Source organism: Saccostrea cucullata, unplaced genomic scaffold, assembly GCF_032062105.1.
Source record: "Saccostrea cucullata isolate Sc308-1 unplaced genomic scaffold, CSIRO_AGI_Scuc_v1 ctg434, whole genome shotgun sequence".
Classification (NCBI taxonomy): domain Eukaryota; kingdom Metazoa; phylum Mollusca; class Bivalvia; order Ostreida; family Ostreidae; genus Saccostrea; species Saccostrea cuccullata.
Window position 1 is genome coordinate 71948 of NW_026924500.1, and position 144179 is coordinate 216126.

General features: G+C 32.6%; 13 protein-coding genes across 18 annotated transcripts in view; 8 read left to right on the plus strand and 5 right to left on the minus strand.

The window, feature by feature from the left end:
* The window catches only part of LOC134266546 (homeobox protein unc-42-like), a 9065-nt gene extending 6925 nt beyond the window's left edge, over positions 1–2140 (plus strand). The window contains exons 3-4 of the mRNA XM_062748766.1: positions 1340–1639; positions 1810–2140. Coding sequence (XP_062604750.1) covers positions 1340–1639; positions 1810–1911 — 402 coding nt within the window. The 3' untranslated portion in view covers positions 1912–2140. The remainder of the gene's footprint in view (positions 1–1339; positions 1640–1809) is intronic.
* Positions 2141–12306: 10166 nt separating this feature from the next.
* Positions 12307–17238, minus strand: LOC134266558 (sex-determining region Y protein-like). Of its 2 annotated transcripts, XM_062748780.1 has the most exons (6): positions 17144–17238; positions 16329–16664; positions 15682–15778; positions 15249–15403; positions 14614–14628; positions 12307–12918 (listed from the first exon to the last, which is right to left on the minus strand). In XM_062748780.1, the coding sequence occupies exons 2-6, from the start codon at positions 16657–16659 to the stop codon at positions 12707–12709; spliced, it is 810 nt and encodes a 269-aa protein (XP_062604764.1). In that variant the 5' UTR covers positions 16660–16664; positions 17144–17238; the 3' UTR covers positions 12307–12706. The 2 variants fall into 2 exon arrangements, with proteins under 2 accessions (XP_062604764.1, XP_062604765.1); XM_062748781.1 differs by lacking the exon at positions 14614–14628.
* Positions 17239–17441: 203 nt separating this feature from the next.
* On the plus strand, positions 17442–23674 carry LOC134266561 (TATA box-binding protein-associated factor RNA polymerase I subunit A-like). Its single transcript, XM_062748782.1, has 12 exons — positions 17442–17504; positions 18003–18144; positions 18591–18757; positions 19022–19086; positions 19422–19527; positions 19799–19940; positions 20595–20731; positions 20990–21142; positions 21687–21750; positions 21902–22019; positions 22294–22427; positions 23560–23674. The coding sequence occupies exons 1-12, from the start codon at positions 17493–17495 to the stop codon at positions 23661–23663; spliced, it is 1344 nt and encodes a 447-aa protein (XP_062604766.1). The 5' UTR covers positions 17442–17492; the 3' UTR covers positions 23664–23674.
* A 1406-nt stretch (positions 23675–25080) lies between these two features.
* On the minus strand, positions 25081–30194 carry LOC134266547 (eukaryotic translation initiation factor 3 subunit K-like). Its single transcript, XM_062748767.1, has 8 exons — positions 30068–30194; positions 29451–29549; positions 29148–29268; positions 28975–29049; positions 26575–26641; positions 26329–26406; positions 25873–25998; positions 25081–25172 (listed from the first exon to the last, which is right to left on the minus strand). Exons 1-8 carry the CDS (start codon positions 30118–30120, stop codon positions 25141–25143), a joined length of 651 nt encoding a protein of 216 aa, XP_062604751.1. The 5' UTR covers positions 30121–30194; the 3' UTR covers positions 25081–25140.
* A 207-nt stretch (positions 30195–30401) lies between these two features.
* On the plus strand, positions 30402–36035 carry LOC134266563 (tetratricopeptide repeat protein 9C-like). Its single transcript, XM_062748789.1, has 3 exons — positions 30402–30763; positions 34433–34606; positions 35652–36035. Exons 1-3 carry the CDS (start codon positions 30493–30495, stop codon positions 35867–35869), a joined length of 663 nt encoding a protein of 220 aa, XP_062604773.1. The 5' UTR covers positions 30402–30492; the 3' UTR covers positions 35870–36035.
* Positions 36036–36042: 7 nt separating this feature from the next.
* LOC134266562 (centrosomal protein of 128 kDa-like) lies at positions 36043–61099 on the minus strand. Of its 5 annotated transcripts, XM_062748783.1 has the most exons (33): positions 61038–61099; positions 60505–60726; positions 60036–60106; positions 56329–56415; positions 55533–55610; positions 54137–54157; positions 53196–53383; positions 52978–53050; positions 52591–52704; positions 52195–52284; positions 51922–51996; positions 51689–51806; positions 51282–51445; positions 50607–50872; positions 50084–50258; positions 49712–49831; positions 49109–49240; positions 48675–48749; positions 47331–47417; positions 47037–47096; positions 46766–46852; positions 46270–46367; positions 45853–45919; positions 45691–45705; positions 45322–45381; positions 43531–43559; positions 43193–43340; positions 42635–42694; positions 39239–39410; positions 38957–39006; positions 38560–38676; positions 38329–38436; positions 36043–37781 (listed from the first exon to the last, which is right to left on the minus strand). In XM_062748783.1, exons 3-33 carry the CDS (start codon positions 60072–60074, stop codon positions 37641–37643), a joined length of 3114 nt encoding a protein of 1037 aa, XP_062604767.1. In that variant the 5' UTR covers positions 60075–60106; positions 60505–60726; positions 61038–61099; the 3' UTR covers positions 36043–37640. The 5 variants fall into 5 exon arrangements, with proteins under 5 accessions (XP_062604767.1, XP_062604769.1, XP_062604772.1 ...); XM_062748785.1 differs by lacking the exon at positions 54137–54157; XM_062748788.1 differs by lacking the exon at positions 48675–48749.
* Positions 61100–64620: 3521 nt separating this feature from the next.
* On the plus strand, positions 64621–67298 carry LOC134266548 (neo-calmodulin-like). The gene is made up of 5 exons (XM_062748768.1): positions 64621–64680; positions 64871–64901; positions 65299–65442; positions 65755–65997; positions 67126–67298. The coding sequence occupies exons 1-5, from the start codon at positions 64678–64680 to the stop codon at positions 67152–67154; spliced, it is 450 nt and encodes a 149-aa protein (XP_062604752.1). The 5' UTR covers positions 64621–64677; the 3' UTR covers positions 67155–67298.
* Positions 67299–75039: 7741 nt separating this feature from the next.
* LOC134266564 (uncharacterized) lies at positions 75040–86021 on the minus strand. The gene is made up of 11 exons (XM_062748790.1): positions 85929–86021; positions 80925–81023; positions 80632–80728; positions 80127–80210; positions 79750–79853; positions 79283–79512; positions 77310–78752; positions 76795–76879; positions 76554–76602; positions 75806–75906; positions 75040–75563 (listed from the first exon to the last, which is right to left on the minus strand). The coding sequence occupies exons 1-11, from the start codon at positions 85983–85985 to the stop codon at positions 75426–75428; spliced, it is 2487 nt and encodes an 828-aa protein (XP_062604774.1). The 5' UTR covers positions 85986–86021; the 3' UTR covers positions 75040–75425.
* Positions 86022–86798: 777 nt separating this feature from the next.
* LOC134266565 (molecular chaperone MKKS-like) lies at positions 86799–90221 on the plus strand. Its single transcript, XM_062748791.1, has 5 exons — positions 86799–86854; positions 87052–88338; positions 88548–88723; positions 89174–89284; positions 89576–90221. Exons 2-5 carry the CDS (start codon positions 87354–87356, stop codon positions 90029–90031), a joined length of 1728 nt encoding a protein of 575 aa, XP_062604775.1. The 5' UTR covers positions 86799–86854; positions 87052–87353; the 3' UTR covers positions 90032–90221.
* Positions 90222–100119: 9898 nt separating this feature from the next.
* Positions 100120–104225, plus strand: LOC134266552 (ryncolin-4-like). Its single transcript, XM_062748771.1, has 5 exons — positions 100120–100124; positions 100362–100377; positions 100513–100609; positions 100760–100927; positions 103923–104225. Exons 1-5 carry the CDS (start codon positions 100120–100122, stop codon positions 104180–104182), a joined length of 546 nt encoding a protein of 181 aa, XP_062604755.1. The 3' UTR covers positions 104183–104225.
* Positions 104226–116041: 11816 nt separating this feature from the next.
* LOC134266549 (UBX domain-containing protein 1-like) lies at positions 116042–123356 on the plus strand. Its single transcript, XM_062748769.1, has 11 exons — positions 116042–116209; positions 117580–117633; positions 118485–118570; positions 118916–119009; positions 119578–119709; positions 119904–120023; positions 120231–120302; positions 121148–121199; positions 121566–121682; positions 122230–122410; positions 123075–123356. Exons 1-11 carry the CDS (start codon positions 116157–116159, stop codon positions 123113–123115), a joined length of 1002 nt encoding a protein of 333 aa, XP_062604753.1. The 5' UTR covers positions 116042–116156; the 3' UTR covers positions 123116–123356.
* Positions 123357–123927: 571 nt separating this feature from the next.
* LOC134266551 (probable palmitoyltransferase ZDHHC24) lies at positions 123928–125690 on the minus strand. Its single transcript, XM_062748770.1, has 2 exons — positions 125190–125690; positions 123928–124864 (listed from the first exon to the last, which is right to left on the minus strand). The coding sequence occupies exons 1-2, from the start codon at positions 125670–125672 to the stop codon at positions 124310–124312; spliced, it is 1038 nt and encodes a 345-aa protein (XP_062604754.1). The 5' UTR covers positions 125673–125690; the 3' UTR covers positions 123928–124309.
* A 545-nt stretch (positions 125691–126235) lies between these two features.
* Positions 126236–144179, plus strand: part of LOC134266553 (poly [ADP-ribose] polymerase tankyrase-like) — a gene marked incomplete at its 3' end in the record, with an annotated part of 41759 nt that continues 23815 nt past the window's right edge. The window contains exons 1-31 of the mRNA XM_062748772.1: positions 126236–126362; positions 127417–127501; positions 128451–128628; positions 128848–129150; positions 129640–129711; positions 130001–130060; positions 130438–130549; positions 131108–131225; positions 131764–131933; positions 132260–132347; positions 132832–132936; positions 133394–133516; positions 134091–134168; positions 134432–134595; positions 134845–134954; positions 135143–135249; positions 135566–135722; positions 135847–136058; positions 136157–136256; positions 136557–136678; positions 136826–136858; positions 136952–137068; positions 137524–137673; positions 139024–139269; positions 140849–140969; positions 141394–141569; positions 141704–141789; positions 142195–142307; positions 142911–143157; positions 143381–143543; positions 143726–143802. Coding sequence (XP_062604756.1) covers positions 127433–127501; positions 128451–128628; positions 128848–129150; positions 129640–129711; positions 130001–130060; positions 130438–130549; positions 131108–131225; positions 131764–131933; positions 132260–132347; positions 132832–132936; positions 133394–133516; positions 134091–134168; positions 134432–134595; positions 134845–134954; positions 135143–135249; positions 135566–135722; positions 135847–136058; positions 136157–136256; positions 136557–136678; positions 136826–136858; positions 136952–137068; positions 137524–137673; positions 139024–139269; positions 140849–140969; positions 141394–141569; positions 141704–141789; positions 142195–142307; positions 142911–143157; positions 143381–143543; positions 143726–143802 — 3977 coding nt within the window. The remainder of the gene's footprint in view (positions 126363–127416; positions 127502–128450; positions 128629–128847; positions 129151–129639; positions 129712–130000; positions 130061–130437; positions 130550–131107; positions 131226–131763; positions 131934–132259; positions 132348–132831; positions 132937–133393; positions 133517–134090; positions 134169–134431; positions 134596–134844; positions 134955–135142; positions 135250–135565; positions 135723–135846; positions 136059–136156; positions 136257–136556; positions 136679–136825; positions 136859–136951; positions 137069–137523; positions 137674–139023; positions 139270–140848; positions 140970–141393; positions 141570–141703; positions 141790–142194; positions 142308–142910; positions 143158–143380; positions 143544–143725; positions 143803–144179) is intronic.

Genomic DNA, 144179 nt, shown 5'->3' on the forward strand with positions numbered 1-144179 from the left:
CTTTCAGTACTTTCAAAATAAAGTGTTTTTATCTCACAAATAACAAAGATTCCTGCTAATAAATGAAAGTCTTTCAGTTTGTATTTATATAATTTCAATGATTTTTGAAACACGAGTTACACATTCTCTACGAAGGAATAGACATTACTGTTGGATATTTTAATAGGAAATCTTAGTTTGTACAGTACTAAAAGACACCAAACAACTTAAAAGAGAATAGTGATGTTTTTTGCTAGATTGGCAACTTCTATGTAAAGTAATATAAATTTTTGACACAAAACATTGAAAGATTAGACTCAAATCTCTGAGAGCTAAAAAATAATAATTATTATAATGGAAAATAACCACATGTTTACTTTAAAAAGTCGTAAATTATTCAAAAAGCAACACAAATAGATGGTCCAGAAAAAATAATTTCTTGAAAGACATTTTATGCAATTTAAAAAAAAAAGTTTACGAACGAAACAGATTATTTGGTAATTATGCTTTTAACAATGTATATAATATTATGGGCCTGTAAAAGTAGATTCATTGCCCAATATATTGAAATACAAGTTATAGGAATGCATGGAGCTCCAATTTGCAACCCTTTCTTGAAATGACTAATTCGTTTTCAAAAAGCCTAGCTGTACAAGAATACTCCGTACTCCAAACCGTCCTCGTTGCAGCTCTCTTTTCTCCAAAATCAAGTACATTTTGTATTAGAGGAATAATTGAAATCAATTCTGCTTTCTTGGATTCATTGACCACATTGAAAGCAAACATGCTGAATGACGAGCGACGAAGATAATTGCAGACGACTTTCCTGCACGCGCGACGAATTGACGTCTGCTTCATTAATCCCGCTAGAAATATTTGGTCTCTTGGTTCATCAAAACCTATTTCTTTTCAATTACGTATGCAAAACATCGTGTATTTCTACGGACATTTCTCGCTTTCGATGTCTTTAGAAAAGAGAAGACCTTCTTCCGGGGGTGCTTTTGTAGATTTCGTGTAGGATTTCCACTGAGCTAGACTTTGCATGATTAATAAATTTTCGCATTTTTGACTGATCAGAAAATTTGCAACTATCTGCATGAATTGTTGGACTTCAAATTTGATAGATTTTTTTTTGGCTAGATCATAGAGCAAATGGAAAGGATTTGCAAAATGTTCATGCATTTGTATATAACACTTGCGTATTAAAAAGATTAAGTTTTGGGGATAGTCTTGTACGTTGGAAAAGAAACTTATTGAGACAAAAAACTTGCAACAAGTCATCATATAATTATTTTATCCATGTCGATTTGTTAAAATATAGTTTGCTTTAAGAGGTTTAAAACAAGTGTTCCTTTTACAGGTGTGGTTCCAGAACAGAAGAGCAAAATACAGAAAACAGGAGAAACAATTAGCCAAATCACTATCGCCAGTAATGAATCCAGCTTGTGGAGCCATGATGAAAAATATTTACCCCACGACATCAAGGCCATACGGAACTTACCCTGCCCCACCCACTATGAACTCTATGTCTAGATACCCTCAGATGAACACAAGCTACCCTCCCGTGGCACAGTTCTCAAGCATGCCGGGAATGCCAACAACCAATATGGCGACTATGCCCAGACAAGTTCAACAGTTTCCAATGACAGATTATAATTTGGTAAGTTCAGGCATAATTCAATATACGTACTAGTACATGTATATATTTTTTGTCGGTACTGTTTGAATGAGGTGGTTTTGCAATTTGTTTAAAAAGTAGGGATTACATTCTTAATTAATCGAATGATGATTATTTTTCACGATGATGAATGATGATGATGATTTTTTCAGGAAACACACGAAGATGACTGGTACAACAAGAGTTTAACAGCTCTGCGGATGAACAACACACACCATGGTCTGTCGAACCCAGTGCTGCAGTATCAAGCGTGACCACAGAACACGATACCGCTGATTTAACGGTGTTCGAATAAGCATCGTCGCCAAAATTCAAACTGTGTTTAGAATTGATAGTTATATTTAGTGCTGATTGAAAAATGGATGTGAAATACAAAGGACTGCGTGGATAATATGACTTCGTATGAAAATGAAAGTTTATAGTATGCATGTTTATAAATGTAATTGTATGGCAAAACTATAATATATGTTATAATTAAAGAAACTGTGCACGGTGTTTTTGGTCACATAGTGATAATAGTTTTAACGTCTTTTCAACTACGTTTAAATTAATTTAGTTGGCTGTAAAACAGTATGTCGCTGACAATGCAATAGAAAGGAAATATACTTGTGCCATGATCTAACAGTGCAAAGTCAGAAATACACGAAGTAAAGATTTCAAACCAGACAAAACGTGTCGTGCATTCTAATCATGGAGTCCATGCCACTTGATTTCGTGAAAAAAATATTTTTGCTTTAATGACAAACAGTTCTGTTTCGATTTTTCAGGAAAATAGCCGTTGATAGTTAACTTGTAATTCCATGTTAATAAATTCAGACGACATAATGTTTAAAACACATGCAAAAATAAATTAAGCAGAAATACCGATTTTAATTTTTTTTTTCCTGCAAACTCGCATTGTATCTATGAAAGAAATGTATATAAATCCAAAATGAAGCGAAGTATTAATGTTGTATAACCCAACTTCTCTTCCATTTTGCCTCGGTCTATATTGTCGTTGAAAAGAAAAACACTAAAGATGTGTCATATGCCGACCCAAAACATTGTAATAGCTTGTCATCATTACCCGTTTTCTTTTCATCATCCTTCAATGTTCGATGGAGTTTGAAGTGGGGGTACTTAACTCCCTCCTCCCCGGGGGCTTGTTCATTCCAGCACGCTCAGTCGACCTTACATGGACGTCAATAATTAACCACGGCCACCTGGTCAGTCTAACGAGGGGGCGTGGCCAGAAGCGCTCGTTCTTCGCGGATGAAATTCAGAAATCGGACAATGCGCAGCATCTTCGGAGCAAAGTTGAACCATTTGGTTATCTCCGAAGGGAGGAAAACGTGTTAAAAATCAATATCCCATGATACAATAAAATGCCCGGATTTTCATTCATCGGGAGTTGAGTTGTTTTACAAAGAATCACGAGAAGAGACCAATATTTTAGGACAATACAGTAATTACCGATGAAAGCACGTTCGAATATTCCATTAAAGTACATTAACATGCCGTGTATCCTACTTCTCCTCTCACAACTTGTATTCAACAGTTTTACATAAATGTTGAGGATGCTGACAAATGACGATGTACTCACATTTTAAATTTTATTTTCTTAGAATTATCAGGCGCTTTGCCCCCCCCCCCCCCCAATCTCCATGATATACCCGAATGTATAAAAAACAAGATGTGTTTGTGAAACACTATCCGCCCGGCGGCAACAAAGTTTAAAAAAATATTTTTAGCATATAGGTCACAGTCAAGGTCAGAAGGTCATTGTTCTTGGTGTCATTTGAAAGAACTTGATTAGTAAAGTATGCATACCAGATATGATATCTCTATCTCTCGTGGTTCAAAAGTTATGATGAAGATTCAAAAAAGCTATCTTCAGCATATAGGACACAGTCAAGGTCACAAGGTCATTTACCTTGATGTCATGTGAAAGGGCTTAATTAGTGGAGTATACATGCCAAATATTAAGTGGCTATCTTTCTTCGTTCAAAAGTTATGGCGACGGTTAAAGTTTGCCGACAAAAAAGCTATATTTAGCGTATAGGTCACAGTCAAGGTCACAAGGTCATTGACCATGGTGTCATTTAAAAGAGCTTAATCAGCGGTGTTTGCATACCAAATATGAAGTCTCTATCTTTTATGATTCAAAAGTTACAGCGAAGGTTCAAGTTTGCAGAAAAAACTATTTTTAGCATATAGGTCAACAGTCAAGGTCACAAGGTCATTGACCTTGCTGTCATTTGAAAGAGCTTTATAAGTGGAGTATGCATACCAAATATGAAATCTATTTCATTCGTGGTTCAAAAGTTATGGCGAAGGTTAAAGTTTGCAGACAAACAAACATATAAACAGAAAAACAGACAGACAGGACAAAAACAATATACGCCTCGGATCTTTCGATGCGGGTGTAACGTTGAATATTGACCCGAGTTGAAAATTGACCCGGGGGTCATTTTTCAACGTTGAATATTGAACCAGGGTCATTTTTCAACGTTGAATATTGAGACTAAAAGTCGTTGAATTTATACCCGGGGTCATTTTTCAACAGCTTGATAATTTTTTTTCTTACACCTGATGACGTCAACAAGTTGAAAAATGACCCTGTTGAATATTGACCCCACTTCAATTTTGAACATTTTTTTTTAGCTGGGAAGTTGTTTTACGGGATTTATCAGTATCACTTTATTTATATTTCGGTTTCAATTTTTTCCCTTTTCAAGAATAAAAGAAATAAACATACAGTATCACCCCGTGTATGTATGTAAATTTTGATCAGTGCACGGTTTCAGTTATTTTCGCAGAGGCGTAGCAACAGGTGGTGGGGGGGGGGGGGGAAGCAGGGGAGCCTGCCCCCCCCCCCCCCCCACTTTTTTCTCAACATTACCTATACTATAGCAAATGTTAATTGAAAACCTGGATGGTCCCCCAGTTTTAGTGATGTGTCGAAAATGAAGTATTAGAATTGGTACTGAAAGTAGTTTACACTGAAAAAAGTTAACCTCTACCCCCCCCCCCCCCAAGAAATAGGATTTTCGACTTTTAACTCCCCCCTTTTTTTTTTGGCTATCAACTTTTTCAGGTAAGTAAAAAAAAAATTTTCTCCGGCTGTCCCCCCCCCCTTTTCAAAAACGATGCTACGCCACTGCTTTAAGCATGACCACTTTATTTTTGAAAATACTTTCCAAAATCCATGGCATCCATAAATAACTACAAAACAACGAATAGGTACGACGGCGTATGCGTGCCATTTTAACAATGTAGAATTTTTTTTAAAATCGTTTGAACGATTTAAGAAAACGTTTGCACAATTTAATAAATCGTTTGTACAATTTGTTTGTTAATCGTTTGTACAATTTATTAAAACGTTCATACGATTTATCAAAATAGTTTGTACGTTTTTATAAATCGTTTGAACAATTTAGGAAACCGTTTTTACGATTTAAGAAAACGTTTGAACGATTTTAAAAAATAGTTTGTACAAACGATTTAATAAATTGTACAAACGATTTAACAAACAAATTGTACAAACGATTTATTAAATTGTACAAACAATTTACTAAATTGTACAAACAAACTTTAAATCGTACAAACGAATTATTTTAATCGTACAAACGACTTATTAAATCGTACAAACGACTTATTAAATTGTACAAACGATTTATCAAATTGTACAAACGATTTATTAAATTGTACAAACGATTTATTAAATTGTACAAACAATTTGTTAAATCGTACAAACGTTTTTTAAAATCGTTCAAACGATTTTTTTTTTAAATTCTAAATTGCTAAAATGGCACGAATACTAGTACACCGTCGTACGTTTCCTATTCGATGTCATTAATATTTAAAACAATCGGTTGCTAGTCGCTAATTTTGTCATTCCTATTCGATAATTTTATCTTTTTTAATCGATGATTATTTGGTTTATACGCAATAAAGTTGTTGTTCGAAAACATGCTACCATCATTTCTATTCGAAAAAAATACGATTCCTATTCGATAAACTTCTCATCTTATTACATAATTTTATCTCTATGATCTCCTATGCGATGTTTTTTTTTTTTAATTCTTTTTCAATAATTGCCATGATTGCATTTAACATTATTATCGAATATAAATCATTTTATCACATAGATTGACAAAACAAAATTTGAAAATAATGGGAATAAGGCAGAAGTTTTCTCTCTTCAAGACTTAGAGACTACAGATCAGCATAAATTAAGCTGTTGCTATTTAATATTAAATAAATGTGTTTATTTTTATACATTGATGGAGTAATTATAGAGGATTTAGTTATTCAGAATACTAATTTATTTAATTGATTATGTCTTGTTTCAATTTTTGACAAAGATATCCAATATGTTTAATATAAAGTACATTTTGATCCTAATTCAAGACTTAAAGGCATTGATACGTCTCACCAATTACGGAACATTAAAAAATATTAATACAAGTTGTAGTAATTTTTTTTTCAGAAACATCAAGTCATACTCTGTATTATCTTTGATTGAGAAATCAATACTATTTCTGTTTTACAAAAAATTATCTCCGGCAGGGAGGGGGGGGGGGGTGTCACTCACTTTAATGAAATTTTCTAAAAGGACTCCTGCAATATAGTAAACTTTATGATCACAAAAAAAAAAAAACATGAAGTCAATATGCATTTCAGATTCTATAAATAGTAACTCAAGTCTTTATGCTGTTATATACTTAATCATGCGATCAAGTTTGAGCCAATCAGAGAGCTTAGAATTAAAGGTGATATCACCTTTTCGTGCTAAATAGATGCTATCACCTATTTGAATAAGTGGTATCACCTATTCGAAATGGTGATATTACCTATTTGAGTTTCTTACAACAGTCATTAATGAATGCTCCATATAATATATATATTATACTACACTGGAACCAAGAAAATTCGGACTACCCAGTTTTCATGCATTTTCTACGATTTTCTTGTTGTATACATAATATATAAGTGAAATAAATTAATTTGTAAGCAAAAAAAAAAACAAAAAAAAAAACTACAGGAAAAGGTGATATCACCCAATCGAATAACTGATATCACCTTTTCGAATTGGTGATATCACCATTTCAAAGCAAATAGGTGATATCACCTATTGGAACAGGTGATATCACTTATTCAAATAGGGGATATTACTTTTTGCAGTAAATACCAAAACGGGGCCTCATATCTATGAATTAAATCACAGTAGTGAAAACCCAATCATTATCGGCCGCAGCAGCGGCCGATCTATTTGTGGTTGTGTTAGAAAGTGTACATGGGGAAATGAGATGTTATTATTTTATTAGTTCAGTAAAATAATTTTCAAATGATAACATGTATAAAATCATAAGTAAATTATTTTAAAAACTTGCTTTAAATTAAGTTTTAATCGTTGTAATTTTGTTTCAGTTTCATTTACATTTGGTATCAGATAATTGATAATTTATGGTTTAATAAAAAGTTTACAATAGGTACTCCCCAGCGTGGGAGTGTGTAAGATATGAAAGGAAATCGTTATGATTTTCCGGATAATAATGACGTGCACGTGGTAAAAGTGCATGGTGAATAAAAAGTTGAAAAGTTGCTCTAGTAAAAACTTGTTTGAAAATGCTACAGCTGCGAATGACACAAAGATTATTTTTATACATTTTGCACCGCACCATGCAGCATAACCTACTCTGCAGAAACCATATATGAAGGCATTATCACGTGACAAATAACCAGGGTATCAGCACGTGGTATATCTTGAAAGGCATACATCTTCATTTTGATGACAATAATTTCTAATATCATAGGTGTCGGAACCGGGGGGGGGGGGTTGCTCCCCCCACTTTTTTTGCAAATATATACATTATATAGGCATTGAAAATGGGCTTTAACATTTTTTGTCGGTTTAGCCCACCCCCCACCACCCACCCACTTTCGATTTGCTTCCGACGCCTATGCATATTCATCATAGACTTTTTTTTACATCGATAAATCCATTGGATGAGCAAATGCACTAATATTTCTAGTTTAAAATATATTTTATTATTGAATTGGATTGAATAGCAGGCATGATACTAAAATTTCTATCAAATTTTAAAAAATATTTATATATTTACTCTTTGAAGACTGCCTGAAATAAAAATGATCATTATTTCAGCTTTGAATATCCTGTTCTTTTCTTTCATGAATGCTTTGAATTGTGAAAGTACTTTTTGACATGTTAACATGTTAAATATGTTAGCGGCCGATTTGATGCTTTGCATCAATTAACTTGTAAATATGTGTTTTTATGCTGTTGAATTTTGAACCGGTTTCATGATCAAAATTCAACGACCCGGCTCAGTTTTCAACGGATTAGGGTCTAAATTCAACACCTTCGGTCTCAGTATTCAACGTTGAAAAATGACCCCCGGGTCAATTTTCAACGCGGGTCAAAATTCAACGTTACACGGGCGCATAAAAACAGTCCTTCGTTTGCCCTTAGATGGACTGTATACTTGGTAAATTTAAAGAATCTAACTCTGTTCTTTTCCATGGAAGCAACGAATTTTAAAGATCTGGGAAAGAAACATGGCTCATATGATGGGTATTTCCCCCTACAAAGGTAATACATTTATAATCCAACGTAACAACTTTGTTTAAAATTGAGATGTGTAAACTCAAATGTAATAGTTCCTAAATATAAATATATATAATAAACATTAAAGTCGTTGAGTTTGGATAGATTAATTTATATATAGAATATCTAAAACTATTGCCAGAGACATTTTACCATTGGATAAAAACTCACGACTGAATAATTTTATTTATGTACGGCTGTACTCGTTGAATAATTTTGGCTAAGGTGAACTTCCTCCTTCTCATATAACCTGAAGAATAAGATCCATTATCCCAAAATCAGTGATTTTGTGGTAGAATACTGGAATGAAAATGTGGCGATTTAGGGTTTGAACCAATTTTTTTTTCCCATTTATTCCTTCTTTTTTTGGCTCTTTGTGTATCTCTTCTACATTTTTATGCCCCGTAATGGAAGATACAGGGGTAAATAGTATTTGCCCTGTCTGTCTCTCTGATTATCCGCAAAAAACGTTAACATTTCACATAACCTTTGAGTAGGTAAAAGCTATGGCTCTCATATTTCACAGGTGTATTTACTTCTGACAAATCCTTTTTCTAGCCAATTAGGAACCACCAAATTTGATTTCTTGACCTTGACTTTAGAGTTTGACCCGTTTTTTATGCGCCCGGATCGATAGATCTGGGTGTATATTGCTTTTGTCCTGTCTTATTGTTTATCTGTTTGTCTGTTGTCAACTTTAACCTTCGCCATAACTTTTGAACCTTGAGAGATAGACACTTGTTATTTAGTATGCATACTCCACTAATAAAGTTTTTTGAAAAGACACCAAGGTCAATGACCTTGTGACCTTGATTGTAACCTACATGCTAAAATAGCTTATTCTAACTTTTGCTATAATTTTCGAACCATAGGAGATTGAGACTTCATATTTAATATGCATTCTTCGCTAATTAAGCTCATACAAATGACACCAAGGTCAATGACCGTGTGACCTTGACTTTGACCTAAATTCTATAAATAGCTTTTATCGAACTTTCGCCATACCTTTTGAATCATAGGAGATACAACCTTCATTTTTCGTATGCATACTCCACTAATGAAGTTCTTTCAATTGACACCAAGGTCAATGATCTTGTGACCTTGACTGTAAACTATCTGCTAAAAATAGTTTTTTTGAACTTTGTTGCCGCCGGGCACATAGTGTTTCACAAAAACATCTTGTTTTTTTTAATAAAAATTACCATAACTTTTGAATACATGTACTTGGTGCTAGGGATTTAATACTTCATATGTGTATTCATTGCAATGTTGGATCCAGAAATCTTGAAAGGGGGGGGGGGGGCAACCAGTTTGGGGTCAGAATAGGGGTCTACAGTCACATAAAAAAAACAACATTAATTTATCAAATTTTGTGTATTTTTTGACACAAAAGGGGGGGGGCTGCCCCCTCTAAATCCGCCAGTGCATGAGTGCATAGTGATAAGACCTATCAATGGGTATATATTTTTTTTTTTACCTTGACAATAGAGAATACAGTCTTATTCCTTGTGACAAGAACTTGCTTTGGATACCAAAATTTGAACTCACAGTTTAACTTGCATTTTAGTAACTTCAACTGTGGCAATAAGCCAAAGGCAGATCCAGGGCCAGCGTAACCCCCCCCCCCCCCCCCCCCCCGTTTGAAATTTTTGTATGTAAAATTTATGTTCCTCATCCTAAAATCAAGGAAAATAATCTCTTATTTGCTAGAACTTGTTAGCCCCGGACCCCCCAAAAAAACCTTGTCTTGGATCCACTGGGAATTTCGGTACAGCCACCAGACACCCCCCCCCCCCCGCCTTCCACTGTGCCCCCGTTTCTACGTTTCTAAATTCCTGGATCTGCCACTGTTAGCTGCCATATGGGGACATCAGTGGACTTGGTTTAAAAAAAACAAACTTTAACCTTGGCCATAACTGTTGAATAGTTGGTGATAGCGCTGTCACATCACACTTCACACGTTTATTTATTGTGATAAAACCTTTCAATAGGTTATTGACTTTGACCTAAGAGTTTGATCCATTTTTATAAAAAACTTTAATATTTTTTGAACCGTTAGTATTGAGGCTCTTATATATATCACAGGTGTATTCCTTGTGACAAAACCTTGCTTTGGATACCAAAAATTTGAACCTTTTGACCTTGGAGTTTGACTTGCCTTTGAGAAAACTTCAACTGTTGCCATAAGTTGCCATTTTGGGGCATCTTATTCAGTGTTTCACAAATAAAAGGCATATCTGTAAATAGAAACCCTTCAAAATTCTTGAGTAGGTCATGTCAAAGATTGTATTTAAAAGGAGTCATTTCCTTTGGTCCACCATTCAACATTTATTCAACAATTACACACACACACACAGTAACATCTATGTACTTCCACCAAATCAAAAAATGTATACATGTTGATGATCATTTCTCATTTATGACACTTTCCAATTCAACAATCAAAGAGATCATGCTTACCCGGTATACAACTTATTATATATCATAATGAACACTCATTAATGATTCAGCATTCCAATAAAATCATTTTAACATGTTACATGTACATTGAACATGCAACTCAATATTTTGTTGAATCTTGATAAAAGTAAATGTAAGGAATACATGTATCCTTTAAAAACTATTTTTAGATGAATAAATTAAAAAAAACACACATTTTCATTCATGAAATTGTGGAATGTTCCAAAAAAATACTTAAAAAACATCTTCAACACTGATCAATTTGAAAAAAGATAATTGCTACCATATCAAAATAAATCACTTATTTGATTAATATACATGTATTTGATAATTACATATATATGAGGAATATTCATTTAAAATGTCCCATATTGGGTCACAACAGCCTTTTTAACACACACCCATACATTACACACCTTAAACTTATTCATGCTTTAACAATTGCCATCATTGAGCTTTGAGAAGTGTGGATTTCACATTAATATTTGCTCTCCCTTATAGTAAAGTGTAAATAACTAAACATAAAGCAAATTCTCAAACAAAAACATTGTCATGTTTCAATGGTGCACTAAACAAAGCAATAACTATTGGTATACTCTGGAGTAAATTTTTATATATGTATGATTTATGTATAAATAAATAAAGCTCTAAAATGTTAAAACTTAATTTCAAGAATGACATTTTAAAGCAGATATGGAAAAGAGTTATGAAACATCACCCTATTAAAGCTGTATATATTTATATGCAAATATGAAAACTATTTTGATAGATTAAAAAAAAACTAAGTACATGTACATGTACATCATTAAAAATGAACTTAAGTTTACAAAATGAAATATTTGTTAAGCCAGTGCAGCTACAATGATTGTACACATTTCAAGATCAGGAATATTGCTCCCTTAACAAGGAACAGTAACTCAAAACAAATACATGTAGTCAAGATTGGAAGGATTTTTCTGGTGTGTTTTGAATGTCAGTTAACATTTATTCATTATACCTATTCTTTGGATGTCAAAAATTTGGAGAATATACAGTTCGGTCTATTTAGCTACAATAAATAATAAATATTTTAAAAAGTATTTCAAAAATAAAAATTACCAAAGATTTAAAATTTTCTGGCTGAAAAACCCACATGTTAATGAATTAATTCTTATATGTTTTAAGAAAAGGAAAAAGAAGAAATCACACTAGATCCCACCCCATCCCCGAACAATATGCAGGTAAACCAAAAACAAGAAATATGGAAAATGGGACTCTATATACACCCATCAAAAAGGAAAAAGACAACAAGAACAACTCAGAGACTAACCTGTAGACAACAACAAAATGTAGGTCAAGAGCACCAGTATCAGTGCCAAAATGGCATACATGACAAAATACTCAACAGTATATGTAGTACTGTAATACTCAACAGTACGTGTAGTACTGAAATACTTTTAAAGTGTTGTAGTTATACATACATGTACATGTACTACAAGTATATTCAATTACTGTTACAATTTTTTTTAATCAGACGTAGCATCCACTGTTGTATGTATATATATTTATGTTTATCAGCTGCCAATATATCCAAAAAATATTTTTACTATTAATTTCAAGAAAATCTACTATTAACAGATCTACATAGCCTCAAAAATACCAAGAAGTTTTTATACATTTCCATGCATACTAAAAAGAGAATATAACTTCACAGTAAAACAACATGTGAGGGATATTTTGTCATACAATGTGCCAGTAAAGAAAATTGGGATCCCCCCGTCCCCTTTACATACACATATTTAGCTTTTTTTGAAAACATTAAGATACCAGTATCTAATGAATATAATGTTCTAAAAAAATTTAAGACATAAACTATGTAATATATATTACTCTATTATCTGCTTAAGAAGGAATTTTAGGCAAAATTTTCCCTCCCCCTCAAACAGTCGACTAGATCAATTTTACTTGCGAGACTTCATTTTTTAAATTATAGTACATCTCTAGTGTTGTTGTTGTTGTTGTTGTTCATTGCCTTGATCAGTCTTTGCCTGTTCCCGAGCTTTCCTCTGTGCTGTGACAAATTCCACATATTCAATGTAACCGTCTTTATTTAGGTCATCTTCCTGTAAGACTAGGTCAACAATGTTACTGAGTTCTTCATCTGAGAAAACTTTTCTGTCATGATGCTGCTGTTCACCTTCGCCTTCATCAGCTGTAAAATTGAGAAAAAAAAACTGCCTTAAAATGATTTTTAAAACTAAATTTTGCAACATTTATAAAGAAGAGTAATTATGGAATTTTGTAGCAATTAAGCTGAAATTTATTCAGAAAAAGCTACCTAATTTAAGATAAAATCTACAAACAGGAGTTAAAATAAATCAACTTTAATTCTGTATACTGCCATTCAAAAAAAAAAAAAAATGATGACAATTTATTATTCCTCTAAAATTCAAATTTCTTGTGTATATATTAGGTTAAAATTTTCAATATTTAATAAAAACAAGAGTATTTCATCAAGTTAAGCCTATTTTCACTGATTTTACTCTGTAATTTAAAACAATGTAAAGTAAATGATAGAGAAATACAAGTATTCATATCAGAGTTATTATTTATATCAGATACTAGTATGTTAATAATTTCACTTCAAGGAATTTGTTCAGGTGTAAATAAACCAAGTTTCAAAATACGCCACCAAAGGCAAAAATATCAAAACTTTAAAACCCTGGACCAAAAAAAGATGTGTTTGTGAAACACCGATGTCCTTTTTGACAGCTCATGACTAAGGTTAAAGTTTCTAAAATGCTAGTCAAACTCTAAGGTCAAGGTCTGTAGGTCAAAAATGTAAATGCAAAGAGAAAAGTCTTGTAACAAGAAGTGAATGTACAAAATATGAAAGCAGATCAAATTTTAAGATCAAATCGTCACAAATGTAGGTGCCCATGAGCAAAACTGAATCAAAAGCCAAGGCCAAGGTCAAAAGGTCAAGTATACTGACACAAAAGGATAGGACTTATTAGAAATCATACCTGGGGTGGGGTGGGGTGGGGGTGGGGGGATTGAAATATGAAAACACTATCTCCAAAATCAAAAGTTTTAGGCAAGTTTTATGGACAGACAGACAGACCAAAAACTAAATGCCCCCAAATGTTCCATTACGAGGCATAAAAATGAAACTGTACTGTCAGTACATGTATTAGTTATTTAAAAAATCAATGGGTTTTTTTTTCAAGGCAGAATGTTCTTAGGGAGGAAGGAGTGAAAAGTTGGGACTTTATCAACAAATAGAGCCTTGTTTCATGTCCATGTATGGGTAATAAGAAGGATAGAGGGTCCTTAAAAATAGTCAAATATCCCATTAAAAACAAACCTACATCTCCAATGACCATTCTGGTCAGTGTGATCATGTTCATGTCCTGATGAGCTAGAGTTATTTGTGGAATTCCTTTCATACTCTAGGATTTAGGAAGAATTTTTCTGAGATATATTAGATACACTGCAAAGATTTCTTCTAATAAATCAATGCTACAATTCCTACCTTATTCATAATATACAAGTGATGTTTAAAAAAAAAGATGCAAAGGAGACATTGATAAAAGGTTTTTAAGAAAATTAGCCTTTTTTTCAGTGTACTTCATTCTATACAATACATATACTTCATTCTACATTCCATAACATAGAAATTCAAAGATCTGGCATTGCAATGTTTTTCTTGGCAGATAAAAAGTTTTCACACAGAAACTATAGCAATCTTCATAATGATGAATTTAAACCTCTGACATTGTACAGTGAGAAAATTAGTGCATTTTGCTTTTGTGTTAAGTATTGTGAAAGTTAAAAAGTTGAGTGTTATAGAAAAAAAAAAGAAATTTTTCAATATTGTTTAAAAAATATTTCACTCTCAAGTTACCTCTTGTTGGAATAACTACAAACAGATAGTTACATGGCATATGGTTCAACAAAATTTGTATTCTTAAATGCTATCATACAAACAGGAAAACAAAGTTCCATTTACCTGAATACATTAAATTTACATAAATTGTCCTTTGCTATGCGTAAGTATCTTGATTTAATCAATTCAGTTAGTAAAGTTTCTTTTCTTTAATCAGGAAAATGTTCCCATAAAAAAACAAACTACAATTATATCAAATATGTTTTTCAAAAAGTAAAGCACTGTTTATAAAATCCAGAAGTACTTTTTTTTAAATAAAGATATGCATATAAACAAATGGTTTAGTATACATTATAACTACCCCATCTATGAAATACACAAACTTGTTGTCTAATCATGCTAATGTTTATTTGCAGACATGATTAATGTCTGTAAATTATCCACACCATAAACGTAACTGTAATTTTTATTAAAATCTGTACATGTACTAGTAAGTTATATTTTTTTAATGAAATGTTAATATAACTGTGAACACTGCAGTCAACATTTTCAAGTTAATATCAAGCCATAAAGTACATATATATCATGCTTATAACAACAACAAGAAATTCACAATTAGCTTAAGCAATTTTCACTTTTCACTTTGTACTTACCATGAAAATGGGTGATAGCTTTGACTATTTCAATACCATCTAGTTTGTTGTTTTTATCATAATCATGTAATTTAAAGTAATGGAATTCTAACTCGTCCTCTGACATTTCTTCCTTTGGTTTATCTACAACTTCCTTCAAGTGCTCCTTGATATGGCTACAAGAGAAATTGAAAATATATGGTACAAAAGATAACTTGAGGGGAGGAGGTCAAAAAATCTTGAATACATTCAATATGGGGGAATGAAAAATTTTATGATTCAAACTCTGTACATTCTAAAAGTCTTTTAATGTAAGAGATATTCTGTAGGTTTTTTGTTTCTTGAACATATTAAATATCAAATCAATACTATTTAATTTAAACAATATATTTTCACAGAAGTGCGGTCAACAGGCTCTGGTTATTTAAGCCCTCTCCCTTAACCAATATCATACCCTGCATCGTGAGCACTTTCATGTCCAAACCCTCCATGTGCTGCTTGATGACCACCTGGCTGCTGGAACTGTTGTGTGTTGCCTTGATTAAACTGTCCTACAAGAAAATATTTTCTGATTATTATTATGAATGCTTTGACAAAAGAGATCATTAATTATTCTTGACAAATCTTAATTTATTAATGATTCATCTTTTGCAACTTCGGATATTTTAAGCAAAATTTTTAACAATTTGTAAAATTTTACGGTTATGACTGATATAATCAATCATAAAAAATAATGTAATTTACATCTTTTATAACGAATTTTGGGAACTTATTTTATTTTTAAATTGCATATAAAATTCAAGATATAATAAAACCTTACTTATTTCAATATGTTCTGTAAAAAAGTATATTAAGAAATTCTTGAAGGAAAATGTTTTCATTTAATGATACAGATATAAGAACGGATATACCGAATTAAATCCACAGTTAAAAATCTGTAATATGATTTAGTGACACCACCAACTTTTCTGAACATAAAAATCTAATACTGGCATATCTCACCATAGTCATAGGTATAACTAAGTTTTTGAAATTAAAAAGCAATTTCTTTGCAAAACAGTATTAACCACCCTCGTTAATTAAGGACAGGACATATGTTACCTTGACCCTGCTGACCTGGGTGTTGTCCCTGCTGGTACTGTAGGTTCTGCTGTTGTCCTTGTTGATGCTGTTGGAACTGTTGTTGTTGTCCTTGGAATTGTTGATTCTGTTGTCCTTGGAATTGCTGTTGTTGATGTCCCTGGAATTGTTGTTGCTGTTGTCCCTGGAACTGCTGTTGTCCCTGATACTGTTGTTGTCCACCCTGGTGTGCTGGGGGTGCATGGACATGTGCGTTATTAGGAGGAGGCACACCAGGTGGGTATGCTCCATGTTGAGTTGAAATATCCACACAAAAGCATAAAGCTAGAAATGCTACAATTCCTTGGGCCATATTAGCTGAAAATGACAATGGCAATAACCACTAAATGTTAAGTCATGACAATAGATGCAACCTTCAACTTTGAATCTTAAATTGAGTATGTTAAGAATTCATCCTCATTATATGTTTTCATTAACATTTCAAAGGGAATTAATTAACCTCATAAACAAAAAAATCCTCCCTGAACTAAATCAAATTACAAGTCATTCTTTTAAATGCCTTTAAAGTGTGTAAGGATGCTATTTGAAAATACTTAAAAGAAAAATAATTTAAAAACATTTTACTTTCATATAATATCAAAACTAGAAAATCTTTAGTAAAGTAATTTGCAAAGCCATATGGCATATGTTGAAATGACATACAATGCATTTGCCAGTTAAATAAACAATGTATGGTCTACATGTTGCATTAAATTTCTTCAGGAAGTCTTTTTTCACCAAATATTAAACGATGTAATGAAAACATCAACATATAACACGTGTGTATGTTGTCTTACCAGCTTTGTTGTTTGCTGAGGTGTCCAAAAGTAATTTTTGATCAATGTAAATTGAAGGCTTGAAACATTGTATGGTTCCAGACTGTTTTAAACTCTTAAAAGATGTTAACAATTAATAGATAAGCTGTTCGAGATTTTGCTCGTGACAGTTGCTATGTGAAGGCATTTTTAGTGACAAAAATAACCGAAATATGAAAGAAAAAAAACTACTGAAAATTGATGATAAAATGAAAAAAAATTTCATCCCAGCATCTACAAAATTAAAACGAATAATGCACACTTTTTTCGTACGAGTTGACAAAAATAGGTAACAGTTCGCGTTTACTCAGTAAATGTTTTGCACTGTGACATGGAAGCATATGTAAGTTTTCTTTTAGGTGTAAAGTAACATTAGGTAATTCATAAGACGTTGATATCACTTGTCGAATCAAGATAAAAAGTTTTTGCAGGAAAACAATTTCTATCAAGTAAAAATTTACTGCATAATCACATCTAATATAAACAAATACACATTATGGCTTTTGCATTTTTAAAAATGAATTATATTTCATATATACTTAAGTTAAGATGTAAATACTTGTCCAAGTTTTTTTTTTTATAATCACCAAACTTCATACAGCATGTACAGGCACAGGCTGTGGCAAGTAGAAATTGATCATTTTATTTAATGGACGAGTTCATGGAAGTTATGTTTTACAAATATTTCAGGTTAATTGTTTAAAACATTAAAACTGTAGATAACACAAATTAATGACTTTAAAAGACAGACTTATAGCGAAGTCTCCAGAATGGACAATTTGCTCCGGTCGTTATAAATGTAATTTAGGCATGTTAAGTGTGTTTTACTGTATAATGACAGATAAGGCCAGAAAAACTCTCAAACTTGGAGGATGTATGTGCCCTTCTTCAAGACAAAGGAACCAAAGAGCCATACAAAGACTATTCATCTCTCCCTCCAATTGTTCACTGGTTTGATGTGCTGGAAAACAGTCTTATCAAAGGTAAGTAAAGAATTAAAGAAAAAACTAATTCTCCTGAATGCCACATAATGTACTTTTATATAACTTGTTTAGTACAAATACCGAGCTAGCAAATATTATGGTTACAGTAAAGATTTTTAGCAATCCCAAATAGCAATATTGTCTATGAAAAGCAAGATTGAAGGCATCATAATTTATTGAACAAAAAAGAGACTACAATTCTCACATTATCCTAACATCACAAAATTGAAATGATCTAATCTTCCCTCAAATACTGTTTGTGTACATGAATATTGGCGTATTATAATTTAGTGCAATATAACACTGGGTAAAGAGTTATAGAATTATTCATGAGAATGATCACAATAAGACTGCATTGCATGATTTCACAGAAAAAAATTATCATAAGTGAAGAGGGATAAACAGTATATCCATATGTATTGATTCATAGCCTCTTTTTTAAACAGACGATCCCTTCAAGACAAATTTTGGAGTCAGTAATTACACTGTGCTGGTCCCCCATGTGTTACAGCTCCTGCGGTTCTGTTTCCTGACAAGGAGGGATGTGCCCACCATTACCCTCCTTAATTACTTCGCAGAGGAACCAAACAAGTTCATTGACATCATCTGGAGAGTATGTTTCCTTGATATTTTATTTTGCATTCACTATTTCAAACATCCAGGAAATTTCAAGTGAAATTTTTAGATATTTTACAAATTTTGATTTTGACCAAATTTGGATATATCTGAGAGAAAATACCAACCGGGCGGGGTAATTTGCTGTTGAATAATGCATACTAGAGTCTTTTGAAAATATCACAGTGGGAAGTGTGGGGGATGGGGTTGTGACAGGGCCATGTTAATTCTAGTAAACTCAGCACTGGTTTTGTTATTGCAGGGTGTATCAGAATTGGCATTTCATGACCCCAGTCAGTATAAGCCATTCCTTGAACAACTTGTAAAGTAAGATATAGCACTTAAAAGTAGCATACAGAATGTTTGCCTGAATTTTGTGTTTGATTAGAAACATTTTTGGCCAACTTTATAAATACGGTTTGCAGCCTATTGCAGGAGTGTAGCTCCCAGGCCACAACAATTCAGAGCATGAACAAAATTTGACCACTGTTTAAACTCTTTCTACATGTTCTATAAACAAAAACTTGCCTTTTGCAGAACTTAAATGTCACTGCATTCTACAAATGAACTCATGCTGCACACAAATGATAAATATTCAAAAAATGATTATGGTCTTTGAAAAAGCATAAATATGGGAACATGATTTTTTTTCTTTTTTTCAGTCAGGTGAAGCAACTTAACAAGCTGAATGCCAAGGAGGTACTACTGGAATATCTATTGTTTGTCTTACACCAAGGGGAGGTCACTGAGGCCAAGTATCTTCTTACTGTAAGTGGAGATAACAATTGTTTGAAAAATGATTTTGACAGTCCATATTAAAAAATTCCAATTTTCAATTTTCTTTTAATCATTAGTGAAAAGATGCCAGAAGGCAGAAATTTTAGTGAAAATCTGTTACCCGTCAATTTACTTATGTGACTAAACAGCATTCAGGGGATGTGCATGTATATATTTATAATAAACCAAGTTTAATCTTGCAGTGGAATTTCAATTGCCCTCTTATGTACCATATTCACTTTTTCTGATTATGCATTTCTAGAATATTCCAAAGCAGCAGAAATATACCAAACCAACTGAGCACAGCAAACAAATAGAAATTTTATGTAAGGCTTATCATGGTCTGGTGTTTTATGTGGAGTGGATGGTGGCCAAAAATAGAAATCAGAGGCTCAAAGACTTAGGTAGGCATTTAACTGTAAATATAAAAGAGTTCAACGTACAGTTGAACTTCAGTATCTCAAACCCTAATATCTCTAAAACCATGGCTATGTTGAAGTGATATTTGAAAGTTGCAATCACTTATTTTTTTTTTTTATTACTATTTTACCCCTGATATCTCAAATATTTGGTTCCTTGAAGCTTAAGGTGTAATATACAGAAACATGCTGTTTTGTTAAAAGATATATCAAATAATGTATTGTAAAGAAATGTAATACTGTACTCAACTAAATTGTAATTATGAAATAAACAGAATTATAATGATGAAAATCAAAGAATTGTAATGATGTAATATTTGCCTAATTGTAAAAAGTAATAAGCAGAATTGTAATGATGTAATATACATAATTGTAATGATGTAATATGCAGAATTGTAATGATGTAATATGCAGAATTAATGATGTAATATGCAGAATTGTAATGATGTAATATGCAGAATTGTAAGGCAATGTGATATACAGAATTATAATAATGTAATTTAATAGAATTGTAATAATGTAATATACAGAATTGTAATTATGTAATGTACAGTATTGTAATGATGTAATATACAGAATTGTAATAATGTAATATACAGAATTGTAATGATGTAATATACAGAATTGTAATTGTTTCAGGGGATCATTTGGATGATGACATCAGCGATAATTACGAGGACCTAATGGAATCCTGTGCTGACAAGGCCCTGAATTGTTTTGATGTTCTAAAGTCAGTCCCAGGAGTCTGGGATATATTCATCACCAAGCAAGTGGAGGTACAGTAAACATGCATACCGATTCATTCAGTTATTTTGCTAGCTGGTTGTTAGCACATTTTTCATTAAGCACTGTTGATCTTAATGATAAAGCACTTAATTATTAAGATTTTTTTACATTGTGCATTTATCAGGGGAAAAGTGACATCTAAATTTACGTATTTAATCTATATCACTGAAATGTAATATGAATATTATGCACATATTTAATGTACATTTAAAAATTTTCTGTGAGTGGTTTCCATTTTGTAAACTCAGATTTTAGAACACTACTGTAAACTGGATGAGGCGGAGGAGATTTTACAGGCTTACAAACAACAGAACAAGGAGAACCCTAATGCTCACAAATATTTATATCACTTCGCTGTCCACCATAACTGGCCAGTGTTTACCAGAATCAATCTGTTGAAGGTATACCGTGAACATTCTACAGTCAGTAGTACATGTAATTTGGTCATATAAATACACTGTAATTATTTTCTGCTGAGGTACATGATGTTGAAATCTTGGCACCAAGATGGGACAAAAAAATTTACTTGGACAGAAAAAATCTTTTAAAATCCTTTTCTCAAGATAGCAGTTTTTCAAAAAGAGATGCAAGGAAATTTAATTTAAGTCAAAGCAGGCCCATCAAGAGTAGATTGAAGCCAGAATTGTGAACAAAGCTTTTAGTGATAAATGTGTATAATATTCACAAGGACACAAAGGTTTTAAAAGTATGTCATGTTAACTTAGCCTCAGTAAGCTGTTGAATAAAATTTTTGAAATCATGGACTTAATTTTAATGACTAGTATAATATAGGGTTTCATTTATCTATGTGAACATGAATACTGATAAGTAATGGTGACTTGGGCAAGCATTGTTGCCTGTTGGCTACTAGATTCAAATTTGTAAATTATTGTTTAAATACATATAAGAATCTTCATATCTTTATAATTTCTATTTTGATTACAGGATCTTGCAGAAAATGTACCCTCAGACCCTTTAGTGATTGATCTTTGTGAATTATTGATAGAAGGTACTCAATTTTAACATTTACAGTAATGAGTTACTTTTTTCTACAACTTTATAACAGTGCTGTGTAGTAACATGATATGGGAATCACAATAAAATTCAGTTAATGGTTAAATGAAAAACAATGTTTGAATTGGAATTAATTGACATTTCAGAAGACAAAGCAGCAGATGCCTTACGTCACCTGTTTGATCTTTTGGATGATGGCAGCTGGCAGTTTGAACTTCGACCCTGGAAACTGATGTCAAACCTACTGACCTCAAACGTGAAAAGGTCAAAAGATTAAAAAAAACTCTGCTGAATGGTTGAAGGTTTTTAAATACAGAATCTTTGAAAAGATCCCTATCTATGATAGTACATGTACTTTTGAAATCTCATTTGAAAATATGCATGACAACGTTTAATAGTAAATTTTCAATACTTTATTATAAATCAAGGATAGGCAAATTTAACTCATTCAATACATGTACCATGTATTTTTTCTAGGTACTGAAGATTGGGTCTCAATTTTGAAAAAAAATTAAGATGATTGTCTTACTGTTTACAGTCATACTGTGATTGAAGAATGCTTGAAGTATCGCTTATCCTGGTGGCCTCAGTATCATTTCACGTCAACACACAACTCCTCCTCTCAACTCTGTCTCCACAAGGCTATCTGCTGTCTCATCATATTTCCTCAGAGTAAGTGTCATTTACAGTAGTTCTGTTTACTAAATGCCTGAACAAGAAGTGCCAGTTCAAAATTTTAAAGATTCACATGTACAGCAACCTGTACTGTAAAGCACTTTTTATTCGCGAAAACTTTATTTTCGCGCAATTACACAACACGGTATGCTCGCGAAAATTTCATTCTTGCGTATTAGAAATTTCCTTAAGATTATATAGAGCAATGACCACAATTTGTGAAAATTTTGTCTCGCTAGTAAAGAGTCAATGACTATCTCATGAAAATAAAGTGTCGCGCAAATTAAGTGATCTACAGTATTAAGAGACCCCCATGTCATTTTTGACCTGTTTTGCTTTCTCCCTTGGAAGGTCTCTTAATACAGATTTGACTGTACATGTATACAACATATTCCATCATTTATTTCTCAGAATCATAACATACCAACTCAGATGTTTACTGAAAAGGCAGACTCTCATGTCTCTGAACCTCTCATCGATCTTTCATATATAAGATATTTACAAAAACTGGAATTTTTAGTTTTTATCTATTAAACCTACATGTACATGTATATATTGACAAGTTGACTCTATAAGCATGCAAAAATGAAGTTTGTAAGTGTACTTGTAGATGAAATATATAAACAGTATTCAAGCTCATAAGTTAATGAAACAATACAAATTATGGAGCAAAGCTAATCTGGACCTCTAAAACAGTGGTGGGATAAGGTGCCATGGAGGAGTGAGCATCCCCTTGCCAACCGGTCATATCCTACATGTGCTCCTTGTCATGATCATGAAATAACAGATATAATCTGTTGACAATTCAATGTGTAAATATGGCCTAACAATAAGTATGGAAAATGTCAGTCAGGATTTGATTTAATGATAGATTGCATTTGATGAAAAGATCATTGTACAAAATGATGACTTTAAAATGAGACTGCTGATATTTTTGTTTTATCAACTTGTTTGTCAATTACTTACCTCGTTTTAGAAATTCTTCATATGTAGAGCATGTTCTGGGATATCAAATGAACTGTTAGATATAAACCCTGTATAATATGATTTGGAATGCTATTTTTAGAAACATTGTACCAACAAATATGCTTAAGAATTTTTATGTGATTTGGAATTATTTACTTTTCAGATATCTGTTTTCTGGAGAGTGTAAAGGCATTACTTTCAGCAGAGGAAAAGGAACAACTTTCATCTACTGAGGAAAGACTGAAGATTCTCTCTGAAGTCACATGACTTGATTGGACCAATAACATTAAATGCTCGTAGCATGTTTAATACCAAAAGCATGCAACCACAAGGCATAGGAAGTTTGTATTGGATTATTCCAATCAGTCACCGATGTTCCAGGCTAAAAAAGGTCCTAGCTCTTAAATGAGGCATGCAAGATGTATGCACCCAAATCAAATATAAATTGGGAGTTCGTGCACTGTTCAAAAGGAATGCAAGCTCTGGAGTAATTTTTTAAATAATTCTTTCACCTGATGCTATCATTTGTTTTTTACACTATGTAGTATGGCAATTAGACAGAAAAGTTATATGTGTGTACTGACTGCTAGAGGCTGCCAGTCATGTCTCATGTTGAGAAATGAGAAATAAAGTTATTGTGCTTGTTGAATATTTTCTACAGTCTTCACTTTAATGACAACTTCCAAGTGCACTGGCTCCAGTTAAGTGTGAACATCACTTGTGGTTTCATTGTAAATCTTAATGTTATAAAGGAAATGTAATTTTACATGCAAATAATTCTACTTTTTCAGAATTGAGGGGGAACAAGGAGTAATAATCCTGTAGCCATTATGTTATAAATAAATTAAAATTGTCATTTGACTTTTACTGTATCTTGACAGACATGGTGTTGACAATAAATAACATATTATAAATGTCATTCCAATTTTATCAAGGATGAAATGACTACTATCTGGCTTGATGATATTTACAACCATGCAGACAGACTTCCATATGCCCAAAATATGTGGAAAAAATAATAATTGAATAAGATTTTCAAAATGTGCAATGATATTTTAATACCTGACCAATTTTACTCCCATCCTGGGACATGAACACAACATGATTTGGCCTGAATCAAGGGGCTATGGATTTCACAATTTTGGTAAAAGGATCATTGCATATTATAATGCAAAATTGCTTTCCAGATATCCAGGATTAATTTTTCTTTTGGCCCCATCTGTTAGGTCCAAAGGGGGCACTTTTGGCTCCCCTTTATCTGTAAATAATATATCCATTTTGCTAGATGCACCTTTCTTCATCAAAAATATAAATGTACTTGGATCATTGGCATAAAACCCAGGAGCAAAGGAAAAATATCCAACTGAACTCTAACTCTTACATTACTTGTGTTGTTATACAGAATTTATTTGTTGATATTGTAGGTAGTACATGTAATACAAATTCAAAATGACATCTTTAAAGAGTAAAAATTCCATCTTTAGGTTTAAGTATACTTCTTTCATAAATAAATGTAATGCTTGTTTGTTGCTGCAAGTATGGGAATCAAATAAAACTGATTCAAAATCCAAGTCTCTTCCATTAGCTCTATAACAATGCATCTGGGAATCACTGAAACTACCTACATATCACATGTACACATGTAAATTAATTTAAATATTATAAGACAATAACAACTTTACAATGAGATGCACAATCTGTTTTTATGTATAATAGTGTTCATGACAATGTTCTCTGTTTTACATCACCGACAATTTGCCATGATGCCTGCAACACCTGAAAAAGAGGAATCATATACTTTAAACCAAATTCAGTTATACATGTACATAGACAAGGTAGTGAAGGTATGATTTGGTCTAAACAAGCTTTTATAAATCTATCAGATGAAACATTTTTACAAAATTCAATTATTACAGTAAAACTCGGTTATAGCAAAGTCCTGGAGACCCATGAATTTAATTCGCTATATCCGTAATTTGTTATATCCGTATAATGAATTCGTATAACCATTATAGCGAATTCGCAATATGCATGTTTTCCTTCAGGTATTACTACCAAATATGTTATGGAAGCAAATATTACAAAACATATCTTCGATAACTAAGGTTTTATTATGAATTGAATTTTATATACAAATGCTAAACGGAAATGAAGTCAGTTCAATTTATCAAACTTTTTATAATCTTTGAAAGTTCGTTATAAAAGACGTAATTTCATTATATTCAACCCAATGGGACTCAAAATCAGTTCGCTATATCCGTAAATTCGTTATATCAGAGTTCGTTATAACGGTAAAATTTTACAAAGATTTGTTAAGAATTTTGCCGGGGACCCAGAAAAACTTCGCTACATCCATGAATTCGCTATATCCGTGTTGGTACTAAATGAGTTTTACTGTAATAAGAAATTGTTTTAAAATATTTTGATGGATATTAAATTAACTTTATGAAAAGAAACAATACTCCAAGGTACTCACTGTCAAACGTGATTTTCTCGGTGATATTCTTTGTTTTGATGTTCTCCTCCTGGTTCATGATAAATACATTCCCGTCTTCCTGAAGCTTCCAGCCATATTTGTTAATCCACTGCTGGACCTGGTCCTCTGTAAGAAAGCAAAGTTTTATAATGAATTTATTTTTTAAAAAACAATATCACTTAGTGTAAAATAAAAACACCTTCATTATCTATAATTATCTATAATTGATTTTCTAATTCTTCTGCATTAAAACATATTCCTTATTTTTAAAGTACACAGTACACATGAAAATATCAGATTTGACCCAAAAGCTGGGGGGGGGGGTGGTTGAGTCATTAATGACCATTCTGAGGAGTGGCTATAAACATTTACTTCATTGCTAGTACATCTAAATGTACATGTATATGCATTTAATTATTTCTTTTTTATTTTTTCATCTTCTGTTTCACTTTGTACCTGGAATATCTCCCAGTAATTCTTTCAACAGATCTGATGGTATTGTCTGGTAGGTTGCTGCTATTACATGACATACAACTGAAAAGAAAAACCACGCACTGATCAAGTATCAGATGTGTGCTTTGAAAGTGGAAACTAAAAATATTGATTTCTTTCCTTCTTTACATGTATCAACAAATAAGATGCTTCACTTTCATTGAAAAATTGATATTGAATACATTACCCTTTTCAATGCCATGCACTTACATTTTCTCACAGAATCATCAAATCCTTTGATATTGGAGGTTAAGTCAGGATTTGCTCTCAAAGCCCCCTGTATCAATCAAAAGTAGAAGCATTAACAATCATAGTAAGTCTTCAATTTGCAATTCTCATCAACATACAGGGTTAATCAATCTATAAAATAGAGGGAGCATAGCTTATACGAGGGGTTATCAAAAAGTTCGTGGACTGAGCCTATAAAATTAGTACTATGTTGTCTGTGCTTTCAAAATTTATAAAGAACATAAAATAACAAAAAATAAAGAAATGTTGAAAATTTTAGCCTGATACGTTCATTATTTTCCAAATTATTATAAAATGAAAACGACAATATATGATCACCCGGCGCTGTCGTCGTTTATTTTCATGACGTCCGATAACGTCATTGTTTTTTCATTGTCCGCATCTTCTACCTCATACACTTTCTTGATGAGAAACCCTGGAGCTAAGAAAGGACTTAAACCCGCCTTGTTTATATGACTTTACAATGTCATGAACAGTAGCCTTCAATGAATATAATATTCCAAATGGATTAATACATTGGGAGAGATCCGCGCTTGATTGTGCAGGCATATTTTGCTTTTGGGAGTTCAATATCTACAACGCATGATCAACGTCATTTTCTGACGTGATTGATTTTTCACACCTTGACTGCACATCGACATGAACTGTGTAATCCTTTTCTCTCTGAATCTATTTTGACATGAAAAGACAAGTACTCTGGATCCGTTTTACTTCTCTTCAGCAATTTCAACATATTTTAGGTCTATACCAGTTTTTATCAGGGACAAAACTTTATAGAATGTTGGAAACGGAAACCCCTCCCCCTTTTTGACGTCATTTTCAAGGCCTCATTTGTTCGGACATTCTATGTAAAATTTGCGATAACATTCCATAAAACTTCCAGAATGAAGTGAAAATTTCGTATTTTATGAAACAATTGAGTCCAGACACATACCTATTTTAACGGGATTTTTGGATGTCAAATGACCATATCAAAAGAGTTTTTCTCAGTTACACATAGGTCGCAAAAAACGTCGTGTTCGAGGTTGCGCCGCCTGGACATACCATTGCTTACAAAAACATCACTAATTTATTAAAAAATAAAATTTATGATTTATGGTTTATTCTTTAGATAGAAAAAATGATGCTTATTAGATATTTTAAAATTCATTGATGTGCTTAAAGCGGTTTTAATTTTATGACGCTAGTCCACGAACTTTTTGATTACCCCTCGTAGCCATGCATGTTCACAATCTTTAATGACTTTATTTTAGGGATGTCAACGAGTACCCGTTTAACCGGATACTCGATTGAACGTCCGAGTATCGAATACTAAAATCGGTACTCGGTTACTCGGATGTATATTTTTAAATATTTCTAAGGTTATTTATTAATGCATTAAAATATCGGTTTTAATCGTAAAATGTTCATTGCACTTGTACATACAGTAATTAGGGTTTCCTGAGCCTCTCCAATGACCGTTATCGCCTGTGGCAGTGTTTATACAGTAATTACCGTGACCAAGCACCTGCTACCTACCTGGCTTTTCTCGCCTTCGGCTGTCTTCTACCCTTATGTTTAGTTTGCTCTAATTATTTGTTTTCATTGAACATCGTTTAAGGTCTATTATATATGTTTAAATAAATTAGAGAATTTTGTCAATTCTCCAGAAGCCGTAGATTCTAATGGGAAAGAGACAGACGATATTGCACGTGCGATTGTTGATATGGATGCGTTTGATTACGTGCCTATTAATGCAAATGTTTGAATGCAAAGGTTTTAAAAATCTTACGTCCATCATTGCACCAAACTACAACAATCCGTCTCGTAATTTTAATGAAATCAATGATCGAAAAGTGTTCGAAGATCGTAAATCCGCTCTGTTAGAACTTTATCAAGTTAATACTGTACATGTATGTAGCTCTGACGACTTATCACTTGGACGTCAAACGCATTGATAGAGTTACATTACAATTAGGGAACAGATTATTTTTTTTTAACAAAACCACTGTGAGCCATTTATGATTTTTATATCTCGTATTTATCTGATAAATAAATTGGACTTCAAAAAATGTTAGATTAAATTTCGTCGGGCACAAAGTTGTCATAATTTACAGGTAAACCTCCCATCAGACCATGTGGTTTTATTTCAATGTTTTACAGTTATCAATTAAATTGTTCATATTTATTTAGACTTTTACCGAGTACCCGGGTACTCGATCGGAAAAACGTCCGAGTAACCGAGTATTAAAAATTGACCGATTTGACATCCCTACTTTATTTAAATAAAATATTTTGGATTTCATAAAATCAATTTCACATTTTCAGCCTAATTTGTGTCTCTTTGATTTAAAGATAATCACCTGTCCATAAAATTCTTACCCAGAATTCCCTAAACTGACACGTCTCCAACAAGTGTGCAAGGTTCATGACTTGTGCTGTCGGCTCTTCATCATGCTAAATAAAAATGTATAATTTCTTTTTATTTACAATTTACATTCACAACTAATGTAAAAAAACTAAAATGCAACTGGGAAAAAAAGAATACTTCTTACCCTGACAGCATCAATCAAGCATTTACACAAAGTAAAGTCTGTATGAGGCATGTTCGTGAGAGCTTTCAGTAAAATCTGACATGCCACAGTAGTCTGGTAATGCATGGGATTAAACTGATATCTACAAAGAAAGTAAAATGTATAGCCATAGTTATGAAAAGTTCACTGTATGTTTTCAGGAAGCATCACCGAAGTGATATGTTACATTCAATGTAATACTATTGAAATAGATGAATATTGCCATTTCATATTGCAATTTGAATTTGCTGACTCAATCCACATCTATAAAGTAACAATACTTACAGTTTAAGGACAGCCAAATTAGCCTCTAAGTCATAGGTTCCTTCTTGTGCTTGCATTGAAATATACTTTTCCAAGGTTCCCAAGTTTTCCGGATTGTACCTTTCAACAAAATAAATTTATCTGTAGAATCACTCAATATAATTAACAAGAACATAAAAAAAGTAAAACCATCAAATTCAACAGGTCATGTTACCATGCTTTATATACAACTAATTTGAATGTTATGATGCCAATGCCATGGTATTATGCACTATAAAATAATGGACTTAACAGCTGAGAATAGGAAATTATAAAATAATAAACAAATGGTCATTTCATAAAGTTTTAACATCTGATCTTCTCATCAATTTGTACAGACTACTAACAGACAGAAAAAGACGATCCAACCCAAGTGCTATTACATGTAATTCAATCTAAACCTGTTGTCATATTTTTTTCTCTTCAGAACCACTTTTCATTCCAAAGTTAATTATTTGTTTTAAGTTTAGCCTTTTTTCCTTCAATGGTCAAATAGGCTACAAATCTATTGAAAATGGTCCCATGGGTAGGTTAGGTTTGTAAAGTTGTAGCTGTACTTCATTCTAAAGGTTTTAAAAAGTGGCTGTAGAGCACCTTACCTGTCTATTCCTTTCAGTAAGGCAGCAACATTTGCTCTCATTGCTTCTGCCATCTTCAGTTTTAGACCGGTGACATGTGCAGCATCAATGTCTTTTAGACACTTGAATAACGAATAACTTCATTGATTTTTTCTCCTCACTGTCAAACGTTTTACAGATGTATTTTTATTTACGACATTAATCTCGAAGAAATAAATGAGATAATTTTGTATTTTCACATTTCAACGACTTTAACGGCTGAAAAATAATTCAGAGGTTTATTTTATTATTAAAATGAAATGTGTTTTCAAAACGGTTTTTTTCCTTTTTCATTTTACGACAACCAAACGTGAACTGTCATCAAAACAAGAAAAATTTTACAGTACTGTAAATACTAAGGTGATAAAGAAGTTTAAGAACTCTTTTTAACTGTCTTCTTCGACAATATGGCCTCACCACTTAAGAAACCAAATGATGAAGATATGATTACATCAGCAGAAACATTTAAGATGGAAGGAAATGAATATTTTAAAAGCAAGAATCTGAAAAAAGCTATGGGAAAGTATCACAGAGCCATTCTGCAGCTTAAAGGAGTGGGTTCTGATGAAAAGATGAGTGCAGTAATGGGATTGGATAATCAGCCTAGCAAGAAACTTTCTCCACAACTAGAAGAGAAATTTAACAAGTTAAAAACCGATTGTTATAACAATCTTGCTGGTATGTGTCCCAAAAATAAGGCTATTTTATTTCAATTATTAATGTAAAGATGCATAAACCTTATAGAGACATGTGTTACCAGTAGTTTACATGTTGTTAATGTCTTGAACAACAGTTGAATACCTGTATAGGTCCCTGCAAAAACATAAGCTCAGTGAAGACGTAAGCAAATGTCTTGCATGTGCATATACACAACTAGATAGAATGTTCTATCATTAAATTGATATTGTCCTGCAGACCCGGTTGTGGTGAGGGCTTGTCCCAAAACACAGTAAGATTATCTTAAATATTACACAACTTACTTGATAATACATGTAATTAATAATGTAACAGAAGAGGAGAAAGTGACATCCAGACCAGGATTTGCCTCCCCCCCCCTCAATCTCCAGTCAGATTTTCTATTAAATGAACTATCTGTCCACCAGTGATGGAACCTATCTGATCACCACAATATTCCTGCCTTCTTAAAGGCTCACTGAAAGATGCAGTATCTCAGGCATGGGATTCAAAGTGTGATCTCCACACCGGGACATTGCAAAATCGGGGATATACATGTAGTATAATAATTATTGACCAAATCAATTATCACTTGTTGACCAAAACTGCTTTTCTTTGTTAAAGTAGTAAACTTTTGCTTAATGACCAAACAGCATCCTTGGGTGAAGGGGAATTTAAATTGTTAAAATACACATATCCCCTCCAAGGGGAAATAATAAAAAAAAGACTGGGGTCATTAAAAAATCTTCTTTCAAGAACCACTTGAAACAATTGAAAGCAATAGGGTAGTGTAAACATTTTTAGGAGTGGGTCTTACATAGAAATATAAAGGAAAAATTGTTTTCACTGTCCATTTTAAGGGTAGTGTGAATTGTTCAAATCATAATACTGGGGCCAAAGTTTTACATAGAAATATATAGGAAAAATCTTTGAAAATCTTTTTGTACTGCAGAAAAGCTGAAACTTTTGAAAGCATCCTAAGTGTAATATTAAATTGTTCAATTTACTCTGAAATAGTTTTACATATAAATATATAGAAAAATCTATATTTTATAGAAAAGTAAATAAAGCTATATAGTGTAGATTCTAAATTGTAAAAATATATATGGGCAAACAAAATTTTACATAGAAATATATAGGAAAAGTCTTGGAAAATCTTTTTCCTGGGCCAGGAAAGCTGTTTGAAACAGTATTGTAAATACAATAAGGTAGAAATATATAGGAAAAATCTTTGAAAATCTTCTGCTCAAGAACTGCTGGGCCAGGAAAGCTTTTTGGAAGCATGCTGTCTTGGGGAACCAAAGTTTTACATAGAAATATATAGGAAAAATCTTTGAAAATCTTCACCACTACTGGGCCAGAAACCAAATTATGGAAGCATCCTGGGATAGTGTAGATTCTAAATTATAAAAATCATGACCCCCGGGGGAAGGGTGGGGCCACAATGGGCAAACAAAATTTTACATATAAATATATAGGAAAAAATGAAAATATTTTAAAAGCCAGGAAAGCTGAAACTAATGTGAAAGCATCCTAGGGTAGTGTAGATATTAAATTGTCAAATCACAGAGCCACTGCAAAGTTTTAAAGAAATATATAGGGTTCTGATGAAAAGATTAGTGGAAGCAGATAATGGGATTTATAAAAATCAGCCTAGCCACAATGGGCAAACAAAATTTTACATATAAATATATAGAAAAGAAATTTAACAAGTTAAAAAGCATCCGGTAGTGTAGATATTAAATTGTTATAACAATGGGGAATCAAAGTTTTACATAGAAATATATGTGAAAATCTTCTTCTCAAAAATAAGGCTATTTTATTTCAATTATTAATGTAAAGATGCATAAGTTTTACCTAGAAATATAGAAAAATCTTTGACATGTGTTACCAGAAAAGTTGAAACTTTTACATGTAATTGTTAAATTGTCTCATGACCCCCAGGGGAAGGGTTGCCACAATCAAAGTTTTACATAAAAATATAGGAAAATCTTCTTCTGAACCAAAAAAATGAAACTTATTTGCACATGAAGGACTGGGGTAGTTGATTTCAAAATGTCTTAATTATGATCAGTTGGGTGGGGTGGGGCATATTACAAGGGGGAAATCTGGTAAAGAACAGATCAGGTGAATGCCCATGGGCCTCTTGTATTATATATCCGATATTGCTAAGATTGTCTCAAGTCTCTGTGACAGTGAATCTCCATTCAGGTGCTCTACCAAATGAGCTTTCTGGCCATCGAGCAGCAATTAAACTGGTCTGACTGCCACAATAATAAACACTTGGGTTATACAAATTGAGTAATTCTTTGATATTTGTTGGTGTATTCATATGCATCTAATCATTCTTCATACACATGTACATGCATGACTATGTGGTTTGATCATAAAAACCTAAGACCTAAGTTATTGCATTGCAATGGGCATCAATATTCATGTCAATGTTTTCACATTTTTAGCTCACCTGAGGAGAAAGTGACATCACATTTTGTCCAGGATTTGTCCGTCCCGTCTGTCTGTCTGTCTGTCCGTCCGTCTGTAAACTTTTCACATTTTCGACTTCTTCTCAAGAACCACTGGGCCAATTTTGACCAAACTTGGTACAAAGCATCCTTGGGTAAAGATTAAAATTCATATTAAATGAAGAAAAGACAAAAAACATTAAAAAATCTTCTTCTGAACCACTGGGCCACTGAAACTTAGTGGAAGCATCCTGGGGTAGTGTAACCTCAAATCATGACCCCCATAGGGCGGGGCCACCAAAGTTTTACATAGAAATATAAAGGAAAAATCTTTGAAAATTCTTCTGAACCACTTCTTATGTGGAAGGTATTAACTAAATTATCCTCCCCTCGGGGCCACATGGGGAGAGAAATATAAAGGAAAAATATTTGAAAATCTTCTTTTCAAGAACCACTGGATCAGAAAAGCTGAAACTTACGTGGAAGCATCCTTGGGTAGTGTAGATTCTAAATTGTTCAAATCATGACCCCCAGGGGTTGGGCGGGGCCACAATAGGGAATCAAACTTTTACATAGAAATATAAAGGAAAAATCTTCTTCTTAAGAACCACTGGGCCAGGAAAGCTGAAACTTATGTGGAAGCATCCTTGGGTAATGTAGATTCTAAATTGTTCATATCATGACAATCAATGGGGATAGTTTTACATGAAATATAGGTGAAAATCTTCTTCTACCATAGCTGAAACTTATTTTGAAGCATCCTATTATATTATATATCCGGGGGTAGGGTGGGGCCACAATATTAGAAATATAAGGAAAAATCTTTGAAAATCTTCTTCTCAAGAACCACTTCTATGTGGAAGACTAGGATAGTGTAGATTCTAAAATGTCAAATCATGACCCCCTGGGGTTCAGGTGCTCTACCAAATGAGCTTTTGAAGCCATCTAAATTGTACAAATCATGACCCAGCAATTAAACATAGAAATATGGTCTGAAAACTGCCACAATAATAAACACTTGGGTTATACAAATTGTTCAAATCATAATTCTTTGATATTTGTTGGTGTATTCATATGCATCTAATCATTCTTCATACACATGTACATGCATGACTATGTGGTTTGATCATAAAAACCTAAGACCTAAGTTATTGCATTGCAATGGGCATCAATATTCATGTCAATGTTTTCACATTTTTTTTTATTTCAGCTTGTTTATTGCAAGAAAAAGAACCTAACTACAGTAAAATAGTGGAATACTGTGATGAAGTACTTCAGGTTTCTCCTGGGAACATCAAAGCACAACACAGAAAAGGTGTGGCCTTGTATCACTTAAAAAAGTATGAAGAATCCATGTCAACATTACAGAAAGCAGATCAAACTGGTAATCTATCAAAATATATGTATTTCCAGATCACCACACTGTGGTTTTCTGAATCCATATCACCACTCTCTGAAACTGATGACGTGGTACGCAAAAACATGACGTTATTTTTCTTGCGTGTAAAAAAGTCCCTTGTTATTGTGCTTTGTTTTATGGATAAATATTATACAATTGATCTCTAAAATTTTATTTTGCTATATTTTGCTAGTTATAAGGGAGTATATAATAAATTTATCATTATAACAGTAACTTGATCCGAAGATCCGTATCACATCTCATTGACAGACACTGATGATCCGCGCCTGTCAACTCGACGTGATACGGCCCTTCGGATCAAGTTACTGTTATAATAATATATATGTATCTGAAGAGTGAAATACAGTTAAACACGCTTATAAGGAAGTGCCAAGGATGGACAATTTTGATTTGTTATAAGTGTAATTCGTTACATCCATTAATATCACAATTTTTTTTAAAGTCATGGGGAATGAATATTGCTTTGCTGAAAGTGTCAATTTATTATCAGAATGTTCGCAATAAAGGTGTTTTACTGTATTGGCTTGCACATGTACATGTATATAGTGTATCTATGACTGCTGTTAGATTTTGTATGCGAGTTTTTTCTTCAGAGATAGAATAAACCAGGGTTCTCCTGGACTGACTTTTCCTTGGAGCAATGTGTATACAGTCAAATTGTGTCATCTCAAACTTGATGGGACTAGAAAAAAATTTCCAAGATATCCAAGAATTATTGATTACAAGGTTTAAATACATAAAAAAGAATAGTTGGAATTTCCAAATGACTTCAACATATCCATGGTACTCAAGATATCTAAGTTTGAGATTACAGAGTTCAACTGTAAATGTATTTGAAAATGATCCACTTGTCATGAAGGTTTTAGATTTAATAATGGGAATTCCTGTAACGAAAGGAATAATATCTCATTGTATAGATTGATTTTAGTCTTTCATTTGTTTCCTTTTAATTTGAAATCATTCATGTATGGCAAACTTGTGAGTTTCATGCACTTGTTTGGTTTTACAGATTCGTCTACAAAGAAATATCTTCAGATGTGCAAGAAAGCAATTGAAAAACAAGACATTGAACTGCAAGCTACTTATAAAGCCATGTTTCGAGGGACATCAAAATCCAATTCTAGCACAAGTTGTGACAATGTTAATGGTTTAAATAGTAAGGAAATAAATCAAAATTCATCAGCTGATTCAATAAATGGTCATCCAAAGATAAAAGAGATCAGCTGAATAAAAATAAGGCTAACTCAAAAGCAGGGACCATTCCAGTGCCAATTTCTGAAAAAAAGAATTGTGTAAAATATACAAGTCATACATGCTCAAGCAATTCCATTTATCTTGGTGCCCAATGTTCATTATAAGATTTTTAGATCTGTCCATATTTAATAAAATACAAATAAAGATTTCTGTGTCGCTTTATTTATTGATAAATAAATAAATAGATGACAATATGGATTTGATTTTTCACTTAAATAGTTTATCACAAACCATTTCTCACACTACTATCATCCCACACATAATACAGTGTACTGATACAAAATGTACAAAGACGTTGCTGGCATAATTTATAAATTCACTGAAATAGATGTTTTGGTGAAATTCAGTTGCATATCTTGATAACTTTTATCTGATATACTTTGAAAGGAGAGAAAATTCTTTGAAGAAATTGTATGATAGGAAAGTTAAAAAATAAGTTTTACAACATTATAACAGACAAATCTATAAGATATATGAAAAAAAAATTGAGACAGCTCGAAACAGAACATTTTTTTTACCCTTGCAAGGCCCCTGTTTCCCTTACAGTATATCGAAATGAGATAAAAGTAAAATGCATAATGATGTGTATATGCAGGATTGATTCTATTTATAATCATCTACAATGTGATCTTATCATACATAAAAATCTTGGGAGAATGCGATATCTAAATCAAAGTGAATATAAATATAATATCTTTAACATATTATATATAAAGACTTCAAAAATTGAAAACTTTCAATCTAACAGTAAAAGAAAAAAGATCAGATCTACTCAATATATAAATATATTCTAATAATAAAATTTGGAATGAAATACATGTAGATATTAAGGAAAAAAAAACACAAATGGTAAAGATGTATTTAAAATTTCTACGTCTTAAAAAAATCACATGAAATAAAATTGTTCAGTAAAGATACATGTCTACATGTATCTGAAGATATAAAAAATTTTGTTCAAAAATGGTATGGCAAAATATAAATACAACATAAATTTTTTCACAACATTTAAAATTCTGTGTGTACAACAATATATAATACATGTAAATGCAATTATCACAGATAAGGTAAGAACATGTACACAAAATATTGCCATTAATTTACAAATATCCTCTTACAAACTTTTTATTTTCAATGCACCTTTGAATACACTTGCAATGGAATGTGTAAAATAGGAGACATTTTTTTCCCTGTAATATTAAATCCATGTACATTTTTATAAATAATGTACATGAACAAAATGTACACAGACCTTTAAGGAAAATTTTCTCATTTTACAAATGCAACATGCAATGTAATAAAATATGTTTTTGTTCACAAATCCTAGACTTCATGGAGTTCTATGAACATTTAATTCTGTTCTGTAATGCCTACTCTTCTTATATTAAAAACAAAAACAATCTAAAGCACTTGAAACATACTGTATACATGTACATGTTTTTACATAATACTTTGCATCTACAAAATTATCTTGTAGACGATATACCTGTAACAAACAAAAATAAATAATTGTATGTACATACATCTATATGTAGTATTTACAGACATAACCATATGGTATTCTAGCAATCTGCAGACACATCAGCATCTGCTCATACAATTATTGTAATTCCATCATCCCTTAAAAGGATTGAAATAAAATCTGCTTCCATCCCTCCAATAGAATTTTATTGAAAGGACAGTAACCAAAATGGATCAGGCTAATTGTCAGAGAAATGTGGAGAAGGACTAGAGATGTGCACCATTACTATGAAATGGGAATTCGTCTTCCAGGACTTTTTGACCTTGACCTCGACCTTGATCGTAAAGAGGGACCCTCCTGGATTCGAACGTTTTTCCTCCTGGGAGATTTCCGTAAATTGTGCATGTTTTTCTCAATCTCTTCAATCTGAAATTGAGAAAAGTATTGATGAGAAAAAAGTCTGACAGAATAAAACTCACTGAGTGAATTGTTCTACACTATTCCGAGAATTATATTTGGTCTTGAAAGGTATAGGAAAATCATCTATGGTTATATATATAGTATGGGTAGTAGGTACTGTAGATCACTTAATTTTCGCGACACTTTATTTTCGCGAAAACTTTTAAAAACAAAATTTTCAAATTGTGGTCATTGCTCTATATAAAAGGAATTCTATTATAAGCGAGAATGAAATTTTCGCGAGCATACCGTCTCGCGAAATTACGCGAAAATAAAGTTCTTGCGAATAAAAAGTGATTTACAGTAGTACATGTACTGACCATGGAGTAAATTAAGAGTTTAGAACCAGATGCAATTTGAAATTACTCTTTAAGCAAAGAACCTTTAAATTTTAATTGCTATTTTTCAAAGCATCCTCATAATAAATTTTACTTCTCAAATGTTTAGCAGGTCATTCAATAATTGTAAAAGAAATTAAATGCCCTGGGTGAAATAAAAATTGTGGCTCATGTACCTTGTCTCCATAGAAATTAGCAGATTTGAGCTCACTCTGGAGTGCTCGCATGGTGTCCTGTAGTTTGACGTATCTCTGTTCAATTCTGGCCTTCTCCTCTTGTACACCCTGTTAGATTTATAAAGTGGATTACATTGAAAAACTTACCAATTCATAATAATCTTCAATTAATAGTTATGTTGCAAAAATGAGACCAAATTTAAGGATGAGGTATTTTTGTTGTACACTTACTCTCAGTTCTTCGATTTCTTCTATTACGTGTTTGTTGTCCATGGCCTGTTGCCTCAATAGTTCCTCTTCTCTAATTTTACGCAGTTCAAGTTCATCTGTTAAGTCCAAAATTTGAGTCTGCAAAACAAGGTTACAACTGTTAACAGCAAAAAAGATTTAAAATCAGACTTAAAGATGGTGTGTCTCATACAATTATACATTGTAATTAGCAGCATATAAACCAACTATTATTCACAAATATTTTATTTATGATCTCTTTAAATTTGAAAATTCATTTTTGCAACATTCTTCATAAATACATGATAAAGCATATTTGTAATTGCTTTGTGACAAAAAATATTAGCAAGTTAAAAAAATGTCTAGAAGAACATGTTGGAATATACATGTATAAACTAACCTGCAAAGTCTCAACACAGTGAAGATTTTCAGCTTCCCTATGACTTAATTCTGAAAAGAGATGCAAGAAACATTAATTTTGTAATACAAATTTCTAACAATAGTAAATTACTGATGCTTTCACAACCCAAAATGCTTCAAAATAGGGATTTGATGTAACTTAAGAACAGCTTAAAGTAATAAATAGAATTTATGTCAACAACTACACCATAAGTAACAATTTTTTTCACTCTACAGTGTAAGAGCATATATGTACATGTAAGTGCATTAAAAAAACACTAACCATGCTTGACAGTAGAGAGTTCATCCAGGACCCCATCACGTTTGGCAAGCTCAGACATGAGGAAGTGTCGGTCAGTTTCGTTACAGGACAAAGCCTCCTGCAGGTCTTTCTTCAGTGCCTGTTCCATCTTTATTTTATCCCGGATTTCCCCTCGTAACCATTTCATTTTAGCCTGCAAATTAAAGGAAAACTTAACACAGCCATCTTTTATATAAGATTTTAGTAAAATACTTCTTTAACTAGAAATATGTCAATAGGACATGAATGCCCCACCGAGGAAATATTAGTAAAGCAACAGGAAAATTTGTCTGTGTATAAAATTTGACCAGTTTGGTTCAGGTAGGGCTTATAGTTACTAGGGAATAAAAATGTAGGTCAGATCCAGCATCCGAATCAAGTCTGGTAGTGTCCATCCCTAGATGCATCATTCATGCAAGTTTGGTTCAGGCAGGGCTTATAGTTACTTGGGAATGAAAATATATGTCAGATCCAGCATCTGAAGCAAGTCTGGTAGTGTCCATCCCTAGATGCATCATCCATGCAAGTTTGGTTCAGGTAGGGCTTATAGTTACTTGGGAATGAAAATACAGGTCAGATCCAGCATCCGAAGCAAGTCTGGTAGTGTCCATCCCTAGATCCATGCAAGTTTGGTTTAGGTACGCTTATAGTTACTTGGGAATGAAAATATAGGTCAGATCCAGCATCCAAAGCAAGTCTGGTAGCGTCCATCCCTAGATGCATCATCCATGCAAGTTTGGTTCAGGCAGGGCTTATAGTTACTAGGGAATGAAAATATAGGTCCGACTCCGCATCCGAAGCAAGTCCGGATGTGTCCAGCCCTAGATGCATCATCCATGCAAGTTTGGTTCAGGTAGGGCTTATTGTTACTTGGGAATGAAAATAAAGGTCAGATCCAGCATCCGAAGCAAGTCTGGTAGTGTCCATCCCTAGATACATCATCCATGCAAGTTTGGTTCAGGTAGGGCTTATAGTTACTTGGGAATGAAAATATAGGTCAGATCCAGCATCCGAAGCAAGTCTGGTAGTGTCCATCCCTAGATGCATCATCCATGCAAGTTTGGTTCAGGCAGGGCTTATAGTTACTAGGGAATGAAAATATAGGTCAGATCCAGCATCCGAAGCAAGTCTGGTAGTGTCCATCCCTAGATGCATCATCCATGCAAGTTTGGAACAGGTAGGGCTTATAGTTACTTGGGAATGAAAATATAGGTCAGATCCAGCACCCGAAGCAAGTCTGGTAGTGTCCATCCCTAGATGCATCATTCATGCAAGTTTGGAACAGGTAGGGCTTATAGTTACTTGGTAATGAAAATATAGGTCAGATCCAGCATTCGATGCAAGTCTGGTAGTGTCCATCTCTAGATGCATCATCCATGCAAGTTTGGTCCAAGTAGGTCTTATAGTTCCTTAGGAATGGAGCTGCTCCAAAAACTTTAACCTGGTCACTCATCTGGAAAATGTAGGTCAGATCCAGCATCCGAAGCAAGTCTGGTAGTCTTCATCCCTAGATGCATCATCCGTGAAAGTTTGGTTTGGGTAGGGCTTATAGTTCCTAGGAAATGGACCAGCTCAAAAAACTTTAATCTGGTCACTCATCTGGAAAATTTAGGTCAAAAACAGGTAGGGCTTATAGTTACTTGGTAATGAAAATATAGGTCAGATCCAGCATCCGAAGCAAGTCTGGTAGTGTCCATCCTTAGATGCATCATCCATGCAAGTTTGGAACAGGTAGGGCTTATAGTTCCTTAGGAATGGACCTGCTCCAAAAACTTTAACCTTGTCACTCATCTGGAAAATGTAGGTCAGATCCAGCATCCGAAGCAAGTCTGGTAGTGTTCATCCTTAGATGCATCATCCGTGCAAGTTTGTATCAACATGTGAACTTTGATAACACCATCTTGAATGGTATGTTTAAAACTGAGCTAAACACTAATTTAAGAAAAGTGAGGTCAAGGTCAAAGGAAAGGTCAAGGTCAAGAAATGTTGATGCAGTTGCATAGCCCTCATCAATATCTATCAGCATATGAAGTTTGATAAAACTAGAACTGTCCAATAGGGACAAATACCCCCCGCTGGGTTTTTCAGAGAAGGTGCCAAATCAAAAATACTTTATGGATCTAGAGGTGTTCACAATTTACTTACAAAAATTTGCAGTGAAATATAATTGTTGCTCATCATGTTTCTTAATGAATGAAACAAAGGTGTAACCAAATGAAACATCAATACCAATACATTGTAATTCCATTGTAACATTATTTTTTAATTTTTTTTTATTTAATTTTTTTATTTCTGCATTAAAAAAATATATTGCAATTATGTGTTATGTCACTCTGCAAACTGATTGTTGAAAAAAAATCATATTATACAAAATCAAATTAATCTTGATAACTTTATATCAAATCCATTTGAAAATAAAGAGCTGCTCATCCAGTAATGAAGTGCTTTGACAGACAATAAATTACAATTAAGAGAATAAGAGAAGAGAGATCTTTAATTCTGGAGTTGTGCCTGATTCCCAGGAGATTACACATGGTTGATAATAAGATGCCTTAATGTTCAACTTCCCACACCAAACTCATTAATTTATCTTTAACTGGATGCACCTCCAGTCATTATTCCCAAGAGATAAATAAAATTACATTATCTTCTGTGCAATGTAAAAACTGTTTTTAACACTTGATGATGTTTCTTTTTTTAAGTTTATATGAGTAGTTTTAAGCTGTAGTATTTTTGTACAGATATTCTAGATTCTATGTCTCAAACCTTATACATGAGCCAAAAATGAACAAGTCAATTAAAATAAAAAATAAAACCTGTAAAATGCAAAAAAATGAACAAAAAGAGTTGAAAATTCCAATTGCAAACCTTCATATGGTGAATAATAAGTGTACAAATTTTCAGATTAATCCTTGCAATAGTTTCTGAGAAAGGGTCCGGACAAAACCACAAAATAAAAATGAAAAAACACCTGTAAAATTCAAAATAATAATTGAATCAAGATGAAAATATCAGGTGCACAACTTCATATGGTGAATAATATTTGTACAAATTTTCAGACAAATCCTTCCAATAGTTTCTGAGTAATGGTCCGGACAAAATCTCGTCTACAGACAGACAGACAGACGGACAGACGGACATGGTGATTCCAATATACCCCCCCTAAAGTTCGTTTGCGGGGGGGTATAAATATCTTGGATAGTTTCTTTGAAACTTAGCTTTGAACAGAGCTAAACGCAAAGTGTGACGGAAGGACAAAAGGACGGAAGGACAGAAGGACGGAAGACGGACATGACAAACACTATATGCCCCGGCCATATTCATGGCGGGGCATAAAAAATGATAAAGATGTATAAAACCAGCGAGAGTCAACTGTACCTTGATTTCTTGGAGGGCTGTAGAGGGTCCATTTGATGTTCCCTTACATGAAGCCACTGTCTGCAAATTCAGAGATGAAACACTGTACAATATGCTTAAATGAAACAATAAATGTACATCTACTTTCCTCTCTAAAGATTCTAAAGCTACATTGAACACATTAGAATGAAAGGAACCAGATAAAAGGACTATAAAAAGATACATGTATGTTTGATGGATGCCTCCAGCTGTGATTTGAAGAAAATTGTAAAATTTAAAACATCTTTTGAAATTTGTGAACAAGAAATTTAATCAACTTTTGCAGTGAAAGATTTTAAGGGTTGGCATTGAAAAATATTTCACCAAACTTTAATCAGGAAAATGACTTATATTACAAAACTTTTAATGTAACTAAACCAGTGCACTGGGTGGCATACATCTGTTTTCAATCTTGTCAACATATTTTTTTTAAAATTGATAACACTTCTGATTTTAAATCTTCGTTCCATCCTTGTTTTGTATCCTATATGAAACATGCATTGTTGTTTTATCAATTTGAAACTAGAATTAAAGAGCTACCTTCTGTTTCTCTTTGGACCCTGAGGCTGCAATATCCATTAGAGCATCCACCTCTGCCACCATTTCATGAATGAGTCCCTCAAAGTTAGCTTGGAATCTCTTGCAATCATTTCTGGCTTTAAGGAGTTCTTCTTCAACATTCTTAACCCTTAGTATTAAAAAATAAACATTTGTTACATGCAGTTATTTTTTTTAATTGTACTTTCATTCTTTAAAATTCAGCGAAAAATCAAACTAATTTCTATCATGAGGGTAAACACAATTTACAGTTACATGTGTATTATGTACTAGTATATAATTTTTTTCCTAGAGGGTGAAAAACAATCATGAAAATTTACCTTGATAAATCTGTTTCAGCCATCTGAGTCTGAAAGAGAAATTAACCACATTTTGGTGAAAATAAATTGCTACAAAATTTTAAACATTTCTAATACAGATCATAAATTAGTACAATGTTATTTGCACTTGGGCACTAAAATACAGTCTTACTCATAAGAAAAAAAATCAGTTAAAAGCATAAATCACTTGTAACACATCACAACAAGTTAATACTTGTTTTAATAAAATTCACCACAATAAAAAACTAGAAACTATACAGTCAGCAAGGATTCCACTTATATCTGGATATAAGATATAGACAGGTGACATGATGTCCAGATAGATATTCTTAAAGAAGGGGCTGATAACTTTATAGACCAAAAGGCCCATGGGCCACAATGCTCATATGAATTACTTTAGCTCTGCTGTTCGTCAGAAGAATTTTAAAACTTTTTTAATATTCCATGAAAAATTGTGAGCACATATTATGGCCCCACCATTCATCTAAGGTGTTTTTAAATCCACATACACAATGAAGATGAATTTGTACCAATAAGTCTAATATGGCCTTATTGCCAGAGAATTTTTTTCTGTATATATGTACATATGCTGAAACAATTTTAAACAAATCTGAACATTTTTAAACAAGATAAAAAAGTATCAGGGAAAAGTAGGAAGTTTATGGACAGACAGACAAAGTGATTACAACAGCACATCTGCAAATCCTTGCAGAACCCTGTTACATGTAACTGATGAAAGCCCATGCATAAATCCGTAATTTCTCAGAACATTATATTAGTAAAAAATCTCTAATTAATCTAATTAGGTATACTTTTATTTCTCCTCTAGCATCTATCCTCTGATATCTAATCACACTTCCATATATCTATTCACACTGCCTGATATCATATCTAGTCACACTCCCATGCTCTGTATTTATCTACATGCTCTGATATCCTGATATGAAGCACCCAATGGTATTGTATACATCACATTATCTACTGTGCATGGATTAATGAAAATGATTCTGAATTTCAACAAATTTCAATGCACATTCTTAATCTACTTGCACCAAAACTGTGCATGTATCAGTTCATCTAGTGCTTTTTTTAAGCCAACCTTGCTCCATTAACTCAGGTGCACCCCAGGTGTATTTTTTCCCATGCACCCACACTGGAAAATACTTAAATTGATATGTATTGCATGTTCAAACCTTCAGAGGAAATATAAATAATTGATCTCCATGCCATAACCAGGTGTGACAAATAAATCCCATCTACATGTATTTCCAATCACCCAATCAGATATTGTGGAGTCAAAGAGAGAGAAAGTGACTACAAACTTTTTATAGTATAGTTGAAAACATGTTCATGGGGGTAACAATTATTGTTATTTCAAATCAGGAGTAGAAAAAAAACAAAACAAAATCATGATAAAAAATTGTAATGCAAATAATTGCCTATTGAAGTTCTGTGTTAAAATCTACTGTTCTACTTGTTTGTAAAAATTGGGTAAAATTAGAGAGAAAAAAAAATTTATGAACTACACTAAACTTTATTCAATGGTATTACATTAGACTGTAGCTATATTAGTTAAGATTTTTGGGAAAAGGAAGATGACCTTTTCCTATTGGTAAAACTTATCAAACTATCAACTGAAAATCAAATTATGATTTCTGTCAAATTTACGCTAGATGTGAGTGAGCTACGGATGAAATGATGTTTTGCAGTAAAAAAAAAAAGCAGTTGCAAGTCAAATAGAAAACATCACTCTGTGGTTTTTTTTTGCATGCAAACCAGCTGAAGACCTACAGTTTTCTTGCGCTGTAACTTTATGCAAGGTCTAGGTGACCTGCTGCGGGCACGTTTTTCCTACAAGCCAGAAAGAGTACACACGTCTTTACACCCAAAGCAAAAGTGCATTCAGACTCGTCATATTTTCCTTTTAAATCATGTAAATAGGTCTCAACTTATTCCATTGATGTTATCTTTTACTTCAGGCTTACTTAATGTATAGAGATGGGGATAAATGTAATTCAAGATGAAATATTGTTACATATAAGTAAATCTAAATAATTCTTGTAAATACATGTACATGTATATTGCAATGAAAAAAAGACAGAAAAAATACCAGATTTTCTATATTTCTATAGGGATTAAAGGAAACAGAAATCAACTTACTTTCTTTATGAAGAACTATTACACAGAAAAACATAACCACTTCAATACCAAAAAATAGAACTTAAAAAATATTTCATCACCAAGCTACGCATGCTGAGAAAAATGAAATATAATATGAGAAATCAGCTGATGTTAGTGATGGAATCTGGTGATTAGTCTCACCTGTGTCTCAAATTCTTCTCGGGCCATCTCCAGTCGTCTCGACAGTTTCTGATTGTCTTCCTCACATCTGTAAGAAAAATTTCAAAATTTGTAGAATCATTATGTCCAGCTGATCATGTATTTGAAAATCAATGCACCTTACATGTATTATGAAATAAGCTGATATAGAAAGAAAAAGACAAACTATTTTATAAAGTACATTGTAAGTTCTATTTTTAAAATAATTAATATTCAAATGTTGGCATTAATCCTCAAGGTCAATGCCTTCATATCTTAGATTTACTGAAATAATTACATGTAGTAACAGGGTACACATATTTTGAAGACACACAAATAAAATCCAAATTCATGAAAAGTTTAAACAATACAGAAAAACTTCCAATATTTTCCAATTCTTTTTTTCAGGTCTTAATTTACCTTGCAATTTCTTGAGCTAATCTGTCCACCTCCTGTCTGAACTTTTCTTCGTTGCGTTTGGAGATTTTATGTGCTGACTTCTCCTCAGACAGTTCCATCTGAAACAAATTAATCATAAATTTACAATACCACACATAAAACTATTAACTGAACACCACACAACATCATTTCAATCATAGAACAAACATGTGCTTGCAGCTATACTCAATGGTATAAAAGGAAGCTAAATCAATATTTGTGTGTAGAAAATAAGAAGGACCTGAAAGTATCAAAAACATAATTTACACATGTATACGTGTTTTATTACAATTGTATTTTTTTTTACGAAATCTTATGATTTCTTTGGATTCCATGTGCCAATTATGTTCTAATGTTTCTATCTTATGTTTCACATATGACTTGTACCATTTCTTGAATAAACAAACAAACAAATACAATTCTAATAAATTTTTGGGGCCATTAAATAATTAATACTGTAAATTAGTTTCAGACAAACCTTCAGAGCCTGTATTGTGGCCTCATACTCAGCATGACTCCTTTTCATTTTACGCTGTATATCCTGCATGACGTGGGCCTCTCTCACCTTGAAACAGATAGTAAAAATTAACATGTAACTTTAACAGGGCTGAGAGTATATAACTAGTATTTCAACATATTTTGGGCTGTCATTAGCTTAAACATTTATAGAAAGTTCATTATTAAAAAGATATAGTTTCAGACAAAAAGACAAAGAATACTTTTTTTACAGGAATATGAACTTGACCGACCTTGACCTCATTTAATTCTCGTTTTACAGCCTCCAAAGCAACATGATGATTTTCCCTCTCCTGAAATTATGATTGATTTGAAATCAGTTGTATCTTGGGTTCAACCCCAAAAAAGTTTATATTGAATTTTTTTTTCACTGAAACTTAAGATGAAGTGCAGTAACTTCTTTCTATACAGATGTGGTATGAAGATTTTCTAGAACAAATGTTGTACTCAGCTTTCTTATATCTAAGATTTGATATGTAATAAATGGACATTTGGTATACTTCTAGACACCATGATAAAATACTTACATCATTTAGTTGTCTTTGGTACATTTTAGATTCTTCTCGTGCTGCCTTTTCTCTGTGCTGAAGTTCTATAAAATTTTGCTTCAAATCCTGAAATAATAAACAAATTAACAATTACTATTCTTATCAACAATTTATAAAATTGTTTCATCCCAACCGTGATATGTTTCATTCAAGTCTAACATGAAGGTTATTTTTACTTGAAATTATTCAAATTAGATGATTTTTAAGAGGAAACTGAATTAAAATTTCTTTATAATTTCTTTATTTTCAAATATTTATTGCAGATATTTGTATTGAGAATATACCATACATGTGCACGCATCTCATCTGTTTTGTGAATAAGCTATTCAGCTTATAATTTTTGTTTTCTAATACACTAACTACAAATCCATATATACATCTACATAGAGAATTGATAAGTACATGTACATTTAGCTAAATAGGTTTACATAGATAGAATGAAACTAAACATGTACCACTAATTTATTTGATTAATTTAAGTATTAATAATGCAGGTATGCTTCAGTCACACTTAAATATTAAATTTGCTCATGCACACTGTTAAAACAAGAAAATTATAAGTTTTACAGAAAAAGAGCATGAACTGAATCTCAAATGAAAAGCTCCTTGAATATGACTTGCTAAATCAATATAACAAAGCAATTTTTCTCCAATATGCTAGAGAGATCAATAAGATAAAAATAAAATGACAGCTGAAATAAATTGGTACACAAAGGCTCCAATAAATTAATACAATCTACAAGAAGAGAAATGATTTGATAAAGAGGATGCATATAGGATTAAACATTTCACACAATTAATAACCAAACTACACAGTCATGGAATGAGTATATACAGCATACATATGTTATAGCTAAGATTAAACAGACAGTTTCTTCCTAGCCATCCAAGTTCACACATAAATCATTGTTGTTTGACAACTTTAATTTCTTCACTTAATAAACTTTAAATTACTGTAAACCAACTTTTATTCGCATGCGAGAAATATTCACGAGGTTCGCGAGAGCCTCGTCATCGCGAATATTTCTCGCTGCGAACCAGTCCTTTAAGTCTCTGTGTCTATTAATAATAGATTCAAAAAAGGTTTGATCACGAAAATTAATCATCGCAAACTAGTTAACCCCTGGTAAATTGCGAAATAAAATCGTTGCGAATAAAAGTTGGTTTACAGTACATACATAGCCATTTTTCAAGAATGGTTCCATTTTCCTAATATTTTAAGTGAAGCACATAAGAAACTGAGTGAACTTGATGGTTAAGATGGAAGAAACTTGAGAAATTAAGTGAAGCGCATTGCCATGGGGAGATAACTACGATATTTACATGGACTTTGCCGTTTGATTCGGATAACTTAGCTGCTATTTCTGCCTTAAGAGCGCTCATTTCCTTCAACTCTTGCTGCAATTAACATGTGACACATAGAAGAATGGAGAAAGAATAGTTACCATAAATCTTGTTAAAATTGATGTGAACAAACAACAATCTTATTGATTACATGAAGTTAAGAGATAAAAATGTATGATGCATGTAACATTTCTTGAATTCCTTCACCAACTGTTTTTGAATTTCTTAACAGATAATCAAATTGTAAGATACTGCATGTTTTTTGAAATTTTCAATATCTTAAACTATGACCAAAATTTCTCACTTGTTCTAAATAACAAAGTCTACCCTAATTGAGATTTGTAATAAACCCCTCTGAAAATGAATTATGTCCCTCTAGCCATTCATAACATGTATTAGGAATGATAGAGTACCTGCAGCTGAACAGCTTGGTCCTGTGACAAAATATGAGCTGCCTCAATGGAGGAGAGTTTGTCTTCCATTTTGTTCTTGTCGTCCGTGACTTGTGTCAGGCGATGTGATACCGTGTGTAGTTCATTTTCAAGCTAAAATGAAAAACAATGAAAGTGAATATTAATTACAAAACGTATGCCTTTTGCTCATAATTTACTTTTGATAATCTTCACACCAATAATTGTGATATAAACTCCTATTTTCTGTTGGCCTTTATATATGGGGCCTTGACAGTTTAAGCAATTTCTCTTTCACATATCCTCTGTTGGTTTAAAATATACATGTAATACTACTATTCTACTGATCAGTGATGAGATCTCATTTTTGCACCAAAGCATTTCAGAAACATACATTGTATGCGTATATAAAAGTTTCCATCATTCTTATATTGTAAGATTAGGATGCAGAAATTAAAAGTCAAAAAGTTTGTTTTAAATGAAGACATCAAAATTTTCAAGATTAATTGATCTCTTGTATGTGTATCTTACCACAGTGAAGATACAAGCAATTTTTTCTTTAGTACACATTTAAACACATAACATTTATTATATAAGATCACCCACCCTGTCTGCTACAGTACGGACGTCCCTGAGTTCCCGGTCTAAGTCCATCCTGACTGACTTCAGTTCATTGATTTCCACATCCTTCAGACGAAGTTGTTCATCCTGAGCTGCCCTCACAGCCTGACAAGAAATTATTATATCATATATTTGAGCCTTTTCCATGAGGGTGTAATTTTTTGGCTTGTGGACATAAAATCTAAAATCTTAATGATTATAAAGTCCTCCGTGGGAATTTCTTTTGTCATGGCATACTTAGTGTAAATAAATCCCTCATGGTAAAAATGTATATACTGTATGTACAATAAATCTATGTACATGTTAAAGCATGCATGTAAAAAGAACCCCAATAAAAATCATTTTTTGAATACTGACCAGGGCGTCGCCCAGCTCCCTCTTCATGTTCTCCATCTGTATCCCCGTGTGATGGAGGTTCTGACGATGCCCCTCCACTTCCTTCACCAGCTGTTCATTTCTCTGCATCAGCTGATTAGCACCATGTTTATGTCTGTCTACTTCACGCTCCAACTGCTTCACCTTCAACTTCCATCTTAAATGTCAAGGTCAATTGATTTTTTTTTTCATGTTTCATGACAATAAATCTTTAAGAATGTATCATGAATACAAATAAGACTCAATAGTTAATTACAACTGCTGAATATAAATAAATTACATGGTATCTTAATTACTTTATTTTACAAAACCTGAAAAAATTTATTTTACTACTGGTTGCCATGGTTGCTGGACCATCTTTCAAACACTTAACATTAAATATTTTTTTTCACAGTATAAGAATTCATATCCGAAAGAATAATTTTTTTTTTCAATAAATCTGCATACAAATTTGAAGAAATTGAATTATCACTAAAATGCCATTATATAGAAACTTGTTACTTACTGTCGTACTGTTTCTTGAGCACGACCTTTGAACTCGTCCCTCTTCCTCTCTGTCTCCTGTAGTCCTTGCTGAGTGTTCCGTAACTCGGTGGACACCCGGTCTAGTTCTTTGTTACAGTCTTTAAACCTCTGGGCCGTGTCATCAAACTGAGCTATTAGTTGTCCTTTCTGTCTCTCGGACTCATCATATTTATCAGACACCTCTTTGAGTTGAGTAATTAACTTGGCAGTCTGTTTCTCTCGGTTTTCTAAATCCTTTGTTAGTGTCTGTTGATAGAATTTCATTTCAGACCTTGAGATAATTTTTCACTATTCTATCAATGGACATGCATATATATGGCATAGTTGTTGCTTAAAGTTAGTAAAGTCAACACACAATGAAGTTTTTCATAACTGTAAATTCATAGAAGAAATGATAGCAACCTACTCTAACTGAACATTTCATTCTCCTTTATTTTCAACTTTTTCTTCATTACATTTAAATATTAAACACCAAACTCATTCAATGGAATACTATAGAAGTCATTTACAATCATTTAAATAGCACTGCACAAGTTTCCGTTTGTTGAAAAGAGACAGTGAAAATATAGAAATCGACATACTCATTTTTATGAAGCATACACATAGAAGGAAAATGAATGTTCAAATATGACGTAAGTATTCTCCTCTGCCCTACCTCTATGTGATCTGAGAGTTGCACCCTCTGTCTTTCACTCCTTTCTATTCCTCGTCGGAGTTCCTCTGCCTCACTCCCAGCACTAATGGCCCGGGACAACTGACTCCTTAGGTCTGAGATTTCTCTCTCCATGGCCTTTCTCTCTCTGTCTTTATCCTCCTCAACTGAGGTACAGAAGCATGATTATAAACCAGAAATGGTTAGAAGGTTAAAAAAATTTAAATAAACTAAAAAAGATCACAAAGTCCATATGAAATTATCTTATAACAGGTATTTCAAATGTGATAAAAATGACAATATATATAACTTCTGAGTAACTTTCACTTAAAACTGCTCATGTTTTTTATCTACTCTCCAAATTTTTTATCGGAACACACTAATTTTATATCTACTGTCAAGATTTTTACCTGAACGCCTCTTGCGCCTTTCTCTGAGTTCCTCTTCATACTGTTTTTCTTCCATATGTAACTTGACACGAGCTCTTTCCTGCTCCATACGATTCAACTGACTCCTTAGATCTTCAACCTAGAGACAGAATTCGGATGCATAATAAACCTACTAACTTTACACAAATATGTTTTAGACTCTGCAGTTCACAATATAGGATAGATAAAGCTATGAGATTTTTTTAATGCCTTACCTGATTTTGAAGAGCTGCTTTTCCACCTTCACTTTGGTCCAATTTTCTTTTCAAAAGGTCAAGGTCAGATTCAATCTAAAAAAAGTCAATGACATTTTAAAATTTCATCAAGTTTTGAACACGGAAAAAAAATGAAGAGTTGATAATTTCTCTACAACTAATAATAAATTCAAATCTGGTAAATAAATTAAAAATTAAATTTATGTAAAGATATTGATTTCAGGTGCAGAGTGCTTCCCCTTTCCCTTAAGCCTACAGAGTGCTCTCCCTTACCCTGTGTTTCTGAGCCTCTGCCTGTATATATTGATTACGTATCCTCTCATCTGCTGCTGATTGTTGTATGTGATGGTGCTCTCTTAAAGCCTACATTAAGTCAATAGCATAACCCTTATACCAAAGTACATGTACGAAAAATTCACAGCACACATTTATATCTTATTTTACATGTAGGTGCAGATGATATCATCTTTTTAAAAAGCAAACCATCCAAAAAAGTTTTTAACATACATAGATATATCTGCCCATCTGAAAAAAGTTAGATGAAATTCACTTAATGTTTATCCTTTTATATTTTCTTAGATCACAGCTTTGTCTGAAACAAATGACCAATACTTAGTATGTCATTGGCTGTTTGCAAACAGAGCTGTGATTGGCTCCTTTTGAACTTACATGTCGTAGGTCAGAGGACAGATTGGCCAACTCATCATAGCGATCACCTAAATGTCTGTCTGCCCTCATTTCATTCTGTATGGAAGCTAGACGACTCTCCACTCTCATAGCAACCTTCACAATCATTTTTAATAAATTGGTACAATGTACATATATTTCAAATTCAGACATATCCTCTAATCAAACACAGCTTAATTTACAACTACCCTGCATAATTCTGAAAACAATCATGCATCTTTGTAAGACACATATTTCAGTGCATACATTTTCTTATTGTATCATTTTTTTTTCTTCCATTAAATCATCATTTAAGTAAACCAAGTAATAAATTATGTCCTCCTCTGATAAGTGAAATTTTAGAGGAGAAATATGATTTGAGAATCTTACCGGGTCTGTCTGTGGCAGTCTCTTCAGATTCTCAGAAATCTCCCTCATTGTTCTTCTCGTATCAGAATCAAATCTGTAAAACATTTAATATTTATTTTATTTCAGGTGATCAACAAAATGTTTCTGTTACAGAGATACAATTTTTTTTTCACCCTTCAAAAAATACCTCTTTGATTAAACCTTTTCTTGAATTATTTTTAAATCAGTTGAACTCTGACCTTTCCCTCCTATCCATCTCTCTGTTGAAGTGACCCCTGAGTTCAAACTGATCAGTGGACAGATCTCGGACCGAACTGTTCAGGTCGTGAAGTTCTCTGTTCATGTCGTCTGCAAACCTCACTGTGGACCGTCTGCTGCGACGTCGTCGTCTGCTGGGGGACGGGGATCCTTCATATTCACTGTCACTCTGTAGGAATTCAAAAGAAATATTACTTAGCAATGGACTTTACAATCATCCCTTGGTGAGATAAATGTTTTCAAACTTTTTACAGTAACAAGTGAACATTCATCTTTTGCAATGAAATTTTTTTTACTTTGTTTTTATATAAAACAAATATCAATGAAATCTATGAAATTCCTTCTCATTTCAAATTGCTTTTTCTTTAACAAATACAACATATTAAGAAGATATTTTCACTTTACATTCAAAAGTGAAAGCAGATTTAAAACAGTACTGTATCGAGAATGGCATTAAATTTATATCACTCTGCATATTTATTTTTCATGTTCCTTACTGCTTATACTGTAAGTAATTCATGCAGGTTTTGTTAGAAGAAATACAGATATCACTTTCAAGGGGTACAATGTAAATAAAACCTTCAAAATGAACTAGGCTACTCTCATTTATTCTTTATAAATAATTTTCATTTACATGCAATTTAATTTGTACACCTTTTAAATATTTAAATAATGTATTGCAGAACTGCTCAGTCACGACATTCTGCATGACACTAAATGATTAAAGAGTAAGTTAAATACATGAAATGACTTGTCAGTGGGGTGTTTTGAATGAAGGATAACCCTAACATGCTTAATGGAGTAGAAGTTGACTTTTCTGTTGAGAGTAAACAATGTAAAAACCAGGCATGCAGAGATCCAGTTAGTGTTCAATCAATTATAATACAAGGTCAAGGGTTACTGCCAATTTTTGAAAAATCACCTTTGATGCATATATGTCTCCCTGTTAACGATACAAAAGAGGAATAATTCAGCCGTTATTGATAAACCTGTTCAACTGTGATGGAATTTCGACTTATATTATTTTTGACTAAACGGTACTACCTTAATAGATTTCCCAATATACAATGTTATTTTGAATTAAATTTTGATTACCTTACTTGGGCCATTTTTAAAATGATTTTTGTTTGCCCTCTCCCGACTCAGGGTTAAAAAAATTGGATCAGTAGGTAGGAAGGAATTTTTTTTTTTCCGAATATGTCAAACATGTTGAATGGATGAGAAAATTCAGGGATGAAAAATATATTGTTTCCTGCAGATTAAAATTTTTTTGAGTTGGGCCATTTTTAATTAGTCAAGAGAGGGCAAACAAATATTTTTTAAAGATGGCCTTGAAAAAAATAAAATGTACTATAAGCAAGTAGACGAAATTTTCTGCAATATCAGAAATCTTGTTAAGACTTCAGGCCAATACAGTTCTTCACCTACGACTTTGGATTAATCAGTTAAGATAATTGTGAATAAACAAAAATCCCAGATACCTTTCAGACATGATTTAAACCTCCATTGTATTTATATCACAACTGAGATTACTGCAAGTATATTCAAATAATTGGCAAAATTTAAAAGACAGGTTAGGATTGGACTGAACTCTTTTTTCCCTAAAAGTCTGGGGAATGCTATAAGGAATACCTCATTTTCTTGATTCATATCTTGGGTATCGTCCTCTTGCTAAATAGTGTTAACCAAATCAAATAGACAGAAATGGTTTGTGAGTCAAGACATGTTGAAGTAAACAAAATTTAGTGTGTGACAAAGATTCTAATCACGGAATGCCTCAAGACTTAAAACTCAATTACCAAGTCTAAAAACTGCTGTAATCATTAGATTGAGATTTAAATCCCCTCTCAATCATACATGTCAAGCATTTTTTACCTGACATTCTATTCATTTTTCTTTTCTTATTTCATCCACGAAACACTCATTCAGAACAAGAAGATGTGTACAGATGAAAACTGAATAAACTTTTAAACAATAGTTCTTAACCAGATGTATATATAAGATATCACCAAGATGTTCATTTCCAAAGAAAAGAATAATTTATTAAGAAATACATGTATTTAAATGTAACGATATGCATGAAGTTTACTTCTTATTTAAATGCTCTCTCTCTCTCTCTCTCAATACCTTGAGCACAACTAGATTTATTTATATTTCCAGCATAGCTCATGTATTTACATGTACCACACTAAGGTATATAACAAATCTATATGAGCATGTTAAAGTGAATGGCAGTAGAAAGACCAGTGATATACAAATATATGAATACATACGCCATGGACAAAATAGCTCCCTACATACACCTATATTTATATTACCTCGTAATGTCTGTAACCAGGACTGCGGAGTCTTTCCTCATGTAGCTGAGTCCGAGTTCTTGCGACGTCCTCTCTCAGCTAAAACAAAATAACATCATTTACAGACACATACATTAGTGTATTCAAATTTTAGTGTAATTTCTCTTGTAAACTAATAAATGTAATCAGAAAATAACTGAGACATTTCAATTCAAGTTTCTTTAGATATTTAAAATTCAGTACACATTTATGGATAAAAAAGTTGTAACAATGTGTGACTGCAGAATACTGTTACAGTTAAGAGATGATTCTCTTAAATAATTTGTTAAAATAGTTCCGGAATTCATTGTCCATATTTAAACTTACTTTCAACTTTCATGAATTTACTAATTGATGAAAAAATTAAAATTTGTAAATTGCACATGCAATAAAGCAGAAATATTTTTGATTTAAAAAGAACAAAATTCTTAATTGAGAAAGGGCTAATAATTGAAGTTTATTGAAACTATGAAATACAGAAATGACTGTAAAATCACATATTTTTGCGGAGCCAAATTTTTATGGTTTGATAAAGAAATATTGGTTTGTGGGGATTCGATTTTGAGGTTTGAGAAGTTTTGAGTAAAAATGCATATAAAATTTTATATTTTGAGGTGGTCATGAATTTGATGGTCTCTCCCTACCGAGCGTACATTTTGGCCGTGGTTTGCGACGATGCTCCCTACCTTGAAAACAACGAAAGTACACATCCACAAAAATTAGTGATTTCACAGTACATGTATAACTCTTGCAAAAAAAAAAACTTGTGGATCCTTACTCTATCAACAGCACTGCGTTGGTCCCTGGCAACATCTCTATAGTCATCCAACATATGATCCAGAGAGCGCAAGTTTCTGGTGGTACCCTTATAAATACACATTGAATATTTAATTTATATCATAAAAATGCTATAATTAAAGAAAAAATTAATTATTTTTGCATATCTTCAAAAGGAATCAGTTTGCTTCACTGTGCAGAGTCATAGAGGCATTGCATATTACGTTTCACTGCCATCAATGTCAGTGACATTCATAAGACAGTATAAGAAATCTATGTTTTCCGTATCAATTAATTAATTCAACCAGTTAAAATGTTCAGCAAAGTCTTTTCATAATGATTTTCAAAATTTTGGTTTATGGCTTTAATATACATAGTGCAGGTATAGTTTTCAAAACATTACCTAATAAAAAAATAATTTATGACCTAAAAAATTTTCTGTTCTTTGTGTTGAAATAACTATCAGTTCTACAAAATCCTTGAAGTTTGTAAGGATTACCACAGTACAAATCCAGGGATTTAAAAATCATAAATTCAAGAAGATTTTACATTTTTCTTTTCAATATTTTAATCCCAATCTGCTATAAAGTCTCATTTTCAAATTTTACAACTTTTTTATTTTGAATGTCAAAATCAATTTTGATAATAGCAGAGGTAAAATGATATGATACCTCTATCATGCTCTATGAAATGCAAATACAATTTCTTTTTTCCAGATCTTAATTTTTATATATAAAACTAAACAAGTTTATACTAGAACTGTATCTAAATTACTTATAAACCAGACACTTGAAATTTGAAAAAAAAAAATTGACAATTTAAACTGCAAGGGAATTTCAATTTCTCACTATTAAACTGTTTCAAATCAATACTATGCCATATTATAATTCAGCTATCAGTACACATTGTTTAAGGTGACTTAGGAAAATCAGCACACCTGTTTACAAATGGTTTTAAAACTTCAGTATCACTATCAATAAAAAGTGAAACTACCATGCAAACAGCATAATTTGTAACTCAAACATGACAAAGAGACAGTAAAAATTCCTATAAATTCTACCTGACTATTTACCTATCACTTAAAACTACAGTAAAGAATCAATTAAATTAACAGCCGAGGAAACCAGCCTCCTATATAAAAGAGTGCTTGATTAGACTCATTGGAAACCTCAATATGACAAGCAGACCATAAAAAACTCTCAATTGATGCTTCTTTTGACACAGGTAGCACAGATTAGACCAAACTGGATTATCGTAATGATATGATAATCCCCCTGCCACATGAATCACCTATTTCTTAAGAAATTTGCTCTTTGATCAACATTTGATTTCAAAGCTTTTTTGGACATTTCGCATGCCATAAAACATAGTGAGGGGCCCTCAACAATAACTAGTCAAAGTTTTCAATGAAAAGATATTAAATTTTGAAGATTATACCTGGAATAGGAAATTGAATTATCAAAAGTTCACTCTAATATTTCTTTTTTCAGATTCTTAATGTGTGAAAATAAATCCTCTTCAAGAATTTGTTGATATGCATTAAAATATCAATACAAGTTGAAAATCACATCTTCATGATATTTCTTCATTTACTATAAACTCTCTTTGGACTATTACCCATGAATAAAGAGGTCTTGGACTCATTATCATTCAATCATTTAGATTTTTAAGTGTGTCCCATTACTTGATTCATTTGTATTCAAAAAAGGTACCATTTCCATAGCCAAAAAACTTTGATTTCTCATGAATCTCAATTCAATGTTTCTATGGTCATGATGGTGATACATGTATTTGGCAATTCAAAAATGACATCTAAAAAAAGGGGAAGTGTGTTTCATCTCATAGGAAATTATGTCAGATTTATGAACAAAAAATAAATTTCATTTGATGACATGTATGACAGAAACTTGCCCTTTGCTCTATTTCAATGATATTCCCCACTGAATCCATACCAGACCCATCCCAAATAGTTAAAAAAAAATTTTTTATCACGTTTGCATAGCATAAACAACATACAAATATAGAACACAGTTCACACTGACCTTGACCTGCCGAAAATGAATCTTGACCTTCAATGCTACCAATCTATCCTAGATCTCAATATTGTTTTTTATTGTTGAAATTTTTTAAATGTTTGTTAGCAAAAATTATACTTTTTTTATGCTTGTTTTTTGTGAAATTGTGCATTCTTTTGTAATATGTTCAGGTTGCTGCAGTGTTACTGAACAAGAGAAACTCACCTGAGCACCTTTCCAGGCGTTCATCATTTGAACAAATTTACACTACCTGAGGATGATTCCATATAAATATCACTAATCATAGCTTTGAAGTACTTGATAAGATTTTAAAAGGTTTCCCTATATATCCCTATGTAAAATAGTTGGCCCCACCCTAAAAAAAATTTACACTACCTGAGGATGATTCCACATGCATCTTTCCAGGCCCAGTGGTTCATAAAGACTTATATAAAATATAAATATAGGAACACAGTTTCATCTTTCCTGGCCCAGTGGTTCTGGAGAAGAAGATTTTTAAAGATTTTTCCTATATAATGACCTTGACCTGCGGGGGTCGAACAAACTTGAATCTACACTACCTGAGGATGATTCCACATGAGTTTCATCTTTCCTGGCCCAGTGGTTCTGGAGAAGAAGATTTTTCCTATATATTCCTATGTAAAATCGGCCATTTTGGCCCCACCCTTCTCGGGGGTCATGATTTGAACAAATCTCAATATTGTTTTTTATCTTTCCTGGCCCAGTGGTTGGAGAAGAAGATTTTTAAAGATTTTTCCTATATTTTTAAATAAATTTGTTGAACAAACTTGAATCTACAAAAATCCACATGAGTTTCATCTTTTTTTCTGGAGAAGAAGATTTTTAAAGATTTTTCCTATATATTCCTATGTAAAACTTTATGCCATTTTGGGTTTTTTGAACAAAATTTTTTTTTATGTGAAATTCATCTTTCCTGCATTCTGGAGAAGAAGATTTTTTTAAAATGCCATTAATTTTTAACAAATTCATGTGGAAAAGGGCGAACAAACTCTTCATTTGAACAAACATCCCCTTCACCCAAGGTGTGCCTGCAGTGTGAGAAGAAGATGAAAATGTGAAAAGTTAACGACAACAACAAAGACAGACAACGGACAAATTTTGATCACTGCTATTGCCAAGACTCTTGTGGCATTTTTTTGATGGGGTCAAGCTATCAGGGACATAAAAATTGGGAAAATTAACACCCATTTGGGGAACATGGGAATATTCAATGGGTCAGATTTAAGACAGTGGAGGGTCCTGGCTGCTCCTCTGGAAACTTCATCATCATCTAATACATGTACATTGCAACAAAAATTAAGGCAATTTATGATTGAAGTTGATCATCTCTCTCTAAAATTACTACATGTATTTTAAAGAAGGAATTAAGAAAGTTCTTATAACCATGCAGTGAGGAATACGAAAGAAATCAAAAATCTCTCACCAGACAAATAGAAAATGACAAATTCTTTACATGATTCCCCAAAATCCCAAGAAAGAAAATGTATTCAACTAATTAGTGTAAAGGCAAATTAGAAAAATTTAAATGCATAAATAAAACTTATTATTATAAATTCTGCTGAGAATTTTTCGGAAAATAAAAAAATATTCTATCATATTTTGTGTTGTGATACAATTAAAAACCAAATTATGTCTAAATGGTAAGACTTACCTGAAGATTTTCATTTATTCTGTGTATTCTATCATCCATCTTTCCACATTGAGGTACCTTGCAATCAAGATCTATAACAGACATAAATAAAATTTTTAAAAACAATTTTATTTCAGGAAAATATATTTCCTATATATATAACATGAAGAATAAATACATGAAACAGGAATGTCTACATGTGTGCTTGACAAATCATGAATGCTTACTTTTACAATATACTGTTGTAATGACACTATATGTCAAATAATGGAAATTAATATGAATACACATATGCATTATCAACAATTCATCTTTTTTCAATTTGTTTTTATATCTTATGGCATATAATACATATATATATTTGTATAAATTTGTATTTGAAATTACACATAGCATGCCTCTGTATTTTAAGTTCAAAAAGAATTTTCAAATATGGGGTTTTGCATGTATATATGCTAGGCATACATGCACTAAAATCTGAAATACTCACTGCAAATATTTTGTCAATGCTCCCATGCACAACATTAATCCAATGGAAACTTGTAGATTGTCATAATTTATCTACATTTTCAGATGATGGGATAACAACATAACCTGAAACTCGTGTTAATCCCCAGCGTCCTCGCCTGACATACTGTTTTCCTTAGGAACTATGTCATACAGAATACAGGTCTATGCATGCCACAGTGTGGAGGTAAAAATAATCCCGCACCTTCAAGTAATTAATTAATTACCCACTAATTGTACAACCAGATATTCAAACAATAAATATTTTATTAATGCACTGAGACAAATTAAATTAGATTAATCAAAACTAAATAAAGGCGAAGAATACCCGAAATATAAACAATGGATAAGGACAAAGGGAGACGACCCAAACAGGTGCTTCTTTGGAAACAATATTCATTCAGATATTTTCTTATTGTGCAAATAATTATTCCAATAAATTACACTTTAAATTATTGAATGTTTATATATCTTTAAATTTATGGAATCAAATCATGGAATATATACAATACACACACTCAATATTATCAAAGAACGAGTCTCAACTTGTCTTCTTTCAAAACATGCGCCATTTTTGTTTTGACACAACACATAAATTCTGGGGAATGCCTAATTGAAGACCTACAGGTAATTGAAGACCTACGGAAGACCTACAAAAATGGGGGATATATACAGCAAAACTGATATGATATTCTGATTAAGCATGTCCTAAATATATAAAATACACAAAAAAGTTTTATAAAAAGAAGTTTTAAAGTGTATTTTTTAAGCTCGGTAATGGGAACTATTTCTTCTCTCAGAAGACCTACAGCAAGAACGATAACTCGCGTAAATAACAAATCAGCTGTTCACCAAAACATGTCAAGAAAATGTAATTATCAGAAAAATGTAATTAAAAAATAATATTAAAGGACGAAAAAAAATCATTGGAGATACTTTATATACATAAATCAAAGATAAAAAAAAAATAATAAAATGCAATATTCAGTCAGATACAATTCTCTTTTGTTAAAAAAAAAATAATTAGTTATTAAAATCATTAAAATTGTAAACACTGTACATAATTTATAATACCATCATATGTCAATCATAAAATCATTATAATTACATACACTTGTATATATGTTATATTTAGTATTTTATATGTGTTTATAAATAGATCAGTATAATATTTAGTTCAGGTTTGAATTGTTGATCATTAATAAAAATTCATTGTGATAGAATGATTTGTGTTCTTGTTATTAATAATACCTAGTAATGTCATTTATAACATCTGGAAATTTTTATAAGATTTGCATTTATGTAGAGAATGAAAATTTTAAAATTGCAGTTAAAAGAATTTGAAGTAATTTTTCAAGAAGAATACAGACATAATCACTTTCAAAATCTTATTTCCCCCGAGTCAAAGCATCATAATTTTTTTTAAAAATATGCATGCATTTGTGTGATGACATGAATGTTTATTATTTTATTCAATTTTAAAAAGTGTGTATTTTCTTTTAATTTAATTATTGAATGATATACCTCATTACCTGGTATCTTCAAGATTGATATAATGTACATGTATATTTTAGCTCAAAATGTAAAAGAAATAAAACCTTATGTTTCATATTATAGTGCCTATTTCTTGGCTTACAGCATGTTATCTGGAAATATACATTTAATTAAGTTATTAAATATTCCTCGTGAATGTCATATAAATGAGTTATATTGAAAAAAGATGACCATTTTGAATATTAAAAAAAAAAATCAAAACGTTATTCATTTTATTAAGTTATATTCTGAATAAATGCACAATGATTTTATTTGTTTATTCTTGCTAACATTTTAAAGATATAAAATAAATATATTTTTTTTATATCTTTGCTCTGTTGACTGCAAATTAACATTCATCAGAGCAAGTGGGGTGTGTTGATATAATTGCAATCAAAACACGGATATAACCTCACGGTGACTGTGTATACAACAAATTAGTGAAGATCGAAGCCCTTAGTACAGAGTAATATTGGTTAATTGATACAAATCCACAGCATACACGTCAATAATTTGAACTTGAATATTTAATATTTATCCCATAAAACATATTAAAAGAATTACAATATTTGTTAAATATTAACTATAGATTTCAAGTAGAATATTAATTTGATAAATGAAATAATCATGATAATTATTTATATTTTTAACTTCATCAAAATTCATCATCCAGCTGATTTCTTTATCATAATTCATAATTAAAAAACTCAACAAAATCATTTGCAATTTTTTTTTTATTTTGTCATATACATATTCTTCCTATAAACTTCACAATATAAATGAGCGTGTTGTTGTTTACAAGACAAGTCATCCAGAGTTATCGTTCTTGCCGTAGGTCGTCTAAGAGAAGAAATAGTTCCCCTTACCGAGCTTAAAAAATACACTTTAAAACTTCTTTTTATAAAACTTTTTTGTGTATTTTACATATTTAGGACATGCTTAATCAGAATATCATATCAGTTTTGCTGTATATATCCCCCATTTTTGTAGGTCTTCCGTAGGTCTTCTGTAGGTCTTCAATTACCTGTAGGTCTTCAATTAGGCAGGCCGAAATTCTGAACCAATATCATTCTAGAATCCGGTATTTGTCTTATTGAATAAATAGAGAAATAAATGAGTAAGCGAACAAATTGTTTCAATGAATGTTAATTCGGTAAAAAAAAATAATATCACAAAAATACTAATAATAACCCCCCAAAAAATTTAATAAGACACTGATGCGCCCGTCTGACAGCTTATAGCCAAGGTCACGTTTCTCAAAAGGCAAGTAAAATTGTCTGTGTGCCTGTCTGTTTGTCCGCAAAACTTTAACCCTGTCCATAACTTTTAAATGGTGGGCTATGGCCTTCATATTTCACTGGTGTATTCCTTGTGACAAGACCTTTCTTTGAGTATCACGAAATTTGACCTCTTGACCTTGGAGCCTACATGTACTTTTACCAAAATATACAAAACTTTAACCTTGGCCACAACTTTTGGACAGTTAGTACCAGCGCTTTTATTTTTCACAAGTGTTATCCTTGTGAAATGACCCTTCCTCTTCATATCAACAAATTTGACCTCGTGACTTTGATCTTGACTTGCATTTTAGAAACCGCAATTAGCTGCCATACGGGGACATCAGCGTTTCAAAAATACATCTTGTTTTTCAAGTTTAATTCTGCGTTATAATATTAATGAAATTTAATTCGATAGTATTTTTAGCCTTTTTATGCCCCTGACATCAAGGGCATCAAATTTTTTCCCTAGCTGTCTGTCTCTTTGTCAGTTTTTCCGCAAAAAACTTCAACCTTGCCCATAACTTTTGAGTGGATAGGCCAATGGCTTTCATATTACACGGGTGAGTTCCTTGTGACATGTCTATTCCTTGGGTACCACTTAATTTGACCTCTAGACCTTGAACTTCAAGTTTGATACCCTTTTTACAAAAAAAAAAAAAAAAAAAAAACAAACCTTGGCCATAACTTTGGAATGATTAATGCTAGGACTTTCATACTTCACATGTGTATTCAATGTGACATGTCCTGTTAATGAATACAAGTTATAAATATCATTGACCTTTAATTTGACCTTGACCTTAGAATGTGCCCCACTTTTTAAAAACTTGAACTTTGGCATAGCTTTTGAATTTTTGAACAGTTAGAACTAGGCCTTTCGTATTTCACAGGTTTATTCTCTATGATACGATATAATTTTTTACCTTTTAACCTTGACTCTGGAGTTTATTTGCATTTGAGAAACTTCAATCATAGCCACAAGCTATTATACGGGGGACATCATTGTTCACAATTATAGCTTGTTTATTTTCATTTTGAACAGATTCTATATATATGATTGTCAAGAATAATTTACACCCCCCCCCCCAAAAAAAATCCTTGGACCAGGATACGACCTGTGATTGAATCGAATCAGAATGAAAATGTATTATGCCGTACAACAGTTACTGTAATTTTAAGTTTATTGCTAGTATGAGGATGTTGTATTGATAACAGCTGATTAAAGTCTATATGCAATCTGTTACACAGTATATATATATATATAGATATTTGTGAAGAGATAAAACTGCTTGAGGGGGCGAGGTTTGGGCGGCTCAGAACTTGATAATCCTAGAATCTCAGTCAGAATGGTAAGAATTTTGCTGTTTAAGTCCGGAAAGAAATCGTTCAAGTTAGCATCAATATTTGGATTTAAGTCAAGTTTATTTTGAGAGTGATCATGATTTTGATATAAACAAATATGTGGTGTAGCGTGTCAACGGACACCGTTAAGAAAATCTATGGGGTCAGCTTTTGTTTTCATCAGAGCTATTTTCTCAGGCACAAAAATTAACCCAAGAAGAACTGAAAGGTAGAGTAAAATGCGTAACCTCACCCCGACCCACCCCTCTCCACACTTTAGTCACTTATCATCTATTTATATAGACACCACAATATATGTATATCAAATCACTCCTGTTTTCAGTCGAGCATGCGAGCAGTATGATTGCAATAATACAGCCGAACACATTTTCTGACATTTTTTAAAAAGCCATTGTCCCTTTTTAGGCAGATATATACAAACTTGTACAAATCAATGCTTCATAACAACACAAAGCGCCACACATGCAGATACATATAATATGAAAAGATATTTAAAGTTTCCTCCTAATATAGAGGTTTTTCCCCTAATATAGAACACTTTTCAAACAATATATTATACATGTTTACTATATGTGTATTATATTTTTTTTTATTATTCCTTACAGAGGCGCAGGCATGTTTTTCACTGTTTGACATGGACAACGATGGTAAGATCTCAACCAAAGACCTGGGAACAGTGGTACGCTCACTGGGGTGTAATCCATCGGAGGCAGAAGTCAGACAACTTATCAGGGAAGTCGATATAGATGGTAAATGTCTTACAATTAAAAAGGGGGCAATGAAAAAATAGGTTCAAGGGCCTTAACGGTCATCTAAGTAAATTACTAGGATTACTATACAATCAAAGGGGAATAACTACTCCTAACTCAGTGACCAATCGGGTGGAAACACCCTTGTTTATCATTTCAGGCACTTAGTTTGTCTGTCAAAGAGCAAAGAAGGATACTTTTAAAGAATATATGTAATTTCACTGTATGGTCAATAAAGCCTCACAATAACAGTATCAATTTTAGCGCCCTGGATATATTATACAAATATACTCTCTATATAATAATTTCCAGGAAAAGGACAAGTGGAATTTGAAGAATTTCTTGCAATGTTTGAGCGACATCGACACGAAAGGAACACAGAAGAGGAAATCATTGACGCCTTTACTGTGTTTGACAAAGAAGGCAATGGATACATTAGCGCCGCGGAGCTACGTCACGTGATGACGAATCTTGGCGAGAAGCTACGAGATGAAGAAATAGATGAAATGGTTCGAGCCGCCGATATGAATGGGGATGGTCAAATCAATTATAAAGGTAGACATAAAAGAGACAGGTTGTTTGTTTTACAATAATATAGGAAGCTTTAAGATTTAGCCGATGATTCTGTCCTCATAATTGGCTACCCCCCCCCCCCCCCCACACACACACATTTTGAATAAGAATTATTAAGCGTGTATAGGTAAGATTTTTTTTTTTATTTCTATTCGAATCGTTAATCAATTCATACGTACTATTGAAATTTAACCTTCACATGTCATTAAATTAAATAAGTTTAAAACTTTACAAAGAGTGCAACATGCACTAATATTTCAGAAGTTTTCGACTGTGAAAGATTAATCGTGGTTATTGATTCAAGCAAGTAATCAACTTTATTTTATCAGAAACTTTCATTCAGAACCTAATCTGCACGTTAGAACGTTCATGTAGGATTACATTGTATTCTTAAACAACGGTTAAAAGTCGGAGGCCATTCAATGATATGTAGGATATGTAGTGGAGCGGATTAAAGGACAAGATAGACTCGACCCTTTTCGGCCTAAGATTCTCTGATTTGGGAAATTTTTTTTAAAGAAAAGTCTACAAGATCATTTAAATAAAAACGTTTTCCATCCTTGTTACGATATGAATATCACTTTTAAGAAATATTATACATAGAGGTCACAAGAAGGACAAAGATTTTGTAATTTTCCTAATTTTCTCGTATTCACCTGCTAGTAATTTACATCATGTTTTCAACGTTTTATATCACAAAAACATACAGCACAAGCTTCATCAGAATCGAAATTTTAAAATGTTCTTTTTGTCGTGGCCTATATGTACGCTTTGTATAGAATTTAATACTGAATCTAAAACAAAAACAATTTTGTTTTCCTATCAAATTTGCAAAGTACCACAATGTTAATTGCGTTCTGATTTTTACACCAAAGTAGGGGCCAAATGGTGACAATTACCACACCTTGTTCTTTTTAATCGAAATAAAGAGTATCGATAGGTTGACTGTAAAATAAAGCAATTTCAGTTGATTTGAAGTTATTTTGAACTATATTTTGTATTGTTTTCAAATGAATAACGGGAAACGATATAACTTAATAACTCAGGACAACCTGCCTCGAAGTAAATTTTTAAAATTCACACCTACATAATTTTTTTTTCTTTTTGCAGAGTTTGCACACGTGCTCTTAGCGAAATGAAGAAAAAAGACTGGATCGCTTGAACAATTCACTATACTTGTTCATAAATTATTCCAACTTGAATTCTTAATTCAAGGTTAAATCTTATACAAATACATCGTTTGTAAAATGTGATGTTAAAGCACATGACTGGATTCAAAAATGTTATATATATTAATTTAATACAAATTACTTTTAATATGTACTTTTGTGGTTTTCTTCATTGCGTAAGGTTGAATTTGGATCAATAATTTTTATCTATAAATGCCGAAAGTATGTGATTATTTGCATAAAATGTGCATAAACTTTATAAATATATATTAGAAATAAATTAAAACTGGTTCATTTGATTAAACTAGGGATGGCAATTTGCAAAACGCCTATTCTTATTTATTTTTTAAATACAAACACATGCATTTAACCTATTCAATCAGTATTTGAAAAATAATAAAGTTATAATACATGTATATGCTTCTCTGTGTTCACTGTTCGTGCAGGATATAAATGAAACAAATTAAATTAAAGAAAAAGATTAAGTGAGTGACTCGAATTTTTAAGGTGGCTGAAACAAATGTAATTTTATATAAATCTTCAATCCTTCAAACACTTTAAACTTTAGCTTAAAGAAATTATATATATCTGAGATTGACAAGGAAATAAATAATTTCCGAAAAAAATTAAATATTAAGTCGAAAAATTAAATGACTACATAGATGAATGTGAAAATTCTACATATAAAATTGTCAAGAGAGCCATCAGTAAAATGATATGAATTTGCATCGAATAATCAAAACTGTGAATTAAGTGCAAAATATTTTACCAGACTTGAAAAATGAAGTCAGCAGGTCAATCTAGAACGTTCTAACACGATCAAGAAACCGCTCTCACGTTCTGCTCTTTGCCTTTTTGGTAATAAGACCATATAAATATAAACTTGATTTGTGACAAATTCCACGCCTTAATTTTACATATGGACCCTAGGCAAATAATTATCATTAATTCAAGCAAGGAAAAAAGTATTTATGAGGAATAAAATTTATCAAAAATAATTTTACTTATGCATGTTATGGGCATTATGGAATAATACATCTTTTGTGAAATACCGTATCTGTTAAAGTAGAAAAAATGTTCAATTATTTTTAACCTTAATGTTTTTTCATGCGTATGCATACAATTCATAAAAAAAATTAACTGCAAGAGTTGATATACTGATATTGAATACTAAAGACTTAAGAAATAATTAATATAAAATTCACAATTTTTTAAGAATTATAAAAATAACGAAAGTTATTTAAAAAAAAAAAAGAGTAAAAACATTTCAGACACTAAGTGCACGTGGACTAGTTCAGCGTTCCAAATTTTGTAAATAAATAGCAACATAAATATGTTTTGTTATTAATTGTTGTTTAGTGTTATATGTCATGTTTTATGTTGTTTAATTATTATTTTTGTTTAATTATTATTAAGTTGTCGGAAAAAGAAAAACAAACGTCTGACGTACACAACCATGCTGGAACGTCAGTCTAGATATTGGGTCAAATAGCGGTCAGATGTCAACATACGTCAATTTTATTTTTACCGGTCTAAGAGTCACCTAAGATTCTGACAAAGATATTCAATTAATTTAATGAATTAGTCATATCTTCCATTGTCTAAATATTAATATATATTTTATAGTAATTGTGGATAACTTTTTTCTCGTCCCAAAATAATGGACCAAAGATGGACCGAAGCTCGAAGATACTTCAAATTAAGATTTAAAGTAAAGGCTTATGACAATTGTTATATACTAGTAAAAAAAAAATTATTGAAAAAAAAAATCCAAATTTGGGAGAAGATATGAAACATGGAGGTAAAACCAAACACCTCAGGTGATTCACTTTCACTTGAGTCGGGCATACTAAGTAGTTAATTAACCCCGCCTTTTACGTAAACGAAACAGAAAGTTTCGACAGGTAGTCATTTCCCGAATTGTTTTAACATTAAAATACATGTAATAAATATTGTAAATAACTTTTTTCATCCCAGAATAATGGACCATCAGCTCATAGATCCCTCAAGTTTTGATTTAAAAAAAATAAATTGCATATAAAACTTTTTATGTACAAATTGAAATTGCAAAATAATAAGATATAGAAAAACATGGAAGTACAACGAAGAACATATAACACATCAGCTGATTCACTGTCACTTAAGTCTGGCATAATTAATTAACCCCGCCTTTTACGTAAACGAAACAGAAAGTATAAACAGGTGATCGTCTGCGTTTTCTGAAACTTAATTACAACGAAAAATGTATATGATAATTAGGTAGATACGTATTTTCCACTGTCTTTTTTGTTAATCAGCAACTTCAAAAAACAAAAACATCCATTTTGCACACGCTGAATGAAGAGTATAAATACCAGTCTACATGGTCTTGCAAATCATTGATACTCAAGATGAGGATCCATCAAAAGGCATTAGTTTTGCTCTTCGTACTAGCTTTCGTTGGAGATTTCACCTCCCTGGTTAACTTTTTAAGCGGCAATGAGCTGATATCAGATCATGCTGGTCTGCTAATTCCTGGTGCCGATGCGATTTGGGGTGCTGTTGCTAGAGGAGTAGCCAGAGCAATAAGCAGGGCTGCCCGTAGGCGCGGGAAAAAAGGTGCTAGCGAGCACACGAAGAACAAAAGACCCAGCACCAAAGGCAAGCACCAGAAAGGACAAAGCCGAAAACAAAGAGACCAAGAAAGAGCATCAGGGAAAAAGCAGAAAGGAGGAAAGGATGGCAGCAAAAAGAGGGGCGGCTAAAGTATAACCACCAAGTCTGACAGTTTATCCAAGGAGCTATGAATAAATCCATTGTAAGAAGTGTGACGAATGACTTCTATAAACTGTTTTTTTTTTTTTCAAATACATATTTGCAATCATTTTTGTTGTGATTGTTAAATCTGTTACAAGTACATGTACTTTATTTGTAAAAACCTGTGATAGACCCACGTGTTGTCATTTTAACATGCTGTTTTTCGCTCGGTTGTTTTAAAATAAAATGTTGCTTGGATATATTCGTCTTCTTTTCTTTTCTATATATAAGACAGGCGGGTGTACTTTACTCTGCATGGGATGACAAACTTTTCAAGAACAATGTTTGTTTTAAGCATGTTGATCTCCCTCAAAGAAAACTTGCTTACTGCTAAAGAGAATAGGGCGGACAGAGATGAGACAACAAAATTATTTGGCCCAAGATACATGTATTTATCGAATGTATATTCTGAAAATGTAAATATGCCTATAATTAATTATCTCGTGCCAAAACCCTTATTACGACACATAACACGTATAAATGGAGACGAGTATAATTTTAAGAATACATGTGTATGTGAAACTTGCTGAACAAGCGCTTTCATGTCAACTTGTTTTAAATTCTGTCGTTACAATCGGTAACATTCCTGCATTGTTCCGTACAGTTATTTTTCTTTCGCTTTTGAAATACAAGCAGTCAAAGTCAGACCATCAATATTGTACAACTTTCCTAAATCAATGACTAGCAAACGTGGTAGTTTCAGTGTCTGTGGTCTATATGATGAGATTGCACGCAACCCACAGTCATAAAACCGAACAAATATGAAAAATTCTCGGTGCCATTTTTACTAGCCAACAATATAATCCAAATAAAAAGTCACAAATTATTTTAAAATCAGTGATATTTTTTATTTGAAAAGAAAAAAAGAGACTTTTTGAGTGACAAAGTCCTGGAACCCCCTTTTTAAATTTTGACGTTTCACCTACCTGTAGTTGATATTCAGATATAAATCATAGCACTGGCTGTTTCACGGTCGTATTATTTTCTACAGTTTTAATAAAATCGGACAAAAATGTTACCAGCCCTCCTTTACTAACCATTGAAAAAAATCAATTTTCTAATAAGTCCTCAACTTGATTATTTTGCAGGATAATGCCCATGATAGAACTAGAACTGTCCAAGAGGGACATATACCACCCGCAAGGTTTTCAGAGAAGGTGCCAAGTCTCTTATACTTTTTTTTAAAAAACATTTAGAGTTGATCATTATATACTTTTAATAAATGAAACTAAGGCATGGCCTATTTAAAACCTCAATACTAATGATACGGATACACATTATGAACTTTTTCTTTCAGTGATCTTGAACTTGCACAAATGACTTTAGTCAAAGTCATGACATACTCTCAGGTCATAAACAATTAATATATAAAACAAGAGGCCCAAGGGCCTTATAGGTCACCTGAGCACCATGCAACAACTTTCAACGATTGACTTTGGTTCATGTTTTAAACTAGACGCCATGGCATTCACAATTTTGAAAGAGGCACCATTTCTAATCATAACTACACAGTTAGCATGTTTAGTTTGGTTACTTAATACCCACAGACAGAGTAGGGGAACAAAAACAAGAGGCCCATGTGCCACATCACTCACCTGAGCACTGTGGCTAGCATAAAAGCAGAAATTAGTTTATTATTGAAAAGTTTAAACCAAAAAGTAGTCCCAACCATTCCTTAAAGGAGAGATGGAATGATTTGCACAAACTTGAATCTACACTACCTGAGGATGATTCCATATAAATATGATCAATCATGGCTTTGTTATTCTTCAGAAGAAGATTTTTAAAGAATTTTCCTATGTAATGCTATGTAAAACTTTGGTCGGCCATTGTGGCCCCGCCCTACCCCCGGGGGTCATGATTTGAACAAACTTGAATCTAAACTACCTGAGGATGCTTCCACATGAGTTTCATCTTTCCTGGCTCAGTGGTTCTGGAGAAGAAGATTTTTTAAAAATGCCATTATTTTTTCACTAATTCATTATTATCTCCCCTTGGAACAGGGCGTGGCCCTTCATTTGAACAAATTTGAATCCCTTTTACCTAAGGATACTTTGTGGCAAGTTTGGTTGAAATTGGCCCAGTGGTTCTTGAGAAGAAGATGAAAATGTGAAAAGTTTACAGACAGACGGAGAGACAGACAGACGGACGCTGGACAAAATGTGATCAGAAAAGCTCACTTGAGCTTTCAGCTCAGGTGAGCTAAAAATGCATTTCAACTAATCGGTGATATTCAGCAATAATCAGTATAGTGCCACTACCATACATGAACCCCTGACCTTTGGTCCACACATTTCACAATTTTGGAAAAGGCACCCTTGCTTATCAAAAATATTTGATTACTACAAAGGAGAAGATTTCAATCAATTAATTCATTTTCAGTAAATAAGTAGAGCCCCCCCCCTATGGTACCCCTGACCCAGGGGCATTGAATTAAATTCACAATTCAGGAAGAATGGCCCTTGCTCACCATAGCTATATAGGTAGTTCATCTGCTTAATACTCAGGAACAGAGAAGAAGATTTTCAAACAATTTCTGCATTTTCTCTATATAACCAATAGAGCCCCACCCTGACAACAGAACCCTTGACCCTGGGGCCATAAAATTCACAAAGGCATTCTTCCTCATCATGACTATGTACTTAGAGAGTTTATTTAATACTCAGGAACAGAGAAGAAGATTATTAAAGAAATAATGTATTTTCACTATATAATAAATAAAGCCCCACCCTAAGACCAGAACCCCTGACCCTGGGGCCATAAAAATTCACAATTTTGGAAGAGGCATTCTTGCTCATCATAACTATATACTTAGTTTATTTAATACTCGGGAGCAGAGAAGAAGATTTTCAAAGATGTACTTTCACTATATAATCAATAGAGCCCCACCCTAACACCAGAACCCCTGACCCTGGGACCATAGAATTCATAATTTTGGAAGAAGCATTATTGCTCATCATAACTATATACTTAGTTTATTCTTGAATACCCAGAAGCAGAGAAGAAGATTTTCAAAAAAATTCTGCATTTTCTCTATATAATCAATAGAGCCCTGCCCTAACACCAGAACCCCTGACCCTGGGGCCATAAAATTCATAATTTTGGAAGAGGCATTCTTGCTCAGCATAATATATATACTTAGCTAGTTTGTTGAATACCCAGCAGCAGAGAAGAAGCTTTTCAAACAAATTCTGCTTTTTCTCTATATAATCAATAAAGCCCCGCCCTAAAACTAGAACCCCAGACCCTGGGGCCATGAAATTCACAATTTTGCAAAAGGTATTCTTCCTCATCATAATTTTGTCTTTAGTTAGTTTATTTAATACCCAGGAACAGAGAAGAAGATTTTTAAAGAAATAATGCATTTTCACTATATAATCAATAGAGCCCCGCCCTAGCTAGAACCCCTGACCCTACGGCCTTAAAATTCACAATTTTGCAAAAGGCATTCTTCCTCATCATAACTATGTCCTTAGTCAGTTTATTTCATACCCAGGAGCAGAGAAGAAGATTTTTAAAGAAATAATGCATTTTCACTATATAACCAATAGAGCCCCGCCCTAGCACTACAAACCCGATCCTGGGGCCATGAATTTCACTATTTTGGTAGAGGACTCAATGGTCATTACATTCATGCCAACAGTTTGACTGTTTGATGTCCAGGAGTAAAGAAGAAGATTTTTAAAGATTGCACTAATTTTAGTGGTTTTGGCCCCACCCCTCAGGCTCCAGGAAGGCAGGGACCATGAAATTCACAACTTTTGTTCCCCTTCATTCATAGATGCTTTGTGTAAAATTTGGTGGAAATTGGTTGAGTGGTTGCAGAAAAGAAGCTGAAAATGTTCAAATGTTAACACACAACGAACGATGCACGACGACGGACGAAATCGGATAGCAATAGGTCACCTGAGTCACCTGAGTTTACTCAGGTGACCTAAAAAGGAACCCATCAAAATTATCCATTAGAAAGATATGGACCAGACACAAATTAAGGACTTCTTCTTTCAGTGCCTTTGAACTTGAATGACTTTAATTGGGTCAAGGTCATGATACACCCACAGATCATAAGCCATCTTTGTGTGAAGTAGTAGATTCAAGATTTTTTTGCATGAGGAAGATATGGACCAAAAGTGAATTATGAATTTTTCTTTCAATCAGTGACCTTGAACTTGTACAAATGACCTTTGGTCAAGGTCATTATACACCCTCAGGTCATAAGTAATCTTTGTGCAAAATGGGAATTCACTTAGTTTATACATAAGAAAGATATGGACCAGACACAAATTAGGAAATTTTCTTACAATGACCTTGCCTAAATGATCTTCAGTTAAAGTCACGACACACCATTAGGTCATAAGCAATCTTTGAGGTAGTAGATTCTAGTGTTCCTCCATAAGAAAGACATGGATCTGACACATTTGCATAGTCTGTAAGACATACAGACAGACAGACCTACAAGGTGATTCCTATACACCCCCAAATCAACTTCTTGGTGAAGTCACCAAATTCTACACATTATATTCAAACATTTTTTTTATCAGCATAGAAAATAAATTACTTTGCAAGAGATGATTTTGGTCATAGTCTAATATTCATTTGTAAAACACAGTCCTTATCTCCATCCATTAAATAAATGAACTTCCTTTACTTTGTGCATAGAGAATTAAACTTAGTTATCTCACACTGATATCTGGATTACAAGGGACATATTGAAGCGATTTAGGAACCAACCATGTTTTTACCCCATCTCAAAAAGGTTAAAAAATCTTGTTCACATCAAGTTCCACATTACAATGGTTGACTGATATAAAGATACAGGTACTAATATTCATGAATATTCAGCATTTTCAATAATAAAACAACTTCACAAAAGAGCCCTTTTAATATTAAATTTAATATCATAACAAGCAAATTTTCATCAACAATTCATAATTATGAAGATTTCCCCATCAAACATATTTTTATTCAAAATTACACGTTTGTCATATCATTTGTATTTGTTCACTGGAAAAACTTGAAAGAACCAAATAAGATTTAAACTTAAAATTCTGTAGTAAAGATCTGTAACTTTCAAAATATATGTGATTGTATGGTAGAAATTGTTGAATAAAACATGTATATGACATTCATATAACAATATACATGAACAACAATCTAAAGAAAAGAATGTTTCTAAAAGGAAGAACAAATTATAAGTCTAATTTGCCTATACTCTGTAAAAAAAATTTTTTTTTAAAAATGATAATGCCAATTGCAGTACAGAGGGAGATAACTCATGACTAGCTTCATTTCCCTGAGAAATGAGAAAGTGATATGGTATCAAGGATCTATATTTATATATAGGTTCCTGATGGTATTAACTGACGTCCGTAATGGAGCAGAAAAGATAACTCCATGCCTAATACAATGACTTCTGATCAGAATTTGTCCCTTAATCAGGTCACATCAAATATGGATTCCTCCAGGAATAGTGAGAGCTTCAACTATGTCTTCCTCTGCTCTGTTGTGGGACACATTGTGCTGGTCCATGTAGATTTTGATGAGAGTCTCCGGCAGAAGGACTTTCATTATGTACTCCAGGTACTGTAATAAACAGATAAGCAAAGCTCTAAGTCTAGTGACTACTATTCAATAGACTGTTTTAATTGAATATTAAAAGAATTAATAGAATATTTTAATAGAAAACACATGACAGGATTTTACAGTACCTAAAATATTAATTCAGAATCTTTAGATTTTCAATTATATATTAAGTAATTAAGAAAAATTATATCCCTTTATTGAGAGTTGGAAGACAACAGCATTCAAAGTAAAATCAGAATAACCTTGTGGTGCTTTTTGCAAAATATTGACATTAGGGTTTCCATGACAACATCAAGCTGATCCTCTGTGAATAATCCCAGATGAACATGATGATTTAAGTCCCCTAAAAAATTAAATTACTGCATGAAAACCAAGTCTCCTCAATGTGCAAGTTTTTTGAGAGCAATGCCTGCAAAGGGAAATTAATTCTGCAATTCATACTGCCATTCATAGAACTGTTCAATTGGTTTTCTATGGATTGATAATTGCAAAATTTCATGTACGGTACATGTATTATAATATATTCAACAAATGGTTAAACAGAATTTTTCATTTTTTGACACAGTTTTCCATTTTGTTCATTGTATTTTATTCATTTTTTTGTTGACAAAGATGAGTCTTCAAATGTAAAATGGTATATCTCTGATCTGTTTTTTTTTTCAATTCAGTGAAAATCAATGATGTCTAGATACACTTCTACTAGGCAAGATCTATTATAAAAGAACTGTGATGAGTTTTAACATTTTCTAAACAAGATATTAAGTGGAACTTTACAGGGATCATGAGAAACAACCTTTTCTAGTCTAAATATAAATCTCAAGATCATATGTTGTCTTAATTATTAAGGCATAAAATTTTATTCAAAAAAGATATATTTTTATACCATTTCATACATTTTTTTTTTAATATTAACTTCTTTGAAAATGTGATCAATTATAGCTTTTTTTAGATAACCTAATTTTTAAAATTTGAACAAAATATAAATCTTACTTCTAGCCTTTCCTCCTTGTCTGTAAACTGTATGTCTGTCTGATGCAATCTTTGAAAATTCAAGAAAAAAAGTAACATGATGTTACTGAAAATTAAAAAACAAATTTTTTTGTTTTTTTCAATGCCTTAACAGAAAGTAATTTTAACTCTTTTATAAATAAGCTTTATGACATGCTTTCATATTATTCATTGAGGAAGAAGCAATACCTTAATCAATGTATAAATAAATATTATTAATTACCTTTCCTGAGAATATATCCTGTAGATAGACTTTGTTTTTCATCACCAGATAATGTAATTGCTGCTCATTTAGTTCATCTACTTTCCTATTTCAAAATAAACAAAACAACATTATCTAATAAATTAGGAATTAAACCAAGAAATAATCATCTACCGAGAAATATGTTTGAAATTGATAAATTATTGTTCGAGAATGCTTCCTTCATTAAAATTTCATAGATTCCATCTTATTTTTTTTTCTTGTATACCACAGGAGTTGATACCACAGGCAGTGATATATGTATCAATTTAAAAATATAATTTTCAGTAAATAAAAAAAAATATATGTGTGTAACAGTTATACCATCATGTATAATAAACAAGTGCTACTTTTAAATTTTTTTTGGTTTAAAGAATATTTTTTAGATAGCGAATGTTAAAAGTGTGTGAATCACACACACTTGTGTCATAGGTTTTATAAAAAAAAAATACATTTAAGAATAAAGGGATTCTTCTTCAACAAGAACAAAAATTTACCTTAAAGTATTCATCTCATTCTCGATCGCTATCGACTCCTCATCTTTGAACTCGGGTTCTCTGAGATCGTCCAGTCCGTCAATGATAACACAGTCCAGACCCCCGGAATCTGCCCCATCCCCCTCTTCTTCATCCTTCTCCTCCTCACTCGCCTCTTCCTGCTGGCTGAGTGTGAGGAAGTTTAAGATAGACTGCCTTTTCACTTTGTTGGAGTTTGTGGATTTCTTGAATGAGAACACTCTAGGTTTGGTATCTTTTTTCTCCACATTATTGCTTGGTCTTTTAAAAAGTACGATTTTCCTTGAACCCGACTGATCCATGGGATCCCCAGATTCTGATTTTGTTTCATCTTGATGAGGGTCTGTGATCAATTTCTTATCCTGTGTTCCAATTTCAGAGTTCTTATTGCTTTTCCTGTCATTTTTCTCTCTTTTGGAATTCCGACTAGAGGATAAAACAGGCAGTCCGTCCCATTCATTCAGTTCAATGTCTTTAGAGGAGTTCCTTTCCTCTACATTTGGTAAATTATCACTCTCCTCTGATTGGTCTGATGAAAAATCATACACACTGTCTTTGACCCTTTGCCTTTTCAACTTTGGCCTTATCTCCCCTCTCTGTTCTTTACACACTGGATCGTCAGTAGAAGAATTCAACACACAGGAAGATCTCTTTAATGGTCTATCACCTACCACTCTGTCAAATTTGGGTGATTCAGGCCCATCACTTGAATCTTGTATAATCACCTCTGTGTCTGAATCATCACTTGATTTTTGATTCAGAGTTCCCTCCCTTAGATTCTGAGGCATTGACATTGAAGTCCTTTTCAGAAAACTAAATTCTGGTAATTCTGAGCAAGAATACACACGAGTGTCCCTGTTGTTGCATAAGAGTTGTGCTCTTTCACTATCCTCAGCCTCATCAGAATCTACTTTCATTTTGTTAGATTCACTGGGAGAAGTTGCTAGAATAACAGGGTTTCTGCCACTTTCACTACTGTTGTTTTCCTTAAAGAAAGCACTGTCAACTGCACAGCTACTGCTGCTATCAGATTCAATCACTACACTCGAATCCTTCTCCGAAGACTTTTCAGATGAACCTGACATATTTTGACCCACATTTCTACCTGTCAAACTTCCTCCTGAAGAACTCCTTGAAGAATCATCAAAATCTGTACAACTTCTGGAGGCAGTTTCAGCTAGAATCTTGGAAGTTGATCCTTTGTCCTGACAACACCGATCCTCCATTTCTAAGGACACCCTCGATTCTGCACATGTATGTTGATCACACTCATCATTTGACACCTCAACAGAATCCAAGGTATTTTTTGTGTCCACACTATCACTAGAATCCTCAAAGTCATAAACATCTGCTGCTTTAGGGTCTGTAGCCACCATCTTCCTATGTTTCATTCTTCTTGACAGAGTCGGTGCACAACGTTTCACACTATTTTGAAAGAAAGTATAAACAAGTGTACAGTTTACAAGAAAAGCCTATGTGTGCACCAGACTTTAATGTAATAAGATAACCTCTATAAAAAGTTCTTTGAAAGGCCTACTTCAAACACTATATTCATCATGATCAGAAACCAATTACAGTAAATCTTGGTTATGATGAAGTCACTGGGATCTATAAAATTACTTCGCTATATCCATAATTGTTTACCGGTATATCCGTATAAGGAATTCCTTAAATCTATATAGCTGGGGATCCAAGATAACTTCACTATATCCGTGAATTCGCAATATCCATGTTCGTACTAAACAAGTTTTACTGTACAATTGAATGTAACTAGTTTTATTGAAATTAATGATTAAATTAACTAACACTGCACAATCAGACAACCACAGGCACATACATGCAACAGAGTCGTTAACCAACACATATCCCCTTCTCCTCTTCAACCAGTAAAATCAAAATTATAGCTACATATTATATTATACAAGCAAGTAATCTACAATACTACATAAACTCACATTTTCTTGATTGCCTGGTGTTTTACAGTATGATCTGAAACATCTGCTTGATCTATTTTTTCCTTAGTCCTTCCGTCTGTACATTCTGTGTTGATTTTCTCCTTGGATAACTCAGTTTTCTTGTCTCTGATGGATGCGGAAGAAGGATTTTTCTTCCGGAAGTAACTACTGATGCTAACAGTGCCTGCTTGTGACTGAGACAGATTCCCATCATTCAATGCTCTTAACATCTACAAAAAGAGATGGCATAAATTAATATAGATAAAATCAATCACAAGTACATGTATTGAGAGATCTTTTTTCAAATAAGTCTTATATATTTTTGGACCCTTGACTTTTTTTTTCTCTTGGAAAAAAACCCCCAACCTTTGATAACATAATAGGCCAATGGTTTGTGAAGAAATTATGGAATCAGAAACACGTGGCTAGCATAGATGGAGAATAGCTTGAAAATATGTGTAGCTGACCTGTGACATGTGTGCAGTAGAACCAGGGCTATCAGGCTCCTCTAAAGAATAGTAGAACACCACTAACTTCTCTTTATAAATCTTCAGAGAGTGAGCATACAAATCTGCAAGGGTTTGATTTTCCCAAACTTAGTACCGGGGTAATGCAAAGAATTGTCTTTATCTACTAAATATCAAAGAACTGGAACACAGAGAGCTACATACAGTAAAAGATGCTTATGACGATCGAAGTACCAGTGTGGAATGATTTTTCTTCTATATAAGTGTAATTTGTTATATCCTTTAAGTTTGCAATTTATTTCAAAGTCAAGAGGAATGAAAAAGACTTCGTTGTAAGCATCAGTTGGTTATAAGTGTGTTTTATGGTATATGCTTACCTTCTTCATCACTTCCATCAGATAAAAGTAAAATCTGATTTTCTTTTTTGTTCTTGAAGGTATATCCGAGTCTAATCATCTCACCTTTAATGGAAAAGAATAATACACATCCCAATTAAAATTTTGTCTTTGTTACCAGTACTAAAAGATGTATAAATTACTTTGATCAAAATACTGACAATGAGATTTGATTAAAATTTAATTCAAGTAGAATTTTGAAAAAGTTTTCTGCAAACAAAAAGTCAAACATTAGAAACTACGCGACAGTCTTGACATTTTAGTAGATTCACAATGACATAGTTGCATTACTAACAAATACTGACAAGCAAAGTCCCCATAATGTCATTCTCATATGTTTGTTTAATGCATCCTGGAAGACTAGATAATATGTGTTGTTGATTGGATTTTAAATACAAAGTTAGCTTATTTAAGCTTCAAAGGTGCCTTTGCCAAACTTAATACTAAATAATCAATTACTTCCTGTCAACAGTGTGACAATACTAACCTGTTATAATTTTAGCTTCTGTTGAAGTGCTTTTACTTTTGTTGTCTTCATTTTCTATACGCTTTGTAACAATGTCTCGTAGTAAACTCTCTATTTCCTATCACAGAGCATACACAACATTATATACAGAAATCAGCTACTTGAACACTGTTGAAGTGACAAGCATTTTTAGTGACTAACATGTTTGAGTCATTTTTTCATTCTTCTTTTTTAAATTAAGGGCTTTTCAGCTAAAAAGAATGGAGGGAATTTTCCTTTCATAAAATGATTGATAGTACACTGATGGTAAGTACCTTTAAGTGCCTTCTTTCCACTCTCTTTGAACTCTTTCTTTGGGAGGATTCATTATTAGTTCTATGAATCTCCATCTGAATAGCTTTTTTGTCATTAACCTAAAATCAATGAAACTCAATTAAGCATAACTGATTTTCCTTCATGCCTCCTCTTTCTATTGTAACAGGAAAGTATGGCTGGACCGGGAATCAAACCCTGGACCCCTGCATCACTAGTCAGATGCTCTTACTGACTAAGCTATACTGGCTGAAATTCACATCCCAATCCTTTTCTTATCATTGAATAAATAAACATGCATAAACATATTGATCATTAAATAACAATGAATAAACATGCTAAATAATCATTGGTCATTAAATAAACATGATCAGGATCATAGAGCACAGCCACAGGCACTTGTTTCAGAAAAAAAATTAACCCCTAGTATAATAATAACACAGGTATCTAACTCCGAATTACACTCAGTAGCCCTCTCCTCAGAAACGCACTAATTTACACTTTCAGAGGAAATGCACTGACCATATATGGCATGCATGTCCAATTTTTTTCTTTTATCTCTGTAAACAAAGTCAAAACTCTTCTCGATGAGTGGAAAAGTCAAATTCAACCATGAAATGGTATATGCTAATCCCATAGAGATTTTGATTTGCTAAAAATCTGTTTCTAAAATTACATCAGAAAAATGTAGTGTGTTTATGGAAAATGACAAATAATCAAATTTTATTTATTCAGTACATTTATAATCTGAAATTGAATTTTTAAACCCACTCATTTTTAAATTTGCTCTTTTCCCGAGATTAGATAAACTAAAAAACTGTTTGCCAGTATATTTTCTCTTTACAGTGTAAATGAAACAAGTTTAATTCTAGCGGAGAAAAAACATTACCATAAACGGGAATTTTGTTGTTTTCGTTATAAAATAATCAAAAATCTGTGTTATTGATTATTGGATTAAATATCTATTTACTACAAAAAACTGACAAAACTTCCAGAAATTAAGACAATCACTGCTGCGTGTGAGAATAAGATGCTAAATCCACGTGATCGTGCCTTATTCAAGGAAATTTGTCATATATGTTTTTAAAGCATATAAAAAGAAGATATCCAAATTATATTCGTTGGTCTTATATAATTTAACAAAAGTTATAAATAATATATATAAAACCCTGATATTTGCTTAAATATTTATTTTGGTCACCCAAAGCAACAGAAAACGTTTGTGGAAAAGTCATGATTAAACATAGGTAATCAGAGATTACAGAGCTCACCTCAATGAATGTTGTCTTTAAATAAGGCAAATTCACACAATTAACCAACAAAAAGTGTACATTCCAAAAATGAAAATATTTAAGCAATTTTGATCTGATACTTTGAAATAGACCTACATAAAAAATTTAAACTACCGGGTAGATTTTTCATGAAAATGTAATCAAAATCCAGCATCTGAAGCAAAGAGATACCTTTGAAAACTTTAACCTGTTCACTCAACCAGAAAATGTAGGTCAGATTCAGCTTGAAGCAAGCCCGGTAGTGTGCATCCTTAGATGTATCATCCATGCAAGTTTGGTCAACATAGGGCTTATAGTTACTTGGAAATGAAACCTGCACCAAAAACTTTAATCTGTTCACTCAACCGGAAAATGTAGGTCAGATTCAGCATTTGAAGCAAGCCCGGTAGTATGCATCCTTAGATGTATCATCCATGCAAGTTTGGTCAACATAGGGCTTATAGTTACTTGGAAATGAAATTTACACCAAATACTTTAACCTGTTCACTCAATGAAAATGTAGGTCAGATTCAGCAATGAAGCAAGCCCGGTAGTATGCATCCTTAGATGTATCATACATGCAAGTTTGGTCAACACAGGGCTCATAGTTACTTGGAATTGAAACCTGCATCAAAAACTTTAATCTGTTCACTCAACCGGAAAATGTAGGTCAGATTCAGCATTTGAAGCAAGTCCGGTTGTATGCATCCTTAGATGTATCATCCATGCAAGTTTGGTCAACATAGGACTTATAGTTACTTATACCAAAAACTTTAACCTGTTCACTCAACCGGAAAATGTAGGTCAGATTCAGCATCCGAAGCAAGCCCATATTTCCATCTTAGATGTATCATCCATGCAAGTTTGGTCAACATAGGGCTAATAGTTACTTGGAAATGAAACATGCACCAATAACTTTAACCTGTTATCAACCGGAAAATGTAGGTCAGATTCAGCATCCGAAGCAAGCCCGGTGTATGCATCATTAGATGTATCATCCATGCAAGTTTGGTCAACATAGCGATTATAGTTACTTGGAAATGAAACCTACACCAAAAACTTTAACCTGTTCAATCAACCGGAAAATGTAGGTCAGATTCAGCACGAAGTTTAAATATCCATCCTTAGATGTATCATCCATGCAAGTTTCGTCAATAGGGATTATAGTTACTTGGAAATGAAACCTACACCAAAAACTGCACCAAAAATGTTAACCTGCTCCAAAAACATTAACCTGGTCATTTCTTTGCTGAAATTGCAGCATCTGAAACTTTGACTGATACAATGAAACACACTAGAACCATCTTCCATGCATGTCTAATCAATATAGGACATAGAAGTACTTAAAAAGAAAACTGACCTGGGACGCCGACGCCGACACCGACGCCGACGCTGAGGGTATTACATAAGCTCCCCCAACTTCGTTGAGGTGAGCTAAAAAGCAAGTATAAACTGAGATGTGTATAGAATATGGGTAAACCATTAATATTGAAAACAAATTAATAAAATAGGTTTACCGTATATTGAGTCTAACCGATATTGACTTAGTACAAAGATGCAGTAAACTTGTAAATTCAGGAAAGCATGATTCAGCGGCGTTGGAAGCAAATTGGAAAAGGGGGGGGGATGGCTAATTCAAAGAGAAAAAAATCAACCTGAAAAAAACTTGACAAAAAGAGGAGAATTTGACCATTGTGCAAACCTGAAAATCCTATTTCTTGCGGGTAGAGGGGGAGGGGGTTTAGCTTCGAACTTTTTTTCAGTTACCACTTACCCTTCTTTTCATTAACACAGAAACGTGCCTGTTGAAAGTGTAAACATGTTACCTTGAATTAAATTTAATAACTAAACGAAAATGCGAAATTGCATTGTTGAAATTGCTGCTACTTACGTGTTGTTAATTATAATTAAAGAAGTATAATATTCCCTAGGTATTCGTATTTTAATAACATAAATTCTTAATGTTTTTACCCGGTGGCAATGAACAGTTCTTCGTTTGAGGACACTTTAATTGCGTTGGAAACATATGTTGGGATCCTGCATAGGTTAAAATGTGTAAATTTTAAAAGGAAATCAGATACTAGTACTTTCCAAAACATAGACTACATGAAAGCACACAGACCAGGTGGCATTTTTATATTTAAAAAAAAGGGGGGGGGCTTCTGAAAAATCTGCCCCCCAAAATCAAATAAATAAAAAAAAAAGCTAAAAGTGTTGATTGTTATTGTTAAATGCCGAGTCGGCAAAATTTCAGCCGTATTTTGGCGGCAGGTGAATTTAAAGACATTCTTTATATATACGAACATTGCATGGAATACTTCGAATTTTACATTTTATTATACCTTGTAATTGTTTTATTTAGTTAATAAGAGAGGCTATTGTCACCTTTAATAGCTTCCTTATTAGAAGATCGAGTCTTAATTGATCACCGATAAGACTTTCAATTAAAATGGTAAAGATTTAACAATGGTTATGTCGATAGCTTTTACCATGCACAACCTACCTACTTCATTTGTTTCTAGTACCCCTCCCCCACCTATCCATCCATCTAATGTACCATCTCTAGCCGTCTAAAATATCATGTTTCCAATATGAAAGTGCAATAGTATAGGATACAATAATTTTTAGGGTTGATTACCGGTAATTTACGTAGGACTAGAATTTAAAACTGACACTGAACGTATTATTTCACGGGTAAAATATACAGAAAAAATTAATATACATGTATCTGTTGAAGATCCTGGAAACTCTGACGAGTGTAGCAAAGAACCAATGAGTGCTTCTTGAAGAAGGTGGGACTTTATATCAGTCAATGAGGCGATTTGAGAATTTATAGGTCAAAACCTTCCGTCTCGAGATCGTCATGTAAAAATCCAAAACGGAACCCCATCACTATGTCCTGCTGTATATACTCCCGGGGGCAACAGGCGTATTAAGGTAAACATGCAATTACAATAACCGTATAACCGAAGTAAGTTTAGTTGTACTGATAATTATCACATGTGGTCCTCCGTAGGAAGGCTACGCTATTGCTCATAAACTTATTCTAATTTCCATGATTTGCAGCAGTAGAGGCAATATTTTGAAGCAAATTTATTGAGATGAGACAATAAATATTTATCGAATGGGTTAACAAGGATTTTCCTTCTTCAGAAGTTAACACGATTACAGTTTGAATCAGTGTACAAATCTCGATTTTCCGAGATGTATTTTCTCCCGCTACAGAGGGATAATCGCGCTTTAGCGAGATGATCTCGCTAAACGTGATGTGTTCCCAACCTGTTTAAGTGTAAATGAAACAAGTTTAATTCTGAGGAGGGGGGTTACTGAATGTTATTTGGAGTTAGATACCTGTGTTATTATTATTGGATTAAAAATTTATTTCCGAAACAAGTTCCTGTACGTGTCTTACTCATAGAGACCTAAATTGATCATTTATTCAAGAAATTTGCATAAAAAAAAGATGATGAAGAAGAAAACACTGGTCTTATATAATTTAACTTAAAATTTGGATAAATCAGAATATATAAAACCTTTAAGTGATATTTTGGTCACCCAAAGCAACAGAAAAGTTGGATCATCATGATCATATATCATTATGTCATATGGATGTTCTCACCACTCATGACCTTAGGTTTAGCAAGAAGATCATCAGATTCAGGTCAAACCATAAATGACATCACTATAGACATTTCATAGCACAGATTTTTCGTAGAAAACAATTCAAAAAGATACCTTTAAGTACTTTGTTATGTTGTATCTATTCCTTGTCGAAAAGTTTCTCCTTTCCATTTTTCGCGCTGTTTTAGAGTCATCTCCCTTTAACGATAAACCCTGCTTAATCACAAAAGTTCATCGAACTTGGTGTTGCATGTTGGAATCATAAAGGCAAGTTAACAAGAAACTACCCAAGTCTGTGTCTGCAATGTGTTGTTGACGTTAGAAATGATTAATGGGTAACAAGTTTCTTTATTGAGTATACATAAAATTACTACATTTTAACTGTTTGATGTACACATGCCAAAGTTAGCTCGAGTTTTCTCAGTTGCGATATATTAGAAAGGTCAAACGTGCTAAATTTATATTTTCATGATGCAATACATTATAAACTGATAAAGAAGCGTGGGGAAATGTGCAAATCTGTTATCAGTTAAAAAGTAATTTGACTGTTTGTTTAGCTAAACATTTTTGAATATTTTATCTATAATCTTTATTTTATTTGTTAGGATTGTTTTAACAGTTTAAATTAAATTGCTGTAAATAATGCTGTTTGGTTTGAGAGTTAGAAACTTAATATAACAAGTAACATTTGAGGAATGTATCTTGCCTTTATGAATCAATTTTGATTTCAGATTTCTGAGGCAAAAAGACTGATACAATACTAGCATAGAATGAGCAATGAGAGGTAATATAAATATCCCTAAGCTTGGTGCTGTCCTCACTGCTTTTTTTGGATCTTGGTATCTGCTGCACATATCCTGGCTTAAATACTCAGAAGAAAGAGAGAAAAAATTATTAGAGGTTGCAAAGAAAGAAGTTTTTGAGAAGTACAGAACTGCGTCCATATGTGAACTTAGATAAGGATGACTTTGCCGAATATAAGGAAAAATATGCACAGAAGAGAAAGGAAAGACTGATAACATTTATGAAAATTATTCATTGTGAGTATACTTCAGACTACAATATTTCAGATGAAACAAAATTAGTTTTCCTTGCAAATGCACCTGATATTATAGATTTAATTTTTTTTAAAATTGATAATGGCTTTTGTAAATTGACTTTCTGTTTGTCCATTAAATTGCAAGACTGTAGACACTAAAATCAGGGTTTCATGTTTTCCTTTCTTTTATTTTCACAGAGCCATAATTTAAAGGATACTATATATCACATGCTTACCAATTGACAATGCAAAAACCTACTCGAACTCGAATTGTGAAATCGCCCAAACAATTCTTAGGAATTTTGTTAGGTACAGTATTTTTAAGGAAAGCTTTGGAGAAATATCGACTTCATACTATTCGCATGGACATGCCCTCCACAGGGTTAGAGAGATATGAAATTAGGAAAGCTAAACTCGAGGAAAGGAAGAGACGTGAACAGAGTCAGTTTATTCGGGTCAGTCAGATAGAGGAAACTTCATAACATTGAAGAGCTGTAGGAATGAGTGGAAGACAAAGTGTGAAAGAGGAGAGCAAAGTTAATCATGGCGAGCTCAAGGACAACCTAGAAGGAATAAAACTATTAAAAAACATAGTCCAGACTAGCAGGGGGCCACATGGTAAGGTCAAGGTCATACAGAATGCTTCTGGTGGACATGTGACCTTGACCTCGTCATCTGGGCGACTTTTACCTGTGTTATCCATATCGAAGCCACTTCTTAAGCTCTTGGTGACCTCTGCTGAAGGTCATCTTCAAAAGTTCAGTGATGGAGGATTGTCTCTGATGGCTTGGTGCCTGAATATTGTGGAATCAGCTGAGAATTCTGTAGTTAATAACAGAGTTTTGATAGAACTGAATGAGGAACTGATGGACCTGGCCTTGAGTGTGTTGAATGCTGACAGTTTTCCTGGAAAAGTCAATCTTTCTTTGTCTAATACTGTTCAGATTTTATCACAAGTGAAAACAATTCTTTCGTCTAAACCTCTGTGTAAAATGTCAGATGAATGTCTAAAGCATATAGCATCTTTACTTGTTGAATGTTTTTTGACCTCTGTGAAAGAAGATCGTACAAATGCTTATGGTGTCATGATTTTGACCTCTGAGGGTACATCAGTGGACCAGTCTAAATATTTACCAGGAATTTTATTACTGTATCCAGAAATTTCTTCTTCTCACACAAAGACCCTTCATTTTAACAAGATACAAGATGGAAGAATTTTGGTTGCCTTGGTGACAACATCCATGTCCGGTGACAGTGAAGAGGTCATTCAAGGTCAATATCATCAGAATACTGAAGTAAATGCACAGCAAACAGTAATAGAATATATCATGACATTTTGTAATCGCATAATTGACCATAAAGTAGGAGTGGTTATGTGTCAAAGGGTCATCCATCCAAAAATAAAAACATACCTGAGAGGGAAGGGAATATTTGTAATTGAACGAATGGGAGCAAGGATTACCAGTTTTGTACAGGATTTGACAGGTATTTTTTCAAAAAGAGAATAATTGATTTCTCCCTTCTAAACTCTTTTATACAACAAAAGGAAAAAAAATGAAAACTTTCACATCATAATAATAGCAACTGTCTACTCCAAAACATGATGTTAGAATTGTTCGTACAACACATGCAGAGTTGATTGTTGTTGAAATGAAGAGAGGTATGACAAATAAATTGACTTACTAATTTTACAGGTGCAATCCCTATAGACTCATTTTCCTGTGACCCAAAAAAGAACTTAGGTTGGTTAGATGCTATAGATCATGTCATTCTGAACAAGAAGAGTTACCTCCACTTACAGAGAGCAGACAGAGGAGTTAACTCCCTTTTGTTGTATGGTATGGAGGAGGAGACAGTATCAGAGCTCAAGGTGAGAAAATAAAACGGAGTTGATGGTTTTTGCTTTATATGTAAATTGTAAAATTAACACCATGCAAGGCATCTGAATATACTAGTACTTAATGAGGAGAAAGTGTGGGAACAGAGATTATATTAATCCAAAGAAGGAAATAAATGTTTAGGAACTGAAAAACACATTATTACTCAAGAGCTCATTTGTATATTGTTATGATATAGATATCTACCAAGAAAGATTGAAAAATATTTGAAATCATTTTCAGATACATGTAGAAAAAAAGTAAAGAATTTACTAGAGTAGACTTGTAGGTGTGTATGTATACAGTAAAACTTTCTTACTTAGACTGGTTCCATAGAGGGATCTTTGCTGGCTGGTATAGAAAGCTGGTTATTGTGGCCAAATGTAATTCTTTGAATCCCTATTGGGTTTAGTTTACTTGTATAATGTATAAATGAATTGCAGTTGGTGTGCGAGACAGCGTTGAGTACCTTACGAAACACTCTACAATATCCCATACTTCTCTGTGGTGGAGGATGCTGGGAAACAAGTCTGGCATTCAATGTCAAACAAAAGGTAATAACATCCTTTCACCATCCATCATTCTGAATGCTTGTTGTTATGTTTATGTGATTTTTGGAACATTAAATTAATTACATTTGTCTTCATATCTCAAACAACAGCTGTATACATGTATATTGGGGCTTCAGCCAAGCAGGAGGTTGACAAATGTTTCCCTTTCTTTGGAAAAAATGTTTTATCCACAAATCCAGTTTGTCACTGTCTTTTTATTGATTTATTTTTGTAACTCTTCATAATTAACATAAAATCAAATTTAAAATAATTCTGTTTTCAAATATTTTTCAGATGGAAGAAAAAAGATCTTCAGTTCTTGAGAATACCATGTGTACCTCATCAGCATTATCAGCAGCCTGTGAAATCCTTTGTAATAGCTTATTACAGGTTGCCAGGTCATCAGGGCACCTTGGGGTTATGATGATGACAACCTTTCCTACCTTTCACTGCTGGAGAGTTCCACTTGATAGTGATAAGCACTATGACCTTGACACTCTGACATGTTCATGTGGGATGGTGACTGAGAAAATGGATAACTTGAATTCTGTGAATGACATAAAGATTCATTCACGCTCCTCAATAAATGACATAGTTTTGAAAAATGAAATAAGTAATCTTCAACAAATTTCTCAAACTAAATCTTGTATTGTAGATTTGTATGTTTCTAATGTCAGTGCTTTAAGAAATGCTGTATCTACAGCCAACATGATGTTAAATGTTGGAAATTGTTTGCAGGATATTAATTGAACTTGTGAGTATCAGTAGCGGTAATTGCTATTTAATTGACAGTTGTGAATTTAAATTATATACTAGTAAATTCACCTATAAAGGAATATTTTGTACTTAATTTCAAAGCTTTTCAATCAATGAAGTGACACTGGTTACCTTACATGTATGTCTGTCTTTGTCAATATATACATTTCTTCCTGATGCTGAGTCTTATTTTGTTGTGAATGTTTTTCCTAGAATAGCATATTGTTCAGAATTCACACTTAGCTTAATCTTGTAAGATTCTTTGAATACATTGTATATACATGTATCATAAATATTGAATTTTGAGTAATAAAATGCATTCATCTGTGTTGAGGATAAATTACTCTTGATCAGATGTATACTCTGATATATGTATTATTGCAATCATAGAAGAAGGATGTACAGACTTGTATTCTTTGCCTATCCTCAAACATTGCAGAACTAAATTTTTTCCCTTTGAAGCCTTGTTAATCAGATTATTTTATCAACATAATCTGACAAAAATGGCAAAAGTAGTAAGTGTTGTATGTTAATTAATAAAAGAAAAAAATGTGAACAAAGAATAAAAAAGAATAAAAAGAAAGACTTTGACAAAGTGTAATTGCTTTTCAACATATACATTCTTCAATAGGGTGAAATACTAATTGAATAAGAATTGGCCTATTGTGTTGCGGAAAACAAAAATGAAATTGCTTAAAAATCATTTTCAAAGCTAACTACATTTCATAAAAAAGAACTTGCAATTGACATACAAGACAATTCCCATCTCAAATACTAGACATAGCTCATGACCGTAGGGAACAGAATAAGGGTGTGTGTGCTTCCATATGATTTCCTGATAAATAGAAAACATTATACCCTGTACATTTAATGACTAAGTTTGAGGGCCACATGCATTTTGTTGGACCCAAGAACCAAACTGTGTGCCCGAGGCCGTTAGGCCTCAGGCAGACAGATTGGTTCGAGGGTCGACAAAACGCATTTTGCTCGAAAACATAGTCAATAAATGTTTTGGTATACAATGTACCTTTCATTTTAATTTTTTTTGACATACATGTACATGTATTTTGTATTGTCTTCCGTGATGTAACCTCATGTCCGTCACTTTTGAACACCAACGAATGAAAATGAGATTAAGCTCCTCCCATTTTGTGAAGGAAGTGGTCCAACATCTCATCGACCGGTCCAACATCCCACTCAGCGGTCCAACATCGATTTTTTTATGCCCGCTCAGTAAAACAGAAATATTATTTTTTTCATGTAGATTTGCATAGGAACAAATTTTAAAGGTATAACGATACTTTATGCATGTACCCAATCTCTAAATCCCTTGGTTTCGAGACGCTAGGGTATCGGGGGGGGGGGGTCTAGACATGTTTGTTGCATTTGCCCTCTAAACAATGCCAAACTGGAATCGGTGGCAAACTATACGACGCAACTTTTAATAGAAATTGATCAGCCAGTGAATTTCAGCAACCCCGTATTGCGTAACTCTTATTGCATATTGTTTCCTTGTATAGTTTTGGTAATATTTTTTAAATGTTTTAAGAAAAGTTTAATTCCAGTTCACAAGTTTTCAAAACTAACACTTTCCGTTCTTAACAAACTAAGACGTCGTGCACGACACTGACTTCAAAATAGGACTCGTGCACGACACTGACTTCAAAATAAGACGTCGTGCACGATGCTGATGTCAGTACTTGAATAGGACATCGTGAATGACACTGACGTGCATTATGTTGATGCCAGTACCCAACAAACTAGGACATCGTGCACGATAACGATGTTATTTTGACAAAGTTGGTTATTTAGAAAATACTCCGTAAGGTTGTTCAGAGATTATTTTCCAAAAAAGATTTTGAATACTACCGGTGTCGTATAGTGAGACTTCCCCCATAGTGAGGCTTCCCCCGGAAGGCTCACTACATAGTGAGTCTTCCCCCCGGAAGGCTGGCTATATTGTGCGCCTTCCCCCCGTAAGAATGGCTCTATAGTGAGACTTCCCCCACGGAAGTATCACTATATACAAGGCTCACTTTATAGCCAGCCTTCCCCCATTCATAGCGAGACTTCCCCCTCTTATTATAGTTTCCGGAACATTGTTTTATTATTCTAAAAAAATTCTAACAGTGTTAATTTATGACGAAATTATCTTCCATATATATACATGTATTTATATATTTATTTTATATGCATGAACAGTTTGAATATCGTTTTAACTGTTTGATATCCATTATAACATATGCATGTACATTGAGATGATATAATATATATAATATGTATACCCTTTCCTTTACATGTATTGATAACGAATAATTTTATTGTTCACGAGTCACTTATATGAGATGTTCTGATTGTTTTCAGCATTTGAATAAAAAAAAAATTGATAGCGTGATAGTTTTGTTTGTTTGTTTTTCTGTTTGTGTACAAACATTAGCTATTAACACATTAAATATGGTTCAACCGATTTAATAAAAAATGTAGCGAAAAGAAGAAAAATTTATAGTACTTTAAGACTATGCGAGAAATAAAATTATTGTGCTCGAATGTGAAAAATAAAACATGCATTCCAAATCTCATTTATGATTTTCTTAGTTCCTAACTATATTTATCGAAAGTTTCATATACATAAAGTTTAAATCTACTTGAAGGATAATTTTAAGCATCATTTAATAGATATGCTGAAATGTAAAATTGATCGGAAAATATTTCATTTACTTTATCCACAGGGACGTTTACAATATTAAAGACTTCATAGATCAGTGGTTCGACAAAAATTTACACTACAGCACATAAATCTCAGATTTTTATGAAAGGTCCGTAACTGATCATGATTCAATTTGCTGAAATTACGAGAGAGTCAGTGATTTGAGCGCCATGGTCGTTTTCCTCCAATTGACGAAAACCAGTATGCACGCACTTTATAAAACAAACTTTAAAATTATTACAACTTTATATATTAAATATAAGCAGGTAAAACCTGTTTTGATAACCAAAAATATTGGAAAAGTAATAGTTCACCGATTTTCTTTTTATACGTGTATTCAAACATCCAATCGTCCAAACCCAGTTTAATAAAATATCTTTAAATAAATAATTTTTAAAACACGACCTAAATGAAAAAAATAATTGTATGAATTGATGTATGGGTGTGATGAGCAGGGGATGCACACATTTTCATGCAATTTTTCCGGTCATAAATTTAAAAAAAAAAAGGGGGGGGGGGGGGGTTAAGCCCAATCCATGCATCCGGTGCCTTTGCTAAAATATGTATGACAGTCAGAATTTGATTTAAAGTGTATTAGAACTCAAATCCATCTTATTTGATTTTATAGTGATGTAATTTCATTAATATCACGCAAATTTAATTTCAAAATGAAATACAAATCCTAAAAATACTTCATAAAATTTATAAAAGTTAAAAGGTCCCTAAAGCATACAATAAAGATTTAATTTTGTCAATGTATATAAAATCCAAACCGAAAACCGAAGGGAGAAGACTCACTATGGTCATTATGAGGGGAAGTCTCACTATATAGCCATATTTCCCCCCAGGGGGAAGACTCACTATATAGCCAGACTTCCGGGGGGAAGTCTCACTATGGCGGAAGTCTCACTATATGACAGGTACATAATAAGGGGATAATACCGACCTTCCAACTTCCCTGAGTATATACACAATATTGCATCGTTTTTTCAACGATGTTTGAAATTCTCTTGATAACTTTCTGATAGATATCAGTCAATTATAATTATATTAATAATTAAATTTTATGGACTTTAAGAGTGATGGAAAGGGTTAATTCATCATGTTTTAAAAGTGTTTCAACAGAAAGGAATTTTTACTAGTCATTACCGGTATAAATATTTGATTAAACGGCCCCACAAAATCTATAACTAAATAGGAGTGCTGTATCACTGACACACATTTTTATCCACCCCCTTTTAGCTCATCTGACCTGAAAGCTCAAATGAGCACATTTTGTCTGTAGTATACGCCTGTCTGTCTGTCCATCTGTAAACTTGTCTCATTTGCGACTTCTTCTCCAGAATCACTGGGCCAATTTCAACAAAACTTGCCATATATCTCTGGTTTTACATAGGAATATATGAGAAAAATCTTCAAAAAATTTCTCAAGAACAACACAGCCATGATTGGTCATATTTACTAGTATATGGAAGCATCCTAAGGTAGTGTAGATTCAAGTTTGTTCAAATCATGACCCCCAGGGGTTGGGTGGGGGGCCATAATGAAATTTTCTAACTTATAGGGAAAGAAGCCACAGTAAGCCAAAGAAATATGTATAAGCATTCTTCGTGAGTGTAGATTCAAGTTCATTCAAATCATATCCCCCTTCTATGGGTAGGTAGGGACCACTTATGCGTTAAAGCTTTTCAATCTTGGATTGATTTTTGCTTCTTTTCCTAGTCAAAGTGCTTAGGTGAGCGATTTGGCCTATGGGCCTCTTGTATTATTTCATATCAGATTATACTTTACGGAGAAATGAAAGTAAAGAGCTAGGTTCTCTTTGTCCACAGAATGGCCCCGTCCATATACCAATTAATGCATGCAAACCAACTCTATTTGCGAGCTAGAGATATCTAAGATTTTCACGAGCTGTTTTACTCGCGAATATTAATCGTTGTGAACCAATTAGGCCTTTTTCCAAATGAATACATGTGTATGTGATATGCGTTTTTAATTGGAAAAAAAATAAGTAGTCGCAATTGGCTTTCAAAATGAGGAAGAGCGAATAAAAGATGTCCTTATCAATCATAAATGGTCCAAAAAAATTAATGTATTTTCAAAACCAAAAAAAAGCAGTTTTTTAAGACATTCAAAGGCCAATAAAGGCCCCTAGTGAACCTTGTTCTTTATCCGTGATCCCTGCGAGTTTCATTATGATTATTTAAGAAATAAGGTATCATTTTTTGAGTTTTATTAAGATGTAAAACGGGTTGGTCACGTGATCAAATCCCATAAAGCCCGAAGGGCTTTATGGAAGATTTGATCATGTGTCAACCCGTTTTACATCTCAATAAAACTCAAAAAATGATACCTTATTACTTATATTTACATTTGTGACTTATTCATACTTTATATTTGCCTGATTGTTACTTTTAACGTGTGAAATGCGTTAATTTTTCAAACCCAACGGCATGTATGTAATCCACTAAACGCGCGTTGGTCCTTTATGACGTCACAGAGAAATTACGTGGAACGTTTATCCAAAAGCACATCTATGAACTCTTGACCCCAAACCTGTATTTACACAGTTATAAAAACGCTTGCCTTCAGTAGTGTTATGTAAAGGAAAACATTTGCAAATGTAAATATAAAAAGATAACATGACATTTTCAAAACTTATCAATGCCTTTTGATCACAGATCACTTCCTTGGTTAAAGAGTATTCAAGTTTGTTCAGATGGAGGGTCACACCCATTTTCAAGGGGAGATAGCTAAAAAAAGTGAAAATTGGGTGGGAATATTTAATAATCTTCTCAAAAACCAGTGCGCTAGAAAAGATAAAACTTATATGAAAGTTTCTTGACATTATATATATCTAAATAAAAATGTTTAAAATATGATCCCGGGGGTATCGGGAGATCACAATGGGGGATCAAAGTTTTACATGAGAAAATAGAGGAAAAATCTTCCTCTCAAGAACAACAAGCTAATTCAGAGAATTTGTGTCCCCCGCTTAGGGAAAAAGTAAACCATGCGCAGTTCGGGGGTCGGGGTGGGTTCGGATCCCTTCGACTGAATTTGTAGAATTATTAAATGTATATTGAAGGCTTGAAGCAAATAAAATATGCCAATATGGATATAAAGGGTTGATTGATTATTCTTTATTATGTGTGTAGAAGATTCTTTTTATATGGAATATTTATCACACTGTAATGATGATTTTATGAGTTTGTACAAGCCAGACCTCATAAATTTTTCATTTCACATACTGAATACTATCATTTAGTAAAACAAAAGTATTTCGAAAAAAATGGATTTTCCGGGATGCGAACCCTGGCCCTCTCACATGTGATGCGAGAGACATACCACTAAACCACGGAGCCGCTTTAAAACATGGCGAAAATTACATTCAAACATTAAGTCACATACATGTATATATTCACGTTCGATATATTGTCAAAATTTTACACAATGCATGGTGTCTAATTTAATCGTTATTAAACAGTTCTAATAGATGTAATAAGAATATAAAGTCCGCCGAGAACCTATTTTATACGTAATAACTCTCCTTCATGCCCCTGTGCTAAAAATAGCGACATGTAATACAATAAATACTAATAAAACAAACGGGCGGGACGCTTTGAGAGGGGTGAGAGAGGTCTTAGGGACTTTTGGTATAAAATTACATTGCAAAAGCTCAAAATCCTATTGAAATATCGCCCGAAAACGATAGTGTTACACACAAACAGAATGTATACATTTATGACCCTGAAGTTTGACATTTTGACCTCAAAATCAATAGGAGTCTTCCTTAAGCTACAGGGAGTTGCTGTGTAAAATTTTATTGCAAAAGCTCAAAGGGTTCTCGAGATATCGTGTGGAAACGAAAGCGTTACAGATAGACAGAAAGACGGACGGACGGACGGACGGACAGACCCAAATTAATATCCCCACTTTTCAAGCGGGTGACAATCACAAAAACTGTATTTAATAGTCATACTGATATGTCTGTATTATGTAGTGAAGTTTTAAATTTATTCTAATCATGACCCCTGAGGGTAGGGAGATGCCCACGATGGAAGATAAAAACTTTTACAAATTAATACATAGGACGAAAATCTTTAAAAATATTCTCAAGAACAGCAAAGTTATCTGCTATGTTAATGTGGAGGCATCCTCAAGTAGTATCACCCCCACCCCCTTTACAAGTAAACCTTTTAACACTAAACTGATTTGTGGTTTTTCCAGCTGATGTGCTCATGTGAGCGATGTGGCCTATGGGCCTCTTATCAAACAAATGTTTCTAAACAAATCAGATTCAACTTATTAAAATTGAAAGTGTAATTTAGGAAAATATTATATCTTCATTGCTTTACTAGTAAGTTTTAATTTGTCTACAAATTGTCTTCTTGAGCGGCACATCGAAATTCTGTTCATGTTTAGGAAAGCTATTGTAAAATCATTCCACTGATAAGCTGCTTATTTAAAATTCAATATTAGCAGCATGCCATGTGGAAATTTTGCTTGTTTAAATCAATGAATTAAAAAAAAAATACTTAAAAATGTATATTTTCCGAATAGCAAACAAGTTTTAAAAAACGACATCAGGTCGATCCTCAAGTACACGCATTTAAATTTTTTTTCATAATTTCTACTTCTTTTGGATTAATTGGTGAAAAATGAGGTGCCTCATTATGTGTATTTTGTGCAGTGTCTTTGATATTTCTTTAACAAGAATCTGCACTTCTGATTTTACATACATACCGGATGCAGAAAATAAATTTGAGAATGGTCATTTAATTGGAGGTTATAATCAAGTAATGTCTTTAGCCGCATGTGTGTCAATGTGTAAGGGCAAATGTTCATGCATTGGATATCATTCGGAAACAAAACAATGTCGATTACATGTATATTGCTACATCAGTGAAATGATACCAGGATCAGGATGGAAATATTACAAGACACAGTGGTGTAAGTATAAATATGTAGCATTTGATTTTATATTTTACATATTTTTTTCAGCATTCTTTTGTACATCAAAGACTGGATTTCTGTTTCTGATAAATGTCAGGATTTATTTACTAAAAATCCTTCTTCTCATTTTAATTTTTACAATTTATGTTATAACAAATTTTTCATTTGCTTGCTCGTGACAAGGAGCACATGGTAGGTCCGATCGATAGGGGATGCTTACTCCTCTGTGGCACTTGATCCCACTTCTGATGTTTTTAGAGGTCCGTGTTTTCTCTGCCCCGAACTTGAATTGTTTCAACTGACTTCGGAATTTGATTAATGTTCGTTATCTCCATATTTTACTTTTATTAAATCACGACATACAGTTTCTTATTTTCATTCATCAAGAACTGAAGCAATTTATCTAAACCGTTTAAGATTATCTATTAATTCGTAAACAGACTTTGAAATAAAACAATCAAAATTTTCTTTTCTATTTCAATTCACTTGATGTTTTTATCGTTTTTAACCTTTATTAATCAAAGCTTTGCGCATAAGAGAAAAGTAAATTGAAAAAAGAGGCCCATGGGTTACATCGCTAACATGAGCATACTATTTGCGAGAAGACAGCACAAATCAGTTCAGCATTGGAAACTTTACAAGGGGTGGGGACACTATCTGAGGATGCTTCCGTATCAATTTGACTAATGGCTTTGCTGTTTTTGAGCAGAATATTTTAAAAGAATTTTTCCTATAAATTCCTTAATAAAAATTTGATCTTTCATTGTGGTCCCTCTTTAAAGTAAACAAATTTGTTTTTACACTTCTTTAGAATGCTTACGACTGATCATGGCCTTGTTGTTTTTCAAGAGATTTTTTAAAAAGATTTTTTTTCTATATATTCCTAATCTAAACTTTGATCCTCGTTGTGGCACATCCTTGAAGAGATTTGAATCACACTACTTGACGATGTTTCCATATCGATTTGACTAATCATGGCTTTGTTGTTCTTAAAGAGAAGAATTTTAAAAAAAATATTTACTTAATTATTCTACTGTTTAACTTTGAACTTGAATCTACACTTCATAAAGAAGGTTTCCGTCAAGTTTTAAGTTTTTGGAACAGATGGTTCTTGAGAAGAATATTTTTAAGAGCTGCCAATAATTTTTCACTATTTCTGAATTATTTCCCTTGAAAAAGATGGGACCCTTTATTGGAACAAATTTGAATTCCCGTTACCCAAGAATGCCTTTTGGCAAGTTTAAATGAAATGGGTGCAGTGGTTCTGAAGAGAAGTGTTACAGATGGACGGACAGACAGACGGATTAAAAATGAAATGTGATCAGTTAAATGCTTTCAGCTCAGGTGAGATTTTAAAGTATTAAGTCATTTATTTTCGATTATTTTCAAACCATCTTGGTTTGATACTTAATCACTGTTTGCATTATTTCAGGCAAAGATTGTTCAGAATTATATCAGAAGGGGAACAGATATTCCGGAGTATATACAATCAACCCGTGGTCTACCAGCAGCATTCCAACTGAAGTTTTCTGTGACATGGGAACTTCCGGAGGCGGTTGGACGGTTCGTCATTAATGTTGTTTTAAAATGTATTGATTTTATGGCGGATCCAGGTATTTTACCTCGAGTGGAAAGAAGGGGGCATCCACTCGCAAAGAGTATATAATTACTAGTAGTATGTACATGTATACGTATCTAGAGTGCACGTCAAAGATCGTTTCTCTGGATCTCGAAAAAGAGTAAGCTCGCTGTGGGGCACTGGAGAAACAAAAAAAAAAAAAAAAAAAAAAAAAAAAAAAAAAAGGTCAATTGAACTTAATCTTATCTACCGACGAAATATGGCTGAAAAATTGTCGACTCGACGTTGAACAATAAACAATCACTCAATCAAGACAGCATAAGATCCTATTCTCTTTGGAGAAGTGGACAGGATTTTACTACATGATCATCTTCATTCCTATATATTCTTATGCAAAACTGTGACCATCCACTGTGTCCTTACCCTACCCCCGGTGCTCATGATTTAAACAATCTTGAATTTACACTACCCGCTGATGCTTCCATATAAATAATTATGACAGTGTAATTATGGTTTTGCTGTTTTTACCTTTGTCTTAAGGAGAGGATTTTTAAATGTCTTCCATATGTATTCCTATGAAAGTTTCACCACCCATTGTGGTCCAATCCTACCCTTACCCATCTTAACTTAAATTTATGCAGGATGAATTTTCCTTTGGGCATGGGTGGAAATGAATGCTAGTGTTATTATTACTTTCTATAATAAATTGGACATCTCTTATTAGTAGTGCTCTGACTTAAATTTCAATGTGTTGTTTAATATTGATTGATTGATTGTAATTGTTTAACGTCCCTCTCGAGTATTTTTCACTCATATGGAGACGCCTGTTGTTAAAAAACAATGCCGTATGTTTAAAGTTTTTTACTTATTGATAAATAAGTCTAAACAAACATTTTTCCCCCAGAAATCAACAAAATATTTCTCATAGATTAATAATCAAATACTAGTAAGTAACCTGAATTATTTACTTTCCAAGTATTAAAAGTGGGAGAATTTTGTAAGATTTTTGTGTCAATGTCAAAAAAAGAATTACAAAGAAAATGATACACATTCAGTTAAATTAGAAGATTTTTATGTTCTAGGGATGGTTATTATTTTGTAATTTCCATTCAAAATCATGCGGTCAAAAATTTTTATCAATTCATGCATAAAATTTTTGTTTGTGTTATGTATCTTTATAATGAAAATATCTGTATACATAATTATATGATTCCTATTTGCATAAATTCATAGGTTATTCAGAAACGCCTAGACGGATCTACGAATTTTACTCAGAACTGGGACGCTTATAAGAGTGGTTTCGGCAATCCTTTGAAAGAATATTGGATAGGTACATGTATCATAATTTTGCAAAATTTTGAATGTAATAAAATTCGAATGTTTTTATCTGTTAGATTTCTGACCTTTACAAATTACAATCGATCACATGTTCTCTCTCTCTTTCTCTCTCTTTCTCTCAGCATTTAGCTTTTAATTGCAGGAAATGAAGTCATTTATGAATTAACAAAAGACCTGGACAGCTCCATGTATGTTGCCATTACCCTGAAAAACGGCTCCACTTTATATGAAAAATACGAAACATTCGCCATTTCAAATGAAGCGGGCAATTACAGACTTTTCCTAGACGGCCAGGCTTCTGGAACTCTGGGTTAGTTTTTTTTTAATTAAATTTTAAATAAATGATGTTTTTGAAAAAAATCAAGGCTCATGGGAATAGTTATTAATGATTTGTACATGGATTGTGCAAAACTGCAAATTATGTTTGGATATCCCTCGGAACAGCCTGTTTATTGTTATATTTTTCATTAGTGGACAATGGACATTAAAATTGAACCACATGAACTAGGTAAACAAAAAAAAGTGTTAATTTTTTAACATGATACCATATATATTTGTTGATTTTATTTCATACTCTTAAAATCAATTTATTGAATTTTGAGTAAAATGCATCGAACCGATAATGAGTTTTTAAATATGCATACATAATGTATAACATAAAGTGAAGATAAACATAGTTTTCTGATATCATTTATTGCTTTTTATTTTAATCATCATAGCCTGAGTATTTGGAATCTCGAACATGTTTATTTAGTATTCAAGTGGCAATCAATGGCCTAAACACTGTCAAAGAGAGCACAGTCAGCGTTTAGTTTCTATTTACATAAAGCCTTGAACTATAGGTTGCAAGAATGATATATTTGGCAATATTCAATAATTATATATTGAGAAGAGAGCTCGAGTATAACAAAATACTTAATGACACTGAAGGCAGATAATTAAATAAAAATGTACGTGTCATTATTTAGTTGTCTGGCCCCATTTCGAGTTTCCCAAAACAGATTGGAAGGTTCTTAAAACTTACCCCATTGATTATAACTCTTGAGAATCTGAAAGCGGCACCAGCAATTCTCAACGTCAAAATGGTTTAATATTGAAGAAAATCTCTGATTGCCAAAAAAAAAATTTAAAGATGAAAAAGTGCGAAATTACATAAAGCCATGGTTCAATTAAATAATCCGTGCTAGATTCTACTGATGTAGTTTTTATATAAGGACTTCAAAAAAGGATCTCTTTTTTAATCATGATCTTTGAATAACATTTCCGCATTTCTATCAGATATCCGTTATATTTGTTCTTACGCCCCTGCAATCGAAAACTCGGGGGTTATATAGTTGTAGTAAATCCGTCTGTGTGTTTGTCTGTTTGCCCGCAAAAAACATTAACATTGCCCTTAACTTTTGATTAATGAATGTTGGAGCTCTCATATTTTATATTTGACATTGTCTCTCTTTGGGTACTAACACATTTGTACTCTTCACCTTGACTATGGAGTTTTAGCAAATTTTGCAAGAATTCACCCAACTTTAATCTTGGCTATAACTTTTGAACAATTGTTAATAGGGTTTTGTATAAGAACAATAGATATAAATATTTTTAACCTTGACCTTTGAGTTTGACCCTCTTTTAAAATTCTTGAACCTAAGACTGAACTTTTGAACACTTAATACTGGTGCCATCATACATATTTCACAATAAATTGTGTATTCCATATGCCATGGCCTTCCTTTGGATACCAACAATTTTGACCTTATGATCTTGATCTTGGAGTTTGACTTCTTTTGAAAAAAAAAACCCACACAACTCCTGACCAATTGACGTTAAAGCTTAAATAAATCACATGTGTATTGTTTATGACAAGGTCTTCCCCAGGGTACCTTTAGTTTGACCCTTTGACATGATCGACATTCATAATTTAACTTTAACCTTGGCCCTTATCTTGATATGGATGGTGCATGGGCTTTCAAATTTCACAGGTATATATATTACATGTAGTTGAGACAAGTCTGTTCTTTAGGGGAAACAGTGGGTTTTTTGTCCACTGATATTGGAGTTTTACTTGCTTTTTAGAAACATCAACCTTCGCAAAAAGCTGTCATGCTGGGGCATTAGTGTTTCACAAATGTATCAACAAGAAAACATTGATGTAACCATCAATTGTCGCCCGGGAAATATACAAAGTAAACAATGGAAAAGACTCTTGATCATCAAACCGCTTCGATATGTGTGAAAAGGCATGCGTCTAATTGATGGAGAAGATATTTGCGAACATTTGGAAAAGTTATAGTCGGATAAATGACAAACAAAAACGATACCATTTTAAACTTCAATTCCTCGAGTAAATGTTGGCTGCATAAAATATAAATTTAAGTTATAGACACATGCATCACCTATACTCAAAAATGTATTTAATTTTCAATTTTAGAATATAAAACACGAACTGTGCAGAATACGTTTTTATGCGAGAAATAAAATTCGATGTTCTAAAAAAAGGGACCTGTCGTTTTTTTCGATAGTAAATGACATACAACTTTATATATTAAATATGAAAAAAAAATATTTTTACAGATTCACTTTATTGAAGTAAATATATTATGTATCTCGTAATTTATAAAGGGAAAGAACATTCTGATTAACAATATTTTCAATGTTTAGAAAACCTTTAATTTTGAATAACTACTCCCACCCCAATCCCCATATACCAACACTTAAACTTATATGTATAGAGCAGCCCGGTCCTCCGGGCTGCAATTAGTCTGGTGTGAAGAAATTAGAATCTACACTACCTCAAGAAGATTCCTCAGAAATTTCAGCTTTACTGACCCAGTGGTTATTGAGAAGTTTAAAAAAAGATTTTTGCTATATGATTGAATTTAAAATTTTGATTCCCTACTGTAGCCCAGCCGAATTCTGGGACCACGGTTTAACAAATTTGTAATCTATACTAAGTACTTAGAATGCTTCCATAAAAGTTTCTGATTTTCTGCTTCAGTGATTCTTGAGAAGATTTTTATTGATTTTTCCCTCTTTATGTCTTTTCTTAATTATCTTTCTTTGGAAGGGTATTTGGTCCTTCATATAAGAATTTAAACTCCCCTTCTCCAGATGATTTTTTGTTCCAACATTGGTTAAAATTAGCCCAGTAGATCTTGAAAAGTTGAAAATATGTAAAGTTTTTACAGCCGGACGAACTGGAAGACGGACAACGGGTGATCAGAAAAGTTCATCGGAGCATACAACCACTATAGTATCTGAAATATTTTGTTAACTATTTGGCGAAGTCGATTTTTTTTTCTTTTCAAAAGGGAACAGCATGACCGAGAGACCTCCAGGTGACGTCCTCAACAACATGATGTTTTCGACACCTGATAGAGACAATGACGGGATCCACATACACTGCGCCGAGAATCATAAAGGGGGGTGGTGGTTCAATTCGTGCCATGACGCTTACCTGAACGGACCTTACGATTCCTCGTCATGGGATCAGCCATGGTACCCTGTAGTGTCTAAAGGGACAGAGATTGAGAAAACAGCGATGATGGTTAAAAGAAAATCGTCGCCATGAAGCAGATGCATATTAAGTGAAAAACATCGCAACTATAACTAACTTATATATCATCACATTTCATGTCCCAGTAAGCTTGGGAAGTTGTAAAAATTGTAATTTTTTTTTCAAGTGTCTGTTTTGTAGAATAAAATATAATTACAGGCACCCGTTTACCTTAAGGTTCACTGATCCTCTAATAAGAGAAACTGACAAACTCTCACTGACTGTCTATTATTTTTTTTTACATCTTGAAAGCAATTGCTCTGAAAAAAGCAAGAGCCACGAACCCTCACAGATGGTTTTATCCTGAAATTACGCGCTTTTGTTAACACATAGCAAAGATTTTTAGCGTTTTATGCCCCTGTTAACGAAGTTTCGGGTGTATATAATTTTTGTCGTGTCCGTCTAGCTGTCTTTCTGTCTGTCTGTCTATTTGTCCGCAAAAACTATAACCTTGCCTATAACTTTTGATTAAGTGGATCTATAGCTTTCATATTTCACATGTGTATTCATTGTGACAAGACCTTCCTTTAAGTACCACCAAATTTGACCTCTTGACCTTGGAGTTTGACCCACTTTAACACAAAAATTGCAAACTTTTACTTTGGCCGTATCTTTTGAGCAGTAGATACCAGGACTTTTATACTTCATATATGTACTCTTTGTGACATGACTTTTCATTGGATGCCAACGACTTTGTCCTTTTGACCATGACCTTGGAGATTTCCGTACTTCACAATTTAATTCTTGGGAGAAGACACTTTATTGGATACCAAGAACCTTGACACTTTGACCTTGACGATTGACCTACTTTAAAAACACAACCTTGACCATAATTTTTTAAGAGTTAGGACTAGGGCTTTCATACCTTACATATTTAATTCTTGTGACAAGACCTTTCATTTGATATCAAGAACTTTGACCCTTTGACCTTGGAGTTTGACCCACTTTTACCAAAAAATTCCTAACTTTTACTCTGGCCCTAATTTCATATTTCAAATATCTTTTTTTTTTTTTGCAAGACCTTTCATTTGAAACCAACAATTTTGACCTTTTGACCTTGACCTTGGAGATTTCCGTACTTACGAAAATAATTTAACCTTGGTCATAGCTTTTGAACAGTAAAGGCTAGGGCTTTCATGCTTCAAATATGTAATCCTTGTGAGAAGACCTTTCATTGGATATCAACAACTTTGACCCTTTGACCTTGGAGTTTGACCTACTTTTTAAAATCTTTAACCTAGACCATAACTTTTGAACAGTAGAGGCTAGAGCTTTCGTATTTCACATATTTAATCCTTGTGACAAGACCTTTCATTGGATATCAAGAACCTTGACCCTTTGACCTTGGAGTTTAGCCTGGTCCCCTGGCTCACCCTTGCCAAGGCAGGAGACGCGGAGTATACGAAGCAAAACAGGGACAGGGAACCAGGCTACTTGGAGTTTAACCTACTTTTTACAAACTTTAACCTTGGTCATAACTTTTAAAGGGTAAGGGCCAGCGCTTTCATACTTCCCATATGTAATCTTGGAGACAAGGCCTTTCTTTAGAAACCAACAATCTTGACCCTTTGACCTTGACCCCGGAGTTTGCCCTACCTTTAACAATTTTAACCTTGGTCATAACCCTTGAAAGGTGGTGCTAGGGCTTTATATTTCACAGTTGTATTTCTTGTGAAAAGGGCTTACTTTAGGTACCAACATATTTGATCTGCATTTGAGAAAGCTTAACCTTTGCTATGTTGCCATAAAGGGCATCAGTGTTTCACAAACACATCTTGTTTCTTTATAATCCTTGATAAATATAATTGTGTATTTTAAGTTTTATGGGGAAAAGACACCGGAGTACGGATTTTTATATTTGGTACTCGAACGTTCGATGAAGTACTGGGAACTCGTCGAAATCTCGAATTTATCTCAGTCACTATAAGAACGTTATGAAACTAAAGATGTGTAAGAACAAATGAATACTGTATCAGTGGACAGAAAAAGTGAGCTTAAAAACTATCCAGGTACCAGTGCTTTGTGTTCTTGTTATGATTTGTATAGTTTAAAGGATTTATGTTGTCAATCAATATTCATTATCATCACCTTTTCCCTCCAAATAACGATGGATTCGGGAAGAAGGAAGAACGACTCCCTCCGACATAACAGAGTAGCCTTACTAATTACATTCTCTTTTCCTTATACGTATCGAAAATTCCAACCGGTCAAATCACAGCAATTACAATACATGTTTTTTTAGAACAGAAAACGGGCTTTGATTGACCATGCGTTGCTGTTGACATAAAAACTGGTAAACAATCATTCAATCATCGTCGGAAACCCATAGGCGATCTTGTCTTTATACTGAAGACGAGTTCACCCGGGGTTTCCGACGATGTCATTCAATGTGATTGGTCAGTATTATCAGGGTATTGTTGTATTCTGCATTTCATATGCAAATTAGTATTGATTTCATTGAAAGCAATCATCCAATCGATGAGTAAAATGATATTCAGCACAAAAAGTTTTAGCACGCCCCATCAAGCAAACTGTCAAGCTGTAAGTATCAGTCAGTCAGTCACTCAGTCAGTAATCATTTATTATAGTGACATTGTGCATATAGACATTGCAATAAACATTATGAACAAAATACGTCAGACTGAATTTGCACCCGGCCCACTGGACCTATAAGTCACTTTTTCCATTAATTACATTTATATAAATTTACAATTTAATGTAAGTAAAATTATAATAGCTAGGTTCGGAGCTAGGAATTTAAAATTGATTCAAATGCTTGGATAAAGCATTGCTTCCCAAACATTTCCACTGGGCCAGAGTATAACATTTCTCAGGCAACGTTTATAGTAAATGTACTATCATTCCAGTAGCAGCGTGTCTTCGTTAAATGGAGTGTGTTAAAAGTTTTACATGTTGATCACATTATTTCTTATCGATTGGATGCTTGATTTCAATGAAAAGAATACTATACATTGCATATGAACAGAGAAGCCGATGGCTTTGACTTATCACGTGTCGTTACCTATTACAAATGCCGTCCTCGTAAACAAACTCGCAATGCGATTGGTCAGTATTGTAAGTGTATTGCTGGATTCTCTATTTCATATGCAAAGTAGTATTCATTCCATTGAAAGCAAACATCCAATCGATGCCAAATGTGGAGAACATGTGAAAAATTTGCACGTTTGATCTAACGAAGTGACACGCTGTTATTGGAAATAGAATATATTCTTCTTTTCTTTCTTGTTTTTTTTTTTTTTTGGGGGGGGGGGACTTAAACCCTCTTTTGTTAACATTCGTAGAAGTGTCAAACTTTTTAAAATATTATGATTAGATCTGGGTTTGTATTGTGTATCCTCAACTTTAAAAAACAGAAGTTTTGAGAATTTTTTGCTTTGCTTCTGTTTTTAAATGTAATTTTTTCTTTCAGACTTAGTTTTGATGATACTATCATTCCAATAACAGCGTGTCACTTTGCTTAACCGAGCGTGGTAAAGTTTCACATATTGATTACCATATTACTCATCGATTGGGTGTTTGATTTCAATGAAAGCAATACAACTTTGCATATGAATAACAGAACCCAGCAATACCACTGACAATACTGACCAATCGTATTGAATGACTGTTCACGAGAATGCAGTAAACAATAATCACATGTGGACAGACAAAGCAAGTTTTTATCCTTATAATGATGGATATACATATATTATAATAGTTTCAAAGTATAGTCTTACTTATTTCATGCTTTAAATATTCTCATTCGTATCAAAATTAACACCATTCGGCCAAATCACAAGAAATATGGCACGTGCGTTATTTCATGCTTTAAATATTCTCATTCGTATCAAAATTAACACCATTCGGCCAAATCACAAGAAATATGGCACGTGCGTTTTGCGGGACAGTAAACGGGCTTTGACTGACCACGTGTTGCCGGTGACTACAAATGCCGCGCTGGAAAACAATCATTCAATACGATTGGTCAGTGTTATCGGGGTATTGCTGGATTCTGTTCTTTATATGCAAAGTAGTATTGATTTCATTCAAATCAAACATCCAATCGATGGATGATATGGTAATCAATTTGTGAAATTTTTACCACGGTCGATCAAGCAAAGTGACACGCTGTTATTAGAATGATAGTATTATTGTTTTACTAACAGCGTGACAGTTTGCTTGATGGGCTTGCTAATATTTCGTATGCTGATTATCATTTTACTCCTCGATTGGATGTTTGATTTCAATGGAATCAATAATACTTTGCATATGAAACACAGAACCCAGCAATACCACTGACAATACTGACCAATCGCATAGTACAACAGTAGCAGAGTAGCCTTACTAATTCCATTCTTTAAATTTACTTATATATGTTATACGTATTTAAAAACCCATCCGGTCAAATCACAACAAATATAAAACATGTTTTTGGGGACAGATAACGGGCTTTAACTGACCACGTGTTGCTCCTGTCTACAAATGCCGTACTGGAAAAGAACCTTTCAATGTGATTGGCCAGTATTATCAGCATATTGTTGTATTCCGAGTTTCATATACAAATTAGTATTTATTTCATTGATCCAATAGAGGAGTAAAATGATAACCAGCACACAAAATCTAAGCACGCCCCAACAAGCAAACTGTCAAGCTGTTTGTAAAATGATAGTACTTTACTCAAACACATTTGTAAGCTTTCTACCGGCAAGCTTTTAAATATTATGATTAGATCTAGATTTGTATTGTGTACTCTCAACTTTTTTCTAATCTGAGAGTTTTTTGTATTTCTTTTCAGATAAGTAAGACCATCTTAAAAATGATGTTTGCTTGCCCTCTCTTGACTCAGGGTAATATTATTGGGTCGGTAGGTATTTCAAAAAAAAAAAGAAAATTTAATTCGGGTCATTTTCAGTCAGATATTAGTATATTTTGTCATAAATTTGCATAAATTTCCATACACTAGTATTTAATAATAAAAAAATATCAATTTACTTTTACTTTGCATAGATTAAAGAAATTTCTATAAATTAACATTCTTTTTACCATAAATTTACATAAAAACATTAATTTACATAAAAGTCTCGTAAATTAGCAAAAATACGACAAACTTGTTTAAATCAGCTTAAAATTATAACCATTTGCAGAAAATTATCGGATTTCGCCAAAAATTTCTATTTGCATTTACACTGTATATGCATAAATTTATGCATGCAAAAATTTACAAGCAATCGCATAAAAAAATTATAAGTACATGTAAACAATAATTATAAAAGATTTAAATGAATAAGTACAGATTAAAACAACAAAACATTCGCATAAAATTTACAAAAAAAAGTCATAATTTTCATAAATCAAGATAAATACGAATACAATGCAACAAATTCCTTAATTTGCCTACATTTAAGTAAGAAATTAATTTGCATAACATTAGCTTTGCTTTTTGCATAAAATTAGCTTCATTTACATTTTGCATAAAATTAGGTTTATTTCCAACAAATAGCTCAATTTGCATAAAATTAGCAAAAGATTTGCATAAAATACTATAAAATTAGCTTCATTTGCATAAAATTAGCTTAAGATTTGCATAAAATTCTATAAAATTAGCTTCATTTGCATAAATTAGCATAAGATTAGCATATAAATAGCTTTTATTTAATATGCAAAAGAGTAGCTTCATTTGCATAAAGTAAGCTTCATTTGCAGAGATTTTGCATAAAATTAGCTTCATTAACGTGAAATTTGCATAAAATTAGCTTCATTAACGTGAAATTTGCACAAACTTTATGCAAATGAAGCTAATTTTATGCTAATTTATTCAAATGAATTAGAAAATAAGGCTTATTTCACAAATATATGTAGCTCAAAATCTTTTACATAAAATGCTATAAAATTAGCTTCATTTGCATAAAATTAGCATAAAATAAGGTCATTAGCATATAGTTAGCTGTTTTATTCAATTTGCATAAAATTAGCTTCATTTGCATAAATTTGCATAAAATTAGCTTCATTTGCATAAATTTGCATAAAATAAGCTTCATTTACATAAAATTAGCTTCATTAACGTGAAATTAGCACGAACATTATGCAAATGAAGCTAATTTTATGCAAATTTATGCAAATGAAGCTAATTTTATGCAAATTTATGCAAATGAAGCTAATTTTATGCAAAGCTAATTATATGCTAATGACCTTAATTTTATGCAATTGAAGCTAATTTATAGCATTTCATGCAAATTGGCGCTTTTTTTGCTAATCAATTTTAATGAATAATTTTTAAAGCTAATTTTATGTAAATTTTGCAATTCATGTAAATAAAGGGATTTCGTGGTACATTTTTGCAGATATATTGTAAATTTATGCGATTCTAAGCAAATAAAGGAATTTTTTATGCAAAATCAGGATATTCTAAATAGGTAATTTCGTTTTGATATTAAAAGATATGTTAAATAATTACTTTAAATAAGAGGATTGAATGCAAATATACGTTTGCACATCATTTGTTGTTATATTCTTTTTTATATTTATTTATTTCATCTCTTTTTTAAATACTAGTATATTTTTATGCAAATAAATGCACTGAATATATTTAAATGTTATCATGCAAATTAGTGTTAATATTTTGTATTTTTTTAAGATAGAAAATAGAAATTTGTAGCTTTTATATAAATTTATGTAAATCTGTGGTAGTTTATGCAGATTTATAATTTTCTAACTGGTGTATGCTAATTTTTTTATTGATCGTAATCTATGCTAATTTATTATTATATCAATAACAATTTTAGCATTTTATGTTATGTTTACTTATGTCAACTTTTATACATGTAAATGCATTCATATTTTTGGTATTTTTATCCAAAATTTGGACCATTAATGCAGATTGATTTTAATGAGAATAAAAAAAAGGCAAAGATAACAAAAGTAATTGTTCTTTTAAAAAATCTTTAAACGATGCACTATAAACATTTTAATCTATGAATTGGATTTATATGTATTTCCAAATGCAATACATAGTTTTTGGCACATTTTGCATGAATTTGAATGCGAAAAAAAATCCCTAGATTTGCAAATTAAATAAGCAAAAATTCTGCCTGCATACTCTTGCATTGCCTCATAAAACTTTTCATGAATATAATGATTAATTCAGATTTTTATTTGCATTATTCAAATTTTAAAAATAATTCAAACTTTTAGAAGTTGATTATTTCTGTTCAAAATTCTAAACTTAAAGAACAAAAATTAATTTCGTGTTTTTAATGTAAAAAAAAATGTACGAGGGGTTATCAAAAAGTTCGTGGACTAGCGTCATAAAATTAAAACCGCTCAAAGTACATCAATGAATTTTGAAATATCTAGTAAGCATCATCTTTTTTATCCAGAGAATAAACCACAAATCATGAATTTTATTTTTTAATAAATTAGTAATGTTTTTGTAAGCAATGGTATGTCCAAGCGGCGCAACCTCGAAAACGACGTTTTTTCGACCTATGTGTAACTGAGAAAAACTCATTTTAATATGATTATTTGACATCCAAAAATCCCGTTAATTCAGGTATGTATCGGGACACAATTGTTCTATAGAATATGAAATTTTCACTTAATTCTCGAATTTCTATGAAATTTTATCATAAATTTTACACGGAATGTCTAAACAAATGACGCCTTGAAAATGACGTCAAAAGGGGGGAGGGGTTTCCGTTTCCAACATTATATAAAGTTTTGCCCCTGAAAAAAATAGTATAGACCTAAAATATGTTGAAACTGGCTACAGAGAAATAATATGCATCCAGAGTACTTGTCTTTTAATGTCAAAATAGATTCAGAGAGTAAAGGGATACACAGTTAATGTCGATTTGCAGTCAAGGTGTGAAAAATCACCCCGTAAAAATGACGTTTATCATGTGTTGTAGATATTGAACTCCCAAAAGCAAAATATGCCGGCACAATATCAAGCGCGGATCTCTCCCATTGTATAAATCCATCTGGAATATTATATTCATTGAAGGCCACTGTTAATGACATTGTAAAGTCATAAAAACAAAGCGGGTTTAAGTCCTTACTCAGCTCCAGGAAATCTCATCAAAAAAGTGTATGAGGTAGAAGATGACATTGAAAAAACAATGACGTTATCGGACGTCAGGAAAATAAACGACGACAGCGCCGGGTGATCATATAATGTCGTTTTCATTTTATGATAATTTGGCAAATAATGAACGTATCAGGCTGAAATTTTCAACATTCCTCTATTTTGTGTTGTTTTATGTTCCATATAAATTTTGAAAGCACAGACTACATAGTACTAATTTTATAGCCTCAGTCCACGAACTTTTTGATAACCCCTCGTATTTTAAAATTTCAGTGCTTGAGAACTATTTTTTTTTGCATTTCTTTGAGTTCTTAATCTACATATTCAGAAAATCAATGATGAACATTGTAGTACATTGTTTTTGTAGTATTTAACACATCAAATTTAAAATTATTTAGCATTTTCGAATTAAACATTTAGTTTAAAATCTATTCAAAACCAATTTTACCTAGAATGTAAAAAACGTCTTTCTTTTTTTCATATTGATTTTTTTAAAATATTGTTTTGTTTAGAAAATTCGAATTGTTTACCGATTATTATCTGTTGATATTTTAAAATTTATTTCATAAATATTCCTAACGTTCATTAATTCAACATGGAAAAACTTTACTTTCATTCCAATAACATCATACAATTTTGCTTCGTCGACCGTTGTAAAATTTCACAAACTGATTACCATATTATTCAGTGATTGGATGTCTGATTTCGATGACATACTACTTTGCATATGAAAGACAGAATCCAACAATTCTCGATAATACTGGCCAATGACTCTTGGCCAGTGTTGCATTTGCAGTCCCGTTTTCTGTCCTACAAAAAGAATTTTCCATATTTGTTGTTATTTGACCGTCTGAAGTTGATACGTATGTAAGAAAATTAAGCATTCTTCTATATATATAATACTATCAGAAAATGCAGACCTTGGAGTCAGGGTTATGTATAATGGTAATGCATTGTAATCATTACATTTCTTCACAATAATGGGATGTTATATTCAATGGACCATTTTTCAATTACAAGTTTGTTTGTTTTCTTGAACATAGTTTATTGATATCAATCAAAAGGACTGGAAACAAGTAATTATAATGGAATGACTCAGTAAAAACCAGTGTTTTTCCAATTAGATTTTCCCCCCAAAATTTTAATCACCTTTTTATTGTTGAATACATTTGTAAAATTGTTAAATTTGACTCAGGTCTGTATACCACATATAAGTATTGATATCATCACTCTTAAATCTAGGAAGAGAAATTTCGTCGTCCGTCCAAATGTAATTGTTGTTTACTACATACTCTTATGATCATTTATAGTACGATTGGTCAGTATCGTCAGTGGTATTGAAGCATGGCTTATTTGTTTCGTTGATATGCAAATTAGTATTGATTTTATTGAAATCAAACATCCAATTGACACTTCATAGCAATTTTATTACGCTCCATTAAACAATGTGGCGTTGTTGGTGGATTTTTTGAAGATTTAAGTTTTCAAACAAACGCATATATTTTAAAAAAGAATCACGATTTATTTTTTCACTTTCTAGAATTTCAATTCAAATATTAATGACATCAATCTCGTTATTCAGTTTGCTTTTTGAATCTCAGCAGGTATGATGGATTTTAAGTTTGACTTAAGTTCGCAAATTGCTTTTTTTTAAAATTGAGTAGAGAAAATAAAAAAAAAAATTGTAGTCATAGAATTTATAAACGTGTTTCCGCGGTTAAATGGATTGACCAGTATTTATGATTATAATAAAACTTGCTAATTAGTTTTATTCCATGATCCAGGCGTGTAAGCTGTTAAAAAAAATTCTCTACGGCACATTCTATACCTTTTTAAAATCAAAAATAAAGAAGGAGGAAAGAAAAATAAGAAAAAGGTGTTCAAAGATCCAAAATGTTTCAACTAGAAATTTGGCTAGGAACCACTGATAATTATACGTTCTTTGTTTAAGGGGTACATTTTCCTGATAAGATTTCATTGAACATGTTGCCATTTTAAATTTTTGTGTCCTTTTCAGGTTGACGAAAGGACAATGGCCCGGCAAACATGGTTGAAAACGACTTTATGTAGGCGGTAAAATGCAAGAGGATTTGAACAGTGTTATACACTGTTAAAGGATATTCAAAGATGAAGATTCTTTACCTCGAACTATAAATTACTTTTAGTTCTACATTATACATGCATTATTCTCTTTTCTAACACTTTATTTCATTGGCTGTCACTCTTTATCTTTTGCTATTGAAAGGGTGTAGCCACTTGCCAAAGCATTGACAATGAACATTTTCAAAAATGTAAAAGCTAAAAAAATTAAAGGAGGGGGGGTATATTTAAAACATCTGTTTGAAAAAAGTGCTGGCTTCGTTTGCTTTCAGTCTGATGTAGATGGGATTAATTACAGAATTTTGAAAATGTTCATTGTCAATGCTTTGGTAAGCTGTTAGATCTTGCAGACTATATTTGGCAAGTGCCTACACCCTTTCAATAGCAAAAGATAAATTTGTAATCGCCCCATTCGGATTGTACACCCATGTAACTTAGTGGCGCCATTTCTTGTAAACTGGCAGAAAAACCATCTCTTCGGCTATTTTGATTTCGATGTTGTTAATTCGATAATTATTGATTTTTATTTTTTTTTTGCATGTCGGTTAGTTTTGTACGGAAGCCCTGGAGGGACATTGACTTACTTGTTATGACTTATTTGTTATAACTTATTGGGTTTGACTTATTCGTTTTGAGATTTTTTTTTTGTTAGTTCTAACTAACTGTAGATAAGCTATTGAGAACGATTAATTGTAGTTTTGTAGTTAAACGTACAAAACTGATGTGATTACTAAAATTTTATCTGTTAATTACAGACGCCCTTGAGTGATATTGACTTATTTCTTGTGTGTTTTGACTTATTTCTTATGTGTTTAGACTTAGTTCTTATGACTTAACTTTGAATTCTTGTTATTTTAAATTTATTATGACAAGTTTACTTCACAAAAAGTGGCGTGAAAGATGGAGGCAACGTATAGTTTCAGAAAAAAAGAAAAAAAAAATGTCCTTGAAATTATTACTAACGACAAGATAAAATAATAGCCATGTTCTTTTCTTCAATCATTATGCAAACTGGAAGTTACATATAAGAATTAAATAATTACTCGTAGGAAATATGAATTAAGTTATAACAACAAAAATAATATTTACTTTAGAAATAACAACTGATCTGGACGTTAAACTACTATTCATCAATCAAAACCACAGTTAAAATAGGACTAAACATTATTTTTATTATAAAAGTAAGCCAAGCAACAGGTTTCAATAGCCTTAGTTATCTCTAGCTACGAAACATTCACAACAAATAAGTCAAAACAAAAAAGTTATAACAAATAAGTCATAACAAGTAAGTCAATGTCCCTCCAGGGCTTCCGTAGTTTTGAGTTAGTGTTTGTTTTTTTGTTTTTTTTTTACTTCATGATTATACAAAAAAAAAAAAAAAAAAAAAATTAAAATCTGTTGAATATTTCACATCTCCCAGAAAAATACTAAATAATTTAAAGTTAAAATATTGCAAAGCGCAACCAAATCATTTGGGAAAAATTACATCGGGTTTGAAGTACACAATGTAAAATTTTTCTTTAAAAATATTTTCTTTCTTTTTTTACTCATTAATATTTGGTTTTTTTTTTTTTATGCATAATAAATTTCATTACAACAAAAATAAGTGTTTTGACTGAAGTAAATTCGAAAAATATTGTTATTTTTTCTGTAAATTTTGGAAGTTGTTGCCTCTTGTTTTACTGTCATTAGCCGAAGCAGTTTCATTTCGAATTTGCACTGTCATTAGTCGGTTGCTTCACGGTTCAAACAGTCTTTCAATTTTTGGGGTCTACTTTTTCAGTTAATCATATTGCACTGAATAAAATGTCGTCAGATGTGCAGACATTAATGGAAATGGGATTTTCAAAAAATAGAGCGTAAGTAAATGATATTTGAAACTCGTAGTGAAAGTAAAATTTTCAAAAAATAAGCCTGGATGATCATCAACATCAACTGATTAAAAATAAGTTTTACTTATTTTGTTTTTGCTCAGTAAGCTTTGTATAAATTTTTTTGAGTGATTGGAAGCAAAAGTGATCTGCTGATTGGCAGAATTCGTTTCAATGACTTTCAAATTTCTTTAGTCTGTTATATATAGTCGGATAGGCCTAATCATGATGATTAAACTTATTGATAGTTGATGGACATGCAATGCTGAATACATGTACTTGTTGACCATTGTCATGTTCATCGAAAATTTTGTAAACAAAAAATTATACAAAGGTACAGTGAAGTCGCCTATTCCGGGTCACGTCAGGGTGTTTCGTTGATATTTTGCAAATCTGTTCAGTTTATATTTTATGCCATATATGTATTGAAAGAACAAATAGTGAGTCATCCAAACACCTTTTCCTTTTCAAAGTAGCTACACGGGAACTATATTTACAGGGGTATTTCAGCAAGGCCTAGCTTCCCCAGTTACAAATCATTTTCTCCATTTCCGGGTCATGTGACTTCACGGTCGTGTAATATTCATGGAATGTTTCGGAACGCGATTTTTCTGATGTTGAAACATAAAACAATTCATGCAGCTTGGAAAAAAGTAAAACAATCACAGAAATTTGTTTAAATTATTTTTAAAACAATTACAACAAAACAAATTGCAGTATGCAGAATGTAAAAAATGTATTAGGATTAAAAATAAATACAAGTAAATTCATTTATTTAAAAGATGCATTTGAAGGGTTAACTCGATTTTAGTTTTTAGAAAAAATATTTTCCAGTTAGAATACTTTTGAAAATCATGGTTTTGAGATGTTCGTGCCACGAGATTGAGTGACCCGCAATTGGAGAAACTACTACAATTCGATTTAACAATCATTATAATTTTATTTGAGCAGCGATCATTATGATTGATTTCTGAGTTAAAACTAAATGCATTTGTCATACTTTCGAGCTCTTATTATTTATCTAGAACTTTTATATCAGCCTTTCTGCAGTGAACAAAAACGAAAGTAGCCCGTCACCGCAGCAGACACATCCAAGTCTTTAATGAGTGCGTTTCAGAATTTCGATTGTGGGATGCTCTCTTAAAGTTGATATTCAAAATTTTATAATTAACTACAAACAGAAAGACCAGTTCTTCACGACCAGCGTATTCATTAAGTTTTTTGCGCTTAAATTTTAACACTAGGCACAAAATACACGCGAGTGACCCGGAATAGGAGACGACCCGGAATTGGCGACTCCACTGTAGGTCTTTTATCGAAAATTGAAATGGGACTAAAATATAGTTTGATTTTTGTAGTGAAAAGGCTTTGGCAAAGAGTGGTTTCAAAGGTGTTCAGCTGGCCATGGATTGGTAAGTATTATTTCATGTAAGTTTGGACTGGGAATCAAACCCAGACCCCTGCATCACTAGTCAAAACTCCTACAAGTAAGAGCCTCGGTTAAAGTCTCTATGCTCCTTATATGCCTCGTTACGTGGCACCAAGTCAAAAGTATCTATCCGTTAACCTCTAGCATGCTGGAGTACACTAATCAGGTGCTCTACCCAATATAGGCTACATAGTTATCCATGCTGATGTCCCAGGGTGATCAACTTTACCAAATCTTTAAGAGGCAAGGAGAAAATGTATTGTTGGACTGGGAATCAAACCCTGTTCAGAATCCTGCATCACTTGTCAGGTGCTCTACCTACTAAGTTATCCAGCTAATTTACACTGCCCAAACCATTAAAACAAATGATTAGCATTACATGTACTGATATAAGCAATGTCATTGGTTTATACTTATAGCCATTGTCATGATATTTAATCTGCATCAAAATACTGAGTTTGGGATATTTTTGATGGCAAAAATAGCTGAAATGTATTTTGGAACTGAGGAGAAAGAGTTTTTTGGGTGGAGAGGGGCTTCTTTTAGTTGTAAACTGTTGCATTGTCTGCATGAAATAATTTACATGTCATCAATAGTATTGACATGGGGAAAATCATTACATTTTGTTGGGGTTCAATTTTTAGGGAATAGCAGTTCAGACAATATGAGACATACCCCGGTACATAGATATAAAACAATTGCAATATTTCATTTAAAAACATTCACTCTGAAATTATATATTCTTCTCAACCTGTAAAATTGCAAGAGTCCAAAAAAAGTGCCCTCTTTGCATGTGAGAGTTTCTATTTAGCTTTGGTAATAATTTCATTCTAGGCTGTTTGCACACGAAGACGATCCTGATATTGATGAACCATTTGATGCACCACCTCCACCTCAAGGAAATGTTTTAGGAAAGCCAGGCAAGTCATCTCTAATTAAGACATACTATAAATGCTATTTTACAAATATTTCTTACATGAGAATTAAATCACTGGTTTTTTTTTTTGCTTATCTTTAGTCTTAAGGTTCACTGATATTCTGATAAGAAAGATAACTCTTAAGGATATATGTCAATTATTCCTTCATAGATTTGCCAAGTTGAAGTGTTTTTTTTTTGTCCAATTTGCCACACAAGCTATGCTATAATTGTTTGTATTTTACTTATAAAATACATTTCTTTTGGAAAATCATTAAGGTTCAAGCAACATTTTATATGAGTAAGCAGAGGGTTTATGAAACTTAAATACATGTATTTTTATATATAGATGATAGCTCTGGGCCTTCACAGTCTGAGTCAACTGAAGCCAGTGCTAATGCGGGCGGGGAACCAGTTCATGCCATGTCAATCAAATGTGATGTGTAAGTTTCGTGTTTAATGTAGTGTGGCAATAGTAAATTTTTTTAAATGAAATTTTCATTTTTACTTACACTAACCTGAAGTTTCAGTTGATTCTTTTTTTTTGGATCAAAGTATGATGAAATATATTTGTAATATATAAGATTTTATTATACATGATTGTATAGAAACCTGCATTGCAAAATTTTGACAAAAAGTAATTGAAAGTTTGTTAAATGTCAAAGTTTTACATGTGCATGTGTGTTGATCGATGCACAAAACAATTAAAAAATTCATTATTCATCTATCATGTCTATGTTCATGAGATAAAACTGAGATTCAAGAATTAATTTCATTCAAAATAGTTATCAATTTATTGATAAAAGTAAAATTAGAAATTCACTCGCAAAATATTTCCATGTAATGTCAGATTTTCCAATAGATGAAGAAATTGGCCAATGAAAAGATGACAAAATAATGGTTACTTAAGCTTCCTGATATTCTCTTTCATTTGATTGAAGTATTTTAAAAGAAGGCATGACAATATAAGAGACAGACTTGAAACAAGTTTTCTTTGTCTGTAAACAACAGATGTGGAAAACTTCTGAAGAATGAGATGGATGCCCAGGCTCATGCGGCTAGAACACAGCATGACAGTTTCTCAGAATCCACAGAGGAAATCAAACCTTTAACTGAAGAAGAGAAGAAAGAACAGCTGGAAAAGTGAGTATTGTTTTCTAAGAAAACATTTCCTATTATCATGAGTAAAGTTTTAATTTTTTCTTGAATGTACATGTAATGTGATTTTGTATAACATGTAAAAGTAAATGATGAAATGGACACAAAATATTAAGCATAAATTTTCAGATGGTATAATGGCATCATCTGTAATGTACAATTGTCATTTAATTTTACAGGTTACAAGAAAGAATAAAACAGAAAAGATTGGAAAGAGAGGAGCAGGAGAAAAAAGACCAGCTAGAAAGAGAAAAGTCAAGAAGAAAAACAGGGAAGGAACTTATAGACATCAAACAAAAGTAGGCATATAATATATACAAATAAACTGTTTGTTCATATATATGTAATACACTTCCTAAAAATAATCCTTAAAAAAAGTATTGGTTCATATATCTGAACAATGACATAAACTAAAAAAAATGATATAAGATTTTTATTCAATTACTATAGATAAAAGTGCAAAATACAGTATTAAGAATTCAAATTAAATTGATTTTTTCTAATAGAATGGAAGAGCAAGAAATGAAGAAAATTGCTGAACAAAGGAGAAGAGAGAAAATGGAAGAAAAACTAGCAAGGTAACTAACATGCAAAGTATAGGTATGAGTAGATAAGCACAGTAAAACTTGGTTATAACGAAGTCACCGGGACCTCTGAAATTACTTTGCTATATCCTTAATTCGTCATATCCATATAAGGAATTTGATAAATTTATACAGCTTGGGATCCAAGATAACTTCGCTATATCCTTGAATTCGCAATATAAGTGTTCGTACTAAATGAGTTTTACTGTATTTGGAGATGTTTTGCTTGAAATCATGAGTAAAATAAAACTGAATGTAGTTTGAAAAAAATCCATATTTCTGTCATATCAAAGTAGTACAAGGTAATGATAATATTTAAAGAGTAGACATAGCCCAAAATAAACAATTAGGATACTGAAATATAATTTTGCAAAACCAAAAGGTACCTTCAATTAAGAATAATTATATGCTGGTATAATATATGTAATTGACAAGTGAGAAAAATGTGACGGACCAAACCCAATTGCACCCCCAATCACTAATCAGGTTTTCTACCTGCTTGACCATCACATTTCTTTCTCCCCTCTCCCCCCACCCCCACCCCCCACCCCCCCCCCCCACCCCCCCCACCCCCCTTGAAAGGCCTTCACCCAAAAGACAGCAACCCAGGTTCTTCCCCTGTAGCTCTTTCACATGTCACTTCCAAGGCATATCATGACACCAAATGTAACCATCAAGGAGAAGAAAAAGGAAGATTATTCGTGAAGTAGATAATGCTTTCTAATATAAACACAGGTTCTTCTAAGTAATAGAACATTCTTGAGAATTTTTCCTATCAGAGAACTACTATGATATTGTTTCTATTTACCTATGTCATATTAACTGAATTACTCTTTCAGGCAAAGAGTAAAGGAGCAAATTGAGAAAGATAAAAGAGATAGAGCAGCAAAGGTAATATTCCTTGTTAGCTTTATCAAAATATTATACAAACATGTACATTTATAGACATTTTAGAGTATTTTTACATCTGTCTGAGACCTATACACTAGAAGAAAGTGAATTTGCACGTATGTGGAGTGTGTGAAAGTACCAGAATTCATTATTTTACATGGTTCATATATGAAAAATAAGTCACACAAAATGATCGACAATCAGCTTTACAAGAAACACAAAATACACTTAATACATGTAAAGGAAAAAATCTACAATTTCTTGGAAAGCTCAGAAAATTATTTTTTTTATTGGTTCATTAACTTATTTTGTAAGTTTCATAAGTATTTGTAAAGGGAAGCTATTTTAGGAGACCCTTTGTTGTAGTTTGGTTCTGGAGGACAGCCTGCGGTGACGTCATCACCAAATCCAGTGACCTCCCCTACTGCTGCCCAGCCTCCACAGGCTGCCGAGAAGAAAGATTACACTGAGTGTAGATTACAGGTACGTAATGAATAATGAGTACGAGTTTAACAGAGAGTGTAGATTACAGGTACCTAATGAATACTGAGTACGAGTTAACACAGAGTGTAGATTACAGGTACGCAATGAATAACGAGTACAAGATTAACACAGAGTATAGATTACAGGTACCGGTACATAATCAATGGGGAGAAACAGTGTAACATTAATGTACAGTCAAACTTCATTATCCTGAACTTGATGGAAAAAATAGATACTCATTGATTCCAAATAATTAGGTTAAAGTACATAAAAAAGCAGCTGGGATTTTCCAACTCAACAGGACTTACCGATATCCATGTTATTTGAGATATCAGTGTTTGAGTTTCTGAAATTTAACTCTTATCGATTTGTGTTAATGGTTTCAAAGGGATCTTATGGGGGGAATAAATGATGGGGAAAAGAAAAAATCAATTTTTTTTATATTAATTTATTTTGGTTTAAGTGTGGTTTCCCAAATAGTACATATAGGATTTTTTTTAGTATAAAATTTGTACCAGAATAAATGCTTCATCGTTTCCTCTTTCAGATTAGATTAACAAATGGACAGGCACTGACACAGAAATTTTCCGCCAAAGAACCACTAGCAGCTGTACGTTTATATATAGAGACAAACAGAACTGATGGATCAGGACCTTTCACCTTAATGACCAACTTCCCTAAAAAGGTTTTCCAAGGAGAGGATTATGAAAAACCATTAGATGTTCTAGGTAAATATTTATAAAGATTGTTAAAATTAAGGTTTATGATGATAGTTATGATCAATTTCTATGCCCCCCTTCGAAGAAGGGAGGGCATATTGCTTTGCTGTTGTCTGTCGGTCAACTTAGTTTCCGTTCATATTCTTCACAACTGTTGCACATACTGAAATGAAATTTGGTATACAGATTTATCAGATGAAAATCTAGGTCAAATTCTGTTTTGGGTATGATCACGTTATTTTTGACAGATTTATGCCCCTTGGACTTTGAAAAATTCCAATTTTGGGGAGGGGGCATAAGTGTTTTACAAACGTCTCTTGTTTTACCTTTATATGTTCCATCGCATTATGGTTATCCACTTATTTATACTAATGATTTAAGGCAATGAGCATTAAAGGGGCATGGACTCAGTATATACAGTTTCAGCTGAATTTTTTAAACCAATTTTAAGGTTTACAATTCCTAACTAAGGCATCATCTACTGACTATAAAATTAATAGCATTTTTTGAAATTATGAAAGAAGTATTTTTTATTTATTGTTTTGGTTTTTCTTTTTTTGGAAGGGGGGATATATACACTGTATCATACACATATGTAGTATACTGTACAAATGAACTTTATGGTGTAAAATTATTGGTACATACAGATATATGAAAGACATTAATATTTCAGGTTTAGTACCATCTGCTGTACTCATGGTTAAAGGACAGTGATACATGAAGACTTTTAATGTGCCAAGATAGTGCTATTGTGAAAGACATATATTCCATGAATATTACTTTGATTTCATATCAATTAATGTAAAATTTCTGATCATGTTTTCTAGGGAAAAAAAGATTCTAAAAGGAGACTTGATAAACTCCAGTATGACCTTTAAAATATTTAAAAATTTGAATGTGATTTATCATTCAATTTTTGTACCATTAAATTATTTGTTGATGCAAAACAACTTTATTTGATCCTTTTATTTTATTTATTTCAAATAATTTAAAATGGCAGTCGTAGCTGTAGTATTACAATGCATTTACTGTATACAGTGGTTATTTTCGCCATTTAACACTTGCTTACAAATTTGCCCCGTTTTAAATTCGCCTAGTCCCAGTTCTGTTTAAGAATTGATACTGTGTTCTTTGAATTCGCCCACTTGTGACGGGGCGAAAATAAAACGGGGGCAAAACTTTCCCTGTTTACAGGAAATGCACAATCTAATTCAAATCAGACTAGATTTTATAGAGAGTATATGTAGTGCTGATCAAAGAAGTCTCATTAGACTGGTACATGCTTGTATCTAAGAAGCCTGATTTTAATTTGATTGGTACAGACATTAAGGAGCACAAGATCAGATGGACTTTTCTATCCAAGACACACATCTGATCACTAGGAAATGACTGCCTCCTTAATTATCAAGGCATGTACTTTAAGAAGTTCACCAAGTTAAGCAAGACAATATATAGATTAAAAAAAAAATAAAGGCATGTCTTAAATTGTTAAATTTTATTCCTACAAAATAAATAAAACCATACACATGTAGATAAACTTGAGTGTCAAAACAGAATTTGTTCAGAAAAGAATACTGATATTTTTTCAAGTTAAATATACACACATGAAAAAAAAAACTATTACAGGTACATAGTTTTAGTTTATCAAAAATATACCTTCTTTAAATAAATAATTCAACAGCATACCAATCTCATACAATGACTATTAGTCAGACTGCCATTCTTGTGAGTAAAACAGTTCAACACATTTGATACAGAAAATACACATAATGTTTAATAGGGTAAAATTTGATCAAAACACAGAATATGACACCTATTACATGTATGTAAAAAATTTGATTGTCAATAAAATATTATGCACCCCCATATTTTAGTTTGAACACATTAGCTGAGGCAACTAGAGTGTATTCACTGACCCTTAAGTCTTGTGTTTTCCCATTTTGAGCCATCATTTTGTTGATCAACAGGGAAAAGAGGACATATTATTTGCAAAGGAATAGTTTTAATAGGTCCAAATATAGACCGAATGTTGTCACCTAATCCCTTGTCATAAATGGGTCCAGTTTTATGCATTTCATAACATGTCATACCCTTGCACATTAACATCATTTCAAAAAATAAGAAAAAAATAGCAGCGGCCAGACATAAAAGACATAATACAATTTGTGTGATAACAACTGCATTCAAGAAGGAGAGATAACCGAGTAAAAATTGAGCTATAGTCACCAAAGGAAAAAATGTAAAAATCTCATAGTAAGAGGTTATGGGGTGAAATTCATTCAGGTAAGATATCAACAGGTACAAAGCAAATAAATTCCCCCAAACCATGTATAGAATAAAAATCATGAAAAATCTTTGGTTGTAGAATCCTATGCACGAGTTGCTGAAGAAGCAGTGATGGTCTCTCTTTAAAACACAGGCATTGCAATAGGAACAGTGGAAAGATCTTGGTGGTGCATCTACCTGTTAATAAAAAATAATATACTGTTAAAGTGTGAATATGTTTTACTTGAAATAAAAGATAATTCAAGGCATGTCCACAGACGCCCCTAGATTATTCCAAGTTTTACTTTCTTATTAAAGAGGGGATTGCCTCCAGTCTGCAAAATATCAATTTTACTGATTAAAAAAACGTGCTTAAAAGTAAAACGTTACTGAGCTTGATTTATTTTCAAGTAAATAATGTTTTTGTTTGAGAGCAACAATTTTTTCTTTATTAAAACCCAATCACTAACTATGTAAAACAAACTGTAGAAATTTATGTAGTATGAATTAACTTTAACAGTACCTGACATGTCGGACAGTATTGCCATCCAATGGGAGTTTCTGTGGCCTCTGGAAAATGTTTTGCCCTAAGTTCCTTCTCCACGTAACTTGTGCTTCCAAAATACATTCCCATCCAATTTATGGCCGTCTCAAACATTGTGAACCAAACCAAAGCAATCATTCCAACCATATACCAACCACTGAACAGATTGGGAATGAGAGTAAACTGTGAGATGATGAATAAAGAAAATGTCATTGCCCAGAAAAAATTAACGCCCAAGCTGCTTATATCCCGTTTAGATGGATTGAATTCTCGTTTACGATAATGATCAGAGAGTTTTTCTTTTAAAGTTGCCTGCGCCCTTCGTTCCTTAAGCTCCATTTTCAAACAAACTAAGGGGGGAAAAGAATGTCCAGTCCGTACAGCTGCCTGCTTGTTAGTTCCTGACAGAATACAGATCACTGACCGGTGCGTGCACGTTTGACCGGAAGTATCATTTTCCATAACAACGTCATAATAATGTTATAGACAAGTCGTTCACTGATTATTCGCAAAAAGACAAACACTTATTGTGGGTATTTATTTACCACTTTCTCGGTTATTGATATGAAAAAACTAAAAAAGTAGGATAAAAATTTTTAAAAAGTAAGTTAATTTTTTAAGCCTTTATTTGTATATCTATAAGACAGCTTTGCACTCCTTATAATGTATAGAAATAAATTGTTACATAGCTAATACTGCAGAATCCCAACAATTTAATTTCAAAACAACCCTTTGAGTTTCGTATCGAATATTTTTTTTAAACTGTGTCAAGGTCATCAGACTCTGTATTTGATTTTCCCGCGAAATTAACTGGGCGAAATATTCACATGACTTATGTTCGGCTATTCCATCAATTATTTTTTTTTTTAATTGTTCGTACCAAGCTTTGCAGGCTTTAGCAATTTTGAGCGTAATCATGAAATTTTAATGATGGTATTGTACTCAAAGAAGAAAAATTAAATATGTGGTTTTCTTTAGGACATAAGCGAATTTTATGAAAATTGCATAAAAAAATCATCTACAAGGGAGGCAAACGTAAAAGACGGCAAGATGGCGGCCATGTGGTCGTGAAACCGGCTCAAAAGAAAATCGTTTAGAAAACAAACGTACATATTTAACAAAATAATTACCAGGTGATAGTGTCAGTTTGAGGTAAACATAACCATTTAATCAAGTATTCACGTATCTTTAATGCTTCAAAGTATCTCAACTGTTTAACCAATGTTTCAAAAATTACAAAGCGTGGGGTTTTATGTGCAGTATCTTATCCTTAGATGAATGAGTGACGCCTGTAAGCATTTAGGCCTATTGTGCAGAAATGCCAAATACTTTAATCTTCATGTGTACCAAATAGTATAAATGTCTTTGATATTGGTTTGATGCTTAGCCTTTTTGATTATCATATTATGTATCATATATTTTACAACTAATCACCATTTCACACTCTACCCTTGCAAAAATTGTATTAATGCAAGATAAGGCATATTAATTAGCATTTTAATACATAGTTAGCAGGTTAAGCAAACTCTTGCATTGATCCCAAAGCTACAGAAATTAAAGAAAATAAACATAGGCCAGACAGTGGTGTATATTCCAAATACTGATATATACACTGATATAGGCAAAAGGCTGTAGCCTACATATCATTTTCTCAAGAATAAAAATATGGTTGAACATTTGGTTGATAATAAATCATACCTATTAATTTATTTTGTTGCAAATTCATTAAAAAAAGCATTCTTAGCAATCCACTTTATACCACTTATTTTTACAGTTTTGCTTTATATTCAAGGACAAAACTATTCCATTAGCTTGAACTTTTTTGAAGCCAAAATTCAAGTGTTGTTAATATTAAGTCTGTATTAGAAAATTTTATTAAAAGCAACAAAAGTCTAATATATGTGCAGGAAAGGAAATCGATAACTTGAATTATATTTGGTTAGTAGGAAATTCAATGTTTTGATCAAATTTTGATTACTAGTATTCAGTAAGGAAGTTTCCATATTTTCTAAGCAGATATCAAGCCAAAGGATCTTAAGAGTTTTTAGTTTTGTTAAGTGGTCTTCACATCACAATATAAATTGTAAATATGTCTCCAATGTTATTTTCACTTCTACTTTGAAATGCCCCCTTCTTTTTCAAATCTTGGGGGCAAGCCTGTATATCATTTTAAAACACTAATGAAATGTTACATGCTACTTTGTAGATAACTTGTGTGTAGGATGGAAAAGGATAAAAAGGCACAGAATGAAAAGGATGCTGCACCAAGTACATCAGGCTCAGCAAAAAAGGTACAATATGACATATAGTTGTTTCATACAATTTACAACATGCAATCAAGAAATTCATTACATCGTGTGTTTGTCCTATTGCTGCAAGAAAGATCTTTCAACAAATAATGTGCCTTAATTGTGATGCTTACAGCAATTGTTTTTAAAATCATATCCTGATTTTTCCAATTATGCACATGATATAAATTATATTGCATGTATTAATATATAGAATTATTTCATGCATGTTTTTCAGTGTATAAAGATTATTTCTTTGTGGTTTATGAGTGTGAATATGAAACAGAAAATAACATGCTGTGCAATAACTAATTTTCATGGGGATTAGATTTTCATTGATTCCGTGGTATGAAGAGACCCAAGAATAATTCGTGCCCCCCACGAAATGTTCAAATTCTATATAACACTAGGGCTGGGACGATACAACTTTTTCTATATCGATACGTATCACGATATTTGAGCCACGATACGATATGTATCACGATATGTTTAATTGCTTATAAAATCTTTTTTTGCATTGAAATAAACAAATTATTTCTTTGCAAAGAAAAATAATTTATTCAAAATAATTGTTAATATGTTGTAAAACAAAAATATTTTACTCAAATGGTGTTAATTATTATTTATTTCATATCTATATTTATATTTAACTTATTTATTTTATATATTAAACCCCAAATGTTACATAAACAAAGAAAAATAGAAGTCAGATTTTCACGGGCGATATTTCGATATTTCTTCATATGTATCGATATGCGTATCATCCTCACATGTATCACGATATATCGATATCTCGATATATCGTCCCAGCCCTATATAACACGATAAAGTCTCTCCCTATAACAGACAATGAAAGCCCCTTGAACCAATAATCTTTTCTATAAGTGATTTTTCAGTAATATATAAAACTACATTTTGAATTAGTTTTTATAAAATATTTATCATAAAATAGAGAAGGAAGTCTGCTGAAGTTGAGCCAAGGACCCCATTGAAGAGACAGAGGGTGCCAGTACAGAGATTCCAGTCTCCCACAGAGGAACTTTTACCAGTTGTAAAAGCGAAAACACCCAAGAATGAAGTGGAACTTGTTTACAAAAAGGGTGTCTTCCTTGCTGTCAGAGGAGATTCAGGTATTAAATTTACTTTTATAATCCTGGTTTTTCATTGTCTGAATTCCATACTGTTTGCATTTATAGATATCCAGCATATTTTCTTTTAGTTAGTTTGCATTTGTAATATATGTACAATAGCATTGTTTTAGCATTTAATACATATTTAAACAATATTTAGAAACTTTCACTCCTAAGTGAAATTAAGCATTTATTTATTTTTTGTTTTATTTCTTTTAGGGAGTTTCTACTTATGCAGGACCCAACAGAATGTGTTTCAGAACACAAAACATTTCAAAATTCAATGGTTAGATAAGGATGAAAAAACTCAAGTGTACAAGTTTGACTTTCTGGACCACACTGAAATTGAGTGTGTCCTGACCAACGTGAGGATGGACCGGGTCGCCAGGGAAACCTACCAGCTGCCGGATTCAGAGAAGGCCAGGATAGAGCTGATTTTATCTAAGGCGTTGAAGAAAGAGAAAGGCGAGCCTTATGAAGATCTGGTAATAGATACTGAGGAGGAAATCAGCAATGAAGAAGGTTAGCCTTAGCATACAGATGTGTGTTTAAAGTAATTTTTATGGTGCATATATTGAAGTTTATATACATATGCTTAAGTAGTTTTATGATGCCTAATTGCCTATATTGAAGTATTTTATGGTTTTAGTTTTAAAAAAAATTGTTTGTTTTGAAGGATTTACACATGTATTTACAATGAATTTTTTGCTTATATGGATTTTTTTCTCTCAAATTATGTTGATAATGGTTTCTGTTTGTGTTTTGATGGCATATTGAATGCACATTTCTATTTCATATTCTTCATTTTCTGGTATTTTAACAAAAATCATTCAATACTAATACACATCAGCGATAGTTGCTGCATGAAAGTTGTCGAAATTTGCTTGATTTCATTTTGGTTTATTTGAGTTTCTTAGTATTTAATGCATACATTTAAAAAGTAAAGAAACATGAGCTATCTAGTGGTTTTATTTTGAGTCTGCATGAATATTATATTTTGTTTGCATGAAGATATGGAAGATGATGAACCAGAGCCAAAGAAAGGGAAAGCCAAAAAGAGTATAACAGTAGCTTTGAAAGGAGGTACATGAATTGATATTTGCAATACATATTTGTACATGAACTTACAGAAATAATATACATGTGTCTATATAAAAAAAAAAAAAATTCATGGATTCAAATTTAAGGTGGAATGATAACTGTTAGGTATCAGTCTTTGTACAAATATTTAAAACATGTATTGTATGATACTTGGTAATAGTGACAGATAGTGAACACCTGGGAGAAAATTATAACTTTCTATCAAAAAATATATTCATGATCAACAATAAACATTATTATATGTATTTACTGATTAATGTAACACTTTCAGGTAAAAATGGGAAGAAACAACAATCATCTAGGGGAAGATCAAGGAAGAAAGAGCCTAAAGGTTTCTAACATTTCTTTGCTGAAACTAAAAATTTTGATTTTCTTGAAAAAAGGGAGTGAAATTAAATACATACAATGTACATGTATTACGTGAATATAATACAAAGGGATCCATCAGTGTAGAATGAATAACCCATAATATGCATGTATAAATATCATGGATGTGCAAAAGATTAAAGAAAGTCTAAGTGAAAATGTAGCATTCATTGATAACATTAATTTTATTGAAAAAATGAGTATTGTTGTGCCCTGCAATTTTATTTTCATTAGCCCAATGTACATGTTCATTATATTGAAGAATATACAATTTGACATCAATAATTAAATATGCAATTTGATATCAATAAATATACAATTTGCAATTTGACATCCTTTCAGAAGTGAAGAAGGAAAAGAAATCTTCACCAGGAAAGAAGAGAGGGCCTGACAGAAACTTATTGCCAAATCCTAAAATCAAAATTCTAGAGAAAGATCCTTTGTTTGAAACTAAGTATGTTTGATTTCATCAGCATTTGCATGTAGATGCAAATATAAGACTTAAAAAAAATGGAGATTATATTTAACAGTTTGTTCAAGTGGATTAAGAGATGAAATTGGCAGTGCTTGTCCATGCACAAATAATTTGACAGATATGGTGAAAAGCCCATATTGTTCAGAAATATTTGTAAAATGATGAGCAATGAGATCCTACTCCTGGTGGAATTTAGGATCAATTGAATCAGGATCACTCAGATTCAAGGTTATGACAGGCAACGACTTCTTTCTACTCAAATGTAATTTCCTGGAGATACTGTAGATGTTACACCACCTTTCATGGCATCAAAATAAGTTACACCACCCTTTCATGTCATCAAAATAATAAACTGTGCACATAGCATTGGGCAATGATGATACAACTTTAAATATTGTTTCATAAACATTTTCATCAAGTTGTTTGATTTTATTGATGTCTTAAATTTACTAACTATGTGATGCATTTAATCATACCTTGTTTATAAATGAGAATCACCATACAAACAAATCTGCAGCTCTGTCTCTTTTTTTGTAGGGATCATGTTCCTTTTATCTCCAGGAGAGCTCACCAGCGCCTTATTTTCCGAGCAGTGTATCAAAATGACATGGATCTCCTCAAACAGCTACTGGATGATGATCAACACATACAGGATGTGAGTTTGTATTTTACGAGCCTGAGAATCTAGGGGAAGGGAAGCATATATACATGTAGCTCTTGTTCATATCAAAATTTGCTGCACTGGTGTTTGACTGTGTGTGGAGGAGGGGGGGGGTCTTGAAATTCAATTTTGATGGATTATTGTAGTATTTTTAAGCCTACATACCATTTTAAATGTCTTGTGGTGCATGCTTGGTTGCAGGTACACTAAGAAGACATTTTAGCTGATTGATTGTTCAAAATAACATAAGTATTAATGATTTTGTTAATGTTTTGAATCTGGCATTGTCAGTTTAGCCTTGTGACTATATGTCCTATGTTCCTGAAGAATGCTGATTGCAGTACAATAAAATTTAATTTAAGTAAATCAAATTTTTGGTAAGCTATGCCCTTGTTGCCCCAGGGGCAAAAGTACTGTACTATAGCGATCAACTTTTTCATTAGAATACAAAAAATACTTTCCCCCCCCATGAATTCTGAAATTGTATTATGAATGAGAAATTAAATTTTATGTTTGTTTCACTTTTCCTTAGGTTGATAGACACAGATCAATTGTGGACTGTAGGTCACCTTTACATGTGGCTTTGGAGAAGAACAATGTAGAGGCAGTGAAGTTAATTTTTAAGGACAGAACTCAGAATCAGACCAAACGTCTACAGGCCCAATCTTCACCAGTTCTCTTGTCTGCTATAGACACTGGAAGGTGGGTTTTCCGTAGTATTTTCATTCTGGACTTGAATAAGATTTATGAAAAAAATTCTGTGTTCATCTTGAACAGTCATAAGATAACATTTTTCATTCTGGAGTTGATTAAAATTTAAGAAAAAAAAATCTGCGTCCATCTTGAACAATTATAAGATAATATTTTTCATTCAGGAGTTGAATTGAATTTAAGAAAAAAAAAATCTGCATCCATCATAATCAATCCTAAAGTAATGTTTTTTTTTCAGAGAAGTTCAAACTATTGTTAAATTTCCTATTTATAAATGACATTGACAACTTACATTCATGTATATTCTGAACTTGTAGATACAACCAAGCCTCTCTAGGTGTCAGGGCTGTTCTGAAACTGAACACAGCTCGTGGTAACAAAGAGGGCAACAAAGCGTTTTTGAAGGTATATTTTTATTTATATGAATTTGCAGATGTCTGATTTTGCAAGGATAGTTCCAGCACAATATAAAATCCTAACTAAAGTACAGTGTACATGTAGATTAAAGTTTTTAATTGCAATCAGAGGAAATTTACATTGTAAGTAAAAAAAGAGTTTGTAGATCATTGTAGTAAAAGATGCTTATAGGAAACATGCTTATAATGAATTGACGCTTACAGTGAAGTAATTTTCATTACTTTAAATATATATTGTAAAATTAAGGGATATAAAAAAAATTACATATATATATTGAAGCAAAATTATCCAGACCTGGCACTTCATTTTAAGTTTGTTTTACTGTAACTATATTTCAAGGGTTTGATTGATATTAAAATCATCATCATAAGATGATCTCGAGTTCTTTGTTATGGGATTTATGTAAATTACAATTATTTTTTTTTACCGTAACGAGTAAGTTGTACATGTAGCTCTGTTTCATTTAATACAGGATACAAATGAATGTGAATCAGATGTTATCCAACATTGTCTGTTAGCTGGGGTTAAAAAAGAAACATTAGATGTATACGTGAAAGAGGCCAAGAATGAGTACTTGGTATGTAACTATCAAAATCTTAATTATAATGAATAATGTAGCTATTTACATTTATATATGTAAATATAAAAAAACTAATGGACAGCATACTGTAAATGTATTTTATTTAGCGTGTATGATATTTGTCGGAAATTGATTTTTGAATGAGTTAGTGTAGATTTGATTTAAAGCATTTCTCAGTGTTCCTATTTATGTGAATATGGGCAAGACATTTAGCGTTGTACTTGAATTAGCGGAAGTTTCACATCCGTCAAAAGCGCTAAAAAGAATACACATGCAGCCAAATGTAATATGTTTACAGTAAATTATCATATATTTATCTATAATCAGTCAATTTTTTTTTTCAGGATTTTTTTTAGATCTTTAAATTAAGTGTATACATGTACATGTATGTTTTTGCTTTAATATTTTCACATTCATAAAAATTATTTCTAAAATTGTGCACTGAATATTTCAGAGAAACATTGTACATGATAATATCCACTATGCTGTTAGTCGAGGACATCTAGAGCTTTCTGCAAAGCTGATGGACGATGCCTTCAAAAATGGGGGATATGGATTCAATTTCCTTCACAGAGATGTAAGTATAGCCATAACTCTCCCACATGTAGTTTTTAGATGACAGGTACTTATATTAAAAATGAATATTGCCTATATTACTTTAACAAATGGTGCCAAGACTTGTTGATCTCTTGACCTTGAATTTGGACCTTCTTTTGCAAATTTTTGGACAACTTTTCCTTGACCAAAAATTTGAACATTGATGCTAGGGCTGTCATATTTCACATGTATTTTTCTTGTGATCAGAGCTTTTCTTAGGTGTCAACGTTTTTGATCTCATGACCTTGGAATTTGGCAAAGGTTTGAAATACTTTAAACTTATTTAACTTTTTAAACAATGGGTGCTATGGATTGTTTACTTATGACAAAACATTTCTATGGATAACATTTTTTTTCTGAAACTCAAAGGTTGGTGCTGGAGCTTTAATATTTCACTTTTAACCTTGCAACAAGACCTTCCTTTGGGTACCAAAAGTTTTTACCTAATTATAGTAACCATTGAATTTGACCTTCATTTGAAATACTTTAAATTTGGCATAGAGCTGTACTGCAGTGTCATCCATGTTTCAAAAACATCTTGTTTTATGTTTCAGGTTCTGAATTTTACAACTGAAGACCTCAAACCATTTCAAAGTGCATCTGTAAGGAAAAAACCACATGACAATGCTATGGTATGTTTAGATTGATTGTTTTTAATATCAATCAATTTTATTCATGTGTGAAAAGTAAGATTTTTTTTCCAACTGTTACATAGAAAGAAAACTTCTGTGAGGAAAAAAAAAGTTAAGTTTAAAAAAAAATTCTTATGAGAAAAAAAATATGTAATGTAGTTTTACTGGACATAAATGTAAATTCATCACATAGAACTGTTGAACGTGTTGCTAATAGATCTAAATTCATACAACAATAATATTATGAAGAAAAAAACCTGTAGATTACCCCGATGCACTGTGCTTGTATAAATCCAAATGTGAAATACCTGGAAAAACTTCTGGCTGTTGAACCTGACTATACCATTGAAGACAAGTATGGTAGGAGACCTGTTCATTTTGCTGCAGCTTGTCAGGGAACAGGGCCTTTGGAACTGCTTTTAAAGAAGTATGTGTCAACTACATCAGTGTCAAATGTTGATAATAAAGAAAAAAAAGTTATATACTGTAAAACTTTGGTATATCAAATGCTGATGTCTCAAATACCATTGAAATGTCAAACTTATATGGAAGTTCCAATCAGTAATTTGAGTATTTTACTTACCTACATGTATGATATCTGAAACCTCTATCTTGAAGTTCATTTTAGGTCTCATTGCATTGAGTTAACGAGGTATTACTGTATTTTTTTTTTCAGAGGAGCCACTCCTAATGATGTGACAAGGAAAAAGGTTACTCCATTACATTTTGCCTGCTATGCAGGAAGGGCTGAGAATGCTGATATTCTCATTGAAAAGGCAAAATCTAGTATGTAAATGAGTGACTAACAAACATTGAAAAACAAAAAAAAATCCTTTTTTTGCTCGACACTAGATCTAAAGTCATGATTTTTTTTTTAATGGAAATAGCTTACAAATATTTTTTTTTAACTCAGTGAAATAAAATTTGTTTTTAAGAAGGGCAGCTTATTTCATGTTGGTTCTTAAATTTTACAGTGAATACTGATGACCAATTGACCTCTAAATGGGGAGAGGGAGGAGTGGACAGACCTACCTGGGAAACAATTTGTCCTATACACATAGCTGTACAAAATGGGGACATGGTCAGTGAATCAATGTAATACAATGTCAGTTGTGTGTGTGAACAGTGTGTGTTTTTGAATGTGACATGCTTATTTATGTTCCTGATCTTTTTATTTGATCATAAAACATACAGAGAGTTACTGACCTGATAAAATATTACACTTTTCTTCCATAGAATTATAATCGGTAATTGTTAATGTAAATTATCTTAATCAAATCCTGTCTTTGAATTCAGTTCTTTAAAAAAAATATTGAATGCAGCAGCAATGTGATGTGGTAAAAAAGTCAAATCCCTGAAAAACTGTAGTTTACTGTGTATTTGCTTTGTAATTTTAGAAACTTTTAAATGTTCTTCTGAAACATGGAGCTAATGTCAACAAGGCACTGTCTGCTGGCAAGGACAAGTTAACTCCCTTGATGCTAGCTGCTGCCCATGGACATCTTGATATTGCAAGAAGACTCATTCAGATGGGAGCTACTGTGGAACAACTTGGTATTAAAGGGATTTATAGCATTTTGTCACTGATTTTTTTCACCTCTGAAAAATGTTGGGTTTACAATAGCAATACTCTAGATTTTGTATGTTGATTTCAGTTTGTGTTGTGAATCTCTTGCAGATAAATTCAAACGATCAGCCCTAACTCATGCAGTCATGAATGGAAATGCGAATGTGGCATCATATTTGTTATATTTGGGGGCAGATCCCAACAGAGTGGACAGCTCTGGGAATTCTCTGGTACATTATGCTGCAGCTTATGGATGGTACTTTGTACTTAAATTGCTGGTCAATGAAGGGGGTGCCAAACCCAGTGTAGCAAATGACTGGCAGGTATAGTAACTTCTAATGATAAACCTCTGTGCTGTGTATTCTAAAACTTGTTAATAGGAATTGAATTATTGATGGTGCTACCTTAATTTTTTCCCAAGCTTACACCAGTAGGTGTGGCCTTCTTGAAAGATCATATGGGGTTGGTGGATTTCTTACTAAAGATGCCTGGAGTTGATGTGAATTTCAAAATTGACACAGGTATGTTATTATGGGGGAAAAAAAGGATAGGATGAAATTGTTTTGGGAAAAAGGTTTCACTGCTGACATGATTATGAGCAGATATAACTTTGGTATATATATGTAAAGTGCAGGGTATGCATACACGTACAGTATATATTTGCCTACATGTAAGATTTTTGGGAGTTAAATCAGACATAAACTAACAATTATTCTTCATATAAGAAAAAAGCCAAAAGTTTACTGATAAAAACATCTCTGTTAAAAAAAAAAAGCTGTTGCTGTCTTTCTAAGTTCAATTTACTTCTTCATGAATTTAAGGTCAGACTCTGATCAGTATAGCTTGCAGCAGTCAAATTGTAAAGGGACTTGTGGAACAGGTGTCTTTCATTTTGGACAAAGGAGCAGATCCCACCATTGTTGACGCAGATGGCTATAATGCTGTAAGTTTAATTCATATGACATTGCTCATTTAATTTAATTGGTCCATTTTTGAAAGATGTGTAAATAATCATTTCAAATAGATTTTTACCATGTTTGTTAGAACCCTAATGTTGATACTTGCATTTATACTTTGTTTTTTTTTCCAGTTACATCATTTGAGTAATAATACAGTTTTGAAGGTATGTACATATACTTGCGTTTTCAAAGTGCACTATTTTGTCATTTGAGCTCTAAAATTTATAGAAGACAATTTGATTAACTTTGTTTTTCAGGATGATTCACGAATGGATATCACCATAAGCATAGCTAAGCTACTGATAAAAGCAGGATGTAGTCCAAAGTCAAAAACCAAAACTGGACAAACTCCTATCATGCTGGCACTTACTAAGGTGAGGTTAAGAAGTCTGTAGAGTTGAAGGATTTTGTCACACATAACAGACTCTTATATAGGGAGGGAGAGTGGTTTGATGTTTTATATATATATATATATATATATATATATATATATATATATATATATATATATATATATATATACATGTACAATTAACAATGTTGAACATCAAACACAGCATTTTCTCACAAAACAGGCTATAAGGAAAGAAGGAAATTATTTTTGTCAAGAATTACTTGTCATATGATATTTTCTTGAGTCTAGGTTTAGTTTTGATACATTTAAAAAAAAAGCCTGCACATGTAGGGAGGCGTTTTTAAAGGGATCTTTTGAAAGCAAATCAACTACACGTAGGCAAAAATGTCAATTATAATATGGAAATATTGTTCTTTAATTTGTAATATATCTAATAAATTCACAAACAATACTAATTTTTTGAATTTTTTTTAGGTCAACACGAAACTTGTGAAATTTTTGATAGAAGAGGGAGGAGCTATCACACCTGAGAAAAATGACAAGGGACAGAACTCTCTGCACTTGTTGACATCACATTGTACTTCTTATGAACTAGCATCACTTCTGAGAACTTTTCATAAAGAGGTAAGTTTCTGCTCTACTGGTCTAAGATCATAATAGTTTATGTGATGATAAAGTGTCCCTTGACTGCGTTATTTTCTGTGAATGTCTGTTTTTGACTATGGTAAAGGGAGTTTCCATGAACACTAAAACAAACTTCTGTGTACTGTTCCTCATTTTGTACATTATGATTTTTTATGTACATTACAATTGAAGTTTTTTTTTTCAATTAACACATGAATATGTACATGTATATGTTGTTTTAAGGACACTAGAGTTGGCAAGGTAAATTTCATTGCCTTTTCTGCTGTGTTTTTGCACAAAGACTTTAGACTTTATTATTTGTGGTATCTAAAGAGCTATCATTTGTCTCATTTATCCAAAGGTTAAATAAGTTAGTAATTTGGTTTGCAGTATTAGATGTGTTTATTTAAGATCTCTACCTGAATTAAAAAAAATTATCTTGTAAAAATGTAAAGTGGGTTCTAGTATGAGCATCAAGTTGAGCACATGTTGAAAATATCAGCAAGATTTACAATGTGTACAAAATACACATCCCTCAAATAAAGATGTATCATATACTATATTAAAAATGTGTAACTAACCATGGTATTAAGTTTTACATTGATATTGCTGTAGTGCTGAACAGGAAATTTGTTTTCCATTTCAATCTACTTTAAGATTAACAAACACTTGTTTAGGCCATAATAAATAAATTGCTAGATTCTCATCCGAATTTTTTTAAAAATCGAGGCGGGCTGGCGGCTTTTATTTTATATTTTTTATTTTTTCAATTTTGCAGATTTTTTATTGACCTTTTCAATCGGTGTAATTTTATCTACAATACCCGAATAAAAGTCATAGTAAAGGTTCAATTATCGCTTACTTCACATTATCACAAATCTTTTTCAACCAATGACCCTTGTTTACAATATATACGCATGTATAACAGCAATCACCACCTTTTCAGCTGTCAAAAATCATGACGACTTTCGCGGGGTTTAAAACGAAAGTGTGTTGAATACCGATTCACAGAATTAAACCGTAGAAAAACAAAAATAAAAAAAAATTTGAGGAATATTTTTATTATGGCCTTAAATTTGCATTTTATTTTTACTTTGGTCACCTTAAACACCTTTTTAGCTCCCGTAATAGGTCACAAAACAAAACACGGGTTTGACTGTGTTCAGTCACAGCAAAAATTTGATAAAAGGTTTGCTTCTGACATTGAAAATAGAGTAAGGAAATACCTCAGGACTAAATATTCCTCTTCTGATGAAGTTTTTCTATAAAAGTCTCTGTCTTCAAACAAACACAAACATTTAATTTGAAAATATATAGCATTACTTATGAATTAATACATTTGCATTTCAGGCATCCAAAAATGATGTGAAAGAAAATGGCATTGATGAAAGTATGGACGTCGATGGTGTTAAGAATGCCCCAACAGCCAAAATTCCTTCTCTGAAGAAACAGGCATCTTTCCAGTCAGCTGTTACTGTGCTTCAACAGATGGTCAACGAGTACGATGATCAGGGGTTCACTCCCCTGCTTTTGGCCTGTGACAAGTACATGCAGTTCAGAAAAGGAGGATCGCCTTCATCATTTAACATGTTTAATGTAAGTTACTGTACATGTACAGTAAAACAAGGTTATAGAGAACACACTTACAAGAAATTGACACTTACAATGAAGTTATTTTCATTCCTTGGGACTTTAAAATATAAACTTAGTGGATATAATGAATTATGCTTATAATGTAGCAAATCATCAATCCATGGCACTTTGTTATAGACGTTTTTTACCGTCTATGGTTTCCACCGTTTTGCAGTCATCATGAATTTAAGAATTCTGTTGTATTTTAGTTTCAACTTGTGGTGTATGTTCAAAGGATGTGATATTAGTCTAAGTTGTTCATGTTTAAATAATTGAGAGATGAGCCATTGATCTTAATAATGCAGGGCAGTTCTTTGCTTGGGCTCTCAGGAATAGAATGCTTATCATTGAGGTAGTCATATTAAAAAAGGGGGGATGATTCAGATTATGTAAGGGAATTGTTCGTTTTATATAGGACACTGATTCAGTATATTTACATGTAAAGAAGACTGATATAGCAGAGGTTTTAGGACTTCTCATTAATGTAAGAATTCTGCACAAAAAGTAGGGCTGGATCAATATATCGGTAATCGGTATATATCGATATTTTTTAGCAATATGATAACCGATACAGAGATGCTTGCGTATTGCTCGATTATTTCAACGTTTAACGGGAAAGAAAGAAAAACGTCAAAATGACTAATATTACGAACGACTTATCTAAAATCGTTTAAACGCATGTCAACATGTCAAAAGTGTGTCGCTACGTAAAAGTTAGCAGCAAAAAGGCAAAATGTAATTATATTTGTCAACAAGAAGTTGCAAGTTCTGGTGGAACAACGAGCCTATATATTATTACCCATCACAGACGGCATCGCAACATTGACCTGTTTGCTACTGTAAAACTTGGAGGCAATTCCGGTAGGTAAAATGGCGCGTCGAAAAAAAAGTCATAGAATGTAAACCGATAATAAGATATCAATCAGAATTTTTAAGTCATACTTTATTTCAACTCAAAGCATTTTGGAAGAATATTTTATCTGCCATTAAATTCCCATTACTTCCACGAATACGACGTCAAGTGAAGTATCAACACAGTCAAACAGGTCAATGTTATGATGTTGTCTGTGGCTTCAGAACGAGTATTTAGCACCAGTGGCAACATATTCACATGCACAAGGGCTTGTCTGAAATCTGACTAAGTGGATCGATGCTTTGATTTTTCTGAAGAATAATATGGGCAACTAACATTAATTTGTCATACACTTATCCATTCAAATAGAATTAAAATAAACAAGGATTTAAAATGTTTTATTATTGTAAAGTTATGCTTTAATAAAAAAGTACTATCACCTCTTTAACAGTTTAAAAAAACATGCAAAAAATAGTAAATTCTCATTTGTCTGTAGCGGCAATATGTATCGCATATCGCACCTCTGTATTGCAATATGTATCGTATCGAAAAATTTATTTCAATACCCAGCCCTAACAAAAAGTTTATATCATTGAAAGTAGGAATTACCATATTTGATAAGAATTTATCATGCAAATATTACTGGTACATAAAAAATCCTGATGAAATTATTTGCCATTTATTTTTCAGAGACAGGAGAGACAGGAAGACTGTGGTGACCAGTATTGTTTGGATTACATAAAGACACTGATTGAGATAACGAGGGTGAATTGTAACCAGTGTGTGAAAGAAAAGGAGAAAGGCAGATGTGGTAATTACAGTGTATAGAAACAGAAATATTGTTAAAATATAATGGACTCGCAATGATATTTTAGTAAATGCAAACCTGGGATGTAAATGTCTGTAATTCTGATTTTTTCCATGAAAAAAAAAGAAAAACAATTGACATTTAGTTCTTTAAAGAAAGATAGTCAAAACTGGAAATATTGAGCAAAACCATGATGTCCAAGTGATCAAAATATTGCATTTATAAAAAGCATATGGGTTTGATCAAAGACCCTCTTTGACGCATTGCTGGTATTCAACATGTATCATTGTCATATATACACAAATTTAGGTGTGTTTGACTACTTGCTGCACAAATTGTAGATTTCAATTTTTGTTTGATATATATTTTGATTTGTAGTGACCCTTCATACGTGTTTTTTAGTACTGTCTTTATGCACATTTTGTAGGATTGTACACTCCAGTGCACTTTATGGTCCAGGCAGCTGCAGCATGGGACAAGGAGGGAAAAGGCTTGAAATTTTTCCTCACACAGAAGCCAAACCTGGAGAGCGCTGATTGTGAGGGAAAAACTCCCCTTGCTCAGGCTGTGACGAAGAATTCGCTAGAAATTGCTAAAATGCTGGTAAGGAACAAAATGCTAAATAAATCATCCTAGAAAAGCAATGTAATTTCTTAATTTTTTGTGCAAAATAATGGTTACAGTGTTATTCAATCTGCTGTGACTGTCGTGAGTGATAAGTTTTATGTGCTTTGTAGATAGATGCTGGAGCTAAAGCAGATGTTAGTTATTTTGTGAATAAAGAGAAGGGAACCAAAGTGAGCCTTGTAAACACAATAGCACTGTGAGTAATACAGTACATGTGTTTAATTTTCTCTGTTTTCATAGTATAAAGAGACTCACAAAATAATGTCCTCCACTAAATGTTATTTTTTTTAAAAGCATATCAAAGCGATACATTTTTCAATCATAAAATTTAATTTTAAAGAACTAAACTGTACTGATAATATTTATTTTTAAACCACAAAAAAAAAAAAAAAAATGAGTTAATGCAAAATTACATTTACTTTGGCAAAATAAGATATATTTTTTTTTGTTCATCATGAATTTATTTTGCAAATCATGACTACATATATGTTACATACAAAAGTTCTGAAAAGTAATTTCCTATTTGAAAATATAACAAAGATATCTTTAATAAATGGTATATATTTTTAATGAATTATCATTTAGATCTGACTCTTTACAGAAATGGAACAGATGAAATGCTGAAACTAATCTTGGCAGCTTTAAGTGACATTTCAACCTGTCGAAACACAGAAACCATGAGAACACCATTACATGAAGTAGCTTTCAGGACAGGTAGGTTTTTAGATAGTGGTACAATCAGGAAATTTCTTTTTCAAAGTTTTTAAAAGCATAGGGCATAACAAAGTGGTAAAATTAAAATAATGTAGTTGGTAAATTGATGAGAAAAATTGTTTTGATATTGTTAATCTTGAAGACAAAATGGTTTGTAGGAATATTGACATCACCATTTAAAGAAATTTTCTCAAATAAAGATTCAAAACAGGCTTCACATACACTGTAACACTGATGGACTTTAATAAAAAGTTTAATGGACTTTTGAGCTCAAATACTGTTCGTCAGTCGTCATCTCTACATATTTCAATGAAAGTTTATTCGTCAGTTGGATGTCATTAGTTTGAAATGCAGGGTCTTTTAAAATTAATTATCCTTGAAATCTAATGTTTACCAACAGGACTGTTTAAAGCCTGTTTCTTAATTCATCTTTGCTTCTTGTATATTTTGTCTTCCAATGCATAATCATGTGTTTCATTAGATGGAGCATATACTTGTACATGTACTGTATGTCTTACGGACATGCATGTATTTCTTGTCAGTAAAAAGGAGAGAAAAGTTAGTCCCATTCAATGAAAAATTCAATGACACAATTTTTCACAGGATCTTCAGGTGCCTTATTATCACAGAAGATCAACATTTGTGAAGCTCTCCTGAAGGCTGGGGCATCGGTGAATGCCACGGACAAATGGAACAGAACCCCGATGCATTACTGTGTCAGCAGCAACCTGGGAACAGCTGACGCCAGCACAGCTGTAGAGGAATTTCTCATTGACAACAAAGCAGATCTCTTCCTAAAGTGCAGTTTGAACAGAATACCACTACACTACTTATTCGACAAAGTGGACAAGTAATTTGATAATCTATTGCCATACTTTTTTCTTTCTAGCATACTATATTATGACTAATTACATAAGGCTTTTATGTAATTTATTTGCTAGCTTAGAGGTAAGAAATTTTCATGAAGGACAATTTTAACAGTTTGCAATTTTGTATATTCATATGACATATATATATAAATTTACATGGCAATTCTTTCTCTCTTGATACTTAAAAATTCAAAATATTTGAAGTTTTGGCCAGTCCTCAACTTTAGACCCAATAGAATTGTGTACAGTGCTGACCAGTGCCATGAAAGGTGAACATGTTGATGATGCAGATAAAAACGGTCAGTCAGCTCTTCACTTAGCAGCTCAAAGAGGAGCCACCATCTGCTGTATCCATATCCTTCAGCAGGTAGCTGTCTGTGTGTCTGTCTGTGAGAGATTTACTTGAATCACATTGTTTTAAACATGCTAAGTGTTTACCAGAGGTCATTGTAATGTGAATACAGTGAAGGAAACAAGTCTGAAAAAATACTATATTTATCCTTTGTGCAAACTTTTAAATTTTAACTTAGTTTGTTAATCTACTTTTAGAGAAATGTGGAAATCAATAGGAAAGATATCAATGGTAACACACCTCTTAGTTTAGCTGTGAGCAATGGTCATGACAGGTAAGAGAATTCTGATTGTATGTCCACTCGTATACATGGTTTAAATTGTGTTTTCATGCTATGTAATTTTTGCCCCTCATGCTTAAAGGATTTTTATGCGCCCGGATCGATAGATCCCGGGCGTATATTGATTTTGCCCTGTCTGTTTGTCTGTTTGTCTGTTGTCAACTTTAACCTTCGCCATAACTTTTGAACAATAAGAGATAGAGACTTCACAGGGCTCAACATTAACTTTAAAATTAACTAGACCAGTCGGACTAGTACCTGGAAAATTTAATAGACCTGACCTCAATTTCACTAGACCTGACCTAATATCCATGGTTTACTGAATAAATATTAAATCTGAAAAAAATTATCATGAAGAGAAAAACCCATAG

What these genes read in the sequence shown, in the direction of transcription:
- LOC134266562 (XM_062748783.1), bottom strand. Translation starts at nt 60,074, where the DNA reads ATGGATGATAGAATACACAGAATAAATGAAAATCTTCAG. An exon ending in GGGAGCTGGGCGACGCCCTG is followed by an intron (nt 49,832 to 50,083) that starts GTCAGTATTCAA and finishes ATTTCTTGTCAG; the next exon opens with GCTGTGAGGGCAGCTCAGGA. An exon ending in AGTTACAGCGCAAGAAAACT is followed by an intron (nt 43,560 to 45,321) that starts GTAGGTCTTCAG and finishes TTTCTCTTTCAG; the next exon opens with ACTCAGATGGCTGAAACAGA.
- LOC134266563 (XM_062748789.1), top strand. Translation starts at nt 30,493, where the DNA reads ATGGCCTCACCACTTAAGAAACCAAATGATGAAGATATGATTACATCA. An exon ending in TTGTTATAACAATCTTGCTG is followed by an intron (nt 30,764 to 34,432) that starts GTATGTGTCCCA and finishes TTTTTATTTCAG; the next exon opens with CTTGTTTATTGCAAGAAAAA. An exon ending in ACAGAAAGCAGATCAAACTG is followed by an intron (nt 34,607 to 35,651) that starts GTAATCTATCAA and finishes TTGGTTTTACAG; the next exon opens with ATTCGTCTACAAAGAAATAT.
- LOC134266547 (XM_062748767.1), bottom strand. Translation starts at nt 30,120, where the DNA reads ATGGCAGAAGCAATGAGAGCAAATGTTGCTGCCTTACTGAAAGGAATA. An exon ending in GTCAGTTTAGGGAATTCTGG is followed by an intron (nt 26,642 to 28,974) that starts GTAAGAATTTTA and finishes TGATTGATACAG; the next exon opens with GGGGCTTTGAGAGCAAATCC. An exon ending in CGAGAAAATCACGTTTGACA is followed by an intron (nt 25,173 to 25,872) that starts GTGAGTACCTTG and finishes CCTCTTTTTCAG; the next exon opens with GTGTTGCAGGCATCATGGCA.
- LOC134266549 (XM_062748769.1), top strand. Translation starts at nt 116,157, where the DNA reads ATGTCGTCAGATGTGCAGACATTAATGGAAATGGGATTTTCAAAAAAT. An exon ending in GTTCAGCTGGCCATGGATTG is followed by an intron (nt 117,634 to 118,484) that starts GTAAGTATTATT and finishes ATTTCATTCTAG; the next exon opens with GCTGTTTGCACACGAAGACG. An exon ending in AAAGAGATAGAGCAGCAAAG is followed by an intron (nt 121,200 to 121,565) that starts GTAATATTCCTT and finishes CCTTTGTTGTAG; the next exon opens with TTTGGTTCTGGAGGACAGCC.
- LOC134266558 (XM_062748780.1), bottom strand. Translation starts at nt 16,659, where the DNA reads ATGGCCCAAGGAATTGTAGCATTTCTAGCTTTATGCTTTTGTGTGGAT. An exon ending in CCCAGGTCAGCAGGGTCAAG is followed by an intron (nt 15,779 to 16,328) that starts GTAACATATGTC and finishes ATTTTCTTGTAG; the next exon opens with GACAGTTTAATCAAGGCAAC. An exon ending in GAAAGTGCTCACGATGCAGG is followed by an intron (nt 15,404 to 15,681) that starts GTATGATATTGG and finishes TTTCTCTTGTAG; the next exon opens with CCATATCAAGGAGCACTTGA.
- LOC134266548 (XM_062748768.1), top strand. An exon ending in CAGGGAAGTCGATATAGATG is followed by an intron (nt 65,443 to 65,754) that starts GTAAATGTCTTA and finishes AATAATTTCCAG; the next exon opens with GAAAAGGACAAGTGGAATTT. An exon ending in TGGTCAAATCAATTATAAAG is followed by an intron (nt 65,998 to 67,125) that starts GTAGACATAAAA and finishes TTCTTTTTGCAG; the next exon opens with AGTTTGCACACGTGCTCTTA.
- LOC134266552 (XM_062748771.1), top strand. An exon ending in TTTGAAAGAATATTGGATAG is followed by an intron (nt 100,610 to 100,759) that starts GTACATGTATCA and finishes TTTTAATTGCAG; the next exon opens with GAAATGAAGTCATTTATGAA. An exon ending in CCAGGCTTCTGGAACTCTGG is followed by an intron (nt 100,928 to 103,922) that starts GTTAGTTTTTTT and finishes TCTTTTCAAAAG; the next exon opens with GGAACAGCATGACCGAGAGA.
- LOC134266564 (XM_062748790.1), bottom strand. Translation starts at nt 85,985, where the DNA reads ATGGAAAGGAGAAACTTTTCGACAAGGAATAGATACAACATAACAAAG. An exon ending in CACCAGGCAATCAAGAAAAT is followed by an intron (nt 78,753 to 79,282) that starts GTGAGTTTATGT and finishes CTTTCAAAATAG; the next exon opens with TGTGAAACGTTGTGCACCGA. An exon ending in TTTGCAAAAAGCACCACAAG is followed by an intron (nt 75,564 to 75,805) that starts GTTATTCTGATT and finishes TGTTTATTACAG; the next exon opens with TACCTGGAGTACATAATGAA.
- LOC134266551 (XM_062748770.1), bottom strand. Translation starts at nt 125,672, where the DNA reads ATGGAAAATGATACTTCCGGTCAAACGTGCACGCACCGGTCAGTGATC. An exon ending in AATACTGTCCGACATGTCAG is followed by an intron (nt 124,865 to 125,189) that starts GTACTGTTAAAG and finishes TTTTATTAACAG; the next exon opens with GTAGATGCACCACCAAGATC.
- LOC134266565 (XM_062748791.1), top strand. Translation starts at nt 87,354, where the DNA reads ATGAGTGGAAGACAAAGTGTGAAAGAGGAGAGCAAAGTTAATCATGGC. An exon ending in TTTTGTACAGGATTTGACAG is followed by an intron (nt 88,339 to 88,547) that starts GTATTTTTTCAA and finishes CTAATTTTACAG; the next exon opens with GTGCAATCCCTATAGACTCA. An exon ending in AGACAGTATCAGAGCTCAAG is followed by an intron (nt 88,724 to 89,173) that starts GTGAGAAAATAA and finishes AATGAATTGCAG; the next exon opens with TTGGTGTGCGAGACAGCGTT.
- LOC134266561 (XM_062748782.1), top strand. An exon ending in AGGCCAAGTATCTTCTTACT is followed by an intron (nt 19,528 to 19,798) that starts GTAAGTGGAGAT and finishes ATGCATTTCTAG; the next exon opens with AATATTCCAAAGCAGCAGAA. An exon ending in TCATCACCAAGCAAGTGGAG is followed by an intron (nt 20,732 to 20,989) that starts GTACAGTAAACA and finishes TTGTAAACTCAG; the next exon opens with ATTTTAGAACACTACTGTAA.